Below are 144,179 nucleotides of genomic sequence, written 5' to 3'. Positions count from 1 at the left end.
GCTAACACCTTACCCCCAACTCCGTGCACCCTAACCTTCTGCAGCAACCTTTTGTGAGGCACCTTATCAAACGCCTTCTGGAAATCTAAAAACACCACATCTACCGGTTCCCCTCTGTCCACCGCACTAGACACATCCTCATAGAAATCCAATAAATTCGTCAAACACGACTTCCCCTTAACGAATCCGTGCTGTGTCTCCTCGATCAAACCATTCTTATCTAGGTGCCTTGATATTTCTTCTTTGAATGCGGACTCTAGCATTTTTCCAACTACAGACGTTAAACTAACCGGCCTATAATTCCCAGCCTTTTGTCTGCTACCTTTTTTAAACAGCGGTGTAACATTAGCCATTTTCCAATCTTCCGGCGCTTCCCCGGAATCCAGTGAATTTTGGTAAATAATCACTAAGGCGTCTACTATCACCTCTGCCATTTCTTTCAGAACCCTGGGATGCATTCCATCCGGTCCCGGGGATTTGTCCGCCATCAGTCCCATTAGTCTATCAAGCCCTACCTCTCTAGTGACAGTAATCGCATTCAGGCCCTTAACTCCTACCAACCTTCTATCTTTAATATCCGGCAAACTATTCGTGTCCTCCTCCGTGAAGACCGACACAAAAAAATTATTTAAAGCCTCAGCCATTTCCTCATCGCCTACCGCTAAATCCACACCCCCCCCCCACCCCCGCCATCCTCCAAGGTCCAACACTCACTCTAGCCAACCTCTTCTTCCTTAAATATTTGTAAAAACTTTTACTGTCATTTTTATATTTAGTGCTAGTTTAGCTTCATACTCTATCTTCCCTTTCTTTATCACCTTCTTAGTCATTCTTTGTAGATTTTTAAATCTTTCCCAATCTTCTAATTCCCCACTATTTTTAGCCACTCTGAACTTATCAGCTTTTAATTTAATACTCTCCTTTATTTCCTTCGATAACCATGGCTGGTTATCCCTTCTCCTATAGTCCTTCTTTACCATCGGAATATATTTCTGCTGAGTACTGAGAAAGATCTCCTTAAAAATCCTCCACTGTTCCTCAGCCGTCCTACCGACCAATCTGTGTCCCCAATCTACATTCACCAATTCCTGTCTCATCCTATCGTACCCCCCTCTGTTCAAACAGAGGACACTGGTTTGGGACCCTACTTTCTCATCCTCCATCGGCATCAAAAATTCAACCATACTATGATCACTCGACCCAAGAGGATCCCTCACAAGAAGATCCCTAATTCTACCTGCCTCGTTACACAGCACCAGGTCTGAGATAACTCGCTCCCTCGTAGTCCAGCGTGATCTGGTCTTTGACTGTTCTCTGGCTCTGGGAGACGGGCATGCATTCCTGGTGCATGCACAAATCCCGGAAAAAGGCCAACGACGCGATTCTTCTGACCAGATCCACCAGAAAAGCTGTGGGTCTCAATGGGAGAATCGGGTCAGACATTTCCCCATTTAGCAGATGTATAATGGACAGCACGGGAATCGACCCACTTCATCTGTGCAGCTATTTGAAAGACCAATCATCTCTCTCCAAAAACTCCAATTTGAATCATTTCATTTTTCTATCTTATCCTCGCTCTGGGCAGAATCTTTCTCAATCTGTCTTTTCCTTCGTGTCTCTCATCTTGACTCATTGATTCCATTCTGTTTGTTCCACATAACCCCCACTGCTTTCACTGCCTCGATAACTGGTGATGCTCAGAGTCGAGGACAGGCATTGGCGAGGAACCACTACTAAAACATTTATCATCAATTATCTATTCTTTTGAGCTTGATCAACATAGCGCCATGAATCCTGGATGTTTATTTCTTCAATGGCTCCAACAATTTGTGTTGTCATCACTTGTCATTGTTGTTACCAGAGAAAGAATCCTTTCTGGTTATATCACAGCTCGGGCTCAGCCCGCTACTATATTCCTCATACACCTTTGACTGAGCGGCCAAGTTCCTCTCCAACTACATTTTCAAGTTTGCTGATGACACCACTGTCATGGGTCAGATCTCAGACAATGACGAGACAGAGTACAGGAATGAGATGGAAAATCTAGCGAACTGATGTGACAACAATAATCTCTCCCTCAATGTCAATACAACAAAAGATTTAATCGCTCTCAGCACCCTAGCTATGACTGTGACACTACATTCTGCACTCTCCCTTTTCCTTCTCTATGTACGGTATTCTTTGTCTATATAGAGCACAAGAAACAATATTTGCACTGTGTACTAATACATGTGACAACAATAAATCAAATTAAATTGATTTCAGCAAGCATAGTGGAGGATATGTCCCTGTCTACATCAATGGGAATAAAGTGGAAAATGTTGAGAGCTTCACATTTCTCGGTGTCCAGATCACCTACAGCCTACCCTGGTTCCCCCATGCTGACACCATAGTTAAGAAAGCCCACCAAAGCCTCTACTTTCTCAGAAGACTATGGAAATTTGGCATATCAGCTACGGCTCTCACCAACTTTCACAGATGCACCATAGAAAACATTCTTTCTGGTTGTTTCACAGCTTGGTATGGGCTCCTGCTCTGCCCAAGACCACACAAAACTACAAAGGGTTGTGAATGTGGCCCAGTCCATCACGCAATCCAGCCTCCCATCCATTGAATCTGTCAACACTTCCTGCTGCCTCAGCAAAGCAGCCAGCATAATTAAGGACCCCATGCACCCCGGACATTCTCTCTTCCACCTTCTTCCTTCGGGAAAAAGATAGAAAAGTCTGAAGCCAACTACCAACTGACACAAGAACAGCTTCCTCCCTGCTGCTGTCAGACTTTCGAATGGACCCAGCGCACATTACGTTGAGCTTTCTCTACACCCTAGCTGTGACTGTAATACTACAATCTGTACTCTCTCCTTTCCTTCTCTATGAAAGGTATGCTTTAGTTAATACAGAGCACAGGAAACAATACTTTTCACTGAATCACAATACACGTGACGATAAGAAATCAAATCAACTTAAAAATATTGAAGAATTTTAAATAAATTAAGTATTTACCAGAATCGTAGAGGTGGTGACGGTGAGAGTATCCATAGTGGTTGTGCCCTGTGATAGACAAACATTTTTATGATCATTATTGATTACACACAATTCAAAATCCATATTAATACAATACTTCAACAATAGAACTGGAACTTATGATCCTCACAAATCATTGACTTATATCTTTAGAGATGAGTGTCATTGTGTAGTTTATGCTGAATTTGACCTTATTGATCGATTACGCTACATGGATTTGAGATGTTCCCCAATTATTCAATACCAATGATAGGCATCAGCGCATCCTCTGTGTGCAATAGTATCCCTTCCTTTGGAGGGGAGGTGATGGCCGTGTGGTATTATCACTGGACCATTAATCCAGAAACTTGGCCAATGCTCTGGGAATCCTGGTTTTAATCCTGCCACGGAATTCGAATTCTAAAAAGAAATCTGGAATTAATAATTTACTGATGACCATGAAACCGATGTCGATTGTTGGAAAGACCCATCTGGTTCACGAATATCATTCAGGGAAGGGAATCTGCCATCCTCAGCTGGTCTGGCCTACATGTGCCTCCAGAGCCACAGAAATGAGATTGACTCTCATCTGCCCTCTGAAATGGCCAAGCGAGACACTCAGTTCAAGGGTGACTAGGGATGGGCAATAAATGCTGGCCCAGCCAGAGACACCCGTGTCCCACAAATGAATAAAAAAAAGGCGGTGAGCTGCCTTCTTGAATTGCTGCTGTCCACAGCCTGTGAGTTGACCCACAGTGCCATTAGGGAGGGAAATCCAGGGTTTTAACCCTGCGACTGTGAAGGAATGGCCGTTATTTTTTTCCAAGTCAGGATGGTGAGTGGCTCAGAGTAGAACTTTCAGGTGGAGGTGTTCCCATCTATCTGCTGCCTGTCCTTCCAGATAGAAGTGGCCGTGGGTTTGGAAGGTGCTGTCTAAGGATCTTTGGTGAATTGCTGCAGTGCAGCTTGTAGATGGTACACAATGCTGCTACTGAGCCTCGGTAGAGGGAATGGCTGTTTGTAGATGTGGAGCGTTCTTTTCTTTGGTAGCCATTTGTAAGATGCTGTCACAAAATAAAATATAGGCTGTCACAACTCAGACAGATGCATGTTTATGAGATTATGAGGGCTGCACGGTGGCACAGTGGTTAGCACAGCTGCCTCACGGCTCCAGGGAGCTGGATTCGATTTCCCGTTAGGGTCACTGCCTGTGTGGAGTTTGCACATTCTCCCCGTGTCTGCATGGGCTTCCTCTGGGTGCTCTGGTTTCCTCCCACAGACTGAAAGACGTTCTGGTTAGGTGCATTACATAAGAACATAAGAACATAAGAAATAGGAGCAGGAGTCGGCCATCTGGCCCTTCGAGCCTGCCCCGCCATTCAATAAGATCATGGCTGATCTGTCGTGGCTCAGTTCCACTTTCCCGCCCTCTCCCCATAACCCTTAATCCCCTCTCTTATCAAAAACCCATCAAACCGCGTCTTAAAAATATTTAGCGAGGCAGCCTCCACCACTTCAACGGGTAGAGAATTCCAGAGATTCACCACCCTTTGAGTGAAGAAGTTCCTCCTCAACTCCGTTCTAAACCGCCCCCCCTTTATCTTGAGGCTGTGCCCCCTAGTCCTACTGTCTTTTTTCAGTGGGAAGAGTCTCTCCACCTCTATCCTATCCATCCCATTCAACATCTTATACGTCTCAATGAGATCTCCCCTCATTCTTCTAAACTCCAACGAGTACAAGCCTAGTTTATTCAGCCTCTCCTCATAGTTCAACCCCCTCAACTCCGGTATCAGCCTAGTAAACCTCCTCTGCACTCCCTCCAAGGCCAAAATATCTTTGCGCAGGTGCGGCGCCCAAAACTGCACACAGTACTCCAGCTGCGGCCTCACCAATGCCCTATACAGCTGCAGCAAGACCTCCCTACTTTTATATTCAATCCCCCTCGCTATGAAGGCCAGCATCCCATTCGCCTTCCTGACCACCTGCTGCACCTGCAAGCTGGGTTTTTGCGACTCATGCACAAGGACCCCGAGGTCCCTCTGCACCGTCGCCTGCTGCAGTTTTTCGCCCAGTAAGTAATAGTCCTTCCTACCATTCTTCCTACCAAAGTGGACCACCTCACACTTGCCAACATTAAATTCCATTTGCCATTTCCTGGCCCATTCGCCCAGCCTATCTAGATCCTTCTGCAGACTCTCCACACCCTCCTCACAATTTGCCGTTCCCCCAATCTTGGTGTCATCCGCAAATTTCGACACCCTACACTCGGTTCCCTCCTCCAGATCATCTATATAAATGGTAAAAAGCTGAGGCCCCAGCACCGACCCCTGGGGCACTCCACTAGTCACCAATCGCCAATCCGAATAGCACCCGTTGACCCCCACTCTCTGCCTCCTATTTGACAACCAATCCTCTATCCATGCTAACACCCTACCCCCAACTCCAAGTCCCCTGACCTTCTGCAATAACCTCTTATGAGGTACTTTGTCAAACGCCTTCTGAAAATCCAGAAAGACCACATCCACATCCACGGCATTAGTCGTGCTAAATTGCCCCATAGTGTCCCGGGATGCATTTGCTAGAGGGATTTTCGGGCGACAGGGGCTGGATGGGGATTGTGGTCAGTGCAGACTTGATGGGCCTAATGGCCTCCTTGTGCACTGTAGGAATTGTGTGATTCTATATCCAACATACACATTGCAGAATAACGAATGATCTGAATTGAAACATTTACCAGAGCAGTTTCTCCTGCTACATCCTGCGGAACAAAAGAAAAGGTTGTTGACGTGTTGCTCAGATGGTCAATCGGACATCTCAATGCAAACTATTGCAATTTTATATATTCTGTTAGGTGGTAACCGAGCGTTTCTCTGCCAAAATCTGGTTTATTTGATCATTGGTGCTTCTTTCCTTCTGCATGAGGAATTTTACTTCACCAGACTGACCGCTACAGAAAATGGACTTCACATCATTACTGTGTCTGTCAATGAAACCAAAGGATTGGAGCGCTGACCTGCGGGGGGAGTGGGGAAGGCGCTGGGATTCACAAATCTGTACATGTTCTACATTTACATGTGTTTCAAGGTTCAATATTTGATCTGCGGCACGGTGCTACTTTGGTTATTACTGTTGCCTCACAGAGCCAGGGACTCTGGTTCAATCCCAGCTTTGGGTCACTGTCTGTGTGGTATCTGCACCTTCTCCCTGTGTCTGTCTGGGTTTCCTCTGGGTGCTCCGGCTTCCTCCCACGCTGCAAAGATGTGCAGGTTCGGCAGATTAGCCATGCTGAATTGCCACTTAGTGTCAAGGGACTAGCTCGGGTAAGTGCATGGGGTTATGGAGATAGGGCCTGGGTGGGATTGTGGTCGGTGCAGACTCAATGGACCCAATGGTTTCCTTCTGTACTGTGGAATGAATCGTTCTATGAATATAATTCAAATCTTTTCTCCTCCCCACCCCCAAAACAAGATCAAATTCGCAAAACAATCATAATTTAATTTCATCAACAACTTTCATTCCCCACCTTGCAATTTTAACACTGGGGTAAAGGGATTTGTATTTATACATTAATAATAGTTCATCTCCAAACTCCATGGACTGGGGCTCGTCTCCTCCGTCTGCAACTGGATCCTAGACTTTCTAACCCACAGACCGCAATCCATAAGGATCGGCAACAACATAAGAACATAAGAAATAGGAGCAGGAGTCGGCCATCTAGCCCTTCGAGCCTGCCCCGCCATTCAATAAGATCATGGCTGATCTGAAGTGGATCAGTTCCACTTTCCCGCTTTCTCCCCATAACCCTTAATTCCCTTGTCTATCAGAAACCTATCTACCCGTGACTTAAATATATTCAGTGAGGCAGCCTCCACCACTTCAACGGGCAGAGAATTCCAGAGACTCACCACCCTTTGAGTGAAGAAGTTCCTCCTCAACTCCGATATAAACTGCACCCCCCCCTTGTCTTGAGGCTGTGTCCTCTAGTCCTGCTGTCCTTTCAAAGCGGGAAGAATCTCTCAACCTCTTCCCTATCCATCCCTTTCATTATCTTATACGTCTCTATAAGATTCCCCCTCATCCTTCTAAACATCAGCGAGTACAGACCCAGTCTGTTTAGTCTCTCTTCATAGTCCAACCCTCTCATCTCCGGTATCACCTCCTCCACAATCATCCTCAACACCGGTGCCCCAAAAGGCTGTGTCCTCAGCCCCTTATACTCCTTATAACTTATCACTTTGTGGCCAAATTTTTCTCTAACTTTATTTCCAGGTTTGCTGATGACGAGACAGAGACAGGAATGAGACAGAACCTGATGAACAATAATCAGTCCCTCAATGTCCGTCAAACGAAGGAGATAGTCATCGACTTCAGGAAGCATAGTGGAGGACACGCCTCTGTCTACGTCAATGGGAATGAAATGGAAATGATCAAAAGTTTCAGGTTTCTCAGTGTCCAGATCTCTAACACAGGCCTACCCTGGTCTCCCCACACCGATGCTTTCGTTAAGAAAGTCCCAACACGTTCATTTTCTCAGGAGACTAAGGAAATTTGCCATGACTGCTACGGCTGTCACCAACTTTTACAGATGCAACATAGAAAGCATTCTTTCTGGTTGTATCACAGCTTGGTATGGCTTCTCCTCAGACCAAGACCGCAAGGAACGACAAGAGGCGGCGAACAAAGCCCAATCCATGACACAAACCAGCCACCCATCGATTGATTCTGTCGAAACTTCCTGCTTCCTTGGCAAAACAGCCAGCATTATCAAGGACTCCAAACACCCCAAACGTTCTCTCTTCCACATTCTTACATCGGGAAAAAGATACAAAAGTCTGTGTTCACGCACCGCCGACTTAAGAACAGCTTCTTCCCTGATGCTATCAGATTTTTGAATGGAACTACCTCGTATAACATTAATTTTTCGGTACACCCTAGCTATGACTGTAATGTTATATTCTGCACCCTCTCCTTTCTTTCTCTGTGAATGATATGCTTTGGTGTATAATGCACAAGAACCAATAATTTTCACTGTATACCAATACATGTGACAAAAATAATTCAAATCAACGTCCAAAAGACGTGCTGGTGAGGTGCATTGGCCATGCAAAGTTCTCACTCAGTGTATCCGAACAGGTGCCAGAGTGTGATGATGAGGGGATATTCACAGTAACTTCATTGCACTGTTAATGTAAGCCTACTTGTGACACATACATTAACTTTAAACTTTAAATCAGAAAAGGTACAGTGAAGGGACTTGTATTCTTGCATTAATAATATTTCTGTCTTTATTCCATTTGGAAAAATGGGTATACACAATGAGAGTAATACAATTCAAAACTATTTGGTAACTCAATGTGTGGACAAAGGTAGAGCAGTTGATGTCGTATACATGGATTTTAGGAAGGCGTTTGATAAGGTTCCCCATGGTAGGTTCATGAAGAGGATAAGGAGGTGTGGGATAGAAGGAAATTTGGCCAATTGGATAAGTAACTGGCTGTCTCATAGAAGACAGAGGGTGGTGGTGGAAGGAAAATTTTCAGACTGGAGGCCAGTTACCAGTGGTGTACCTCAAAGATCAGTGCTGGGTCCTCTGCTTTTTGTGATTTTTATCAATGACTTGGAAGAGGGAGCTGAAGGATGAGTTAGTAAATTTGCTGATGACACCAAGATTGGTGGAGTAGTGGATGAGGTGGAGGGCTCTTGCAGGCTGCAAAGAGACATTGATAGGATGCAGAGCTGGGCTGAAAAGTGGCAGATGGCATTTAACCCTGATAAGTGTGAGGTGGTTCATTTTGGTAGGGCAAACTTGAATGCGGATTACAGGGTCAACAGCAGGGTTCAAAAGAATGTGAAGGAACAGAGAGAACTTGGGGTTCATATCCACAGATCTCTGAAGGTTGCCACTCAAGTGGATAGAGCCATGAAGAAGTCAGGGATCTGTTCTAGGACCCTTGTTGTTTGTCATTTTCATAAATGACCTGGATGAGGAAGTGGAGGGATGGGTTAGTAAGTTCGCTGATGACACGAAGGTTGGTGGTATTGTGGATAGTCTGGAGGGATCTCAGGAGTTGCAGTGTGACATAGATAGAATGCAAGACTGGGCAGAGAAGTGGCAGATGGACTTCAACGCGGATAAATGTGTAGTGGTCCATTTTGGCAGGTCCAATGGGATGAAGGAGTATGATATCAAGGGTAGGACTCTTAGCAGTGTTGAGGAACAGAAGGACCTTGGGGTCCGGGTCCAAAGGACTCCTAAATCGGCCTCGCAGGTGGAGGATGTGGTCAAGAAGGTGTATGGTGTACTGGCCTTCATTAATCGAGGGACTGAGTTTAAGAGTCAGGAGGTAATGCTGCAACTTTATAAGACCCTTGTCAGGCCCCACTTGGAGTACTGTGCACAGTTCTGGTCGCCTCACTACAGGAAGGATGTGGAAGCTATTGAGAGGGTGCAGAGGAGATTTACAAGGATGTTGCCTGGATTGTGAGGCATGCCTTATGAAGGTAGATTGAGGGAGCTAGGTCTTTTCTCTCTGGAGAGACGAAGGTTGAGAGGCGACTTGATAGAGGTTTATAAAATGTTGAGAGGTATAGATAGGGTGGATTCTCAGAAGCTATTTCCCAGGGCTGAAATGGTCGCTACGAGAGGACACAGGTTTAAGGTGCTGGGGAGCAGGTACAGAGGAGATGTCAGGGGTAAGTTTTTCAGAGGGTGGTGAGTGAGTGGAATTGGCTGCCATCGGTGGTGGTGGAGGTGAACTCGCTGGGGTCTTTTAAAAGGCTTCTGGATGAGTGTATGGGATTTAATGGGACTCACAGTTATAGATAGTTCCATGGCCTGGATATGATCGGCGCAACTTGTGGGCCGAAGGGCCTGTTTGTTCTGTAGTGTTCTATGTTCTATGTTCTTATAGTGTGTTAGCGTTTATTAACAGGGTGTTTGAGTTTAAGAGCTGCAACTATATCAGACGTTGGTGAGACCACATTTGGAATATTGTGCCCAGTTCTGGTCACCTCACTATAAGAAGGATGTGGAAGCATTGGAGAGAGTGCAGAGGAGATTTACCAGGATGCTGCCTGGTTTAGAGGGGAGGTCTTATGAGGAGAGGTTGAGGGAGCTGGGGCTTTTCTCTTTGGAGCAGAGGAGGAAGAGAGGCAACTGAATAGAGGTTTATAAGATGATGAGGGGGATTGATAGAGTGGACGTGCAGAGACTATTTCTTCAGTTGGATGTAGCTGTTACTAGAGGGCGTAACTATAAGGTTCATGGTGGGAGATATAGGAGGTAGATTTTTCACTCAGAGAGTGGTTGGGGTGTGGAATAGACTGCCTGCTGTGATAGTGGAGTCGGACACGTTAGGAACTTTCAAACAGTTATTGGATAGGCACATGGAGCACACCAGAATGATGGGGAGTGGGATAGACTGATCTTGGGTTCGGACGTAGCTTGGCACAACATTGAGTGCTGAAGCGCCTGTACCGTGCTGTACTCTTCTATGTTGTAATGTTCGATGTGACAATAACAAATCAAGTCAAATCAAATAATCCAGTTTGAGTGAGGAAAGTGAGACCTATCAAAAATATAAGTGCTGTCAGATACTTTACCAAGTGGCAATGTGTCACTGTTTATCACACCGAGACGTTATGGCCATTAAAACCAAGACCACAAATCAAAGGGGTTTTTATTTAATTGGCCGGAGTGTAAATTTACTTTAGTCTATCAGATTGTTCTTTTTAGTGAAGGAAATATAATGAATATTATGAATAAAAAAAAAGCCATGAGAATAATCACCTTTTTGTATGATGGAGAATTTAATGGGGTTTTCAGAGATACAATTTAAAATGCACAGGTTTTAATACAACTGCTGCATATAGCCCTGGCTTTGTGAATTATTTGTGTGGAGCCTTTACAAACACAATTCCATTTCTCATTCATACTGTGTTCATTAGAATCATAGAGTTCCTACAGTGCAGAAAGAGGCCATTCAGCCCATCGAGCCTGCACTGACAACAATCTCACACAGGCTCCATTCTCGTAACCCCTCATATTTACCCTGTTAATCCCCCATACTAAGGGGCAATTTAGCATGGCCAATCCACCTAACGTGCAGATTTGGGGCAGTACCGTATCACAGTGATTAGCCATGCTTCCTCACAGTGCCAGGGACCCGGGTTCAATTCCATTCTCAGGTCACTGTCTGTGTGGAGTTTACTCATTCTCCCCATGTCTGCGTGGGTTTACTGTGAGTGCTCTGGATTCTTCCTAAATCATATCTATCACATGATCAGACAGCATAACTGCATCTGCACTTTCCTGGATTCAGCTGTCAATCATCTCCTGGCTCGGAATATGCACCCTCGCACTCGAGTGACTCATTGTCCCACCTCAATGTTCCATAGGGTCAGACCCGACCACATGGTCCATAGGAAATTCTTCTGAACAGGGGCCACACTACTACAGTTGACAAATCTCGCACTATCCTGACTTGGAACTATATCGGCTGTTCCTTCATTGTCACGGGGTCCAAATCCTGGAATGCCCTCCCTAACAGCGCTCTGGTTGTACCCACTGGACAGGCTGCAGTAGTTCGAAAAGGGACCTCACCACCTTCCTGAGGACAGCTAGGGATGGACAATAAATACTGGGACTAGCCAGTGATACCCACATTCCATAAAATGAATTTTGAAAGAAATGGGAAGATTGAAAGTTTATGGCCAGCGTCTCCACCATTTCTACTTGTCCTGCTCTCATTGAACCTCCACCATTATCCAGGCTGGTAAACGCTCTACTCCATTGTGATATGAAAAGTGTTGGATTGAACGGGGTTAAATGAAGCTGTTTGTTTAGTGACTGTAATTGATGTGAGTCTCCATGGATCCAATTAGTGTGCCTGGAGGGTTTTCCCTCTTCTATTAATAAGGGATTCCTTTCAATGTGTTGTCCCATTGAGTCAGCAGGAGCAACAATTCCGACACTAACAGAGATCAGCGGCTGTGGTGAGAGAGGGAGGGGGAGGAGAGATCAGAATCTGGGATCAATGGACTGGAATGTTCCAATAATGGATCAGAATCTGGGAACAATGGACTGGAATGTTCCAATAATGGATCAGAATCTGGGAACAATGGACAATGTTTCAACACTGGACAGGAGTTTTGCTGACGGTCTGTTCTATATTTCTCAAGATTGGTTTGGTTCAATGCCGTTAACAGTTACCATTCAATTTGTTCTCTTAGTTATTCAAGGGTTTTACTATCCAATCCTGGCTATTGTTGGTGTCCCTGGTAAGTCTCTGTTTCTACTTATTCTATTTGTCATCTATGTTTCATTGTATTACTCTCCTTATTCCAGTTTTGGGAACATGGAATCCATTGACTTCAGTTTCACAGTTAATCTCTGATCCCTGTCCATTTACTCCATTTCTGAAGCTGGTCCACACTGTTTAGACCCTCCACTCATCCTTTGATCTTGAACTGATTACTCACCCCGTATGTCATGCAGCCTTATCAAACCTTTGTCAGTCCACACTTCAGGCACTGTTTACAATGTTGTTCACCACACTACCTAAAGGAAGCGTAAGCTTTGGAGGTAGTTCAAAGAGAGTTCACCAGGATGCTACTATTAACCAGAAACTCAACTGGTCTCACACATAATAAGAAGTCTGACAATACCAGGTTTAAGTCCAACCGATTTATTTGATAGTAAACTCGCAAGCTTTCGGGTTTGCCCCTTCATCAGGTGAATGGAGAGTTCTGGCCTCAGACAGAGCACAGACAGTTTACAGATTACTGATTAGAATGTGAGTCTTTATGTCACCACATAAACACAGTGGTGATAAGAGCAGGTCAGTGACAAGGAATACTGCAGCAGGTAACCCACCTCCTGACTCCACAAAGCCTATTCACCATCTACAAGGCACAGGCCAGGAGTGTGATAGAATACTCCCCAGTTGCCTGGATGGTGCAACTCCAGCAACACTCAAGAAGCTTGGCACCATCCAGGACAAAGCAGTCGCTTGATTGACACCACATCCACAAACATCCACCTCCTCCATCACCAACACTCAGCAGCAGCAGTGTGTGCTATCTACAAGATACACTGCAGCAATTCACACAAGATCCTTAGACACCTTCCAAACCCATGACCACTTCCACCTAGAAGGACAAGGGCAGCAGATACATGGGGACACCACCACTTACAAGCTCCCCCTCCAAGCCACTCAACCTCCTGGTTTGAAAATATATTGTTGGTTTCTTCACAGTGGCTGTTAAAATACTGAAAATCCCATCTAAATGGGATTGTGGGTCAACCCACACCACATGGACTGCAGTAATTCAAGAAGCTGGCTCTCAACGACTTTCTCAAGGACAACTGCGATTGGACAATTTAAAATGCTGGCCATCCAGCAACGCCCATGTCCAATGAATGAATTTAAAAATATGTTGCCTGATCTCGGGGGTGTTGTATATGAGGAGAGAACAAAGAACAAAATCAGCCCGGGAAACAGGCCCTTCAGCCCAATGAGCCCGCGCTGCCATCTCAACACCACCAGTCCCCCACTCCACCCATGACCCCTGTCTAATGTTTTATGGCCATCCTGATTGAGGGAAACTGATTTAGGGACAATTTATTACTGCCAATCAGCCTAAGAGCACATCTTTGGGGTGTGGGAGGAAACCGGAGCACCCGGAGAAAACCCACGCAAGCACGGGGAGAATGCGCAAACTCCCACAGACACTGGCCCAAATCCATGTGTCTGCTCAACAAACAGTGATAGTCACTGAGCTGTCGTCTTGCCCAGTATCTGGTCCAGTTTAGGCACACACCAACGACATGAAGCACAAGGCCAATCTCGAACAACCAAGAGCAACCCCAGTACGACCCATCACGTGTATGCCCCTCGTTGGACACGAGGTGGACCGACTTAAAACCTGTGAATGAAAAGAAAAAATAACATTATTATGGTATCATATCCATTTACCTTACCAGGGATGCCCCAATGCTAATGACCCTTATTTAAAAGGTTCTCCCATATCCTCCCATCTCCAACCCACTCATGTGCCTGTCTAAGTTACTCTTAAAGGACTCTAGCGTGTTTGCCTCCGCCACCTTACTTGGCAGAGCATTCCATACCCCCACTACCCTCTGTGTGAAAAACCTCCCTCTAATATCTGTGTTGTACCTCTCTCCCCTCACCTTAAGCCCGTGGCCCCTTGTCCTGTGTGTCTCTATCATAGGAAATAGCTTACCTCTGTTTACTCTATCTATACCCTTCATAATCTTATATACCTCTATTAGATCCCCCCTCAGTCACCGTCTTTCAAGGGAAAAGAGCCCCAATTTATTCAATCTCTCCTCATAACCCAGTCCTTCCATACCAGGCAACATCCTGGTAAACCTCCTCTGCACTCTCTCCAGAGTCTCCACGTCCTTCCGGTAGTAAGGCGACCAGAACTGGACGCAGTACTCCAAATGCGGCCTAACCAACGTTCTGTACAAAGGCTGGATAAACCAGAATTGTTTTCACTAGAAAAACAGTGGTTGAGGGAAGAGCTGGTCTGCAAATTTATCAGAGAGTTTTTTCCCAAGGTGGAAGTGTCAATTACAAGGTGGCAGAGGTTCAAGCTGAGAGGGATAAAGTTTAAGGGAGATGTGCGGGGGAATATTTTCATGCGAAGTGTGGTGGGTGCCTTCAACATGCTGCCAGAGAATCTGGTGGAATCGAGAGATACGGTCAGAGTAAGGCAGCAGCTTTTTTTTGTTTAATTAGGTTATTATAGAAATATAGAAGATACGAGCTGGAGGAGGCCAATCAGCCCTTCAAACCTGCTCTAACAGTCATTACGATCATGGCTGATTGTCCAACTCAACAGTCTAATCCTGCTTTCCCTTCCATTCTCCCCAGCTGCTATATCCAGCTACCTCTTGAATACATTCAATGTTTTGGCATCAACTATTTCCTGCAGCAATGAATTCCACAGACTCACCACTCTTTGGGTGAAGAAATGTCTCCTCTTCTTTGTCCTAAATGATTGACCCTGAATCTTCAGACTGTGATCCCTGATTCTAGATTCTCCCACCATCGGGAATACCCTCCTTGCATCTACCCTATCCAGTCCTGTTAGAATTTTACAATTCTTGGTGAAATCCCTACTCATCCCTACTCCAGTGAAAATAATCCGAACCTAATCAATCTCTCCTCATACATCTGTCCTCCCACCCCTGGAATCAGCCTGGTAAACCAGGGAAATCATGATTGTCATGGACTTGGAGAGCCTGAGGGCCTGTTCCTGTTCTATCCACCACATCATGAATCCTGTCTACTATCACCACCAGAATCATCCTTCACCTCACTTCAGCTGTCACAATTTCTGACTCAACTATTCCAGATTTCTGTTGACCAGTCATTGAGTTACAAAGTTGCAGAATAAAAACTCATCTCAAAATCTGCTGTTCATAGCCCAACTTTCACCAAGTCCCATTTACTGTCATCCTTGTGCTCACTGGCCTCTCTCACCAGCTGATTTGGTAAAGCGTCATTTTCACTCTCACCTGGTCTAATCCTTCCATGAATTTGTCCATCTTATGGTCTCACACCATAAGATGCTTCGTTTTGTTGGCATTTCAACAGAGACCACCAAACCCCCCACAGCACGTATGTCTTCAGTATAACACCAAGAAATTTTAAGGGCCCATAGAATGCTCAGCAGTTAAAGTAAGGACAATGTGAAAGGGGTGGTTAGAGTAGAACTGAGGGTGTTGTATTTGAATGCATGAAGTTTACAAAATAAAGTCAATGAGCTTGTAATACAGATTGAAATTGGCAGGTGCAATGTTGTGGGCGTCACAGAGATATAGCTGCAAGGGGACCATGTCTATGGTATGGAGGGGAGGTCCTATGAGGAGAGACTGAGGGATCTAGGGTTGTTTTCGTTGGAAAGAAGGCGGCTAAGAGGGGATCTTATTGAAACATATAAGATGATTAGAGGTTTAGATAGGGTGGATAGTGATAGCCTTTTTCCTCGGATGGAGAAAGCTAGCACGAGGGGGCATGGCTTTAAATTAAGGGGGGGTAGCTACAGGACGGATGTCAGGGGTAGGTTCTTTACCCAGCGGGTGGTGAGGGATTGGAATGCCCTGCCTGCTGCAGTTGTAAATGCGTCTAGTTTGGGAGCGTTTAAGAGATCTCTGGATAGGTTTATGGACGAAATGGGATTGGTATAGGCTAGTGGGTCATAGTTTTTGTAACTGGTCGGCGCAACATCGTGGGCCGAAGGGCCTGTTCTGCGCTGTAATGTTCTATGTTCTATGTTCTATATGTCTGGGAACTAAATATCCAAAGGTACAGATCTTATTGAAAAGACAGGCAGGTGGGCAGAGGGGGCAGCAGTGATTTGTTCATAAGAAATTCAATTAAATTGATAGCAAGAAAGGATCTTGGGTCAAAAGATACAGGGCGGAACATTGCAGCCCTGCCCATCCGCAAACCGTAAAATCCTGCCCAAAATCAACAGACCTTTCTGTTGACAGCCCATCACCTGCTCCGATTGTCGTGGCAGGCAAGACAGCCACAGGATCAGTGTGGGTCGTGTTGTGGGACACTACAGTAAAAGACTCTGATGGGAGTAATGTACAGGCCTCCGAGCAGTAGTCAGGATGTGGAGGACAAAATACACCAGAAGATAAAAAAGGTATTGAAGAAGGGCAATGTTACAGTGGTTATGGGGGGGCTTCAATATCCAGGTGGACTGGGAAAATCAGGGCAGTAGTGGATCCCAAGAAAAGGAATTTGTGGAATTTCTGCAAGATGGGTTTTTGGAACAGCTTGTGGTAGAGCCCACTAGGAAACAAGGAATTCTGGATTTGTTGATGCATAATGAATCAGTCCTGGTATGGGAGCTTAGGATGAAGGAACCCGAAGGAGACAGTGACCATAGCATGATAGAATTCACCCTGCAGTTTGAGAGGGAACAGCTGGAATCAGATGTAGCGGTATTACAGTGGAGTAGAGGCAACTACAGAAGCACGATGGAGGAAGGGCCTTGACAGAAATCTCTTTATAAGAACATAAGAAACAGGAGCAGGAGTCGGCCATCTAGCCCTTCGAGCCTGCCCCGCCATTCAATAAGATCATGGCTGATCTGTCGTGGATCAGTTCCACTTTCCCGCCCTCTCCCCATAACCCTGATCCTCATTGGGACTTGAACAAAGCCAATGTTATTCCATTGTTTAAGAAGGGCTACAGAGGTAATCCAGAAAATTATAGGCCGGTGAGTCTTACATCAGTGGTTGGGAAATTATTTAAAATAATTTTAAGGGACAGGATTTATTCAGATGTGGAAAAAAATAGACTTATTAGTGATAGCATGGTCTGTGAGGGGGAGGTAATGCAGATTAACTTGATAGTGCTTTTCGAGGAAGTGACAAAGGTGAAAGATGAGGGATACCATTTATATTTATATAAATTATTTAATTATTTATTTAATGATTTATTCATTATTTATTTATTTATATAAATATAATATAATTAAATATAATTACATTTATATAAATGTTTACCATTTATATAGATGATCTGGAGGAGTGTAGGATGATGAAATTTGCTGATAGAACATAGAACATTCCAGCGCAGTACAGGCCCTTCGGCCCTCAATGTTGCGCTGACCAGTGGAACCAATCTAATGACCCTCTAACCTAAACTATTCCAATGTTATCCTTATGCCTATCCACTGACCATTTGAACGCCCTTTAAGTTGGCGAGTCCACAACTGCTGCAGGCAGGGCATTCCACGCCCTTACTACCCTCCGAGTAAAGAACCTACCTCTGACATCCGTCCTATAATTACCACCCCTTAATTTAAAGCTATGTCCCCTCGTGTTAGCCATCACCATCCGAGGTAAAAGGCTCTCACTGTCCACCCTATCCAATCCTTTGATCATCTTGTATGCCTCAATCAGGTCACCTCTTAACCTTTTCTCTCTAACGAAAATAACCCCAAGTCCCTCAGCCTTTCCTTATAAGACCTTCCCACCATACCAGGCAATATCCTGGTAAACCTCCTCTGCACCCTTTCCAATGCCTCCACATCTTACTTATAATGCGGCGACCAGAACTGTACACAATACTCCAAGTGCGGCCACACCAGAGTTTTGTACAGTTGCAACATGACCTCATGGCTCCGAAGTTCAATCCCTCTACCAATAAAAGCTAACACACCGTACGCCTTCTTAACAACCTTATCAACCTGGGTGCCAACTTTTAGGGATCTATGCACACGTACCCCGAGATCTCTCTGCTCGTCAACACTACCAAGAGTCCTTCCATTAGCCCTATATTCTGTACTCCTGTTACTCTTACCAAAGTGAATCACCTCACACTTTTCCGTATCAAACTCCATTTGCCACCTCTCGGCCCAGCTCTGCAGCTTATCTATGTCCCTCTGCAAACTGTAACATCCATCCTCACTGTCTACAACTCCTCCAACTTTGGTGTCGTCAGCAAATTTACTAATCCATCCTTCTACACCCTCATCTAGGTCATTTATACAAATGACAAACAGCAGTGGCCCCCAAAACAGATCCTTGAGGTACACCACTTGTAACTGCACTCCAGGTTGAATATTTCCCATCAACCACCACCCTCTGTCTTCTATCAGCTAGCCAATTCCTGATCCAAACTGCTAAGTCACCCTCAATCCCACACATCTGCATTTTCTGCAGTAGCCTACCATGGGGAACCTTATCAAACGCTTTGCTAAAATCCATATACACCACGTCAACTGCCTGACCCTTATCCACCTCTTTGTTCATCTTTTCAAAAAACTCGATAAGGTTTGTGAGGCACGACCTACCCTTCACAAAACCGTGTTGACTATCCCTAATCAATTTATTTCTCTCTAGATGATTATAAATCCTATCCCTTATAATTCTTTCCAAAACTTTGCCAACAACAGAAGTAAGGCTCACGGGTCTATAATTCCCAGGATGGTCTCTACTCCCCTTCTTGAACAAGGGGAACATTTGCTATCCTCCAGTCTTCCAGCACTACATCTGAAGCCAATGACGACATGAAGATCAAAGCAAAGGCTCTGCAATCTCCTCCCTAGCCTCCCTAGGGTAAATCCCATCCTGCCCAGGGGACTTACCTATTTTCATACTCTCAAGAATTGTTAACACCTCCTCCTTGTGTACCTCAATCCCGTCTAGTCTACTACCTGGTATCGCAGTATTCTCCTCGACTACACTGACCTTTTCCTGCTTGAATACTGACGAAAAATACTCATTCAGTGCCTCTCCTATCTCTTCAGGCTCCACCCACAACTTCCCACTGCTGTCTCTGACTGGCCCTAATCTTGCCCTAACCAATCTTTTATTCTTGACATACCTGTAGAAAGCTTTAGGATTTTCCTTGATCCTATCTGCCAAAGTCTTCTCATGTCCTCTTCTGGCTCTTCTTAACTCTCTCTTTAGCTCCTTCCTGGCTAATTTATAACTCTCCAGTGCCCTAACTAAGCCTTCACGTCTCATCTTTACATAAGCCTCCTTCTTCCTCTTCACCAGAGATTCAACTGCCTTAGTACACCACGGTTCCCTCGCTCGACCACTTCCTCCCTGCCTGACAGGTACATATTTGTCAAGGACTCGCAGTAGCTGCTCCTTGAATAAGCTCCACATTTCAGATGTTCCCAGCCCCTGCAGTTTCCTACTCCACCCTATGTATCCTAAATCTCGCCTAATCGCCTCATAATTACCTTTCCCCCAGCTATAACTTCTGCCCTTCGGTATATGCCTATCCCTTTCCATCACTAAGGTAAACGTAACCGAATTGTGGTCACTATCACCAAAGTGCTCGCCTACCTTCAAGTCTAACACCTGGTCTGGTTTATTACCCAGTACCAAATCCAATGCAGCCTCACCTCTTGTTGGCCTATCTACATACTGTGTCAGGAAACCTTCCTGCACACATTGGACAAAAACTGACCCCTCTGACGTGCTTGAACTATAGCTTTTCCAATCGATATTTGTAAAGTTAAAGTCCCCCATAACAACTACCTGTTACTTTCGCTCCTATCCAGGATCATCTTTGCAATCCTTTCCTCTACATCTCTGGAACTTTTTGAAGGCCTGTAAAAAACTCCCAACAGGGTCACCTCTCCTTTCCTGTTTCTAATCTCAGCCCATACTACCTCAATAGACAGGTCCACATCAAACGTCCTTTCTGCCACTGTAATACAGTCCTTGACTAACAATGCCTCGCCTCCCCCTCTTCTACCACCTTCTCTGCTCTGACTGAAACATCTGAACCGCGGAACCTGCAACAACCATTCCTGTCCCTGCTCTATCCATGTCTCTGAAATGGCCACAACATCGAAGTCCCAGGCACCAATCCAGGCTACAAGTTCGTCCACCTTATTGCGTATGCTCCTCGCATTAAAGTATACACACTTCAAACCACCCTCCCACCTGCCAATACACTGCTGTGACCGAGAAACCTTATCCATGTCCTCCCTATTCTCATCCTCCTGTACATTGGAGCTACAGTTCAGGTTCCCACCACCCCCCTCGGAATCAGTTTAAACCCCCCTGAATAGCACTGGCAAATTTTCCCCCCAAGATATTAGTTCCCCTCTGGTTCAGGTGTAGACCATCCCTCTTGTAGAGGTCCCACCTACCCCAGAGTGGTCACGGGCATTCAGCCTCTGACCTTCGGGTAAGCATTCTCCAAGGCGGCCTTCACGACACACGACACACGCAGAGTTGCTGAACAGAGACTGATAGCCAAGTTCCGCACACATGAGGACGGTCTCAACAGGGATCTTGGGTTCATGTCGCACTATCTGTAACCCCCGTGACTTGCCTGGGTTTGCAAAACCTCACTCACTGTACTGTCTGGAGACAATACACATCTCTTTAAACTGTGATCAGTGCTCCTTCCACTCACATTATCAGCCACTTCAGGTCTTGAACAGCAGGTTAGGTGTAAGGATTCGCATTTTAATCAGTAATCTCTAAACTGTCTGTGCTTTATATGCTCTGTCTGAGGCCAGAACTCTCCATTCACCTGACGAAGAGGCTAACCCAAAAGCTTGTGAGTATATTATCAAATAAATAGGTTGGACTAAAACCTGGTGTTGTCAGAATTTTTACTGTGTTTACGCCAGTCCATCACCCGCATACCCACATCATGACCTCACCTGTGTCCAAAGAAGAGACAAAGATTCGCGTCAGAGGCCCAGCAATCTCATCCCTCGCCTCCCTAAGCAGCCTAGGATAAATGCAATCAGGCCCCGGAGATTTATCGGTTTTAATGCTACTTAAAAACCCTAACACTTCTTCCCTCGTAATCAATAGATCTTTCAATTGGTCTCCAGCTCCCTCAATGACCGTACCAGACATCAAGCCCCTCTCCTTCATGAATATCGACGCAAAGTATTCATTCAGGATCTCCCCCATTCCCTCTGCCTCTAAGCACAATTCCCCACGTCTGTCCCTGAGAGGATCGATTTTACCCCTAGCCACCCTTTTGTTCCTAAGATAGGAGTAAAACGCCTTTGGATTCTCCTTAACCCTACTTGCCAAAGCCATCTCATGCCCCCTCTTTGCTCTCCTAACTCACCGTTTGAGATCCCTCCTACTCTCTCTGTATTCCTCCAACGCTCTCTCCGTTCCCAGCTGCTTAGACCTGACGTACGCCTCTCGTTTCTTCCTAACCAGGCCTTCTATATCTCTAGTAATCCACGGTTCCCTAATCCTACCTTTCCCATTCTCTCTAGTCGGGGTATCTACATACTGCTCCAAGGACCCTTCCAATACACATCTTACGAATTCCTCCCTGTCCGAACCCCCAGCTCTCGGCACCTTCCAATCCACCCCAAGGAGATTAAAATCTCCCACTACAACAACCCTATTCTTCCTACACTTATCCAAAATGTCCCTACATATACCCTCTTCCACTGCCCGCGGGCTATCGGGCAGCCTATAGTACACTCCTAGCATAGTAATGGCCCCCTTCCTATTCCTCAACTCCACCCACAAAGACTCAATTTCCAACCCCTCCATGTTATCCTCCCTCTGCACCGCTGTGATCTGCTCCCTAACTAAGAGGGCCACTCCCCCTCCTCTTTTCAACCCTCCCTTGTCACACCTAAAACACTTATACCCTGGAATATTTAGCTGCCAGTCCTGCCCCTCCTTTAACCACGTCTCCGTCACTGCCACCACATCTAAATTCCTCACGAACATCAAGGCCTTAAGTTCATCCGTCTTTCCCGTCACACTCCTCACATTAAAACAGATGCACTGAAGACCCTCAGTCCCTTTCGGATCCTCCTTCTCCTGGGAGATTTTCCTATCATCTAGAATTACCCTGACCTCCAACTCACTCCCAGTGCCTGAGCCGTCTCTCTCCTCCCCACCCTCCCTCCATACTAGTTTAAACCCTGCCTAAACACTCCAGCCAACCTCCCAGCTAAAATATGTGTGCCCTTCCCATTTAAGTGTTCCCTATCCCTCTTATACAAGTGCCCTTCCTTTGCAAAGACTTCCCAATGGTCAACAAAACTAAAACCCTCTGTCCTGCACCAATCCCTCAGCCACGCATTCAGCTGCAGGATCTCATTATTTTTATCTCTGCTATTGCTGGGCACTGGCAGCAGCCCAGAGATCGCCACCCTGGAGGCCCTGCACTTCAGCCTGGCCCCCAACTCCCTGAACTGCCTATGTATTTCCCCCCTACTCTTCCTTCCTATGTCCCTCTCTCTTACGTGTATAATTACATCCGCCTGGGTCCCTTGGCCCTTCAAGATTCCCTCTACCCTCTCCAACACATCCTGTACCCCTGCTCCAGGGAGGCAGACCACCATCCTGGAGTCCCGCTTTTGCCTACAGAACCGCCTATCAATTCCTCTAACCCTCCCGTCCCCCACCACTATCTCACATCCAGCCCCCTTCCTTCCCTCGGAGGCATTTTCCTCTTCCCCTCGTGCCCTTTCCACCTCAGTTGGTGCCTTACCCCTGATATCTTGAGCGACTACCCCTGGGGTAGCCTTTGGAACGTTACTCCTCTTCTTTTTCCCCTTCCTAACAATAACCCCCCCCCCTCCCCCCGCCCAGGCTCTGGGATCCCCTCTTGAATCTGGTTCCTATTGATTAGCGCCTCATTCTCCCTCACTAAAAATAAATCCTCCAGCCCCAGTTCCAGTTACCTAACCCAGGCCCTCAAACGCTGCAACTCCAGACACTTGGTGCAGATGTGGACTCTCCGGAGATGCTGTGTCTCCAGGAACTCCCACATATTGCACCTTACACAGCTGACACGTCTCCCCAAGGACCCTGCCATTTATTTGACCACCCTTAGACTTATGGACACAAATGGAAAAATTTGCCCAGTATCTCACCTTGCCTAAGCCCTGTGAGCCAAAGCCCTTGCAGCACTCACTCAGCGCCCACCTCACTCCGCTGCCCGCTCCCGACACTGCCTGCTGTCTATTACGGCCTTCTTTTTGTACTCTCGCGCTCCCTTCCCGACTGCCCTTGTGCCCAGGACCCGCTACGGAAAGCGCAAACTAACAAAAAACCCCTCGAACCGGCAATACAATTGAAAATAATAATACACTCGCAGTTCAGACTCACCAGCCACCAGTACACTGCTCCAGAGAACAATCCGCCAGGTACACGGTAAATACTCTTGCAACTCGAGCAACATTGTCTACCTGATACGCTGCAGGAAAGGATGTCCTGAGGCATGGTACATTGGGGAGACCATGCAGTCACTATGACAACGGAAAAATGAACACTGCTCGACAATCATCAGGCCGAAGTGTTCTCTTCCTGATGGGTAACATTCACATTGCCTGTATCTGTAAGATTTGTTTACCTGTAAAGTCTCTCAGTCTACCGTTATCTTGTAAATTGAGTTTGTGTCTATACGTGTCCTGTTTGTGAATACAAATCCGACTCACCTGATGAAGGGGCCGTACTCTGAAAGCCTGTGGCTCGTGCTACCAACTAAACCTGTTGGACTTTAACCTGGTGTTGTGAGATTTCTTACTGTGCTTACCCCAGTCATATGCCAGCATCTCCACATCATAAGATACTTTACCCCTAAAGTGTCCTTTGAAGTTTTCTGCTCTCACTTTAAGTGCATGCCCCTGAGTATTAGGTGGCATGGTAGTAGAGTGGTTCGCAAAGCTGCCTCACACAACTAGGGACCGGGTTCAATTTCAACCTCAGGTGACTCTCTGTGTGGAGGGTGGACATTCTCCTCGTGTCTGCGTGGGTTTCCTCCAGGTGCTCCAGTTTCCTCTCACACAGCAAAGGTGTCGAGGTTAGTTAGATTGCTCATACTAAATTGCCCCTTTGTGTCTGTGGAATTAGTGGTGTTAAAACGCGGGTCATGCGGATAGGGCCTGGGTGGAATTATTATTTTTTGCAGGTTTGATGGGCAACGTAGCTTCTTTATGCACTGTCAGGATTCTGTGATTAGACAATTCAACTCTGTGAAAGAGATTCTGACTGTCAACTCTATGACTCTCATCATTTGATAGACTTCTATCAGGTTTCCCCTCGGCCTCTAAAACTCCAGAGAAAACAACCCTTGTCCAGCCTCTCCTTATAGCTCAGACTCTCTAACCCAGGTAGCATCGCGGTAAAGCTCTCCAGCACCTCTCCAAAGCAGCCATATCCTTCCTGTAATGTGGCGACCAGAATTGAAGGCTTTTTGAACCAATCCACCTCTGCTTCTTATCGACCTGTCTGACATTGGAAACATTACACTTGGGTTTAACCAGCCAAACTTACCCCAAAACTGGAAAATCCCACCTGAGATCAACGGACCTTTGCATGGTCTGTGTCCCATCCACTATGATACCTGTGATGGGCAGAACAGGAAAATTCCCCCATGTCTCTATTTAATTTATTTAAACCCTTTATATGCTGAACACTCGATCAACTCTCCTAATATTCTCCACTGCTCGATGGAGAACAAAATCAGCTTCCCCATTCTAACCAGGTCTCAGCATAATCTTTCCTCTCTGAAGAATTCCAGTAAATTCCTTCTGTATCCTCTCCAAAGTCTCTCCATCCTTCCCAAAGTGTGGAGCTCAGTATTGGACACAGTATCCCACGTGGGATCAAAGTAGACTTTCATTGTTGCTCACCATAACTTCTTTTTGAACAGATTTATTATTATCACATATATTAGCACAAAGTGAAACATATTGTTTTTTTGCGCTGGACAGACAAAGCATACCATTCATAGGGAAGGAAATGATGAGGTGCAGAATTCAGAAGTAACTGTACGGAGAGAAAAGAGCTAATGTTTCAAATCCAGATGATCCTTTGTCAAAGCTGATTGGTTTCTGATTCAAGAATCCACAATAATTTGCTTTTATATGGGGCGGGTTCAGGATGTGATGTTACAGTCATAGCCAGCATGTAGAGAAAGATGAGTGCAATACATGGTAGGACCATAATGTTCTTAGGTCGGTTGGTGTGTGGCCCCAGACTTATGTATCTTTTTTCCCAATGGAGGAAGGTGGAAGAGAGTATGTCCGAGTTGCTTGGGGTCCTTGATTATGCTGGCTGCTTTTCTGAAGCAGTGGGAACTATAAGCAGAATCAATGGATGGGAGGTTGGTTTGTGCGATTGTCTGAGATGCATTCACCACTGTTTGCAGTTACTTGCGGCCTTGGGCAGAGCAGGAGCCAAACCGAGTTGTGATACAACCAGAAAGAATGCTTTTTATATTGCATCTGTAAAAGTTGGTGTGAGTCGTAGCAGACATCACAAATTTCATCAACCTCTGAAAAAGTAGAAACATTGGTGGGCTTTCTTAACTATAGTGTTGGCGTGGAGGGCCCAGGACAGATTGTTGGTGATCTGGACACCTGCAAAATTAAGGTTGTCTTGTACTGTGTACACACTTACATATTACAAGCAGAATTCAGCCATACAGCCCCTCAAATCTTGAACTTCTTGCTCTTCAATATGTAAAGTCAATCCCACGTTCTTGCCAAGCCCTGATAATATTCACACCTCCTTCTTAAAAATATTCAAAGACTCTGCTCCTGCCGATTTTCAGGAGTAACCAACCAAGTTGATGAGGGCAGTGCAACTGGCGTTGGAACTCAGCAAGGCTTTTGAAAAGGAACCATGTTGCGTAACGTTAAATCTCACGGGGTCCAGGGTGAGCTCGCTATTCGGATAGCAAATTGGTTTGATGACTGAAGAGAGCAGGTGCTTGTAGTGGGTTGTTTTTCAGTCTGGTGGCCTGTAACTAGGGTGTGCCTCAAGGATCAGTGCTGGTTTCACTGTAATTTAACATTGGTATGAATGATTTGGATAGAAATTTAGGCGCCATGGTTAGGAAGTTTTCAGATGACACTAAGACTGGTGGCATCGTGGATAGTAAAGAAGGCTATCTGGGATTGCAATGGGATCTCGGTCTATTGGGCCAGTGCGCTGATGGAGTTGAATTTGGATCAGTGTAATATGATGGATTCAGTAGATCAAATCAGGACAGTTAATGGTAGTGCATTAAGGAGAGTTATAGAACAAAGAGATATGAGTGTATGAGGGCGAGTTGTGAGGACTTTGTTGGTAGAAATGAAGTCCATTGAGGACATCAGACATGGTTGAGGACAAAGGTATGTTCCCCTTGGGCAGTATCCACTGGGCAGTACCAGGGGGTGGGGCCTGAGTTGGTGGGGCCTACAGGCCGTGGCCTGCAGGGGCGGGACTTGAAGGGGCAGGGCCTGAGGGGATGAGGTGACAGCAGCCTGGCCCTTGGGGAGTGGGCTGATCCCGTAGGAAGGTCCACTGTCACTCTGCGCGTTATTGGTGGAAGGGGAGAGGGGACCCTGCCACTCTGAATGCAATCGGTGGCATAGAGAGGGGGGTCTCGCTGCCTCTCTGTATACACAGTGGGGTAGGGAGGGGGTCTCGCTGTCTCTCTGTATACACAGTGGGGTAGGGAGGGGGTCTCGCTGTCTCTCTGTATACACAGTGGGGTAGGGAGGGGGTCTCGCTGTCTCTCTGTATACACAGTGGGGTAGGGAGGGGGTCTCGCTGTCTCTCTGTATACACAGTGGGGTAGGGAGGGGGTCTCGCTGTCTCTCTGTATACACAGTGGGGTAGGGAGGGGGTCTCGCTGTCTCTCTGTATACACAGTGGGGTAGGGAGGGGGTCTCGCTGTCTCTCTGTATACACAGTGGGGTAGGGAGGGGGTCTCACTGTCTCTCTGTATACACAGTGGGGTAGGGAGGGGGTCTCGCTGTCTCTCTGTGTACACAGTGGGGTAGGGAGGGGGTCTCGCTGTCTCTCTGTATACACAGTGGGGTAGGGAGGGGGTCTCACTGCCTCTCTCTATGCACAGTGGGGTAGGGAGGGGGTCTCGCTGTCTCTCTGTATACACAGTGGGGTAGGGAGGGGGTCTCGCTGTCTCTCTGTATGCACAGTGGGGTAGGGAGGGGGTCTCGCTGTCTCTCTGTGTACACAGTGGGGTAGGGAGGGGGTCTCGCTGTCTCTCTGTGTACACAGTGGGGTAGGGAGGGGGTCTCGCTTCCTCTCTCTGTATACACAGTGGGGTAGGGAGGGGGAGTCTCGCTGTCTCTCTGTATACACAGTGGGGTAGGGAGGGGGTCTCGCTGTCTCTCTGTATACACAGTGGGGTAGGGAGGGGGTCTCGCTGTCTCTCTGTATACACAGTGGGGTAGGGAGGGGGTCTCGCTGTCTCTCTGTATACACAGTGGGGTAGGGAGGGGGTCTCGCTGCCTCTCTGTATACACAGTGGGGTAGGGAGGGGGTCTCACTGCCTCTCTGTATACACAGTGGGGTAGGGAGGGGGTCTCGCTGCCTCTCTGCAGGTGATTTGTGTGGAGGATGTGTTTGATCGATCCAGGTGATGGGGGTGGGAGTAACTTCGTTCAGGGACTCCTCATGAACACCTGCGGACCCCCGGACTATCTGTGGGCAGCTGCTGTGCTGAAGCTATCTGCAGCAGCAGAGGGCTGACAGATGTCTCTCTCTCAGCCCAGGCAGCTCACTGCTGGCTGCAATGGCACATTTGTAACCAGATCAGTTTGGTACATGGTCGGTATTCCAGTCAGCGCTGTGAGAGCTGCTAGTGATGGGATCACTGCTGAGGGTGGTCTAACAGTCATCGAGTTTTCACAGCAAAAAAATTAGACCCTTCGGCCATCATTTCTGTACCGGTCATCGAACACCGATCCAATGGAATCCCACTTTCCAGTGCTCGATCCACAGCCTTTTATGCTCTGATGTTTGAATTGCTGATCGAAATGCCTCTTGTGGTTGTTCCTGCTTCTACCATCCTTTCAGGCTGTGAGCTGCAGATCCCAGCACCCTGTGGATGGAAACATTTTTCCTCAAATCCACAGAGAAATCTGCCCTTTATCTTAAATCCACGCCCCTCTGGGTATTGATACCTCTGCTAAAGGGAAAATGTTCCTTCCTCTCTGTGTGCCACATAATTTTGTACATATCACTCAGGTCCCCTCCACCTGAAAGCACTCCACACCACCACCCACTGCACCCATTCCCCCTCCAGATATCTCTGCTCTACGGTAAAACACTCAGCCTAACCAGCCTCTCTTCATTGCTGAAGGCAGCGTCCTGGTGAATCTCCTCTCCACCGTCTTCAGTACAATTACATTCTTCCTGTAGTGTGATGACTAGAGCTGCACACAGTACTCTTGCTCTGGTCTAACCAGCATTTTATACACTTCCATCATCACCTCCTAGCTTTTATATTCGATGCTGTGGCTGCTGAAGGCAAGTGTCCGACATGTCATCTTAACCACCCCATCTACCTTCTTGCTGCCTTCAGGGATCCTCATATATGCAGCCCACATTGATTCTGGTCCTCTGCACTTCCTCACACTCTACTCTTCATTCTGCATCTCCTTGCCCTGTTAGTCCTCCCAAAATGCATCAACTCACATTTTTCACTTTTAAATTGCATTAGCCCATCTGACCAGCCTGTCCGTTTCCTTCACACAGTGGCACAGTGGTTAGCGCTGCTACACCACAGCACTAGGAACACCTGTTCAATTCCTGGCTTGGGTCACTTTCTGCATGTATTTTGCACATTTTCCCCTTGTCTTGCGTGGGTTTCCTCCGGGTGCTCCAGTTTGCTCCACACATTTCAAAGACGTGTGGGTTAGGTGGATTGGCCAGGGTAAATAGCCCTTAATTTCAGGGAGACTTGCTGGGGTAAATGCATGGGGTTATGGGATAGGTCCTTGTGGTCAGTGCTGACTCGATGGGCTGAATAACCTCTTTCTGCACTGTCAAATTCTATGATTCCTGTAATCTCGGGCTTTCATCCTCAATATTTACCACACCACCCATTTTTGTATCATCTGCAAACTTACTGATCATACCTCACATATTCCTGTCTAGATCATCAATGCACACTACAAACAGCAAGAGACCTGGCATCGATCCCTGTGGAACCCCACTGGACACAGGCTTGCAGTCACAAAAGCAACATTCAACCATCGCCCTCTGCCTCCTGGCACTCAGCCAATTTTGAATGCAATTTACCAAATTGCCCTGGATCCCATCAGCTATTACTTTCTTGTTCTTTCTCCCATGAGGAATTTGTCAAAAGCTTTTCTGAAGTCCGTGCAGATGACATAGACTGCACTTCCCACATCTCCTCATCCCGTCACCTCCTCAATATATTCAAGCAAATTGTTAGTCATGATTTCCCCCTGACAAAGCCATGCTGACTAATGTTCATAAATCCTTACCTCTCCAAGTAGAGATGAATTCTGTCCCTCAGATTGTTTTCCAATCATTTCCCTACCACGGATATGATGATGATGGTGTCTTGGGTGTGATCTTGGATGTCTCCAGGGCACCGTGTAGGATGGCAGTATGGCACAGTGGTTAGCATTGCTGCCTCACAGCATCAGAGACCCCAACTCAATCCCTAGGATTCCATCATCACCGGTGAAGTTTTTTTACTTTGAAACTAGCTCCATTCTCACACATTGCCTGTTGGGATTTCTCCTGTTACAAGAACGTGTGGTATTTCTCTGGAATTATCCAATTTGAGCAAGTCCAGTTTCTCACAGCTCCCCAGGGTCCACATTGAGCCTCGTACCTTCATTCTCGCTCACAGCCGTCCCGTGCACACCAGCAACCTGCAAAAGATCATTGGTAAAGCCAGGACACATCGTGCTGATGTTCTAGCTCAAGATCTGAAAGCCTGATTTGATTTGATTTATTTTTGTCTCATGTATTAGAATACAGTGAAAATTATTGTTTCCTGAGTGTTATACAGACAAAGAATACCGTACATAGAAGAGAAAGTGCAGAATGTAATGTTGCAGTCATAGCTAGGATGCAGAAAAAAGATCAACTTAATGCCATGTAGGTCATTCAAACGTCTGCTGGCAGCAAGAACAAGCTGTTCTTGAGTCATCAGCATGGTAGCACAATGGTTAGCACTGCTGTCTCACAGGGACCTGGGATCGATTCCCGGCTTGGATGATAGTCTTTGTGGAATTTGCACATTCTCATTGTTTCTGCGTGGGTTTCCACCAGATGCTCCGGTTTCCACCCACAGTCCAAAGATGTGCTTGTTTGGTTGATTGGCCATGCTAAATTGTCTGTTATGGCCCCGGGATATAAATATGTTAGAAGGATTAGCAGGGAATGTATGTGGGACTTCGGGGATACGGGCTGGCTGGGATTGTTGTCAGTGCAGACTCAGGGAATCGAATGGCCTTCTGCACTGTCTTGTTTCTATGATACTATGAGTTGGTTGGTACATGTCCTCAGAATTGATTTTTTTTGCAATAGGACAACTTGGAAGAGTTTATGTCCATCGTGTGTGGTGTACTGAATTAGGCTGGCTGCTTTTCCAAGGCAGCAGAAAGTTTAGACAGTGTCAGTTGGTGGGAGTTTGGTTTGAGTGATAGACTGGGCTTCATTTATGAAGTTTTGAATTTTCTTGCAGTCTTGGACAGAGCAGGAGAAATACCAAGCGATGATACAACCAGGAAGGATGTTTTCAATTGTGCATCAGTAAACATTGGTGAGAATCATAGCTCACGTTCCAAATGTCTTTCGACCTCGAAGAAAGTAGAGTCGTTGGAGAGCTTTTTTAACTCCAGAGTCATCACGGAGGGAGCAGGACAGGCTGTTGGTGATCTGGACCCCAAAAAACTTGAAGCTGTCGAACAATTCAACTTCATCCTGTAGACAGGGGCATGTACTCCACTCTGCTTCCTGAAGTCGATGACCATCTCTTTTGCTTTGTTGACATTGAGGAAGAGATTATTGTGCTCGGATTAGTTCACTAGATTCTCTGCCTCTTCCCTGTTCTTAGTCTCATTGTTGTTTGAGACTCGACCCACTACATGGTGTCATCAATAATCTTGGAAATTGAATTGGAAGGGAATTTAGCCACATAGTCATCGGCGCATAGGAGTGTAGTAAGGGGCTGAGGCCTTGTGAAGCACCTCTGCAGAGAATGATTGTGGAGGAGGTGTTGTTGAATATCCTTATTTATTGCTGTGTGTGGGTTAGGAAGTTCAGGATCCAATTGCAGAAGCAGCAGCTGGACCCCGGGCCATGGATTTTGAACGTAAGTTTCATAGGAATAATGGTGATAACTGTAGTTGATAAACACAAATCTGTGTTCTAGGGTTGACTGTATGGCCAGGGAGATGGTGTCTGTAGACCTATTGCAGACGTAGGTGAACTGTAGTGGATCTGGGCAATCTGAGAGTCCGGAATTGATTCATGCCATGACTATCCTGCAGATACATTTCATAATATTGGATATTAGTGTCAACAGACGATGATAGTCTTAAGGCAGCTGCTTGGTTTTTCCTTTGTACCAGTCTTTGTTTGAGTTTTTATTGCCTGGTGCAAAGATTAGCAACCTACCTGCTGAGAGAGGACTCACTGAGCTTCAATGGTCCAGTTGGCCATAGTGGGACAGCAGCAATCCTATTGGGTACTATGGCCAGTGGCTATTTACTGAACCCTGAAGCTTCCTCCCACTGTTGAAAGCAAACTCTGGTACTTGTGTTCTGTGATGTGGAGATGCCGGTGTTGGACTGGGGTGGGCACAGTAAGAAGTCTCACAACACCAGGTTAAAGTCCAACAGGTTTATTTGGAAACACCAGCTTCCGGAGCCTCAAGCTCCTTCTCCAGGTGAGTGAGGATGTATGTTCATAAACAGGGTATATGTTTGACACAAACACAATTTACAAGATAATGGTTGGAATGCGAGTCTTTACAGGTAATTAAGTCTTAAAGGTACAGGCAATGTGAGTGGAGAGAGGATTAAGCACAGGTTAAAGAGATGTGTATTGTCCCCAGACAGGACAGTTAGTGAGATTTTGCAAGCCCAGGAAATCGTGAGGGTTTCAGATAGTGTGACATGAACCCAAGATCCCAGTTGAAGCCATCCTCATGTGTGCAGAACGTGGCTATTTGTGTTCTGTGCCAGTCGAGTATGAAATTACTCTTTCTTCCTGTGTTGTGCTAAAGGTGGCCACAATGCTGTGATCTCCTCTCCAGGGTACAGTCCTGGATAAATATAATAGAGATTCTGAGCTGTCGAGGCATCAGGGTCTCCCTCTGCCAACTGTTGGTATTGTCCAGAGGAAGGGGTGAAACTGTTTGGCACTGTTTGGTACCAGCTCTGTTGCAGGGGTTGTCAGTAAGCTGTCTGAGAGAAAACAGCTAACCAGCCATAGGATTCCACTCTGGATTTTCTGTCAGGGTTTACTCCCTCAGCCTTTTGCCCTCCAAATCCCCCACAAGGTAGAGAGGCTATTTACCTGTAGCTGAACAAGGGTCAATGTTGTGGACTCCCCAGAAAGCTCTGTCCCAAATGTATACCATTGTATTGCTACCATAGAGCAATTTGGTGGCACAGTGGTTAGCATGGCTGACTCACAGCATCAGGGACCTGGGTTCAATTCCAGGCTTGGGCCACTGTCTGTGTGGATTTTGGACCTTCTCCCCATGTCTGTGTGGGTTTCCTCTGGATGGTCCTCTCTCACACACTGCAAAAAATGTGCTGGATTTAAAAAAAGACTTGTGTTTTAATGTGTGTATATTCTTTTTTATTTCAACTCACCCTCATTCTAAATGGTAATTTCTTCCCCTGAATCATGTCTAATTTTATTCTTTTTTTCCCTTCCTGACAGTGAACATAATCACAATTGTGATACTGACGAGCAGAAACTGTGGTCTGACCAAATGTGTCACTCGTTACCTGGTGGCCATGTCAGCGGGGGATCTGCTGGTTATTATCTTCGACCTGATATTGAGACACATTCCCATTCTTTTTTGGCAACAGTTTTATTTCCTGCTGTCACTCCCCATGTGTAACATCCACGCTGCCCTGCTTTATGCAGCCAGGGACTGTTCTGTCTGGTTCACCGTCACTTTCACCTTTGATCGATTTGTGGCCATTTGCTGCCCCAAGCTGAAAAGCAGATATTGCACTGAGAAATCGGCAGCTGTGGTTCTGGGAACAGTCACAGTTCTGAGCTGCTTAGAGAATATTTCCTGGTATTTTATGCTAGCAAGTGGATATCGGCTGGTGAACAACCCCTGGTTTTGTCACGTCAGAGAGGATGTTGTTTTCTCTCTGGCCTGGGGAACAATTGAGTTCCTCCATAACATTCTAACCCCATGTGTCCCATTTGTCCTGATTCTGCTGCTCAATATTTTCACCATCAGACACATTTTAGTGAGCAGCAGATCCCGCAGGAGACTCCGGGCTCACAGCAGTAGGGAAAATCCCAGTGACCCAGAGATGGAGAGTCGCAGGAAATCCATCATTTTACTGTTTGTTATCTCAGCCAATTTCATCCTGTTATGGTCAACATTAATGGTTTATTCTATATGGCGTCGGATGTATGAATTGGGCTATCAATCGGTAACATTAGATCTTTTCGTTCTGGATTTGGGTTTCATGCTGCAACTCACAAGTTGCTGCACAAATACTATCATTTATGCTGTGACACAGACTCACTTCAGACATCAGCTGAAAAATGTGCTGAAATATCCCCTTACTTCAATTCTTCAACTTATTAGACACTGAGATGAAACTACAACCCGAGATACATGACTCTTCCCATTGGGCATTCAAACTGTAAATAACAAACAGCTTCACAGAAACATAAAGAGTGACAGTCAAAGAGAGAAAGGGCAGTGAGAACAACAGTGAGAGTGATAGAGAGGTGGGGGTTGACAGAGAGAGGGAGGAGCATAAATACATGGAGGGTGACAAATTTTGAAACAGTTTCTAACAGATACAGGGAAAGAAACAGAGAAACAGAGAAGGAAAGACAGAGAGAAAGAACAGTGATGGATACAGACTCTCACATAGCGAGAAAAACAGGGATAGAGATTGGAGGAAATGGGGAGGGAGGTGGACAGGAATGAGAAAGGGAGGCAGAGGGAGACAGATTGCAGGATGTAATGAGAGAGGAAGACTAAGATGGAAAGGGAGACAGAAAGGGAGTCAGAAAGAAACAGATGCAAGTACAGAGTGTCAGTGAATTTGAAACAGTGAGGCTGAATGAGTACAATGGACAAAGCAAGGGCAAAAGTCAGAGCAAGTTGGAGACAGAAAAAGGCAGAGAAATAAGAAAAGGGGGACAGAGAAGGAGAAGAAGATGGACAGTGAGACTCAGAAGAAGAGTGTAGGGAGAAAGTTAATGAGGGAGGTGCAGAAAGATAGTAAAAGACACAGAGAAACAGGCAGAGACACAGAAAGAGAGAGAGAGAGAGGAAGAGACAGAGATACAGAGAGAGGGATGCACATAAAGACAGAATGTGTCTCCAGGACGACAGCAAATCATAATCAGAGGAAGTTTAACTTTATAAAGTGTCAAATGTAGGCTTACATTAACACTGAAATGAAATCACTATGAAAATCGCCTAGTTGTCACACACTGATGCCTGTCTGGGTAACACTGAGGGAGAATTTAGCATGGCCAATGCATCTAACCAAGACGTCTTTTGGAGGAAACCCACACAGATACGGAGAGTATGTGCAGAGTCCGCACAGTGACCCAAGCCAGGAATTGAACCCAGGTCTCTGGTGTTATGAGGCAGCAGTGCTAACCACTGTGATACCACGCCTGTGCTGATAGTTTGGACAATGAAGTTCCAGAAACACCTGCATGGCAAGGCAGCCCATAACATTGGCCATATCCAGCTGTGGGCTTTATTACTGTCCACCTGCCATTATCGAATGGAACACCCTCCAGGAGGCTGAGGGACGAACACAGATGCCTTCAGCTAGTGACGACTAACAGACACTTGTTACCCCCAGTTGAAGAGATGGTAATCATGAACCTTTTCAAAACTCTCCCAGTGGCTGCTGATAATATTCAGCTGTGGAGGCAAAATTACCCATTCCTGAATAAACTGAAGCAGCGAGTGCTGCTGTTCGGTAATGCTAGGGAATCCAAAAGGCCGTTACAGCCTGAATTACATCCATATTGGAGTAGGAGAGAGCAGCTGAGTGTGGAAGATGGCACACACCGATGGGGTTCAAGAGTGTCATCCAGAGCCAGGTTCACCACCCCATCCTGGCTAAACTTTACCATGGTCACCCATGAGTGGCATATTGAAGATTCTCCAAGTGTCCATGTCTGGTGGCCAGGTACAGATAGAGATATTTGCAGTATGAAGTCTCACAACACCAGATTAGAGGCCAAGTTTATTTGATAGTAAATCCACAAGTACTGTTCTTACTATCAAATAAACTTGTTGGACTTTAAACTGGTGTTGTGAGACTTCTTACTATGTTTACTCCAGTCCAACGCTAGCATCTCCACATAGAGATATTTGCCCATGGGTCAGTTGTTGGCAATATCAACAAAAGCACAACTATTACCAATTAATAGTCTTCAACACTTGGGAATGGACAGAACATCCGTAGATGTGGCTGCACATGGACAGTCTGGTCTGTTCTTGGGGCCAGTGTTCCTGGTCATGGTAAATGCTAATTCCAAATGGATGGCCATACACAGGGTGAGTTAAACCATGGGTTAAACACAGGGTGTTGGTTTTTGAAAATGGACTGCCCTTCATCAGCCAGGAATGTGGGAATTACATGAAGTGAAGCAGAATTTGACATGTTAGGACAGTACCATATTACCCATCGTCCAATAGCCTGGCCAAAAAAGCGGCCCAAACAGTAAAAACAGTTTAAAAGAAAACTCACAGTCCCCTTGGACACCAAACTATCCAAATTCATCTTCAATTACAGGACAACACCCCCCCCTCCCCCACCCACACACCCCACCATTCAACAACCGGAATAGCCACAGCAGAGATGCTCATGGGAAGATGACTCTGCCCAAGGTTGAGTCTGATCTTCCTGAGGGCGGGAGGTTGACAAGGCATCAAGACACTCAATGCCGATCCCACCAGTCGAGAGAGGTACTTAAAGGCAGGTTATTAGTAAAGAATCATTGCAATGGATCTGCGTGGTTCTGAGGCACATTCTAATCCAGAACAGGGCCAGTTTCCCATCAAGTCCACTTGGAAGATACCATCCTATGGGAATGCTTCAATCATCTACAAGCCATGATGTCCCAATCTGTGCCTGAAAAATCAATTCCCAGCACAGCAGGAACTTTGGAAAGAATTCGAGGCACTCGGAAGTCTGCTCTCCATCTGCACCAATGGGCACCTCGGAGTCTGAAATGGACACAACGGGCTTAGCGCTCTTGACCACATTGTCACCCAATGGGAACTCAGGCCACAACGCGCATGGTGGAAGAAGCGCTGAACCCCACTCACTTCCAAGGCTGAGGAGGAGGAACCAGACCCAGCATTGAAACTCCAAAAAAATGTTTCCAAGGTGGTCAAGCCCTCAAGGGATCGGGATGAAATGACTTCAAACAGGTTCTTGAGTTGGACATGCACAAATGTAAACTATCAAACTGAGGCCTGTGAAATCTGCCCACTCAGGGAGCACCACAGGGTGTAAGCTGCAGAGAATGAAACACTGAGAGTTGGGGTAAGTGTGGGAGTTTCAGGAAGTGGATGGAGAGGTGTTGCTGTGTGTCGCGTCCCTAACTATCCAGTCCCTTACGACAACCAGACGTTACAGTTCAGAAAGTGACGTGGGACCGTTGGAAGCAGCTGATTGATGAGTAAGGCCTTGGAAGGAACACTGAGAGAATTTTCTCCCCTGACATCATACCTTCAGGAAGGGCTCCCAATATCACTAATGTTCTGGGGACCCGGGTTCAAATCCTATCACTGCAGCTGATGGAATTTGAATTCAATAAAAAAAGAAATCTGGAATTAAAAATCTATTGATGACAATAAAACCAGATTCGATTGTCAGAAAAATCCATCTGGTTCACTAATGTCCTTTAGAAAAGGAAATTTCCTGGTCTGGTCTACAGTGGCTCCAGAGCCACAGCAAAAAATACCCACAGCTATTAGGAGAGAATTAGGAAACATAGGTTGGACTAGGAGATTACAGGGATTGGGAACGTCCGAAATGTGGAGTTTTTTCAAGGAGAAGCTACTGCGAGTCTGTGATAGGTATGTCCCTGTCAGGCAAGGTGGAATTGGTAGGGCTAGGGAACCGTGGTGCGCCAAAAAAGTTGATTCGTTGGTTAAAAAGAAAAAGGAGGCTTATGTTCGGATGAGACGTGAGCACTCGGATAGTGCACTAGAGAGCTTTAGATTGGCTAGGAGGGAGTTGAAGAGCGAGCTAAGAAGGGCTAAAAGAGGACATGAGAAGACTTTGGCTGATAGGGTTAAGGAGAATCCTAAGGCGTTCTATAGGTATGTCAAGAACAGAAGGTTGGTTAGGGCAAGGTTAGGGCCAGTTATAGACGGAAGAGGGAAGTTATGTGTGGAACCGGAGGAGATTGGTGAAGCATTGAACCAATATTTCTCTTCGGTGTTCACGCAGGGGGACATGGATATAGCTGAGGAGGACACTGGGTTGCAGGGGAGTAGAATTGACAGCGTTACAGTTGATAAGGAGGATGTGCTGGATATTCTGGAGGGTCTGAAAATAGATAAGTCTCCTGGTCCGGATGGGATTTACCCCAGGATTCTCTGGGAGGCAAGAGAAGTGATTGCAGAGCCTCTGGCTCTGATCTTCAGGTCGTCGTTGACCTCTGGTATAGTACCAGATGATTGGAGGTTAGCGAATGTTGTCCCATTGTTTAAGAAGGAGAACAGAGACTTCCCCGGGAATTATAGACCGGTGAGTCTCACTTCTGTTGTGGGCAAGGTTTTGGAAAAAATTATTAGGGATAGGATTTATAGTTATTTGGAGAGTAATGAATTGATTGGAGATAGTCAGCATGGTTTTGTGGCGGGTAGGTCGTGCCTTACTAACCTTATTGAGTTTTTTGAGAAAGTGACCAAAGAGGTGGATGGGGGTAAGGCAGTGGACGTGGTGTATATGGATTTTAGTAAGGCGTTCGATAAGGTTCACCATGGTAGGCTTCTGCACAAAATGCAGATGTATGGGATTGGGGGTGATCTAAGGAACTGGATTAGGAATTGGCTAGCGGATAGGAGACAGAGGGTAGTGGTTGACGGTAAATATTCATCATGGAGTTCGGTTACAAGTGGTGTGCCTCAGGGATCTGTGTTGGGGCCACTGCTGTTTGTGATTTTTATTAATGATCTGGATGAGGGTATAGTTGGGTGGATCAGTAAATTTGCTGATGACACCAAAGTCGGAGGTGTAGTAGATAGTGAGGAGGGGTGTCATAGTTTGCAGGAAGACTTAGACAGGTTGCAGAGCTGGGCCGAGAGGTGGCGGATGGAGTTTAATGCAGAGAAATGTGAGGTAATCCATTTCGGTAGGAACAACAGATGTGTTGAGTATAGGGCTAACGGGAAGACTTTGAATAGTGTGGAGGAGCAGAGGGATCTAGGTGTATGTGTACATAGATCCCTGAAAGTTGGGATCAAGTAGATAAGGTTGTTAAGAAGGCATACAGTGTCTTGGCGTTTATTGGTAGGGGGATTGAATTTAGGAGTCGTAGCGTTATGTTGCAACTGTACACAACTCTGGTGCGGCCGCACTTGGAGTACTGTGTGCAGTTCTGGTCCCCACATTACAGGAAGGATGTGGAGGCTTTGGAGAGGGTGCAGAGGAGGTTTACCAGGATGTTGCCTGGTATGGAGGGGAGATCCTATGAGGAGAGGCTGAGGGATTTGGGGTTGTTTTCGCTGGAAAGAAGGCGGCTAAGAGGGGATCTTATTGAAACATATAAGATGATTAGAGGTTTAGATAGGGTGGATAGTGATAGCCTTTTTCCTCTGATGGAAAAATCTAGCACGAGGGGGCATGGCTTTAAACTAAGGGGGGGTAGTTATAGGACAGATGTCAGGGGTAGGTTCTTTACCCAGAGGGTGGTGAGGGATTGGAATGCCCTGCCTGCTGCAGTTGTAAATGCGCCTAGTTTGGGGGCGTTTAAGAGGTCTGTGGACAGGTTTATGGACGAAAAGGGATTGGTTTAGGTTAGTGGGTCATTGTTGTTGTTTTTTTTTAACTGGTCGGCGCAACATCGTGGGCCGAAGGGCCTGTTCTGCGCTGTAATGTTCTATGTTCTATGTTCTATGTGTTTAACTCTCAACTGCCTCCAAGGTCAACTAAGGATGGGCAATAAATGTTGGCCAGCTGGTGAGGCCCAGTTCCCACAAAGAATGAAAAATGCCCTTTCCCATCCTTACAGAGTCAAAGCGGATTTAGATTTTTATGCTGGTGGGATACTATCTGTGAAATTTATTGAGAAATTCGCTCAAAGTAGAAAATTAGCAACAAATAATAAATTGATATAACCAAATAGATAAAATTCAGACACAGGGCCAGTTAATGTGTCTGCATGATGTTGGATCTTGCAGTGCCATTTGTGTTTACTTGTGGACACATCGGCAGGAAGTGTTGGTTGCTCGAGGAAGTTGAGTTCAGGTTTGATGAGCTGGAGTCTGAGTTTTGAACACTGAGGCACATTAGGGAGGGGGACAGTTAGCGAGATGCTGTGTTTTCAGGAGGCAGCCATACCCCTTACAATAACTACATCAAATTTGGTGAGTGGCCAGGGATGGGAGAGTGTGACTACAAGCAAGGTTTGGTGACAAATCCAGGAGGTGATGTTGAAGGAGCCTCAGCCCTTTAGTTTGTCTCAGTGTAGGTGATGAACGAATAGTATTGCCTCTTGACTATTAATCCAGAAACCCGTCTGGTTCACGGATATCCTTTTGAGAATGAGACCTTCTGTCCTTACCTGGAGTGGCCTACATGTGACACCAGAGTCACGTCAGTGTTTTTGGCTCTCAATGCCTTCAAAGGTCAACTAGGCAATAAATGCTGGCCAGCCAGGGATGCCCATGTCCTTTGAATGATTAAAGAAACAGGTTTGTGACACTTGTTCCCGGTGCAGACATTGATGGGAGCTTCAAGGAAGATGAGCCATTCAAGAGGGAGGAGAACAGAGAAATGTAGTTGTAGCACACAGGTTTAAGGTGCTGGGGAGTAGGTACAGAGGAGATGTCAGGGGTAAGCTTTTCACTCAGAGGGTGGTGGGTGAGTGGAATCGGCTGCCGGCGGTGGTGGTGGAGGCAAACTCGTTGCGTCTTTTAAGAGACTTCTGGATGAGTACATGGGATTTAATGGGATTGAGGATTATAGATAGGCCTGGTCGGTAGGGATATGATCGGTGCAACTTGTGGGCCAAAGGGCCAATTTGTGCTGTAGTTTTCCTATGTTCTATGTTCTAAACGGGGATAGTTCGTCAGGGGAATAGACACTTTTCTCTGTGGCCAGGATTGAGAGTCTCGAAGGCTGTGTTGCCTGCCTGGTACCCCGCTTCAGGACATCTCATCTGGGCTGCTGGGAAACATTTTGGTGGAGGGGATAGATTCAGTTGTTTTAATCCACGGTTTTGAATTCATTGAAGATTAAATCTGAAATTGGAGTCACAATTATAGGTCCTGAACGAATTCAGTAGATTTCCAGAGTTAAAGAGGGCAACTATATCCCAGGCTAGAGTGGAAAAGTCCACAGAGACACTCTAACACTTGAAATTGAATCATTGAAAGGTCACAGCCCGGTGAAAGACAACACTGAGGCAACATGGGATCGAGAGTTGTGTTTTAGATGACAGCACATTTGGTGGGTAACATTGCTTCTCATATTACAACTTAATTGTGATCAGCATCATCCAGCCTCTGAATGGCAGCAACTCAATCTCAGTAATAAATATATTCCACAGCCTCAAACAATGTCGTCACGCGTTTGTTGATTTGAAGAAACTCGAAATGAGCTATTTTGCAATGTCAGTATCCCAGAGGGATGTGGGAATATGTCACCATGGAGTTAACACAGTAAAAAGTCTGACAACACCAGGTTTTAGTCCAACCAATTTATTTGATAGTAAACGCACAAGCTTTCGAGGTTTCCCTCTTTGTCAGGTGAATGGAATGGAATGGAAACCTGGTGTTGTCAGACTTTTTATTGTGTTTACCCCAGTACAACGCCGGCATATCCACATCATGACCATGGAGTTAACACAGAGGTTATCTGCAGGGCGAAAGGACACATTACTTCACACTGAAAATGTATCAGGCATTTCAAATGGTGAAGAAAATATATCATCTGATCCATTGAGTTATTGGCATTCCTGGTAAGTGACTGTTACCATTGTAGTTGTCTAGATCTGTGTGTGAGCTGCTTGATGTTGTTACTCTGTGTCTGATCAACATGATGTAGAGATGCCAGTGTTGGACTGGGTAAACACAGTAAGAAGTCTCACAACACCAGGACTTAGACTTTGGAATTTAACCTTGTGTTGTGAGACTTCTTATTGATCTACACGTCAGTATTTTACTGACACACATGATCAATGATAAGATTTCTGATCCCAGTGACCCTATCATCAGTACACAGGAAGTTGGAGCTGGAGAATTTATCAAGGATTTCATAACTCAGTACTTGGAATGCAGTGGTAAAATCGGACAAGAGCAGCATGGATTTTGCAGAAGGGAAATATTGTTTGAAGAATTGCTTAACTCCCATTCCTCACAACAAAACCTGTCCGAAAACACACCCCCAAATCCCTGCACTCTGAACATATCCCAAATGCTCCTTACATCCACTTCTATTCCTTATTCCCTGTATCATAAGGGACCATAGCACATAAGCAGAATTAGGCCACTCAGCCCATCAAGTCTGCTCCACCATTCAATCATGGCTGATATTTTTCTCAACCCCATTCTCCTCCCTTTTCTCCATAAACCCTGATCCCCCTATTAATCAAGAACCTATCTCTCTCTGTCTCAAAGACACTCAATGACTTGGCCTCCACAGCCTTCTGTGGGCAAGGAATTCCACAGATTCACCATTCGCTGGCTGAAGAAATTCCTCCCCATCTCTGTTTTAAAGGAACGTCCCTTTTATCTGAGGTTGTGCTCTCTGGTTCTAGTTTTTCCTATGAGTGCAAACATCCTCTCCACATCCATTCTATCAAGGCTTCGCTGTAAGTTTCAGTAAACCCCACCCCCCATCCATCTAAACTCCAATGAGTACAGACCCAGAGTCCTCAACCATTCCTCATATGACAAGCTCTCCATTCCAGGGATCGTTTGTGTAAATATGGCTGGACCCTTTCCAAGGCCAGCACATCCTTCTTTAGATATGGGGCCCAAAACTGCTCACAATGCTACAAATGGGGTCTGAACAGAGCCTTACACAGCCTCAGAAATATACCCCTGCTCTTGTATCTCTCTTCTCGACATGAATGCTAACATTGCATTTGCCTTCCTAGTTGTCGACTGACCCTTCACGTTAACCTTCAGAAAATCTTGAACAAAGACTCCCAAGTCCCACTGACAGGATGCAGAGCTGGGTCGAAAAGTGGCAGATGGAGTTTAACCCTGATAAGTGCGAGGTGATTCATTCTGGTAGGACAAACTTGAATGTGGATTGCAGGGTCAACAGCAGGGTTCTAAGGAATGTGGAGGAACTTGGGGTTCATATCCACAGATCTCTGAAGGTTGCCACTCAAGTGGATAGAGACGTGAAGAAGGCTTATAGTGTGTTAGCGTTTATTAACAAGGGGTTTGAGTTTAAGAGCCGTGGGGTTATGCTGCAACTATACCGGACGTTGGTGAGACCACATTTGGAATATTGTGTTCAGTTCTGGTCACCTCACTATAAGAAGGATGTGGAAGCATTGGAGAGAGTGCAGAGCAGATTTACCAGGATGCTGCCTGGTTTGGAGGGTAGGTCTTATGAGGAAAGGTTGAGGGAACTGGGGCTTTTCTCTTTAGAGCGGAGGAGGATGAGAGGTGATTTAATAGAGGTTTATAAGATGATGAGGGGGATAGATAGAGTGGACTTGCAGAGACTATTTCCTTGGGTGGATGTAGCTGTTACTAGAGGGCGTAACTATAAGGTTCATGGAGGGATGTCCAAGGTAGATTCTTCACTCAGAGAGTGTTTGGGGTGTGGAATAGACTGCCTGCTGTGATAGTGGAGTCGGACACGTTAGGATAGAAGGTAAAGCAAACGACTGCATTAGTGAATATGGCCAGTGACCAGTGGCGTACTACATCTGTGCTGGGCATCCCTATTGTATAGATGACAATGTGAGGGGTAGGATCAGTAAGTTTGCCACTGATACAATTAATCGGGTGGTTAAAAGTGAGGTTAAGTGCCTTGCGTTACTGGAAGAAAAGACGAGATGGTCAAATTGATGGATAAGTGGCAGGTGGAATTTAACCGTGAAAATTGTCAGGTGCTAAACTTTGGAAGGGGTAATTTGACAAGGAAGAAAACTATGAAAGGTCTGGTATGAGGAAGTTCCGAAGGTCAAAGGAACCTTGGCGTGTTTATCCAAACATCTCAGAAGGCAGATTAATAGGGTAGTGAAAAAGACATATGGCACACTCACCTTTATTAACCAGGGCATAGATTAGAAAAGCAGAGAGGTCACGATGGAGTTGTATAGAACTGTGGTGAGGCCACAGCTGGAGCACTGTGTGCAGTTCTAACACCACATTATACGGAGAATGTTAACACACTACAAAGGGAATGAAGAGGAGATTCACCAGAATGTTGCCTGAGATGGAACATTTAATTTATAAAGAGTAGTTTGAGAGCCTTGGATTATTTTCTCTGGGACAGAGAAAGCTGAGGGGTAACCTGTGTTCAAGTTAATGAGGGGCTTGGACAGAGTGAATAGGGAGTGGCTGCTCCTCTTAGTTGAAGGGTCAGTTACGAGGTGTCACAAGTTCAATATGAGGGGTGGGAGGATTTGGGGGGACTTGAGGAATGTACATATTTTACTCAGAGAGTGGTTATGCTCTGGAATGCACTGCCTGGGAGGTGGGTTGCCTCACATCCTTTAAAAAAGTATCTGGATGAACACTTGACGCTTCATAATATACAGGGCTAGGGGCTAAATCCTGGTAAGTTGGGTTAGGTGGACAGGTCAGAGCCTTTCATGCTTTGGTGCAGAATCGATGGGCCGAAGGGCACTGTCATTTACTGTGAAAGTGTCAACTTTGGTTAGGCCACAGCTTGAGTACTGTGTATAGTTCTGGTCACTGCAATATCAGAAGGATGTGATTGGGGTTAAGAAGATGCTGCCTGAAATTTCAGTTATCAAGAGACGTTATGTCGACTTGGATTGTTTCCATTGGTGCAGCGAAAACTGAGGGGCGACCTGATCGAGGTGCAGAAATATGTGCAAGACATGGACAGATTGGGTGAGGAGCAGCTATCCCCATTAGGTGAAGGCTCAGTCATGACGGGGCATAGGTTCAAGGTGAGAGGCAGGAGATTTGGGGGGATGTGAGGAAAAATGATTTCTTACCCAGCAGGTGGTGACGGTCTGGAATGTGCTGCCTTGGAGGGTACGTGGAGGAGGGATGCCTCACATCCTTTAAGAAGTATCTGGATGAGAACTTTGCACGTCATAACATTCAGGGCTAGGGACCAACTGCTGACAGATGGGGCCAGGTGGGAGTTGAGCTTTTACTAATGTGTCGGTGTGGACTTGACGGGCTGTATGATTCTGTGATTCTGTACATCTCCCTCTTGGTTCTCCTCATTCTCTCTCACTCCCCCCTTTCCAAAATTTCTGTCCAATCAGGCAGAACAATTGAAATGAGAGAAAGAGAGATAACCATGAAGGAATCTTCTAAACTGGAATTAAAATGTCAGCCCCCCTCCTTCCTGCCAGTCCCGTCCCCCTCTCAATCTCCAGAATGTGCTCAACTCCCTCTTTCAGTTGGGAAAGTGCTGCTGATTCCTTCAGGACACTTTTTTAAATCCTCCATGGAATTTTCTCCAGAAGCCAGAATATCTGAGATGGTGTGATTGGAACTGCAGCCAGAGATTACACACTGGAGACCCTCATATCCTGCCTCGCTTTCTCAAATCCTCTCTCTCCGTCACCACCAGGGTTTTGACCTTCTACTCCCCTCAAGTTCCCTCCATCTGTTTCACCCCCTCCTTCCCTTCACTACATCGGCCAGTGTTGCTGTCAATCATTGTAAAGTTGGATGTTCTTATCCAGATCACAGATCCTGCACCCACCCCAAACACCACTTACTCCATCCATCACTGCTAACTTCATCTCTCTGTCCATATGTCCACTTACCTCCCTCTTGCTCATGTATAACGTCAAGGAAAGGAATGCTGCAATATTTCTGACCCCCATTGCAAATAACCACAAATCGTACTGTTGTCAGGAGGTGGGAAGAATCACATTATCTGGGGGTCTCCAGTTAGGGGTCAGTGCCCAGCTCCCAGTCTCTGGAGAATATTCTCAGTCAGGGACCCTTGGGATTCCTTATGTACACAAATCAAACAATAAATAAACAAATAAAATGAAATTAAATAAATAAACAAACAAACAAGTAAATAGGAATAAATACTGGGAGGCTCATTTAAAAAATAAAGTGTATCAAAGGAATGGACACAGCTGGTTCCCAGTTTAAAGAGGGGAGTTTACTCTTTCTGTCACTGAGGGGACATGTACCCGACTCAGTGTACACATGGTGTTGATGGGCTGGTGGAGGATTACATCTCTCTTTCCTGATTTTCAGAAGGCGTTTGACAAGGTGCCTCACAAGAGGTTATTACAGAAGGTCAGGGGACATGGAGTTGGGGGTAGGGTGTTAGCGTGGATAGAGGATTGGTTGTCAAATAGGAGGCAGAGAGTGGGGGTTAATGGGTGCTATTCGGATTGGCGGTTGGTGACTAGTGGAGCGCCCCAGGGGTCGGTGCTGGGGCCTCAGCTATTTACCATTTATATAGATGATCTGGAGGAGGGAACCGAGTGTATGGTGTCGAAATTTGCTGATGACACCAAGATTGGTGGAACGGCAAATTGTGCGGAGGGTGTGGAGAGTCTGCAGAAGGATCTAGATAGGCTGGGCAAATGGGCCAGGAAATGGCAAATGGAATTTAATGTTGGCAAGTGCGAGGTGGTCCACTTTGGTAGGAAGAATGGTAGGAAGGATTATTACTTACGTGGCGAAAAACTGCAGCAGGCGACGGTGCAGAGGGACCTTGGGGTCCTTGTGCATGAGTCGCAAAAACCCAGCCTGCAGGTGCAGCAGGTGATCAGAAAGGCAAATGGGATGCTGGCCTTCATAGCGAGGGGGATTGAATATAAAAGTAGGGAGGTCTTGCAGCTGGTGAGGTCGCAGCTGGAGTACTGTGTGCAGTTTTGGTCGCCGCACTTACACAAGGGTATTTTGGCCTTGGAGGGAGTGCAGAGGAGGTTTACTAGGCTGATACCGGAGTTGAGGGGGTTGAACTATGAGGAGAGGCTGAACAAACTAGGCTTGTACTCGTTAGAGTTTAGAAGAATGAGGGGAGATCTCATTGAGACGTATAAGATGATGAATGGGATGGATAGGATAGAGTTGGAGAGGCTCTTCCCGCTCAGAAAGGACAGTAGGACTAGGGGGCACAGCCTCAAGATAAAGGGGGGGGGCAGTTTAGAACGGAGTTGAGGAGGAACTTCTTCACTCAAAGGGTGGTGAATCTCTGGAATTCTCTGCCCGTTGAAGTGGTGGAGGCTACCTCGCTAAATATTTTTAAGACGTGGGTTGATGGGTTTTTGATAAGAGAGGGGATTAAGGGTTATGGGGAGAGGGCGGGAATGTGGAACTGAACCACGACAGATCAGCCATGATCAGATTGAATGGCGGGGCAGGCTCGAGGGGCTAGATGGCCTACTCCTGCTCCTATTTCTTATGTTCTTATGTATCAGGCGGGAGGCTGAAGAAATGAAATGTCTCCTCTTGTCCTCTCTCGAGATGGTCACAAGGGATCTTGCTCTGATTAAAAGCCACGCAATAAAAACTGAAGAGAGAAAGAGGCAGATAAACAGAAATGGAGAGAATGTGATGGAGAGAGCAAGAAATACTGTTGAGTGATGGAGAGTTATCGGGAGAAACAGTAAGAGAGAGATGTTGGAAAGAGGCAGATGAGGGGAGGAAGCTAGAATGAGAGTGAAAAAGTGGAAAGAGTTTGGATAGGAGAGAAATCTGGAGAAAGGGGACAAAAACTAAAGAGGGAGAGGAAAAGAGTGGTGAGAGACAGATACAGGAAGAAAAGGGGAAACGTAAAGAGAGAGGGAGAGAAGACTGGAAAGAGAGACAGGTAGAGAAAAGAAACAAGAATCAGAAAATCTGTTGGGGCAAAGGAGGAGAGTAGACATTGGGAGAGGGAAGATGAATAGAATAATTCTCAAGCGCACCCAATTCCATCAGTTGTCCAGTCCAGGGATGTGTTCAATGTGGGTGGGCTTTGATAAATGGGTGCAGGAAGGGATTGAAGATTCCATTGCTATATATTTTCAGTCAACTTTAGGTCTAATTATAGGAAACACATTCTGTCTTTGTTAAACCTCTAAAGCACAGCAGATGAAAAATCCAATCTCTCATGAATACTTGGATGATCAGAGTTTGCAGATTTACTCCATCAAAGTGAGAGATGTTTAATTCACAGCTTACTGTCCCCCAGTCCCTATTTAACCAGTGGTGTTACATTGGCTACTTTCCAATCTGCAATGTTAATCTCTAACACAATCCTCCAACAACACCGCTACCCCGGGAACCTCATTGGATGATGCTGAAATCCTCTGTTACTGTCAGTTCGCACGTGGAGAATACTTACTCACCAATTTCCCGGCTCTTATCCCTCTTTCTCTGACAGTTAATTTACTGGGAATTGTGATCCGGAGTTGGGGAAAGTGTAGCCTCTCCACCACTCACTACCTGGTGGCCATGGCAGGGCAGATCTACTGTTCACCATCCTTAATCCCATTCTCACCTGGATAAATGGTTATTATTTCCCTGGGAATTTCTTGCACCTCACCTATGTGTACTGTGTTCACACAGTCCTGCTGCCTGCAGACACAAGCTGTTCCAGTTGGTTCACCTTTCTCCTTTGATTGATTTGTAGCCATTCACTGTCAGAAACTGAAAACAAAATATTGCACCAGGTAAACTGCAGCTCTGGTTCTGGCAACAACCAGCATCCTGTTTGCTTTGAAAAACATACCCACATACTTTACAAATGAACCCCAAAGTACAATTGGCAATGCCCAGTGGTTTTGTCAGCCAAAGGCAAACTATTTCACTGATCCCGGGTGCGTTGTAATTACCTGGTTTGATCAGGTTTTAACCCCATTGCTCTCATTCAGTTTAATCCTGTTCATCAACACTCTGACAGTCAATCACATTTTGGTGACCAGTCAATTCCGGAAGGGACTGAGGGCTCAGAGTCAGGGAGAGAAACACGGAGACCTCAAGATGGACAGAAGGAAATCAATGATTTTACTCTTCAGCATATCCAGAGCTTTCATTCTCCTATGGGCGGTGTTATTATAAATTCCATCCATGCGACAGTGAGGGGATTAACTTCTGTCACTCCTCCTGAATTTCCATTTCAACAAGTCGGAGTTATGCTGCAGGGTTTAAATTGTGGCACAAACACATTTATTTATACGGTGACTCAATCCAAATTCAGGGAGCAGACCAGAATCACGGTGAAATATCCAGTTACATCAGTTATTCAATTAATAAAGAAACAAAACTGACTGACAGCCAATCACAGAGTGGGATCACTAAATCACTGCCTCAGCCAATCAGAGACTAGATTGCTGACGGACCACCTAAACCAATCAGGGACTCGACTGCTAATTGAACACCTCAGCCAATCAGGGATTGGATTGCTAACTTACATCCTCAACCAATCAGAGACTGGGGCACTAAATGACCATCTCAACCAATCAGAGATTGGATTGCTAACTGATCGCCTCAGCCAATTAGAGGCCAGAATGACTACTGCATGAATCAGCCAATCAGAAACAGCCAAGTCCAGCAATGACTGATCTCCACACTTTGACTGAGTGCAGACTAACCAATCAGATACTGGGCTTTCCGACTGACAGCCGTGTCAGCCAATCAGGACACCAGTAACTAACAGCCCAGCCCCCGGAACAAATCGGGGAGATCAATTTGCTTCAACCAATCAGGAAGCTGGTGTATGTGTGCTTTTGTCTGTATCTCTGTGTGTATAACAGTATGTGTGTGTGTAACAGTGTGTATGAGTGTGTGTGTAACTGTGTGTGAGTGTGTGTGTGTAACAGTGTATGTGTAACTGTGTGTGTGTAAATCAGTGTGTAATTGTATGTGTGTGTGTAACTGTGTGTGAGTGTATGTGTGTAACTGTATGTGTGTATGTGTAACAGTGTGTGTGAGTGTGTGTGTAACTGTGTGTGTAACTGTGTGCGAGTGTATGTGTGTAACTGTATGTGTGTATGTGTAACAGTGTGTGTGAGTGTGTGTGTAACTGTGTGCGAGTGTATGTGTGTAACTGTATGTGTGTATGTGTAACAGTGTGTGTGAGTGTGTGTGTAACTGTGTGTGTGTGCGTAACAGTGTGTGTGAGTGTGTGTGTAACTGTGTGCGAGTGTGTATGTATGTGTGTGTAACTGTGTGTGAGTGTATGTGTGTAACTGTATGCGTGTATGTGTAACAGTGTGTGTGTAACTGTGTGTGTGCGTAACAGTGTGTGTGTAACAGTGTATGAGTGTGTGAGTGTGTGTGTGTGTGCATGTCTATCAGTGTGTGTATCAGTTTGTGTGTGGGTGTCAGTGCGGATATGTGTATGTTTATCAATATTTGTGTCTCTTAGTGTGTATCTGCGTGTGTGTGTCAGTGTTTGTGTGTCTATCAGTGTGTCTATCTGTGTATCTATGTGTGTGAGCATCTGTGTGTGTACCAGTGTGTATCCTTCTCTATGTATCTTTGTGCATCTGTGTGTGTGTATGTGTGTTCATGTGTGTGTGTGTGTGTGTGTGTAACAGTGTGCACTTGTGCATGCGTGTGTGCATGTTGTCCCAAATCTGGAGATTTCCATCCAGCCCCCTGAGGGGTTAAATTCCCTCTTGAAGCTGAGCCAAACTGCGCTGTAATGTTCTATGTTCAAACCCTTTTAAAAACATAATCCATTAACACACAGAGATGTCAGAGACACTGATATACACAGAGTGAGAGAGACAGAGACAGGCAGACAGACAGAGGGGCAGAGAGAGAGGGACACACACAGAGAGGAACACACAGAGAAAGAGGAATACACAGGGAGAGAGGAACAGAGGGAGAGAAAGAGAGGCAGATAGAGAGAGAGAGTGATAGAGAACAAAGGACAAACAAAGAACGAAGAACAACAGAGCACAGGAAACAGGCCCTTCGACCCAACAAGCCTGTGCCACCATTTTAACATTGTGAGTGCCGTCTTCTACCTCTGACCTTTGTCCACGCCGATTGGAATCCACAATAAAGTCCGATGGTAAAGAAGGGCTGTGGGAGAAGGGACAACCAGCCGTGGTTATCGAAGGAAATAAAGGAGAGTATTAAATTAAAAGCTGATGCGTTCAAAGTGGCTAAAAATAGTGGGGAATTAGAAGTTGGGAAAGATTTAAAAATCAACAAAAAATGACTAAGAAAGCGATAAAGAAAGATAGAGTATGGAGCTAAACTAGCACTAAATATACAAAATGACAGTGAAACTTTTACAAGTACAGAAGAATAGGTTGGCTAGAGTGAATGTTGGACCTTGGAGGATGAGGGGGGGATTTAGCAATGGGCGATGAGGAAATGGCTGAGGCTTTAAATAAGTTTTTTGCCTCAGTCTTCACGGAGGAGGACACAAATAGTTTGCCGGATATTAAAGATAGAAGGATGGTAGGAGTTGAGGGCCTAAATGCAATTACTATCACTAGAGAGGTAGTGCTTGATTGACTAATGGGAACTGAAGGTGGACAAGTCCCCAGGACCGGATGGAATGCATCCCAGGGTTCTGAAAGAAATGGCAGAGGTGATAGTAGACGCCTTAGTGATTATTTACCAAAATTCACTGGATTCCGGGGAAGTGCCGGAAGATTGGAAAACGGCTAATGTTACACCGCTGTTTAAAAAAGGTAGCAGACAAAAGGCAAGGAATTATAGGCCGGTTAGTTTAATGTCTGTAGTGGGAAAAATGCTAGAATCCGTCATCAAAGAAGAAATAGCGAAGCACCTAGAAAAGAATGGTTTGATAGAGCAGACACAGCACGGATTCGTTAAGGGGAAGTCGTGTTTGACGAATTTATTGGATTTCTATGAGGATGTGACTAGTGCGGTAGACAGAGGGGAACCAATGGATGTGGTGTTTTTAGATTTCCAAAAAGCATTTGATAAGGTGCCTCACAAAAGGTTGCTACAAAAGGTTAGGGTGCACGGAGTTGGGGGTAAGGTGTTAGCGTGGATAGAGGATTGGCTGTCTAATAGGAAGCAGAGAGTTGGAATCAATGGGTGCTATTCTGGTTGGCAGTTGGTGACTAGTGGAGTGCCCCAGGGATCAGTGCTGGGGCCTCAGCCATTTACCATTTATATAGATGATCTGGAGGAGGGGGCTGACTGTAGGGTGACAAAATTTGCTGATGACACGAAGATGAGTGAAAAAGCAAATTGTGCGGAGGGTGTGGAAAGTCTGCAGAGAGATCTGAATAGGCTGAGTGAGTGGGTGAGGACAGGCAGATGGAGTACAATGTTAGTAAGTGTGAGGTTATCCACTTTGGTAGAAATAATAGTAGGATGGATCGTTATTTAAAAGGCGAAAAGCTGCAGCATGCTACGGTGCAGAGGGACCTGGGGATCCTTGTGCATGAGTCGCAAAAACCCAGTCTGCAGGTGCAGCAGGTGATCAAGAAGGCGAATGGGATGCTGGCCTTTATAGTGAGGGGGATAGAATATAAAAGCAGGGAGGTCTTGCTGCAACTTACAGGGCACTGGTGAGGCCACAGCTGGAGTACTGTGTGCAGTTTTGGTCGCCGCACTTGCGCAAGGATATATTGGCCTTGGAGGGAGTGCAGAGAATGTTCACTAGGCTGATACCGGAGATGAGGGGGTTGGACTATGAAGAGAGACTGAATAGACTGGGTCTGTACTCGCTGGAGTTTAGAAGGCTGAGGGGGGACCTTATAGAGACATATAAGATAAGGGGATGGATAGAGTTGAGGTAGAGAGATTCTTCCTGCTTCGAAAGGATAGCAGGACTAGAGGGCACAGCCTCAAGATAAGGGGGAGGGGGTGCAGACTAGGTCAGAGTTAAGGAGGAGTTTCTTCACTCAAAGGGTGGTGAATCTCTGGAATTCTCTGCCCGTTGAAGTGGTGGAGGCTGCCTCGCTAAATATATTTAAGTCATGGGTAGATAGGTTTTTGACAGACAAGGGATTAAGGGTTATGGGAAGAAAGCGGGAAAGTGGAACTGAGCCACTTCAGATCAGCGATGATCTTATTGAATGGCGGGGCAGGCTCGAAGGGCGAGATGGCCTACTCCGGCTCCTATTTCTTATGTTCTTATAAAGGAATTATAACCAGATTGAGGGACGCCTAACTTAGAGACAATTTGTTAACACCATTCAGCCCAACAGCACATCTTTGGGTGTGGGAGGAAACCGGAGCACCCGGAGAAAACCCACGCAAGCACGGGGAGAATGCGCAAACTCCCACAGACACCGACCCAAATCCATGTATCTGCACAGCAAACAGTGATACTCACTGAGCTGTGGTGTTGCCTGTCTTTTCTCTTTGTCATCCTCTAAATCATTAAGATATTTGTGACCTATTGGAAAGTTTGGCTATTTTAACCACAGGTCTTCAAATTCCAGACTCCACCCTCCACGTTCTTAGGGATAATAAAGAGACAAAAATACACATCAGTGTGGTCTGTGGAACAGACCTCAGTCCATCATCCTCCTCTGGAAAAAAGCTGTGGTTCTGACTCACATTTCAGTCTTCGAAATTCAAACTCCTGGGGAGAAGAAATGGAGAATAATAATTAATTAAATAGAACAAAAAGTTTCCATGAAACAGCCAGCTCATCACCAATGGGAGAATCACACAGACCCAGCTCATCACCAATGGGGGAATCACACAGACCCAGCTCATCACCAATGGGGGGAATCAGACAGACCCAGCTCATCACCAATAGGGGGAATCACACAGGCCCAGGTCATCACCAATGGGGAGAATCACACAGACCCAGCTCATCACCAATGGGGAGAATCACACAGACCCAGCTCATCACCAATGGGGGAATCACACAGACCCAGCTCATCACCAATGGGGGGAATCACACAGACCCAGCTCATCATCAATGGGAGAATCACACAGACCCAGGTCATCACCAATGGGGGGAATCACACAGACCCAGCTCATCATCAATGGGAGAATCACACAGACCCAGCTCATCACCAATGGGGGGAATCACACAGACCCAGCTCATCATCAATGGGAGAATCACATAGACCCAGCTCATCACCAATGCGGAGAATCACACAGGCCCAGCTCATCATAAATGGGGGGAATCACACAGACCCAGGTCATCATAAATGGAGGGAATCACACAGGCCCAGCTCATCACCAATGGGGGGAATCACACAGACCCAGCTCATCACCAATGGGGGAATCACACAGACCCAGCTCATCACCAATGGGGGGAATCACACAGACCCAGCTCATCACCAATGGGAGAATCACACAGACCCAGCTCATCACCAATGGCGAAAATCACACAGATCCAGCTCATCACCAATGGGGGAATCACACAGACCCAGCTCATCACCAATGGGGGGAATCACACAGACCCAGCTCATCACCAATGGGGGGAATCAAACAGGCCCAGCTCATCACCAATGCGGGGAATCACACAGACCCAGCTCATCACCAATGGGGGAATCACACAGACCCAGCTCATCACCAATGGGGGAATCACACAGACCCAGCTCATGACCAATGGGGGGAATCACATAGCCCAGGTCATCACCAATGGGGGAATCACACAGACCCAGGTCATCACCAATGGGGGAATCACACAGACCCAGCTCATCACCAATGGGGGAATCACAGAGACCCAGCTCATCACCAATGGGAGAATCACACAGACCCAGCTCATCACCAATGGGGGGAATCACACAGACCCACCTCATCACCAATGGGGGAATCACACAGACCCAGCTCATGACCAATGGGGGGAATCACATAGCCCAGGTCATCACCAATGGGGGAATCACACAGACCCAGGTCATCACCAATGGGGGAATCACAGAGACCCAGCTCATCACCAATGGGGGAATCACAGAGACCCAGCTCATCACCAATGGGGGAATCACAGAGACCCAGCTCATCACCAATGGGAGAATCACACAGACCCAGCTCATCACCAATGGGGGGAATCACACAGACCCAGCTCATCACCAATGGGGGGAATCACACAGACCCAGCTCATCACCAATGGGGGGAATCACACAGACCGAGCTCATCACCAATGGGGGGAATCACACAGACACACCTCATCACCAATGGGGGGAATCACACAGACACACCTCATCACCAATGGGGGAATCACACAGACCCAGCTCATGACCAATGGGGGGAATCACATAGCCCAGGTCATCACCAATGGGGGAATCACACAGACCCAGCTCATCACCAATGGGGGGAATCACAGAGACCCAGCTCATCACCAATGGGGGAATCACACAGACCCAGCTCATCACCAATGGGGGAATCACAGAGACCCAGCTCATCACCAATGGGGGGAATCACACAGACCCAGCTCATCACCAATGGGGGGAATCACACAGGCCGAGCTCATCACCAATGGGGGGAATCACACAGACCCAGCTCATCACCAATGGGGGAATCAGAGACCCAGCTCATCACCAATGGGGGAATCACAGAGACCCAGCTCATCACCAATGGGGGGAATCACACAGACCCAGCTCATCACCAATGCGTGAATCACACAGACCCAGCTCATCACCAATGGGGGAATCACAGAGACCCAGCTCATCACCAATGCGTGAATCACACAGACCCAGCTCATCACCAATGGGGGGAATCACACAGACCCAGCTCATCACCAATGGGGGGAATCACACAGACTCAGCTCATCACCAATGCGTCAATCACACAGACCCAGCTCATCACCAATGGGGGAATCACAGAGACCCAGCTCATCACCAATGGGGGAATCACAGAGACCCAGCACATCACCAATGGGGGGAATCACACAGACCCAGCTCATCACCAATGGGGGAATCACAGAGACCCAGCTCATCACCAATGGGAGAATCACACAGACCCAGCTCATCACCAATGGGGGAATCACACACGCCCAGCTCATCATAAATGGGGGGAATCACACAGACCCAGCTCATCACCAATGGGGGGAATCAAACAGACCCAGCTCATCACCAGTGGGGGAATCACACAGACCCAGCTCATCACCAATGGGGGAATCACAGAGACCCAGCTCATCACCAATGGGGGAATCACAGAGACCCAGCTCATCACCAATGCGTGAATCACACAGACCCAGCTCATCACCAATGGGGGAATCACACAGACCCAGCTCATCACCAATGGGGGGAAACACACAGACTCAGCTCATCACCAATGCGTGAATCACACAGACCCAGCTCATCACCAATGGGGGAATCACAGAGACCCAGCTCATCACCAATGGGGGAATCACAGAGACCCAGCACATCACCAATGGGGGGGATCACACAGACCCAGCTCATCACCAATGGGGGAATCACAGAGACCCAGCTCATCACCAATGGGAGAATCACACAGACCCAGCTCATCACCAATGGGGGAATCACACACGCCCAGCTCATCATAAATGGGGGGAATCACACAGACCCAGCTCATCACCAGTGGGGGAATCACACAGACCCAGCTCATCACCAGTGGGGGAATCACACAGACCCAGCTCATCACCAATGGGAGAATCACACAGACCCAGCTCATCACCAATGGGGGAATCACACAGACCCAGCTCATCACCAATGGGGAAATCACACAGACCCAGCTCATCACCAATGGGGGGAATCACACAGACCCAGCTCATCACCAATGGGGGAATCACACAGACCCAGCTCATCACCAATGGGAGAATCACACAGACCCAGCTCATCACCAACGCGGAGAATCACACAGGCCCAGCTCATCATAAATGGGGGGAATCACACAGACCCAGGTCATCATAAATGGGGGAATCACACAGACCCAGCTCATCACCAATGGGGGAATCACACAGACCCAGCTCATCACCAATGGGGGGATTCACACAGACCCAGCTCATCACCAACGGGAGAATCACACAGACCCAGCTCATCACCAATGGGGGGAATCACACAGACCCAGCTCATCATCAATGAGGGAATCACACAGACCCAGCTTGTCACCAATTGGGGAATCACACAGACCCAGCTAATCACGAATGGGGGGAATCCACAGACCCAGTTCATCACCAATGGGGGAAATCACACAGACCCAGGTCATCACCAATGGGTGAATCACACAGACCCAGCTCATCACCAATGGGAGAATCACACAGACCCAGCTCATCACCAATGGGGGAATCACACAGACCCAGCTCATCACCAATGGGGAAATCACACAGACCCAGCTCATCACCAATGGGGGGAATCACACAGACCCAGCTCATCACCAATGGGGGAATCACACAGACCCAGCTCATCACCAATGGGAGAATCACACAGACCCAGCTCATCACCAACGCGGAGAATCACACAGGCCCAGCTCATCATAAATGGGGGGAATCACACAGACCCAGGTCATCATAAATGGGGGAATCACACAGACCCAGCTCATCACCAATGGGGGAATCACACAGACCCAGCTCATCACCAATGGGGGGATTCACACAGACCCAGCTCATCACCAACGGGAGAATCACACAGACCCAGCTCATCACCAATGGGGGGAATCACACAGACCCAGCTCATCATCAATGAGGGAATCACACAGACCCAGCTTGTCACCAATTGGGGAATCACACAGACCCAGCTAATCACGAATGGGGGGAATCCACAGACCCAGTTCATCACCAATGGGGGAAATCACACAGACCCAGGTCATCACCAATGGGTGAATCACACAGACCCAGCTCATCACCAATGGGGGTAATCACACAGACCCAGCTCATCATCAACAGGGGGAATCACACAGACCGAGCTCATCACCAATGGGGGAATCACACAGACCCAGCTCATCACCAATGGGGGAATCACACAGGCCCAGCTCATCAAGTTTATATCGCCAGGCATGGTGACAATGCGACCAAGTGCTTATGCCTCTGACTTGAGGAAATCCATATGAGCTTCCCATGCTTCTCATGCCACTATTCGCCTCTCAACTGATATAGAAGCAAAAGTGCTTATTTGGCTGAGTTGAGCAATTTGCGTTAAGTCTCCATGAGTTTTCAATGATTACCTCAATGTCATCGACAGCTACTGCAACGTTCTTGATGTTGTGGCGAAGTGCTCATCATGGTGTCTTCATCTTTTTGACTAAATCCACAATCACTGCCGATTTTCACTTCATACCATTGAAGATGTTGGCTGAGCCCTGAACTGCCAATCCCGTTGATTGAAGCATATTCAGTTAATCAACATTAGATTGCAAAATTGACCTCACAGTAAATGAGTCTTTTTGTCACGAACACTGCTATTGCAGGAAAGTGCCTATCTCGTTGAGTTGAGCACTTTCAGTATTTCCCCGTCGTTTGCAATATTTCAATCCATGCCATTCATGATGTTTTTCGGTCATCGAGGTGTTGTTGCCACAAACTGCCCAACTTGTTGAGTTAAGCTTTTTCAGTCAATCCACATTGGATTCCAAAGTCTATCTCAAAGTCCTTCAGTCATTCTGTCACGAATGCGGCTATGGGCAGGAAAGTGCCAATCTCGTTAATTGAAGTACTTTCAGTAATTTCCTCATCTTTTCCAATGTTTCAATCCCTGACTTTCAATATGTTGCTCTCTAAGCAAGGTGATGTTGCCCCAAAGTGCCTATCCCGCTGAATTAAGCCTATTGCGGGAATCCACGTTCTATTCCAACGTTCTGCTCAATGTAATTGAGCCTTTTTCGCCAAAACGCTGATCTTGCAACAAAGAGCGTAAGAAATCGATTGAAGCGGTTTGAATACATCCCGAAAGATTTCAAGACTTTCACTCCATGCCAATCAAATCGTTTTCACCAAACATGGCGATACATGGACATGTGCCTTTCTCATGTAGTTAAACGTTTTGAGGATACCCGCATTCGCTTCCAATGTTTCTTTCCTATAACTGAACATTATGCGCCACCGAATGACATGGCGGCAAAAGTGCTTATTTGGAAGAGTTGAGAATTTTGCGTAAATCTTCATTAGTTTCCAATCACTCTCTCAATGTCATCGACATCTTGCTGCCAAGTTATTGATATTGTGGTGAAGTTCTCATCTGGATGTGTTGAGCAATTTCACTAAGTCTACAACCCTTACAGAGTTTGCTCCATGCCATTCAAGATGTTTGTCGCTCGGCAAGGTGATGTTGCCTCAAAGTGCCTGCCCGTTGATTTAAGCGTTTTGAATAAATCCACAACGGACTCCAAAGTTTAGCGGAATGTAATGGAGTCCATTTCGCCAACAAGCCGACATTGCAGTCAAATGTGTGTCTCTGATTCAAGCTTTTTGAGTGAATACACAATCGTTCCCCAAGTTTCATTGTATGCCATTCAAGATTTTACCGCCAGTCATGGTGACAGTGCGGCCAACAGCCTATCGCACTGACTGAAGCATATCCACATTAGCTTCCAATCGTTCTCATGCTATAATTCGCCGTCAACTGATTTAACGACAAAACTGCTTCTTTCGATGAATTGTGCAATTTGCCAAAATGCCCAAGAGTTTCCAATGATTCTCTCAAAGTCATGGACAGTTTTCTGCCAAGTTCTTGATATTGAGGCGAAGTCCTCATCTCGATGTGGAAAGCATTATCAGCAAATCCACATACCTTTCCAAAGAGCCTCTCCATGCCATTCAAGCTGTTCCTCACAAGGCAAAGGAGATGTTGCCGCAAAGTGGCTGCCCGTTGAGTTAAGCTTTTTGAGTAAATCCACATTGGATTCCAAAGTTTGACTCAAAGTGATTTAGCCTACTTCGCCAACAAACCGAGATTGCACTAAAGTGTGTGTGTCGCTGATTTACGCATTTTGAGTAAATCCACAATCGTTTCCCAAGTTTCATTGAATGCCATTCAAGTTTATATCGCCAGGCATGGTGACAATGCGACCAAGTGCTTATGCCTCTCACTTGAGGAAATCCATTTTAGCTTCCCATGCTTCTCATGCCACTATTCGCCTCTCAACTGATATAGAAGCAAAAGTGCTTATTTGGCTGAGTTGAGCAATTTGCGTAAGTCTCCATGAGTGTTCAATGATTACCTCAATGTCATCGACAGCTACTGCAACGTTCTTGATGTTGTGGTGAAGTGCTCATCATGGTGTCTTCATCATTTTGACTAAATCTGCAATCATTGCCGATTTTCACTTCATACCATTGAAGATGTTGGCTGAGCCCTGAATTGTCAATCCCGTTGATTGAAGCATATTCAGTAAATCAACATTAGATTCCAAAATTTACCTCACAGTAAATGAGTCTTTTTGTCACGAACACTGCTATTGCAGGAAAGTGCCTATCTGCGGGAATCCACGTTCTATTCCAACGTTCTGCTCAATGTAATTGAGCCATTTTCGCCAAAGTTGTAAAGTGCTTATCTCGATCAGTTCAGCAAGTTGGAAGAAAACCAGAATAGGTCGCAACGTTTCTCTTAATTCCTTCGAGTAGTGAGTGCCATTTGGCTGATATTCTGCCAATGTGTGTATCTCAATGAAATGAGGAAGTGGTACAGGGCTTATCTCTATGAGTTTAGCAAGTTGGAAGAGATCCACAATAGGTCCCAAAGTTTCTGTGAATTCCTTCGAGTAGTGAATGCCATTTGGCTGATATTCTGCCAATGTGTGTCTCTCAATGAAATGAGAAAGTGGTAAAGTGCTAATCTCGATGAGTTCAGCAAGTTGGAAGAAATCCACAATAAGTCCCAAACTTTCTGTGAATTCCTTCGAGTAGTGAATGCCATTTGGCTGATATTCTGCCAATGTGTGTAACTCAAGGAAATCAGAAAGTGGTAAGGTGCTTATCTCGATGAGTTCAGCAAGTTGTAGGAAATGTACAAAAGGTTCCAATGATTCTCTGAATACGCTCGAACAATGAATGCAATTTGGCTGATATGCTACCAATGTGTGTATCTCAATGAAATGAGAAAGTGGTAACGTGCTTATCTCGAAGAGTTCAGCAAGTTGGACGAAATGGACAATATGTTGCAAAGTTTCTCTGAATACCATCGAGCAGTGAATGCCTTTTGGCTGATATTCTGCCAATGTGTGAATCTCAACGAAATGAGAAAGTGGTAACGTGCTTATCTCGATGAGTTGTGCAAGTTGGAAGGAATCCACAATCGGTTCCAAAGTTTCTCTGAACACCTAAGAGCAGTGAATGTCATATGGCTGATATACTGCCAATGTGTGCAGCTCAATGAAATGAGAAAGTGGTAAAGTGCTCATCTCGATGAGTTGAACAAGTTGGAGGAAATCCACAAAAGGTTCCAAAGTTTCGCTGACTACATTGTGGCACTGAATGCCACTTGGCTGATATTCTTCCAATGTGTGCATCTCAATGAAACGAGGAAGTGGTACAGTGCTTATCTCGATGAGTTCAGCAAGTTGGAAGAAATCAGCAATCGGTTCCAAAGTTTCTCTGAATACCTTCGAGCACTGAATGCCATTTTGCTGATATTCTGCCAATGTGTGTATGTCAAAGAAATGAGAAAGTGGAAACGTGCTTATCTCGATGAGTTCAGCAAGTTGTAGGAAATCTACAAAAGGTTCCAATGTTACTCTGAATATGCTCGAACAGTGAATGCCATTTGGCTGATATTCTGCCAATGTGTGTATCTGAACGAAATGAGAAAGTGGTAAAGTGCTTATCTCGATGAGTTGAGCAAGTTGGAAGAAATCCACAATCGGTTCCAAAGTTTCTCTGAATACCTTAGAGCAGTGAATGCCATTTGGCTGATATTCTGCCAATGTGTGCAGCTCAATGAAATGAGAAAGTGGAAAAGTGTTTATCTCGATGAGTTCAGCGTGTTGGAGGAAATCCACAAAAGGTTCCAAAGTTTCGCTGAATACTTTGTGGCAATGAATGCCACTTGGCTGATATTCTGCCAATGTGTGTATCTCAATGAAATGAGGAAGTGGTAAAGTGCTTATCTCGATGAGTTCAGCAAGTTGCAAGAAAACCACAATAGGTCCCAAAGTTTCTGTGAATTCCTTCGAGTAGTGAATGCCATTTGGCTGATATTCTGCCAATGTGTGTATCTCAATGAAATGAGAAAGTGGTAAAGTGCTTATCTCGATGAGTTCAGCAAGTTGAAAGAAATCCTCAATATGTCCCAAAGTTTCTCTGAGTACCATCGAGCAGTGTATGCCGTTTGCCTGATATTCTACCAATGTTTGTATCTCAGTGAAATGAGGAAGTGGTTAAAGTGCTTATCTCGAAGTTTGAGCAAAATGGAGGAAATCCACAATAGGTTCCAAATTTTCTCTGAATATCATAGAGCAGTGAATGCCATTTGCCTGATATTCTGCCAACGTGTGTATCTCAATGAAATGAGAAAAGGGTAATGTCCTTATCTCGATGAGTGCAGCATGTTGGAAGAAATCCACAATAGTTTGCAAAGTTTCTCTGAATGCCTTCGAGCAGAGAATGCCATTTGGCAGATATTCTGCCAATTTGTGTTTCACAATGAAATGAGAATGTGGTAAAGTGTTTATCTCGATGAGTTCAGCGTGTTGGAGGAAATCCACAACAGGTTCCAAAGTTTCTGAGAATACCTTCGAGCAGTGAATGCCATTTGGCTGATATACTGCCAATGTGTGTATCTCAATGAAATGAGAAAGTGGTAAAGTGCTTATCTCGATGAGTTCAGCAAGTTGGAAGAAATCCAAAATATGTTGCAAAGTTTCTCTGAATACAATCGAGCAGTGAGTGCCATTTGGCTCATATTCTGCCAATGTGTGTATCTCAATGAAATGAGAAGTGGTAAAGTCCTTATCTGGATGAGTTCAGCAAGTTGTAGGAAATCTACAAACGGTTCCAATGTTTCTCTGAATACGCTCGAACAGTGATTGCAATTTGGCTGATATTCGGCCAATGTGTGTACCTCAATGAAATGAGAAAGTAGTAACATGCTTATCTCGATGAGTTCAGCAAGTTGTAGGAAATGTACACAAGGTTCCAATGATTCTCTGAATACGCTCGAACAATAAATGCAATTTAGCTGATATGGTGCCAATGCGTGTATCTCAATGAAATGAGAAAGTGGTTAATGCTTACCTCGATGAGTTGTGCAAGTTGGAAGAAATCCACAATCGGTTCCAACGTTTCTCCGAATGCCTTCGAGCAGTGACTGCCATTTGGCTGATTTTCTGCCAATGTGTGTATCTCAATGAAATGAGGAAGTGGTAAAGTGCTTATCTCGATGAGTTTAGCAAGATGGAAGAGAACCACAATAGGTCCCAAAGTTTCTCTGAATTCCTTCGAGTAGTGAATGCCATTTGGCTGATATTCTGCCAATGTGTGTATCTCAACGAAATGAGAAAGTGGTAACGTGCTCATCTCGATGAGTTGTGCAAGTTGGAAGAAATCCACAATCGGTCCCAAAGTTTCTCTGAATACCTTAGAGCAGTGAATGCCATTTGGCTGATATTCTGCCAACGTGAGTAACTCCATGCAATGAGAAAGTGGTAACGTGCTCATCAAGATGAATTCAGCAAGTTGGACGAAATCCACAATAGGTTCCAAAGTTTGTCTGAGTACCTGCGAGCAGTGAATGCCATTTGGCTGATATTCTGCCAATGTGTGTATCTCAATGAAATGAGAAAGTGGTAAAGTGCTTATCTCGATGAGTTCAGCAAGTTGGAAGAAATCCAGAATAGGTCCCAAACTTTCTGTGAATTCCTTCGAGTAGTGAATGCCATTTGGCTGATATTCTGCCAATGTGTGTAACTCAAGGAAATCAGAAAGTGGTATGGTGCTTATCTCGATGAGTTCAGCAAGTTGTAGGAAATGTACAAAAGGTTCCAATGATTCTCTGAATACGCTCGAACAATGAATGCAATTTGGCTGATATGCTGCCAATGTGTGTATCTCAATGAAATGAGAAAGTGGTAACGTGCTTATCTCGAAGAGTTCAGCAAGTTGGACGAAATGCACAATATGTTGCAAAGTTTCTCTGAATACCATCGGGCAGTGAATGCCTTTTGGCTGATATTCTGCCAATGTGTGAATCTCAACGAAATGAGAAAGTGGTAACGTGCTTATCTCGATGAGTTGTGCAAGTTGGAAGAAATCCACAATCGGTTCCAAAGTTTCTCTGAATACCTTAGAGCAGTGAATGCCATATGGCTGATATACTGCCAATGTGTGCAGCTCAATGAAATGAGAAAGTGGTAAAGTGCTCATCTCGATGAGTTGAACAAGTTGGAGGAAATCCACAAAAGGTTCCAAAGTTTCGCTGGATACATTGTGGCACTGAATGCCACTTGGCTGATATTCTTCCAATGTGTGTGTCTCAAAAAATGAGAAAGTGGCAAAGTGCTTATCACGATGAGTTCAGCAAAATGGAGGAAATCCACAAAAGGTTCCAAACTTTCTCAGAATACCTTCCAGTAGTGAACGCCATTTGGCTGATATTCTGCCAATGTGTGTATGTCAAAGAAATGAGAAAGTGGAAACGTGCTTATCTCGATAAGTTCAGCAAGTTGGAAGAAAACCACAATAGGTCCCAAAGTTTCTGTGAATTCCTTCGAGTAGTGAATGCCATTTGGCTGATATACTGCCAATGTGTGCAGCTCAATGAAATGAGAAAGTGGAAAAGTGCTTATCTCGATGAGTTGAACAAGTTGGAGGAAATCCACAAAAGGTTCCAAAGTTTCGCTGAATACCTTGTGGCACTGAATGCCACTTGGCTGATATTCTGCCAATGTGTGTATCTCAATGAAATGAGAAAGTGGTAAGGTGCTTATCTCGATGAGTCGTACAAGTTGGCAGAAAAACACAATCGGTTCCAAAGTTTCTGAGAATACCTTCGAGCAGTGAATGCCATTTGGCTGATTTTCTGCCAATGTGTGTATCTCAACAAAATGAGAAAGTGGTAAAGTGCTTATCTCGATGAGTTCAGCAAGTTGGAAGAATCCACAATATGTTGCAAAGTTTCTCTGAATATCTTCGAGCAGTGAATGCCATTTGGCTCATATTCTGCTAATGTCCGTATCTCAATGAAATGAGAAAGTGGTAAAGTGCTTATCTCGATCAGTTCAGCAAGTTGGAAGAAAACCAGAATAGGTCGCAACGTTTCTCTTAATTCCTTCGAGTAGTGAATGCCATTTGGCTGATATTCTGCCAATGTGTGTATCTCAATGAAATGAGAAAGTTGTAAAGTGCTTATCTCGATGAGTTCAGCAAGTTGGAAGAAATCCAGAATATGTCCCAAACTTTCTGTGAATTCCTTCGAGTAGTGAATGCCATTTGGCTGATATTCTGCCAGTATGTGTAACTCAAGGAAATCAGAAAGTGGTAAGGTGCTTATCTCGATGAGTTCAGCAAGTTGTAGGAAATGTACAAAAGGTTGCAATGATTCTCTGAATACGCACGAACAATGAATGCAATTTGGCTGATATGCTGCCAATGTGTGTATCTCAATGAAATGAGAAAGTGGTAACGCGCTTATCTCGAAGAGTTCAGCAAGATGGACGAAATGCACAATATGTTGCAAAGTTTCTCTGAATACCATCGAGCAGTGAATGGTTTTGGCTGATATTCTGCCAATGTGTGAATCTCAACGAAATGAGGAAGTGGTAAAGTGCTTATCTCAATGAGTTGTGCAAGTTGGAAGAAATCCACAATCGGTTCCAAAGTTTCTCTGTATACCTTAGAGCAGTGAATGCCATGTGGCTGATATTCTGCCAATGTGTGCAGCTCAATGAAATGAGAAAGTGGTAAAGTGCTCATCTCGATGAGTTGAACAAGTTGGAGGAAATCCACAAAAGGTTCCAAAGTTTCGCTGAATACCTTGTGGCACTGAATGCCACTTGGCTGATATTCTTCCAATGTGTGTATCTCAATGAAATGAGGAAGTGGTACAGTGCTTATCTCGATGAGTTCAGCAAGTTGGAAGAAATCAGCAATCGGTTCCAAAGTTTCTCTGAATACCATCGAGCACTGAATGCCATTTGGCTGATATTCGGCCAATGTGTGTATCTCAAAAAATGAGAAAGTGGCAAAGTGCTTATCACGATGAGTTCAGCAAAACGGAGGAAATCCACAAACGGTTCCAAAGTTTCTCAGAATACCTTTGAGTAGTGAATGCCATTTGGCTGATATTCTGCCAATGTGCGTATGTCAAACAAATGAGGAAGTGGAAACGCGCATATCTCGATGAGTTCAGCAAGTTGTAGGAAATCTACAAAAGGTTCCAATGTTACGCTGAATACGCTCGAACAGTGAATGCAATTTGGCTGATATTCTGCTAATGTGTCTATCTCAATGAAATGAGAAAGTGTTAACGTGCTTATCTCGAAGAGTTCAGCAAGTTGGACAAAATCCACAATATATTGCAAAGTTTCTCTGAATACCTTCGAGCAGAGAATGCCATCTGGCTGATATTCTGCCAATGTGTGTTTCACAATGAAATGAGAATGTGGTAAAGTGTTTATCTCGATGAGTTCAACATGTTGGAGGAAATCCAAAACAGGTTCCAAAGTTTCTGAGAATACCTTCGACCAGTGAATGCCATTTGGCTGATAATCTGCCAATGTGTGTATCTCAATGAAATGAGAAAGTGGTAAAGCGCTTATCTCGATGAGTTCAGTAAGTTGGAAGAAATCCAAAATATGTTGCAAAGTTTCCCTGAATACAATGAGCAGTGAATGCCATTTGGCTGATATTCTGCCAATGTGTGTATCTCAATGAAATGAGACAGTGGTAAAGTGCTTATCTCGATGAGTTCAGCAAGTTGGAAGAAATCCACAATAAGTCCCAAACTTTCTGTGAATTCCTTCGAGTAGTGAATGCCATTTGGCTGATATTCTGCCAATGTGTGTAACTCAAGGAAATCAGAAAGTGGTAAGGTGCTTATCTCGATGAGTTCAGCAAGTTGTAGGAAATGTACAAAAGGTTCCAATGATTCTCTGAATACGCTCGAACAATGAATGCAATTTGGCTGATATGCTACCAATGTGTGTATCTCAATGAAATGAGAAAGTGGTAACGTGCTTATCTCGAAGAGTTCAGCAAGTTGGACGAAATGGACAATATGTTGCAAAGTTTCTCTGAATACCATCGAGCAGTGAATGCCTTTTGGCTGATATTCTGCCAATGTGTGTATCTCAATGAAATGAGAAAGTGGTGAAGTGATTATCTCGATGAGTTCAGCAAATTGGAAGAAAACCACAATAGGTCCCAAAGTTTCTGTGAATTCCTTCGAGTAGTGAATGCCATTTGGCTGATAGTCTGCCAATGTGTGTATCTCAATGAAATGAGGAAGTGGTAAAGTGCTTATCTCGATGAGTTCAGCAAGTTGGAAGAAATCCACAATAGGTCGCAAAGTTTCTGTGAATTCCTTTGAGTAGTGAATGCCATTTGGCTGATATTCTGCCAATGTGTGTATCTCAAGGAAATGAGAAAGTGGTAAAGTCCTTATCTCGATGAGTTCAGCAAGTTGTAGGAAATCTGCACATGGTTCCAATGTTTCTCTGAATACGCTCGAACAGTGATTGCAATTTGGCTGATATTCTGCAAATGTGTGTATCTCAATGAAATGAGAGTGTTGAGGTGCTTATCTCGATGAGTTCAGCAAGTTGTAGGAAATGTACAAAAGGTTGCAATGATTCTCTGAATACGCACGAACAATGAATGCAATTTGGCTGATATGCTGCCAATGAGGGTATCTCAATGAAATGAGAAAGTGGTAACGTGCTTATCTCGATGAGTTGAGCAAGTTGGAAGAAATCCACAATATGTTGCAAAGTTTCTCTGAATACTATCGAGCAGTGAATGCCATTTGGCTGATATTCTGCCAATGTGTGTATCTCAATGAAATGAGAAAGTGGAAAAGTGCTCATCTCGATGAGTTGAACAAGTTGGAGGAAATCCACAAAAGGTTCCAAAGTTTCGCTGAATACCTTGTGGCACTGAATGCCACTTGGCTGATATTCTGCCAATGTGTGTGTCTCAAAGAAATGAGGAACTGGCAAAGAGCGTATCTCGATGTGATCAGCAAAATGGAAGAAATCCACAAAAGGTTCCAAAGTTTCGCTCAATATCTTCGAGCAGTGAATGCCATTTGCCTGATATTCTGCCAACGTGAGTAACTCCATGCAATGAGAAAGTGGTAACGTGCTCATCAAGATGAATTCAGCAAGTTGGACGAAATCCACAATAGGTTCCAAAGTTTGTCTGAGTACCTGCGAGCAGTGAATGCCATTTGGCTGATATTCTGCCAATGTGTGTATCTCAATGAAATGAGAAAGTGGTAAAGTGCTTATCTCGATCAGTTGTGCAAGTTGGCAGAAAAACACAATCGGTTCCAAAGTTTCTGAGAATACCTTCGAGCAGTGAATACCATTTGGCTGATTTTCTGCCAATGTGTGTATCTCAACAAAATGAGAAAGTGGTAAAGTGCTTATCTCGATGAGTTCAGCAAGTTGGAAGAATCCACAATATGTTGCAAAGTTTCTCTGAATATCTTCGAGCAGTGAATGCCATTTGGCTGATATTCTGCCAATGTGTGTATCTCAATGAAATGAGAAAGTTGTAACGTGCTTATCTCGATCAGTTCAGCAAGTTGGAAGAAAACCAGAATAGGTCGCAACGTTTCTCTTAATTCCTTCGAGTAGTGAGTGCCACGTGGCTGATATTCTGAAAATGTGTGTATCTCAATGAAATGAGAAAGTGGTAAAGTGCTTATCTCGATGAGTTCAGCAAGTTGGAAGAAATCCACAATAAGTCCCAAACTTTCTGTGAATTCCTTCGAGTAGTGAATGCCATTTGGCTGATATTCTGCCAATGTGTGTAACTCAAGGAAATCAGAAAGTGGTAAGGTGCTTATCTCGATGAGTTCAGCAAGTTGTAGGAAATGTACAAAAGGTTCCAATGATTCTCTGAATACGCTCGAACAATGAATGCAATTTGGCTGATATGCTACCAATGTGTGTATCTCAATGAAATGAGAAAGTGGTAACGTGCTTATCTCGAAGAGTTCAGCAAGTTGGACGAAATGGACAATATGTTGCAAAGTTTCTCTGAATACCATCGAGCAGTGAATGCCTTTTGGCTGATATTCTGCCAATGTGTGAATCTCAACGAAATGAGAGAGTGGTAAGGTGCTTATCTCGATGAGTTGTGCAAGTTGGAAGGAATCCACAATCGGTTCCAAAGTTTCTCTGAATACCTTAGAGCAGTGAATGCCATATGGCAGATATACTGCCAATGTGTGCATCACAATTAAATGAGAAGGTGGTAAAGTGCTCATCTCGATGAGTTGAACAAGTTGGAGGAAATCCACAAAAGGTTCCAAAGTTTCGCTGAATAACTTGTGGCACTGAATGACACTTGGCTGATATTCTTCCAATGTGTGTATCTCAATGAAATGAGAGAGTGGTACAGTGCTTATCTCGATGCGTTCAGCAAGTTGGAAGAAATCAGCAATCGGTTCCAAAGTTTCTCTGAATACCTTCGAGCACTGAATGCCATTTGGCTGATATTCTGCCAATGTGTGTATCTTAAGAAATGAGAAAGTGGCAAAGTGCTTTTCACGATGAGTCCAGCAAAACGGAGGAAATCCACAAAAGATTCCAAAGTTTCTCCGAATACCTCCGAGCAGTGAATGCCATTTGGCTGATTTTGTGTATTTTGATTGTGTGTATCTCAATGAAATGAGGAAGTGGTATAGTTCTTATCTCGATGAGTTTAGCAAGATGGAAGAGAACCACAATACGTCCCAAAGTTTCTCTGAATTCCTTCGAGTAGTGAATGCCATTTGGCTGATATTCTGCCAATGTGCGTATCTCAATGAAATGAGAAAGTGGTAAAGTGCTTATCTCGATCAGTTCAGCAAGTTGGAAGAAAACCAGAATAGGTCGCAACGTTTCTCTTAATTCCTTCGAGTAGTGAGTGCCATTTGGCTGATATTCTGCCAATGTATCTCAATGAAATGAGAAAGTGGTAAAGTGCTTATCTCTCTGAGTTTAGCAAGTTGCAAGAGAACCACAATAGGTCCCAAAGTTTCTCTGAATTCCTACGAGTAATGAATGCCGTTTGGCTGATATTCTGCCAATGTGTGTATCTCAATGAAATGAGAAAGTGGTAAATTGCATACCTCGATGAGTTCAGCAAGTTGGAAGAAATCCACAATAGGTCCCAAACTTTCTGTGAATTCCTTCGAGTAGTGAATGCCATTTCGCTGATATTCTGCCAATGTGTGTATCTCAATGAAATGAGACAGTGGTAAAGTGCTTATCTCGATGAGTTTAGCAAGTTGGAATAGAACCACAATAGGTCCCAAAGTTTGTCTGAATTCCTTCGAGTAATGAATGCCATTTGGCTGATATTCTGCCAATGTGTGTATCTCAATGAAATGAGAAAGTGGTAAAGTGCTTATCTCGATGAGTTCAACAAGTTGGAAGAAATGCTCAATATGTCCCAAAGTTTCTCTGAATAAAATCGGGCGGTGTATGCCGGTTTTCTGATATTCTACCAATGTTTGTATCTCAGTGAAATGAGGAAGTGGTAAAGTGCTGATCTCGGTGAGTTCAGCAAGTTGGAAGAAATCCTCAATATGTTCCAAAGTTTCCCTGAATACAATCGAGCAGTGAATGCCATTTGGCTGATATTCTGCCAATGTGTGAATCTCAATAAAATGAGAATGTGGTAAAGTGCTTATCTCGATGAGTTCAGCAAGTTGGAAGAAATCCTCAATATGTCCCAAAGTTTCTCTGAATACCATCGAGCAGTGTATGCCAATTGTCTGATATTCCAACAATGTTCGTATCTCAGTCAAATGAGGAAGTGTTAAAGTGCTTATCTCGACGTTTGAGCAAAATGGAGGAAATCCACAATCTGTTCCAAAGTTTCTCTGAATACCTTAGAGCAGTGAATGCCATTTGGCTGATATCCTGCCAATGTGTGCATCTCAATGAAATGAGACAGTGGTACAGTGCTTATCTCGATGAGTTCAGCAAGTTGGCAGAAATCTTCAATATGTTCCAAAGTTTCCCTGAATACAATCGAGCAGTGAATGCCATTTGGCTGATATTCTGCCAATGTGTGTATCTCAATGAAATGAGGAAGTGGTAAAGTGCTTATCTCTATGAGTTTAGCAAGTTGGAAGAGAACCACAATAGGTCCCAAAGTTTGTCTGAATTCCTTCGAGTAATGAATGCCGTTTGGCTGCTATTCTGCCAATGTGTGTATCTCAATGAAATGAGAAAGTGGTAAAGTGCATACCTCGATGAGTTCAGCAAGTTGGAAGAAATCCACAATCGGTCCCAAACTTCCTGTGAATTCCTTCGAGTAGTGATGCCTTTTGGCTGATATTCTGCCAATGTGTGTATCTCAATGAAATGAAAGAGTGGTAAAGTGCTTATCTCGATGAGTTCAGTGTGTTGGAAGAAATCCAAAATATGTTACAAAGTTTCCCTGAATACAACCGAGCAGTGAATGCCATTTGGCTGATATTCTGCCAATGTGTGTATCTCAATGAAATGAGGAAGTGGTAAAGTGCTTATCTCGATGAGTTCAGCAAGTTGGAAGAAATCCAAAATATGTTGCAAAGTTTCTCTGAATGCAATCGAGCAGTGAATGCCATTTGGCTCATACTCTGCCAATGTGTGTATCTCAATGAAATGAGAAGGTGGTAAAGTGCTTATCTCGATGAGTTAAGCGAGTTGGAAGAAAACCACAATAGGTCCCAAAGTTTCTGTGAATTCCTTCGAGTAGTGATTGCCATTTGGCTGATATTCTGCCAATGTGTGTATCTCAATGAAATGAGAAAGTGGTAAGGTGCTTATCTCGATGAGTTCAGCAAGTTATAGGAAATGTACAAAACGATCCAATGATTCTCTGAATACGCTCGAACAGTGAATGCCATTTGTCAGATAATCTGCCAATGTGTGTATCTCAATGAAATGATAAAGTGTTCACGTGCTTATCTCGAAGAGCTCAGCAAGTTGGACGAAATCCACAATATGTTGCAAAGTTTCTCTGAAACCATCGAGCAGTAAATGCCATTTCGCTGATCTTCTGCCAATGTGTGTATCTGAACGAAATGAGAAAGTGGAAAAGTGCTCATCTCGATGAGTTGAACAAGTTGGAGGAAATCCACAAAAGGTTCCAAAGTTTCGCTGAATACTTTGTGGCACTGAATGCCACTTGGCTCATATTCTTCCAATGTGTGTATCTCAATGAAATGAGGAAGTGGTAAAGTGCTTATCTCGATGATTTCAGCAAGTTGGAAGAAAACGACAATAGGCCCCAAAGTTTCTGTGAACTCCTTCGAGTAGTGAATGCCATTTGGCTGATATTCTGCCAATGTGTGTATCTCAATGAAATGAGAAAGTGGTAAAGTGCTTATCTCAATGAGTTCAGCAAGTTGGAAGAAATCCTCAATATGTTCCAAAGTTTCCCTGAATACAATCGAGCAGTGAATGCCATTTGGCTGATATTCTGCCAATGTGTGTATCTCAATGAAATGAGACAGTGGTAAAGTGCTTATCTCGATGAGTTCAGCAAGTTGGAAGAAATGCTCAATATGTTGCAAAGTTTACCTGAATACAATCGAGCTGTGAATGCTATTTGGCTGATATCCTGCCAATGTGTGTATCTCAATGAAATGAGACAGTGGTAAAGTGCTTATCTCGATGAGTTCAGCAAGTTGGAAGAAATCCTCAATATGTTCCAAAGTTTCCCTGAATACAATCGAGCAGTGAATGCCATTTGGCTGATGTTCTGCCAATGGGTTTATCTCAATGAAATGAGAAAGTGGAAAAGTGCTCATCTCGATGAGTTGAACAAGTTGGAGGAAATCCACAAAAGGTTATAAAGTTTCGCTGAATACTTTGTGGCACTGAATGCCACTTGGCTGATATTCTGCCAATGTGTGTATCTCAATGAAATGAGACAGTGGTAAAGTGCTTATCTCGATGAGTTTAGCAAGTTGGAAGAGAACCACAATAGGTCCCAAAGTTTGTCTGAATTCCTTCGAGTAATGAATGCCATTTGGCTGATATTCTGCCAATGCGTGTATCTCAATGAAATGAGAAAGTGGTAAAGTGCTTGTCTCGATGAGTTCAACAAGTTGGAAGAAATGTTCAATATGTCCCAAAGTTTCTCTGAATAAAATCGGGCGGTGGATGCCGGTTTTCTGATATTCTACCAATGTTTGTATCTCAGTGAAATGAGGAAGTGATGAAGAGCTGATCTCGGTGAGTTCAGCAAGTTGGAAGAAATCCTCAATATGTTCCAAAGTTTTCCTGAATACAATCGAAAAGCGAATGCCATTTGGCTGATATTCTGCCAATGTGTGTATCTCAATGAAATGAGAAAGTGGAAAAGTACTCATCTCGATGAGTTGAACAAGTTGGAAGAAATCCACGAAAGGTTATAAAGTTTCGCTTAATTCTTTGAGGCACTGAATGTCACTTGGCTGATATTCTGCCAATGTGTGTATCTCAATGAAATGAGACAGTGGGAAAGTGCTTATCTCGATGAGTTCAGCATGTTGGAAGAAAACCACAATAGGTCCCAAAGTTTCTCTGAACTCCTTCGGGTCGTGAATGCCATTTCGCTGATATTCTGCCAATGTGTGTATCTCAATGAAATGAGACAGTGGTACACTGCTTATCTCGATGAGTTCAGCAAGTTGGCAGAAATCCTCAATAAGTTCCAAAGTTTCCCTGAATACAATCGAGCAGTGAATGCCATTTGGCTGATATTCTGCCAATGTGTGCATCTCAATGAAATGAGAAAGTGGTAAAGTGCTTATCTCGATGAGTTCAGCAAGTTATAAGAAATCCTGAATATGTTCCAAAGTTTCCCTGAATGCAATCGAGCAGTGAATGCCATTTGGCTGATATTCTGCCAATGTGTGTATCTCAATGAAATGAGGAAGTAGTAAAGTGCTTATCTCTATGAGTTTAGCATGTTGGAAGAGAACCACAATAGGTCCCAAAGTTTCTCTGAATTCCTTCCAGTAATGAATGCCGTTTGGCTGCTATTCTGCCAATGTGTGTATCTCAATTAAATGAGAAAGTGGTAAAGTCCATACCTCGATGAGTTCAGCAAGTTGGAAGAAATCCACAATCGGTCCCAAACTTTCTGTGAATTCCTTCGAGTAGTGAATGCCTTTTGGCTGATATTCTGCCAATGTGTGTATCTCAATGAAATGAGAGAGTGGTAAAGTGCTTATCTCGATGAGTTCAGTATGTTGGAACAAATCCAAAATATGTTCCAAAGTTTCCCTGAATACAACCGAGCAGTGAATGCCATTTGGCTGATATTCTGCCAATGTGTATATGTCAATGAAATGAGACAGTGGTAAAGTGCTTATCTCGATGAGTTCAGCAAGTTGGAAGAAATCCAAAATATGTTGCAAAGTTTCTCTGAATGCAATCGAGCAGTGAATTGGCTCATATTCTGCCAATGTGTGTATCTCAATGAAATGAGAAGGAGTGCTTATCTCGATGAGTTAAGCGAGTTGGAAGAAAACCACAATAGGTCCCAAAGTTTCTGTGAATTCCTTCGAGAAGTGAATGCCATTTGGCTGATATTCTGCCAATGCGTGTATCTCAATGAAATGAGAAAGTGGTAAGGTGCTTATCTCGATGAGTTCAGCAAGTTGTAGGAAATGTACCAAAGGATCCAATGATTCTCTGAATACGCTCGAACAGTGAATGCCATTTGTTAGATAATCTGCCAATGTGTGTATCTCAATGAAATGATAAAGTGTTCACGTGCTTATCTCGAAGAGTTCAGCAAGTTGGACGAAATCCACAATATGTTGCAAAGTTTCTCTGAAACCATCGAGCAGTAAATGCCATTTGGCTGATCTTCTGCCAATGTGTGTATCTCAATGAAATGAGACAGTGGTAAAGTGCTTATCTCAAATAGTTCAGCAAGTTGGAAGAAATCCTCAATATGTTCCAAAGTTTCCCTGAATACAATCGAGCAGCGAATGCCATTTGGCTGATATTCTGCCAATGTGTGTACCTCAATGAAATGAGAAAGTGGGAAAGTGCTCATCTCGATGAGTTCAGCAAGTTGGAAGAAATCCTCAGTATGTCCCAAAGTTTCTCTGAATACCATCGAGCAGTGTATGCCGGTTGTCTCATATTCTACCAAAGTTTGTATCACATTGAAATGAGGTAGTGGTAAAGTGCTGATCTCGATGCGTTCAGCAAGTTGGAAGAAATCCTCAATATGTTCCAAAGTTTCCCTGAATACAATCGAGCAGTGAATGCCATTTGGCTGATATCCTGCCAATGTGTGTATCTCAATGAAATGAGACAGTTGTAAAGTGCTTATCTCGATGAGTTCAGCAACTTGGAAGAAATCCTCAATATGTTCCAAAGTTTCCCTGAATACAATCGAGCAGTGAATGCCATTAGGCTGATATTCTGCCAAAGTGTGTATCTCAATGAAATGAGAAAGAGGTAAAGTGCTTATTTCGATGAGTTCAGCAAGTTGGAAGAAATCCTCAATATGTCCCAAAGTTTCTCTGAATACCATCGAGCAGTGTATGCCGGTTGTCTGATATTCTACCAATGTTTGTATCTCAGTGAAATGAGGAAATGGTAAAGCGCTGATCTCGATGAGTTCAGCAGGTTGGAAGAAACCCTCAATATGTCCCAAAGTTTCCCAGAATACAATCGAGAAGTGAATGCCATTAGGCTGATATCCTGCCAATGTGTGTATCTCAATGAAATGGGACAGTGGTAAAGTGCTTATCTCAAATAGTTCAGCAAGTTGGAAGAAATCCTCAATATGTTCCAAAGTTTCCCTGAATACAATCGAGCAGCGAATGCCATTTGGCTGATATTCTGCCAATGTGTGTACCTCAATGAAATGAGAAAGTGGGAAAGTGCTCATCTCGATGAGTTCAGCAAGTTGGAAGAAATCCTCAGTATGTCCCAAAGTTTCTCTGAATACCATCGAGCAGTGTATGCCGGTTGTCTCATATTCTACCAGAGTTTGTATCACATTGAAATGAGGTAGTGGTAAAGTGCTGATCTCGATGCGTTCAGCAAGTTGGAAGAAATCCTCAATATGTTCCAAAGTTTCCCTGAATACAATCGAGCAGTGAATGCCATTTGGCTGATATCCTGCCAATGTGTGTATCTCAATGAAATGAGACAGTGGTAAAGTGCTTATCTCGATGAGTTCATCAAGTTGGAAGAAATCCTCAATATGTTCCAAAGTTTCCCTGAATACAATCGAGCAGTGAATGCCATTAGGCTGATATTCTGCCAAAGTGTGTATCTCAATGAAATGAGAAAGAGGTAAAGTGCTGATCTCGAAGAGAATAGCAAGTTGGAAGAAATCCTCAATATGTCCCAAAGTTTCTCTGAATACCATCGAGCAGTGTAGGCCGGTTGTCTGATATTCTACCAATGTTTGTATCTCAGTGAAATGAGGAAATGGTAAAGCGCTGATCTCGATGAGTTCAGCAAGTTGGAAGAAACCCTCAGTATGTCCCAAAGTTTCCCAGAATACAATCGAGAAGTGAATGCCATTTGGCTGATATCCTGCCAATGTGTGTATCTCAATGAAATGAGACAGTGGTAAAGTGCTTATCTCGATGAGTTCAGCAAGTTGGAAGAAATGCTCAATATGTTCCAAAGTTTACCTGAATACAATCGAGCTGTGAATGCTATTTGGCTGATATCCTGCCAATGTGTGTATCTCAATGAAATGAGACAGTGGTAAAGTGCTTATCTCGATGAGTTCAGCAAGTTGGAAGAAATCCTCAATATGTTCCAAAGTTTCCCTGAATACAATCGAGCAGTGAATGCCATTTGGCTGATGTTCTGCCAATGGGTTTATCTCAATGAAATGAGAAAGTGGAAAAGTGCTCATCTCGATGAGTTGAACAAGTTGGAGGAAATCCACAAAAGGTTATAAAGTTTCGCTGAATACTTTGTGGTACTGAATGCCACTTGGCTGATATTCTGCCAATGTGTGTATCTCAATGAAATGAGACAGTGGTAAAGTGCTTATCTCGATGAGTTTAGCAAGTTGGAAGAGAACCACAATAGGTCCCAAAGTTTGTCTGAATTCCTTCGAGTAATGAATGCCATTTGGCTGATATTCTGCCAATGCGTGTATCTCAATGAAATGAGAAAGTGGTAAAGTGCTTGTCTCGATGAGTTCAACAAGTTGGAAGAAATGTTCAATATGTCCCAAAGTTTCTCTGAATAAAATCGGGCGGTGGATGCCGGTTTTCTGATATTCTACCAATGTTTGTATCTCAGTGAAATGAGGAAGTGATGAAGAGCTGATCTCGGTGAGTTCAGCAAGTTGGAAGAAATCCTCAATATGTTCCAAAGTTTTCCTGAATACAATCGAAAAGCGAATGCCATTTGGCTGATATTCTGCCAATGTGTGTATCTCAATGAAATGAGAAAGTGGAAAAGTACTCATCTCGATGAGTTGAACAAGTTGGAAGAAATCCACGAAAGGTTATAAAGTTTCGCTTAATTCTTTGAGGCACTGAATGTCACTTGGCTGATATTCTGCCAATGTGTGTATCTCAATGAAATGAGACAGTGGGAAAGTGCTTATCTCGATGAGTTCAGCATGTTGGAAGAAAACCACAATAGGTCCCAAAGTTTCTCTGAACTCCTTCGGGTCGTGAATGCCATTTCGCTGATATTCTGCCAATGTGTGTATCTCAATGAAATGAGACAGTGGTACACTGCTTATCTCGATGAGTTCAGCAAGTTGGCAGAAATCCTCAATAAGTTCCAAAGTTTCCCTGAATACAATCGAGCAGTGAATGCCATTTGGCTGATATTCTGCCAATGTGTGCATCTCAATGAAATGAGAAAGTGGTAAAGTGCTTATCTCGATGAGTTCAGCAAGTTATAAGAAATCCTGAATATGTTCCAAAGTTTCCCTGAATGCAATCGAGCAGTGAATGCCACTTAGCTGATATTCTGCCAATGTGTGTATCTCAATGAAATGAGGAAGTAGTAAAGTGCTTATCTCTATGAGTTTAGCATGTTGGAAGAGAACCACAATAGGTCCCAAAGTTTCTCTGAATTCCTTCCAGTAATGAATGCCGTTTGGCTGCTATTCTGCCAATGTGTGTATCTCAATTAAATGAGAAAGTGGTAAAGTCCATACCTCGATGAGTTCAGCAAGTTGGAAGAAATCCACAATCGGTCCCAAACTTTCTGTGAATTCCTTCGAGTAGTGAATGCCTTTTGGCTGATATTCTGCCAATGTGTGTATCTCAATGAAATGAGAGAGTGGTAAAGTGCTTATCTCGATGAGTTCAGTATGTTGGAACAAATCCAAAATATGTTCCAAAGTTTCCCTGAATACAACCGAGCAGTGAATGCCATTTGGCTGATATTCTGCCAATGTGTATATCTCAATGAAATGAGACAGTGGTAAAGTGCTTATCTCGATGAGTTCAGCAAGTTGGAAGAAATCCAAAATATGTTGCAAAGTTTCTCTGAATGCAATCGAGCAGTGAATGCCATTTGGCTCATATTCTGCCAATGTGTGTATCTCAATGAAATGAGAAGGAGTGCTTATCTCGATGAGTTAAGCGAGTTGGAAGAAAACCACAATAGGTCCCAAAGTTTCTGTGAATTCCTTCGAGAAGTGAATGCCATTTGGCTGATATTCTGCCAATGCGTGTATCTCAATGAAATGAGAAAGTGGTAAGGTGCTTATCTCGATGAGTTCAGCAAGTTGTAGGAAATGTACCAAAGGATCCAATGATTCTCTGAATACGCTCGAACAGTGAATGCCATTTGTTAGATAATCTGCCAATGTGTGTATCTCAATGAAATGATAAAGTGTTCACGTGCTTATCTCGAAGAGTTCAGCAAGTTGGACGAAATCCACAATATGTTGCAAAGTTTCTCTGAAACCATCGAGCAGTAAATGCCATTTGGCTGATCTTCTGCCAATGTGTGTATCTCAATGAAATGAGACAGTGGTAAAGTGCTTATCTCAAATAGTTCAGCAAGTTGGAAGAAATCCTCAATATGTTCCAAAGTTTCCCTGAATACAATCGAGCAGCGAATGCCATTTGGCTGATATTCTGCCAATGTGTGTACCTCAATGAAATGAGAAAGTGGGAAAGTGCTCATCTCGATGAGTTCAGCAAGTTGGAAGAAATCCTCAGTATGTCCCAAAGTTTCTCTGAATACCATCGAGCAGTGTATGCCCGGTTGTCTCATATTCTACCAAAGTTTGTATCACATTGAAATGAGGTAGTGGTAAAGTGCTGATCTCGATGCGTTCAGCAAGTTGGAAGAAATCCTCAATATGTTCCAAAGTTTCCCTGAATACAATCGAGCAGTGAATGCCATTTGGCTGATATCCTGCCAATGTGTGTATCTCAATGAAATGAGACAGTGGTAAAGTGCTTATCTCGATGAGTTCATCAAGTTGGAAGAAATCCTCAATATGTTCCAAAGTTTCCCTGAATACAATCGAGCAGTGAATGCCATTAGGCTGATATTCTGCCAAAGTGTGTATCTCAATGAAATGAGAAAGAGGTAAAGTGCTTATTTCGATGAGTTCAGCAAGTTGGAAGAAATCCTCAATATGTCCCAAAGTTTCTCTGAATACCATCGAGCAGTGTATGCCGGTTGTCTGATATTCTACCAATGTTTGTATCTCAGTGAAATGAGGAAATGGTAAAGCGCTGATCTCGATGAGTTCAGCAGGTTGGAAGAAACCCTCAATATGTCCCAAAGTTTCCCAGAATACAATCGAGAAGTGAATGCCATTAGGCTGATATCCTGCCAATGTGTGTATCTCAATGAAATGAGACAGTGGTAAAGTGCTTATCTCAAATAGTTCAGCAAGTTGGAAGAAATCCTCAATATGTTCCAAAGTTTCCAAGAATACAATCGAGCAGCGAATGCCATTTGGCTGATATTCTGCCAATGTGTGTACCTCAATGAAATGAGAAAGTGGGAAAGTGCTCATCTCGATGATTTCAGCAAGTTGGAAGAAATCCTCAGTATGTCCCAAAGTTTCTCTGAATACCATCGAGTAGTGTATGCCGGTTGTCTCATATTCTACCAAAGTTTGTATCACATTGAAATGAGGTAGTGGTAAAGTGCTGATCTCGATGCGTTCAGCAAGTTGGAAGAAATCCTCAATATGTTCCAAAGTTTCCCTGAATACAATCGAGCTGTGAATGCCATTTGGCTGATATCCTGCCAATGTGTGTATCTCAATGAAATGAGACAGTGGTAAAGTGCTTATCTCGATGAGTTCATCAAGTTGGAAGAAATCCTCAATATGTTCCAAAGTTTCCCTGAATACAATCGAGCAGTGAATGCCATTAGGCTGATATTCTGCCAAAGTGTGTATCTCAATGAAATGAGAAAGAGGTAAAGTGCTGATCTCGAAGAGAATAGCAAGTTGGAAGAAATCCTCAATATGTCCCAAAGTTTCTCTGAATACCATCGAGCAGTGTAGGCCGGTTGTCTGATATTCTACCAATGTTTGTATCTCAGTGAAATGAGGAAATGGTAAAGCGCTGATCTCGATGAGTTCAGCAAGTTGGAAGAAACCCTCAGTATGTCCCAAAGTTTCCCAGAATACAATCGAGAAGTGAATGCCATTTGGCTGATATCCTGCCAATGTGTGTATCTCAATGAAATGAGACAGTGGTAAAGTGCTTATCTCGATGAGTTCAGCAAGTTGGAAGAAATCCTCAATATGTTCCAAAGTTTCCCTGAATACAATCGAGCATTGAATGCCATGGCTGATATTCTGCCAAATTGTGTATCTCAATGAAATGAGAAAGTGGTAAAGTGCTTATCTCGATGAGTTCAGCAAGTTGGAAGAAATCCTCAATATGTTCCAAAGTTTCCCTGAATACCATCGAGCAGTGAATTGAATTTGGCTGATATCCTGCCAATGTGGGTATCTCAATGAAATGAGACAGTGGTAAAGTGCTTATCTCAATGAGTTCAGCAAGTTGGAAGAAATCCTCAATATGTTCCAAAGTTTCCCTGAATACAATCGAGCAGTGAATGCCATTTGGCTGATATTCTGCCAATGTGTGTATCTCAATGAAATGAGAAAGAGGTAAAGTGCTTATTTCGATGAGTTCCGCAAGCTGGAAGAAATCCTCAATATGTCCCAAAGTTTCTCTGAATACCATCGAGCAGTGTATGCCGGTTGTCTGATATTCTACCAATGTTTCTATCTCAGTGAAATGAGGAAGTGGTAAAGTGCTGATCTCGATGAGTACAGCAAGTTGGAAGAAATCCTCAATATGTTCCAAAGTTTCCCTGAATACCATCGAGCAGTGAATTGAATTTGGCTGATATCCTGCCAATGTGGGTATCTCAATGAAATGACACAGTGGTAAAGTGCTTATCTCAATGAGTTCAGCAAGTTGGAAGAAATCCTCAATATGTTCCAAAGTTTCCCTGAATACAATCGAGCAGTGAATGCCATTTGGCTGATATTCTGCCAATGTGTGTATCTCAATGAAATGAGAAAGTGGTAAAGTGCTTATCTCGATGAGTTCAGCAAGTTGGAAGAAATGCTCAATATGTTCCAAATTTTCCCTGAATACAATCGAGCAGTGAATGCCATTTGGCTGATATTCTGCCAATGTGTGCATCTCAATGAAATGAGAAAGTGGTAAAGTGCTTATCTCGATGAGTTCAGCAAGTTATAAGAAATCCTGAATATGTTCCAAAGTTTCCCTGAATGCAATCGAGCAGTGAATGCCATTTGGCTGATATTCTGCCAATGTGTGTATCTCAATGAAATGAGGAAGTAGTAAAGTGCTTATCTCTATGAGTTTAGCATGTTGGAAGAGAACCACAATAGGTCCCAAAGTTTCTCTGAATTCCTTCCAGTAATGAATGCCGTTTGGCTGCTATTCTGCCAATGTGTGTATCTCAATTAAATGAGAAAGTGGTAAAGTCCATACCTCGATGAGTTCAGCAAGTTGGAAGAAATCCACAATCGGTCCCAAACTTTCTGTGAATTCCTTCGAGTAGTGAATGCCTTTTGGCTGATATTCTGCCAATGTGTGTATCTCAATGAAATGAGAGAGTGGTAAAGTGCTTATCTCGATGAGTTCAGTATGTTGGAACAAATCCAAAATATGTTCCAAAGTTTCCCTGAATACAACCGAGCAGTGAATGCCATTTGGCTGATATTCTGCCAATGTGTATATCTCAATGAAATGAGACAGTGGTAAAGTGCTTATCTCGATGAGTTCAGCAAGTTGGAAGAAATCCAAAATATGTTGCAAAGTTTCTCTGAATGCAATCGAGCAGTGAATGCCATTTGGCTCATATTCTGCCAATGTGTGTATCTCAATGAAATGAGAAGGAGTGCTTATCTCGATGAGTTAAGCGAGTTGGAAGAAAACCACAATAGGTCCCAAAGTTTCTGTGAATTCCTTCGAGAAGTGAATGCCATTTGGCTGATATTCTGCCAATGCGTGTATCTCAATGAAATGAGAAAGTGGTAAGGTGCTTATCTCGATGAGTTCAGCAAGTTGTAGGAAATGTACCAAAGGATCCAATGATTCTCTGAATACGCTCGAACAGTGAATGCCATTTGTTAGATAATCTGCCAATGTGTGTATCTCAATGAAATGATAAAGTGTTCACGTGCTTATCTCGAAGAGTTCAGCAAGTTGGACGAAATCCACAATATGTTGCAAAGTTTCTCTGAAACCATCGAGCAGTAAATGCCATTTGGCTGATCTTCTGCCAATGTGTGTATCTCAATGAAATGAGACAGTGGTAAAGTGCTTATCTCAAATAGTTCAGCAAGTTGGAAGAAATCCTCAATATGTTCCAAAGTTTCCCTGAATACAATCGAGCAGCGAATGCCATTTGGCTGATATTCTGCCAATGTGTGTACCTCAATGAAATGAGAAAGTGGGAAAGTGCTCATCTCGATGAGTTCAGCAAGTTGGAAGAAATCCTCAGTATGTCCCAAAGTTTCTCTGAATACCATCGAGCAGTGTATGCCGGTTGTCTCATATTCTACCAAAGTTTGTATCACATTGAAATGAGGTAGTGGTAAAGTGCTGATCTCGATGCGTTCAGCAAGTTGGAAGAAATCCTCAATATGTTCCAAAGTTTCCCTGAATACAATCGAGCAGTGAATGCCATTTGGCTGATATCCTGCCAATGTGTGTATCTCAATGAAATGAGACAGTGGTAAAGTGCTTATCTCGATGAGTTCATCAAGTTGGAAGAAATCCTCAATATGTTCCAAAGTTTCCCTGAATACAATCGAGCAGTGAATGCCATTAGGCTGATATTCTGCCAAAGTGTGTATCTCAATGAAATGAGAAAGAGGTAAAGTGCTTATTTCGATGAGTTCAGCAAGTTGGAAGAAATCCTCAATATGTCCCAAAGTTTCTCTGAATACCATCGAGCAGTGTATGCCGGTTGTCTGATATTCTACCAATGTTTGTATCTCAGTGAAATGAGGAAATGGTAAAGCGCTGATCTCGATGAGTTCAGCAGGTTGGAAGAAACCCTCAATATGTCCCAAAGTTTCCCAGAATACAATCGAGAAGTGAATGCCATTAGGCTGATATCCTGCCAATGTGTGTATCTCAATGAAATGAGACAGTGGTAAAGTGCTTATCTCAAATAGTTCAGCAAGTTGGAAGAAATCCTCAATATGTTCCAAAGTTTCCAAGAATACAATCGAGCAGCGAATGCCATTTGGCTGATATTCTGCCAATGTGTGTACCTCAATGAAATGAGAAAGTGGGAAAGTGCTCATCTCGATGAGTTCAGCAAGTTGGAAGAAATCCTCAGTATGTCCCAAAGTTTCTCTGAATACCATCGAGCAGTGTATGCCGGTTGTCTCATATTCTACCAAAGTTTGTATCACATTGAAATGAGGTAGTGGTAAAGTGCTGATCTCGATGCGTTCAGCAAGTTGGAAGAAATCCTCAATATGTTCCAAAGTTTCCCTGAATACAATCGAGCTGTGAATGCCATTTGGCTGATATCCTGCCAATGTGTGTATCTCAATGAAATGAGACAGTGGTAAAGTGCTTATCTCGATGAGTTCATCAAGTTGGAAGAAATCCTCAATATGTTCCAAAGTTTCCCTGAATACAATCGAGCAGTGAATGCCATTAGGCTGATATTCTGCCAAAGTGTGTATCTCAATGAAATGAGAAAGAGGTAAAGTGCTGATCTCGAAGAGAATAGCAAGTTGGAAGAAATCCTCAATATGTCCCAAAGTTTCTCTGAATACCATCGAGCAGTGTAGGCCGGTTGTCTGATATTCTACCAATGTTTGTATCTCAGTGAAATGAGGAAATGGTAAAGCGCTGATCTCGATGAGTTCAGCAAGTTGGAAGAAACCCTCAGTATGTCCCAAAGTTTCCCAGAATACAATCGAGAAGTGAATGCCATTTGGCTGATATCCTGCCAATGTGTGTATCTCAATGAAATGAGACAGTGGTAAAGTGCTTATCTCGATGAGTTCAGCAAGTTGGAAGAAATCCTCAATATGTTCCAAAGTTTCCCTGAATACAATCGAGCATTGAATGCCATGGCTGATATTCTGCCAAATTGTGTATCTCAATGAAATGAGAAAGTGGTAAAGTGCTTATCTCGATGAGTTCAGCAAGTTGGAAGAAATCCTCAATATGTTCCAAAGTTTCCCTGAATACCATCGAGCAGTGAATTGAATTTGGCTGATATCCTGCCAATGTGGGTATCTCAATGAAATGAGACAGTGGTAAAGTGCTTATCTCAATGAGTTCAGCAAGTTGGAAGAAATCCTCAATATGTTCCAAAGTTTCCCTGAATACAATCGAGCAGTGAATGCCATTTGGCTGATATTCTGCCAATGTGTGTATCTCAATGAAATGAGAAAGAGGTAAAGTGCTTATTTCGATGAGTTCCGCAAGCTGGAAGAAATCCTCAATATGTCCCAAAGTTTCTCTGAATACCATCGAGCAGTGTATGCCGGTTGTCTGATATTCTACCAATGTTTCTATCTCAGTGAAATGAGGAAGTGGTAAAGTGCTGATCTCGATGAGTACAGCAAGTTGGAAGAAATCCTCAATATGTTCCAAAGTTTCCCTGAATACCATCGAGCAGTGAATTGAATTTGGCTGATATCCTGCCAATGTGGGTATCTCAATGAAATGACACAGTGGTAAAGTGCTTATCTCAATGAGTTCAGCAAGTTGGAAGAAATCCTCAATATGTTCCAAAGTTTCCCTGAATACAATCGAGCAGTGAATGCCATTTGGCTGATATTCTGCCAATGTGTGTATCTCAATGAAATGAGAAAGTGGTAAAGTGCTTATCTCGATGAGTTCAGCAAGTTGGAAGAAATGCTCAATATGTTCCAAATTTTCCCTGAATACAATCGAGCAGTGAATGCCATTTGGCTGATATTCTGCCAATGTGTGCATCTCAATGAAATGAGAAAGTGGTAAAGTGCTTATCTCGATGAGTTCAGCAAGTTATAAGAAATCCTGAATATGTTCCAAAGTTTCCCTGAATGCAATCGAGCAGTGAATGCCATTTGGCTGATATTCTGCCAATGTGTGTATCTCAATGAAATGAGGAAGTAGTAAAGTGCTTATCTCTATGAGTTTAGCATGTTGGAAGAGAACCACAATAGGTCCCAAAGTTTCTCTGAATTCCTTCCAGTAATGAATGCCGTTTGGCTGCTATTCTGCCAATGTGTGTATCTCAATTAAATGAGAAAGTGGTAAAGTCCATACCTCGATGAGTTCAGCAAGTTGGAAGAAATCCACAATCGGTCCCAAACTTTCTGTGAATTCCTTCGAGTAGTGAATGCCTTTTGGCTGATATTCTGCCAATGTGTGTATCTCAATGAAATGAGAGAGTGGTAAAGTGCTTATCTCGATGAGTTCAGTATGTTGGAACAAATCCAAAATATGTTCCAAAGTTTCCCTGAATACAACCGAGCAGTGAATGCCATTTGGCTGATATTCTGCCAATGTATATATCTCAATGAAATGAGACAGTGGTAAAGTGCTTATCTCGATGAGTTCAGCAAGTTGGAAGAAATCCAAAATATGTTGCAAAGTTTCTCTGAATGCAATCGAGCAGTGAATGCCATTTGGCTCATATTCTGCCAATGTGTGTATCTCAATGAAATGAGAAGGAGTGCTTATCTCGATGAGTTAAGCGAGTTGGAAGAAAACCACAATAGGTCCCAAAGTTTCTGTGAATTCCTTCGAGAAGTGAATGCCATTTGGCTGATATTCTGCCAATGCGTGTATCTCAATGAAATGAGAAAGTGGTAAGGTGCTTATCTCGATGAGTTCAGCAAGTTGCAGGAAATGTACCAAAGGATCCAATGATTCTCTGAATACGCTCGAACAGTGAATGCCATTTGTTAGATAATCTGCCAATGTGTGTATCTCAATGAAATGATAAAGTGTTCACGTGCTTATCTCGAAGAGTTCAGCAAGTTGGACGAAATCCACAATATGTTGCAAAGTTTCTCTGAAACCATCGAGCAGTAAATGCCATTTGGCTGATCTTCTGCCAATGTGTGTATCTCAATGAAATGAGACAGTGGTAAAGTGCTTATCTCAAATAGTTCAGCAAGTTGGAAGAAATCCTCAATATGTTCCAAAGTTTCCCTGAATACAATCGAGCAGCGAATGCCATTTGGCTGATATTCTGCCAATGTGTGTACCTCAATGAAATGAGAAAGTGGGAAAGTGCTCATCTCGATGAGTTCAGCAAGTTGGAAGAAATCCTCAGTATGTCCCAAAGTTTCTCTGAATACCATCGAGCAGTGTATGCCCGGTTGTCTCATATTCTACCAAAGTTTGTATCACATTGAAATGAGGTAGTGGTAAAGTGCTGATCTCGATGCGTTCAGCAAGTTGGAAGAAATCCTCAATATGTTCCAAAGTTTCCCTGAATACAATCGAGCAGTGAATGCCATTTGGCTGATATCCTGCCAATGTGTGTATCTCAATGAAATGAGACAGTGGTAAAGTGCTTATCTCGATGAGTTCGGCAAGTTGCAAGAAATCCTCAATATGTTCCAAAGTTTCCCTGAATACAATCGAGCAGTGAATGCCATTAGGCTGATATTCTGCCAAAGTGTGTATCTCAATGAAATGAGAAAGAGGTAAAGTGCTGATCTCGAAGAGTTCAGCAAGTTGGAAGAAATCCTCAATATGTCCCAAAGCTTCTCTGAATACCATCGAGCAGTGTATGCCGGTTGTCTGATATTCTACCAATGTTTGTATCTCAGTGAAATGAGGAAATGGTAAAGCGCTGATCTCGATGAGTTCAGCAGGTTGGAAGAAACCCTCAATATGTCCCAAAGTTTCCCAGAATACAATCGAGAAGTGAATGCCATTTGGCTGATATCCTGCCAATGTGTGTATCTCAATGAAATGAGACAGTGGTAAAGTGCTTATCTCGATGAGTTCAGCAAGTTGGAAGAAATCCTCAATATGTTCCAAAGTTTCCCTGAATACAATCGAGCATTGAATGCCATGGCTGATATTCTGCCAAATTGTGTATCTCAATGAAATGAGAAAGTGGTAAAGTGCTTATCTCGATGAGTTCAGCAAGTTGGAAGAAATCCTCAATATGTTCCAAAGTTTCCCTGAATACCATCGAGCAGTGAATTGAATTTGGCTGATATCCTGCCAATGTGGGTATCTCAATGAAATGAGACAGTGGTAAAGTGCTTATCTCAATGAGTTCAGCAAGTTGGAAGAAATCCTCAATATGTTCCAAAGTTTCCCTGAATACAATCTAGCAGTGAATGCCATTTGGCTGATATTCTGCCAATGTGTGTATCTCAATGAAATGAGAAAGTGGTAAAGTGCTTATCTCGATGAGTTCAGCAAGTTGGAAGAAATGCTCAATATGTTCCAAAGTTTCCCTGAATACAATCGAGCAGTGAATGCCATTTGGCTGATATCCTGCCAATGTGTGTATCTCAATGAAATGAGAAAGTGGTAAAGTGCTTATCTCAATGAGTTCAGCAAGTTGGAAGAAATCCTCAATATGTTCCAAAGTTTCCCTGAATACAATCGAGCAGTGAATGCCATTTGGCTGATATTCTGCCAATGTGTGTATCTCAATGAAATGAGAAAGAGGTAAAGTGCTTATTTCGATGAGTTCCGCAAGTTGGAAGAAATCCTCAATATTTCCCAAAGTTTCTCTGAATACCATCGAGCAGTGTATGCCGGTTGTCTGATATTCTACCAATGTTTCTATCTCAGTGAAATGAGGAAGTGGTAAAGTGCTGATCTCGATGAGTACAGCAAGTTGGAAGAAATCCTCAATATGTTCCAATGTTTCCCTGAATACCATCGAGCAGTGAATGCCATTTGGTTGATATCCTGCCAATGTGGGTATCTCAATGAAATGAGACAGTGGTAAAGTGCTTATCTCAATGAGTTCAGCAAGTTGGAAGAAATCCTCAATATGTTCCAAACTTTCCCTGAATACAATCGAGCAGTGAATGCCAGTTGGCTGATATTCTGCCAATGTCTGTATCTCAATGAAATGAGAAAGTGGTAAAGTGCTTATCTCGATGAGTTCAGCAAGTTGGAAGAAATGCTCAATATGTTCCAAAGTTTCCCTGAATACATCGAGCTGTGAATGCTATTTGGCTGATATCCTGCCAATGTGTGTATCTCAATGAAATGAGACAGTGGTAAAGTGCTTATCTCAATGAGTTCAGCAAGTTGGAAGAAATCCTCAATATGTTCCAAAGTTTCCCTGAATACAATCGAGCAGTGAATGCCATTTGGCTGATGTTCTGCCAATGGGTTTATCTCAATGAAATGAGAAAGTGGAAAAGTGCTCATCTCGATGAGTTGAACAAGTTGGAGGAAATCCACAAAAGGTTATAAAGTTTCGCTGAATACTTTGTGGCACTGAATGCCACTTGGCTGATATTCTGCCAATGTGTGTATCTCAATGAAATGAGACAGTGGTAAAGTGCTTATCTCGATGAGTTTAGCAAGTTGGAAGAGAACCACAATAGGTCCCAAAGTTTGTCTGAATTCCTTCGAGTAATGAATGCCATTTGGCTGATATTCTGCCAATGCGTGTATCTCAATGAAATGAGAAAGTGGTAAAGTGCTTGTCTCGATGAGTTCAACAAGTTGGAAGAAATGTTCAATATGTCCCAAAGTTTCTCTGAATAAAATCGGGCGGTGGATGCCGGTTTTCTGATATTTTACCAATGTTTGTATCTCAGTGAAATGAGGAAGTGATGAAGAGCTGATCTCGGTGAGTTCAGCAAGTTGGAAGAAATCCTCAATATGTTCCAAAGTTTTCCTGAATACAATCGAAAAGCGAATGCCATTTGGCTGATATTCTGCCAATGTGTGTATCTCAATGAAATGAGAAAGTGAAAAAGTACTCATCTCGATGAGTTGAACAAGTTGGAAGAAATCCACGAAAGGTTATAAAGTTTCGCTTAATTCTTTGTGGCACTGAATGTCACTTGGCTGATATTCTGCCAATGTGTGTATCTCAATGAAATGAGACAGTGGGAAAGTGCTTATCTCGATGAGTTCAGCATGTTGGAAGAAAACCACAATAGGTCCCAAAGTTTCTCTGAACTCCTTCGGGTCGTGAATGCCATTTCGCTGATATTCTGCCAATGTGTGTATCTCAATGAAATGAGAATGTGGTAAAGTGCTTATCTCGATGAGTTCAGCAATTTGGAAGAAATCCTCAACATGTCCCAAAGTTTCTCTGAATTCCATCGAGCAGTGTATGCCGTTTGTCTGATATTCTACCAATGTTCGTATCTCAGTCAAATGAGGAAGTGGTAAAGTGCTTATCTCGAAGTTTGAGCAAAATGGAGGAAATCCACAATAGGTTCCAAATTTTCTCTGAATATCATAGAGCAGTGAATGCCATTTGCCTGATATTCTGCCAACGTGTGTATCTCAATGAAATGAGTAATGGGTAACGTCCTTATCTCGATGAGTTCAGCATGTTGGAAGAAATCCACAATCGGTTCCAAAGTTTCTCTGAATACCTTAGAGCAGTGAATGCCATTTGGCTGATATCCTGCCAATGTGTGCATCTCAATGAAATGAGACAGTGGTACAGTGCTTATCTCGATGAGTTCAGCAAGTTGGCAGAAATCCTCAATAAGTTCCAAAGTTTCCCTGAATACAATCGAGCAGTGAATGCCATTTGGCTGATATTCTGCCAATGTGTGCATCTCAATGAAATGAGAAAGTGGTAAAGTGCTTATCTCGATGAGTTCAGCAAGTTATAAGAAATCCTGAACATGTTCCAAAGTTTCCCTGAATGCAATCGAGCTGTGAATGCCACTTAGCTGATATTCTGCCAATGTGTGTATCTCAATGAAATGAGGAAGTAGTAAAGTGCTTATCTCTATGAGTTTAGCATGTTGGAAGAGAACCACAATAGGTCCCAAAGTTTCTCTGAATTCCTTCCAGTAATGAATGCCGTTTGGCTGCTATTCTGCCAATGTGTGTATCTCAATTAAATGAGAAAGTGGTAAAGTCCATACCTCGATGAGTTCAGCAAGTTGGAAGAAATCCACAATCGGTCCCAAACTTTCTGTGAATTCCTTCGAGTAGTGAATGCCTTTTGGCTGGTATTCTGCCAATGTGTGTATCTCAATGAAATGAGAGAGTGGTAAAGTGCTTATCTCGATGAGTTCAGCAAGTTGGAAGAAATCCAAAATATGTTGCAAAGTTTCTCTGAATGCAATCGAGCAGTGAATGCCATTTGGCTCATATTCTGCCAATGTGTGTATCTCAATGAAATGAGAAGGAGTGCTTATCTCGATGAGTTAAGCGAGTTGGAAGAAAACCACAATAGGTCCCAAAGTTTCTGTGAATTCCTTCGAGAAGTGAATGCCATTTGGCTGATATTCTGCCAATGCGTGTATCTCAATGAAATGAGAAAGTGGTAAGGTGCTTATCTCGATAAGTTCAGCAAGTTGTAGGAAATGTACCAAAGGATCCAATGATTCTCTGAATACGCTCGAACAGTGAATGCCATTTGTCAGATAATCTGCCAATGTGTGTATCTCAATGAAATGATAAAGTGTTCACGTGCTTATCTCGAAGAGTTCAGCAAGTTGGACGAAATCCACAATATGTTGCAAAGTTTCTCTGAAACCATCGAGCAGTAAATGCCATTTGGCTGATCTTCTGCCAATGTGTGTATCTCAATGAAATGAGACAGTGGTAATGTGCTTATCTCAAATAGTTCAGCAAGTTGGAAGAAATCCTCAATATGTCCCAAAGTTTCTCTGAATTCCATCGAGCAGTGTATGCCGGTTGTCTGATATTCTACCAATGTTTGTATCTCAGTGAAATGAGGAAATGGTAAAGCGCTGATCTCGATGAGTTCAGCAAGTTGGAAGAAACCCTCAATATGTCCCAAAGTTTCCCAGAATACAATCGAGAAGTGAATGCCATTTGGCTGATATCCTGCCAATGTGTGTATCTCAATGAAATGAGACAGTGGTAAAGTGCTTATCTCGATGAGTTCAGCAAGTTGGAAGAAATCCTCAATATGTTCCAAAGTTTCCCTGAATAAAATCGAGCATTGAATGCCATGGCTGATATTCTGCCAAATTGTGTATCTCAATGAAATGAGAAAGTGGTAAAGTGCTTATCTCGACGAGTTCAGCAAGTTGGAAGAAATCCTCAATATGTCCCAAAGTTTCTCTGAATACCATCGAGCAGTGTATGCCGGTTCTCTGATATTCTACCAATGTTTGTATCTCAGTGAAATGAGGACTTGGTAAAGTGCTGATATCGATGAGTTCAGCAAGTTGGAAGAAATCCTCAATATGTTCCAAAGTTTCCCTGCATACAATCGAGCAGTGAATGCCATTTGGCTGATATCCTGCCAATGTGTGTATCGCAATGAAATGAGACAGTGGTAAAGTGCTTATCTCGATGAGTTCAGCAAGTTGGAAGAAATGCTCAATATGTCCCAAAGTTTCTCTGAATACCATCTGTCAGTGTATGCCGGTTTTCTGATAGTCTACCAATGTTTGTATCTCAGTGAAATGAGGAAGTGGAAAAGTGCTGATCTCGGTGAGTTCAGCAAGTTGGAAGAAATCCTCAATATGTTCCAAAGTTTCCCTGAATACAATCGAGAAGCAAATGCCATTTGGCTGACATTCTGCCAATGTGTGTATCTCAATGAAATGAGACAGTGGTAAAGTGCTTATCTCGATGAGATCAGCAAGTTGGAAGAAATCCAAAATATGTTGCAAAGTTTCTCTGAATACAATCAAGCAGTGAATGCCATTTGGCTGATAATCTGCCAATGTGTTTATCTCAATGAAATGATAAAGTATTAACGTGCTTATCTCGAAAAGTGCAGCAAGTTGGACGAAATCCACAATATGTTGCATAGTTTCTCTGAAACCATGGAGCAGTAAATGCCATTTGGCTGATATTCTGCCAATGTGTTTTTCTGAACGAAATGAGAAAGTGGTAAGGTGCTCATGTCGATGAGGTGAACAAGTTGGAGGAAATCCCCAAAAGGTGATAAAGCTGATTACTTTGTGGCACTGAATGCCGCTTGGATGATATTCTTCCAATGTGCGTCTCTCAATGAAATGAGGAAGTGGTAAAGTGCTTATTTCGATGAGTTCAGCAAGTTGGAAGAAATCCTCAGTATGTCCCAAAGTTTCTCTGAATACCATCGAGCAGTGTATGCCGGATGTCTCATATTCTACCAATGTTTGCAGCTCAGTGAAATGAGGAAGTGGTAAAGTGCTGATCTCGATGAGTTCAGCAAGTTGGAAGAAATCCTCAATATGTTCCAAAGATTCCCAGAATGCAATCGAGCAGTGAATGCCATTTGGCTGGTAATCTGCCAATGTGTGTATCTCAATGAAATGAGGAAGTGGTAAAGTGCTTATCTCTATGAGTTTAGCAAGTTGGAAGAGAACCACAATAGGTCCCAAAGTTTGTCTGAATTCCTTCGAGTAATGAATGCCGTTTGGCTGATATTCTGCCAATGTGTGTATCTCAATGAAATGAGAAAGTGGTAAATTGCATACCTCGATGAGTTCAGCAAGTTGGAAGAAATCCACAATCGGTCCCAAACTTTCTGTGAATTCCTTCGAGTAGTGATGCCTTTTGGCTGATATTCTGCCAATGTGTGTATCTCAATGAAATGAAAGAGTGGTAAAGTGCTTATCTCGATGAGTTCAGTGTGTTGGAAGAAATCCAAAATATGTTACAAAGTTTCCCTGAATACAACCGAGCTGTGAATGCCATTTGGCTGATATTCTGCCAATGTGTGTATCTCAATGAAATGAGACAGTGGTAAAGTGCTTATCTCGATGAGTTCAGCAAGTTGGAACAAATCCAAAATATGTTGCAAAGTTTCTCTGAATGCAATCGAGCAGTGAATGCCATTTGGCTCATACTCTGCCAATGTGTGTATCTCAATGAAATGAGAAGGTGGTAAAGTGCTTATCTCTATGAGTTAAGCGAGTTGGAAGAAAACCACAATAGGTCCCAAAGTTTCTGTGAATTCCTTCGAGTAGTGATTGCCATTTGGCTGATATTCTGCCAATGTGTGTATCTCAATGAAATGAGAAAGTGGTAAGGTGCTTATCTCGATGAGTTCAGCAAGTTGTAGGAAATGTACAAAACGATCCAATGATTCTCTGAATACGCTCGAACAGTGAATGCCATTTGTCAGATAATCTGCCAATGTGTGTATCTCAATGAAATGATAAAGTGTTCACGTGCTTATCTCGAAGAGCTCAGCAAGTTGGATGAAATCCACAATATGTTGCAAAGTTTCTCTGAAACCATCGAGGTGTAAATGCCATTTGGCTGATCTTCTGCCAATGTGTGTATCTGAACGAAATGAGAAAGTGGAAAAGTGCTCATCTCGATGAGTTGAACAAGTTGGAGGAAATCCACAAAAGGTTCCAAAGTTTCGCTGAATACTTTGTGGCACTGAATGCCACTTGGCTCATATTCTTCCAATGTGTGTATCTCAATGAAATGAGACAGTGGTAAAGTGCTTATCTCGATGATTTCAGCAAGTTGGAAGAAAACGACAATAGGTCCCAAAGTTTCTGTGAACTCCTTCGAGTAGTGAATGCCATTTGGCTTATATTCTGCCAATGTGTGTATCTCAATGAAATGAGAAAGTGGTAAAGTGCTTATCTCGATGAGGTCAGCAAGTTGGAAGAAATCCTCAATATGTTCCAAAGTTTCCCTGAATACAATCGAGCAGTGAATGCCATTTGGCTGATATCCTGCCAATGTGTGTATCTCAATGAAATGAGAAACTGGTAAAGTGCTTATCTCAATGAGTTCAGCAAGTTGGAAGAAATCCTCAATATGTCCCAAAGTTTCTCTGAATACCATAGAGCAGTGTATGCCGGTTGTCTGATATTCTACCAATGTTTGTATCTCAGTGAAATGAGGAAGTGGTAAAGGGCTGATCTCGATGAGTTTAGCAAGTTGGAACAAATCCTCAATATGTTCCAAAGTTTCCCTGAATACAATCGAGCTGTGAATGCTATTTGGCTGATATCCTGCCAATGTGTGTACCTCAATGAAGTGAGACAGTGGTAAAGTGCTTATCTCAATGAGTTCAGCAAGTTGGAAGAACTCCTCAATATGTTCCAAAGTTTCCCTGAATACAATCGAGCAGTGAATGCCATTTGGCTGATATTCTGCCAATGTGTGTATCTCAATGAAATGAGAAAGTGGAAAAGTGCTCATCTCGATGAGTTGAACAAGTTGGAGGAAATCCACAAAAGGTTCCAAAGTTTCGCTGAACACTTTGTGGCACTGAATGCCACTTGGCTCATATTCTTCCAATGTGTGTATCTCAATGAAATGAAGAAGTGCTAAATGCTTATCTCGATGAGTTCAGCATGTTGGAAGAAAACCACAATAGGTCCCAAAGTTTGTCTGAACTCCGTCGAGTAGTGAATGCCATTTGGCTGATATTCTGCCAATGTGTGTATCTCAATGAAATGAGAAAGTGGTAAAGTGCTTATCTCGATGAGGTCAGCAAGTTGGAAGAAATCCTCAATATGTTCCAAAGTTTCCCTGAATAAAACCGAGCAGTGAATGCCGTTTGGCTGATATCCTGCCAATGTGTGTATCTCAATGAAACGAGACAGTGGTAAAGTGCTTATCTCGATGAGTTCAGCACGTTGGAAGAAATCCTCAATATGTTCAAAAGTTTCCCTGAATACAATCGAGCAGCGAATGCCATTTGGCTGATATTCTGCCATTGTGTGTATCTCAATGAAATGAGAAAGTGGTAAAGTGCTTATCTCGATTAGTTCAGCAAGTTGGAAGAAATCCTCAATATGTTCCAAAGTTTCCCTGAGTACAATCGAGCAGTGAATGCCATTTGCCTGATATCCTGCCAATGTGTGTATCTCAATGAAATGAGACAGTGGTAAAGTGCTTATCTCAATGAGTTCAGGAAGTTGGAAGAAATCCTCAATATGTTCCAAAGTTTCCTGAATACAATCGAGCAGTGAATGCCATTTGGCTGATATTCTGCCAATGTGTCTATCTCAATGAAATGAGAAAGTGGTAAAGCGCTTATTTCGGTGAGTTCCGCAAGTTGGAAGACATCCTCAATATGTCCCAAAGTTTCTCTGAATACCATCGAGCAGTGAATGCCGGTTTACTGATATTCTACCAATGTTTGTAACTCAGTGAAATGAGGAATTGGTAAAGTGCTTATCTCGATGATTTCAGCAAGTTGGAAGTAATCCTCAATATGTCCCAAAGTTTCCCTGCATACAATCGAGAAGTGAATGCCATTTGGCTGATATCCTGCCAATGTGTGTATCTCAATGAAATGAGGATGTGGTAAAGCGCTGATCTCGATGAGTTCAGTAAGATGGAAGAAATCCTCAATATGTTCCAAAGTTTCCCTGCATACAATCGAGCAGTGAATGCCATTTGGCTGATATTCTGCCAATGTGTGTATCTCAATGAAATGAGAAAGTGGAAAAGGGCACATCTCGATGAGTTGAACAAGTTGGAGGAAATCCACAGAAGGTTATAAACTTTCGCTGAATACTTTGTGGCACTGAATGCCACTTGACTGATATTCTGCCAATGTGTGTATCTCAATGAATTGAGACAGTGGTAAAGTGCTTATCTCGATGAGTTTAGCAAGTTGGAAGAGAACCACAATAGGTCCCAAAGTTTGTCTGAATTCCTTCGAGTAATGAATGCCATTTGGCTGATATTCTGCCAATGTGTGTATCTCAATGAAATGAAACACTGGAAAAGTGCTTATCTCAATGAGTTCTGGAAGTTGGAAGAAATCCTCAATATGCCCCAAAGTTTCTCTGAATACCATCGAGCAGTGTATGCCGGTTCTCTGATATTCTACCAATGTTTGTATCTCAGTGAAATGAGGAATTGGTAAAGTGCTGATATCGATGAGTTCAGCAAGTTGGAAGAAATCCTCAATATGTTCCAAAGTTTCCCTGCATACAATCGAGAAGTGAATGCCATTTGGCTGATATCCTGCCAATGTGTGTATCTCAATGAAATGAGACAGTGGTAAAGTGCTTATCTCGATGAGTTCAGCAAGTTGGAAGAAATCCTCAATATGTTCCAAAGTTTCCCTGAATACAATCGAGCAGTGAATGCCATTTGGCTGATATCCTGCCAATGTGTGTATCTCAATGAAATGACGATGTGGTAAAGCGCTGATCTCGATGAGTTCAGTAAGATGGAAGAAATCCTCAATATGTTCCAAAGTTTCCCTGCATACAATCGAGCAGTGAATGCCATTTGGCTGATATTCTGCCAATGGGTTTATCTCAATGAAATGAGAAATTGGAAAAGTGCTCATCTCGATGAGTTGAACAAGTTGGAGGAAATCCACAAAACGTTATAAACCTTCGCTGAATACTTTGCGGCACTGAATGCCTCTTGGCTGATATTCTGCCAATGTGTGTCTCTCAATGAAATGAGAATGTGGTAAAGTGCTTATCTCGACGAGTTCAGCAAGTTGGAAGAAATCATCAATATGTCCCAAAGTTTCTCTGAATACCATCGAGCAGTGTATGCCGTTTGTCTGATATTCTTCCAATGTTCGTATCTCAGTCAAATGAGGAAGTGGTAAAGTGCTTATCTCGAAGTTTGAGCAAAATGGAGGAAATCCACAATAGGTTCCAAATTTTCTCTGAATATCATAGAGCAGTGAATGCCATTTGCCTGATATTCTGCCAACGTGTGTATCTCAATGAAATGAGAAATGGGTAACGTCCTTATCTCGAGGAGCTCAGCATGTTGGAAGAAATCCACAATCTGTTCCAAAGTTTCTCTGAATACCTTAGAGCGGTGAATGCCATTTGGCAGATATCCTGCCAATGTGTGCATCTCAATGAAATGAGACAGTGGTACAGTGCTTATCTCGATGAGTTCAGCAAGTTGGCTGAAATCCTCAATATGTTCCAAAGTTTCCCTGAATACAATCGAGCAGTGAATGCCATTTGGCTGATATTCTGCCAATGTGTGTATCTCAATGAAATGGGAAAGTTGAAAAGTGCGAATCTCGATGAGTTGAACAAGTTGGAGGAAATCCACAAAAGGTTATAAAGTTTCGCTGAATACTTTGTGGCACTGAATGCCACTTAGCTGATATTCTGCCAATGTGTGTATCTCAATGAAATGAGGAAGTGGTAGTGCTTATCTCGATGAGTTTAGCAAGTTGGAAGAAATCCTCAATATGTTCCAAAGTTTCCCTGAATACAATCGAGCAGTGAATGCCATTTGGCTGATATCCTGCCAATGTGTGTATCTCAATGAAATGAGACAGTGGTAAAGTGCTTATCTCAATGAGTTCAGGGAGTCGGAAGAAATCCTTAATATGTTCCAAAGTTTCCCTGAATACAATCGAGCAGTGAATGCCACTTGGCTGATATCCTGCCAATGTGTGTATCTCAATGAAATGTGACAGTGGTAAAGTGCTTATCTCAATGAGTTCAGGAAGTTGGAAGAAATCCTCAATATGTTCCAAAGTTTCCTGGATAAAATCGAGCAGTGAAGCCATTTGGCTGATACTCTGCCAATGTGTGTATCTTAATGAAATGAGAAAGTGGTAAAGCGCTTATTTCGGTGAGTTCCGCAAGTTGGATGAAATCCTCAATATGTCCCAAAGTTTCTCTGAATGCCATCGAGCAGTGTATGCCGGTTGTCTGATATTCTACCAATGTTTGTATCTCAGTGAAATGGGGAAGTGGTAAAGTGCTGATCTCGATGAGTTCAGCAAGTTGGAAGAAATCCTCAATATGTTCCAAAGTTTCCCTGAGTAAAATCGAGAAGTGAATGCCATTTGGCTGATACCCTGCCAATGTGTGTATCTCAATGAAATGAGAAAGTGGTAAAGTGCTTATCTCGATTAGTTCAGCAAGTTGGAAGAAATCCTGAATATGTTCCAAAGTTTCCCTGAATACAATCGAGAAGCGATTGCCGTTTGGCTGCTATTCTGCCAATGTGTGTGTCTCAATGAAATGAGAAAGTGGTAAAGTGCTTATCTCGATTAGTTCAGCAAGTTGGAAGAAATCCTCAATATGTTCCAAAGTTTCCCTGAGTATTCCTTCGAGTAGTGAATGCCTTTTGGCGGATATTCTGCCAATGTGTGTATCTCAATGAAATGAGAGAGTGGTAAAGTGCTTATCTCGGTGAGTTCAGCAAGTTGGAAGAAATCCTCAATATGTTCCAAAGTTTCCTTAATACAATCGAGCAGTGAATGCCATTTGGCTGATATTCTGCCAATGTGTCTATCTCAATGAAATGAGAAAGTGGTAAAGCGCTTATTTCGGTGAGTTCCGCAAGTTGGAAGACATCCTCAATATGTCCCAAAGTTTCTCTGAATACCATCGAGCGGTGAATGCCGGTTGTCTGATATTCTACCAATGTTTGTAACTCAGTGAAATGAGGAATTGGTAAAGTGCTGATCTCGATGAGTTCAGCAAGTTGGAAGAAATCCTCAATATGTCCCAAAGTTTCCCTGCATACAATCGAGAAGTGAATGCCATTTGGCTGATATCCTGCCAATGTGTGTATCTCAATGAAATGAGGATGTGGTAAAGCGCTGATCTCGATGAGTTCAGTAAGATGGAAGAAATCCTCAATATGTTCCAAAGTTTCCCTGCATACAATCGAGCAGTGAATGCCATTTGGCTGATATTCTGCCAATGCGTGTATCTCAATGAAATGAGAAAGGGGAAAAGGGCACATCTCGATGAGTTGAACAATTTGGAGGAAATCCACAGAAGGTTATAAACTTTCGCTGAATACTTTGTGGCACTGAATGCCACTTGACTGATATTCTGCCAATGTGTGTATCTCAATGACATGAGACAGTGGTAAAGTGCTTATCTCGATGAGTTTAGCAAGTTGGAAGAGAACCACAATAGGTCCCAAAGTTAGTCTGAATTCCTTCGAGTAATGAATGCCATTTGGCTGATACTCTCCCAATGTGTGTCTCTCAATGAAATGAGAATGTGGTAAAGTGCTTATCTCGACGAGTTCAGCAAGTTGGAAGAAATCCTCAATATGTCCCAAAGTTTCTCTGAATACCATCGAGCAGTGTATGCCGGTTCTCTGATATTCTACCAATGTTTGTATCTCAGTGAAATGAGGACTTGGTAAAGTGCTGATATCGATGAGTTCAGCAAGTTGGAAGAAATCCTCAATATGTTCCAAAGTTTCCCTGCATACAATCGAGCAGTGAATGCCATTTGGCTGATATCCTGCCAATGTGTGTATCTCAATGAAATGAGATAGTGGTAAAGTGCTTATCTCGATGAGTTCAGCAAGTTGGAAGAAATGCTCAATATGTCCCAAAGTTTCTCTGAATACCATCGGGCAGTGTCTGCCGGTTTTCTGATATTCTACCAATGTTTGTATCTCAGTGAAATGAGGAAGTGGTAAAGTGCTGATCTCGATGAGTTTAGCAAGTTGGAACAAATCCTCAATATGTTCCAAAGTTTCCCTGAATACAATCGAGCTGTGAATGCTATTTGGCTGATATCCTGCCAATGTGTGTATCTCAATGAAGTGAGACAGTGGTAAAGTGCTTATCTCAATGAGTTCAGCAAGTTGGAAGAACTCCTCAATATGTTCCAAATTTTCCCTGAATACAATCGAGCAGTGAATGCCATTTGGCTGATATTCTGCCAATGTGTGTATCTCAATGAAATGAGAAAGTGGAAAAGTGCTCATCTCGATGAGTTGAACAAGTTGGAGGAAATCCACAAAAGGTTCCAAAGTTTCGCTGAATACTTTGTGGCACTGAATGCCACTTGGCTCATATTCTTCCAATGTGTGTATCTCAATGAAATGAGGAAGTGGTAAAGTGCTTATCTCGATGAGTTCAGCAAGTTGGAAGAAAACGACAATAGGTCCCAAAGTTTCTTAGTACTCCTTCGAGTAGTGAATGCCATTTGGCTGATATTCTGCCAATGTGTGTATCTCAATGAAATGAGAAAGTGGTAAAGTGCTTATCTCGATGAGGTCAGCAAGTTGGAAGAAATCCTCAATATGTTCCAAAGTTTCCCTGAATACAATCGAGCAGTGAATGCCATTTGGCAAATATCCTTGCAATGTGTGCATCTCAATGAAATGAGACAGTGGTACAGTGCTTATCTCGATGAGTTCAGCAAGTTGGAAGAAATCCTCAATATGTTCCAAAGTTTCCCTGAATACAATCGAGCAGTGAATGCCATTTGGCTGATATTCTGCCAATGTGTGTATCTCAATGAAATGAGAAAGTGGTAAAGTGCTTATCTCGATGAGTTCAGCAAGTTAGAAGAAATCCTCAATATGTTCCAAAGTTTCCCTGAATACAATCGAGCAGTGAAAGCCACTTAGCTGATATTCTGCCAATGTGTGTATCTCAATGAAATGAGGAAGTGGTAAAGTGCTTATCTCTATGAGTTTAGCAAGTTGGAAGAGAACCACAATAGGTCCCAAAGTTTGTCTGAATTACTTCGAGTAATGAATGCCGTTTGGCTGCTATTCTGCCAATGTGTGTATCTCAATGAAATGAGAAAGTGGTAAAGTGCATACCTCGATGAGTTCAGCAAGTTGGAACAAATCCACAATCGGTCCCAAACTTTCTGTGAATTCCTTCGAGTAGTGAATCCCTTTTGGCTGATATTCTGCCAATGTGTGTACCTCAATGAAATGAGAGAGTGGTAAAGTGCTTATCTCGATGAGTTCAGTATGTTGGAAGAAATCCAAAATATGTTACAAAGTTTCCATGAATACAACCGAGCAGTGAATGCAATTTGGCTGATATTCTGCCAGTGTGTGTATCTCAATGAAATGAGACAGTGGTAAAGTGCTTATCTCGATGAGTTCAGCAAGTTGGAAGAAATCCAAAATATGTTGCAAAGTTTCTCTGAATGCAATCGAGCAGTGAATGCCATTTGGCTCATATTCTGCCAATGTGTGTATCTCAATCAAATGAGAAGGTGGTATAGTGCTTATCTCGATGAGTTAAGCGAGTTGGAAGAAAACCTCAATAGGTCCCAAAGATTCTGTGAATTCCTTCGAGAAGTGAATGCCATTTGGCTGATATTCTGCCAATGTGTGTATCTCAATGAAATGAGAAAGTGGTAAGGTGCTTATCTCGATGAGTTCAGCAAGTTGTAGGAAATGTACAAAAGGATCCAATGATTCTCTGAATACGCTCGAACAGTGAATGCCATTTGTCAGATAATCTGCCAATGTGTGTATCTCAATGAAATGATAAAGTGTTCACGTGCTTATCTCGAAGAGTTCAGCAAGTTGGACGAAATCCACAATATGTTGCAAAGTTTCTCTGAAACCATCGAGCAGTAAATGCCATTTGGCTGATCTTCTGCCAATGTGTGTATCTCAATGAAATGAGAAAGTGGTAAAGTGCTTATCTCGATGAGGTCAGCAAGTTGGAAGAAATCCTCAATATGTTCCAAAGTTTCCCTGAATACAATCGAGCAGTGAATGCCGTTTGGCTGATATCCTGCCAATGTGTGTATCTCAATGAAACGAGACAGTGGTAAAGTGCTTATCTCGATGAGTTCAGCACGTTGGAAGAAATCCTCAATATGTTCCAAAGTTTCCCTGAATACAATCGAGCAGCGAATGCCATTTGGCTGATATTCTGCCATTGTGTGTATCTCAATGAAATGAGAAAGTGGTAAAGTGCTTATCTCGATTAGTTCAGCAAGTTGGAAGAAATCCTCAATATGTTCCAAAGTTTCCCTGAGTACAATCGAGCAGTGAATGCCATTTGCCTGATATCCTGCCAATGTGTGTATCTCAATGAAATGAGAAAGTGGTAAAGTGCTTATCTCAATGAGTTCAGGAAGTTGGAAGAAATCCTCAATATGTTCCAAAGTTTCCTGAATACAATCGAGCAGTGAATGCCATTTGGCTGATATTCTGCCAATGTGTCTATCTCAATGAAATGAGAAAGTGGTAAAGCGCTTATTTCGGTGAGTTCCGCAAGTTGGAAGACATCCTCAATATGTCCCAAAGTTTCTCTGAATACCATCGAGCAGTGAATGCCGGTTTACTGATATTCTACCAATGTTTGTAACACAGTGAAATGAGGAATTGGTAAAGTGCTTATCTCGATGATTTCAGCAAGTTGGAAGTAATCCTCAATATGTCCCAAAGTTTCCCTGCATACAATCGAGAAGTGAATGCCATTTGGCTGATATCCTGCCAATGTGTGTATCTCAATGAAATGAGGATGTGGTAAAGCGCTGATCTCGATGAGTTCAGTAAGATGGAAGAAATCCTCAATATGTTCCAAAGTTTCCCTGCATACAATCGAGCAGTGAATGCCATTTGGCTGATATTCTGCCAATGTGTGTATCTCAATGAAATGAGAAAGTGGAAAAGGGCACATCTCGATGAGTTGAACAAGTTGGAGGAAATCCACAGAAGGTTATAAACTTTCGCTGAATACTTTGTGGCACTGAATGCCACTTGACTGATATTCTGCCAATGTGTGTATCTCAATGAATTGAGACAGTGGTAAAGTGCTTATCTCGATGAGTTTAGCAAGTTGGAAGAGAACCACAATAGGTCCCAAAGTTTGTCTGAATTCCTTCGAGTAATGAATGCCATTTGGCTGATATTCTGCCAATGTGTGTATCTCAATGAAATGAAACACTGGAAAAGTGCTTATCTCAATGAGTTCTGGAAGTTGGAAGAAATCCTCAATATGCCCCAAAGTTTCTCTGAATACCATCGAGCAGTGTATGCCGGTTCTCTGATATTCTACCAATGTTTGTATCTCAGTGAAATGAGGAATTGGTAAAGTGCTGATATCGATGAGTTCAGCAAGTTGGAAGAAATCCTCAATATGTTCCAAAGTTTCCCTGCATACAATCGAGAAGTGAATGCCATTTGGCTGATATCCTGCCGATGTGTGTATCTCAATGAAATGAGACAGTGGTAAAGTGCTTATCTCGATGAGTTCAGCAAGTTGGAAGAAATCCTCAATATGTTCCAAAGTTTCCCTGAATACAATCGAGCAGTGAATGCCATTTGGCTGATATCCTGCCAATGTGTGTATCTCAATGAAATGACGATGTGCTATAGTGCTGATCTCGATGAGTTCAGCAAGTTGGAAGAAATCCTCAATATGTTCTAAAGTTTCCCTGAATACAATCGAGCAGTGAATGCCATTTGGCTGATATTCTGCCAATGTGTGTATCTCAATGAAACGAGAAATTGGAAAAGTGCTCATCTCGATGAGTTGAACAAGTTGGAGGAAATCCACCAAACGTTATAAACCTTCGCTGAATACTTTGCGGCACTGAATGCCTCTTGGCTGATATTCTGCCAATGTGTGTCTCTCAATGAAATGAGAATGTGGTAAAGTGCTTATCTCGACGAGTTCAGCAAGTTGGAAGAAATCATCAATATGTCCCAAAGTTTCTCTGAATACCATCGAGCAGTGTATGCCGTTTGTCTGATATTCTTCCAATGTTCGTATCTCAGTCAAATGAGGAAGTGGTAAAGTGCTTATCTCGAAGTTTGAGCAAAATGGAGGAAATCCACAATAGGTTCCAAATTTTCTCTGAATATCATAGAGCAGTGAATGCCATTTGCCTGATATTCTGCCAACGTGTGTATCTCAATGAAATGAGAAATGGGTAACGTCCTTATCTCGAGGAGCTCAGCATGTTGGAAGAAATCCACAATCTGTTCCAAAGTTTCTCTGAATACCTTAGAGCGGTGAATGCCGTTTGGCAGATATCCTGTCAATGTGTGCATCTCAATGAAATGAGACAGTGGTACAGTGCTTATCTCGATGAGTTCAGCAAGTTGGCTGAAATCCTCAATATGTTCCAAAGTTTCCCTGAATACAATCGAGCAGTGAATGCCATTTGGCTGATATTCTGCCAATGTGTGTATCTCAATGAAATGGGAAAGTTGAAAAGTGCGAATCTCGATGAGTTGAACAAGTTGGAGGAAATCCACAAAAGGTTATAAAGTTTCGCTGAATACTTTGTGGCACTGAATGCCACTTAGCTGATATTCTGCCAATGTGTGTATCTCAATGAAATGAGGAAGTGGTAGTGCTTATCTCGATGAGTTTAGCAAGTTGGAAGAAATCCTCAATATGTTCCAAATTTTCCCTGAATACAATCGAGCAGTGAATGCCATTTGGCTGATATCCTGCCAATGTGTGTATCTCAATGAAATGAGACAGTGGTAAAGTGCTTATCTCAATGAGTTCAGGGAGTCGGAAGAAATCCTTAATATGTTCCAAAGTTTCCCTGAATACAATCGAGCAGTGAATGCCACTTGGCTGATATCCTGCCAATGTGTGTATCTCAATGAAATGTGACAGTGGTAAAGTGCTTATCTCAATGAGTTCAGGAAGTTGGAAGAAATCCTCAATATGTTCCAAAGTTTCCTGGATAAAATCGAGCAGTGAAGCCATTTGGCTGATACTCTGCCAATGTGTGTATCTTAATGAAATGAGAAAGTGGTAAAGCGCTTATTTCGGTGAGTTCCGCAAGTTGGATGAAATCCTCAATATGTCCCAAAGTTTCTCTGAATGCCATCGAGCAGTGTATGCCGGTTGTCTGATATTCTACCAATGTTTGTATCTCAGTGAAATGGGGAAGTGGTAAAGTGCTGATCTCGATGAGTTCAGCAAGTTGGAAGAAATCCTCAATATGTTCCAAAGTTTCCCTGAGTAAAATCGAGAAGTGAATGCCATTTGGCTGATACCCTGCCAATGTGTATATCTCAATGAAATGAGACAGTGGTAAAGAGCTTATCTCGATGAGCTCAGCAAGTTGGAAGAAATCCTGAATATGTTCCAAAGTTTCCCTGAATACATTCGAGAAGCGATTGCCGTTTGGCTGATATTCTGCCAATGTGTGTGTCTCAATGAAATGAGAAAGTGGTAAAGTGCTTATCTCGATTAGTTCAGCAAGTTGGAAGAAATCCTCAATATGTTCCAAAGTTTCCCTGAGTATTCCTTCGAGTAGTGAATGCCTTTTGGCGGATATTCTGCCAATGTGTGTATCTCAATGAAATGAGAGAGTGGTAAAGTGCTTATCTCGGTGAGTTCAGCAAGTTGGAAGAAATCCTCAATATGTTCCAAAGTTTCCTTAATACAATCGAGCAGTGAATGCCATTTGGCTGATATTCTGCCAATGTGTCTATCTCAATGAAATGAGAAAGTGGTAAAGCGCTTATTTCGGTGAGTTCCGCAAGTTGGAAGACATCCTCAATATGTCCCAAAGTTTCTCTGAATACCATCGAGCGGTGAATGCCGGTTGTCTGATATTCTACCAATGTTTGTAACTCAGTGAAATGAGGAATTGGTAAAGTGCTGATCTCGATGAGTTCAGCAAGTTGGAAGAAATCCTCAATATGTCCCAAAGTTTCCCTGCATACAATCGAGAAGTGAATGCCATTTGGCTGATATCCTGCCAATGTGTGTATCTCAATGAAATGAGGATGTGGTAAAGCGCTGATCTCGATGAGTTCAGTAAGATGGAAGAAATCCTCAATATGTTCCAAAGTTTCCCTGCATACAATCGAGCAGTGAATGCCATTTGGCTGATATTCTGCCAATGCGTGTATCTCAATGAAATGGGAAAGGGGAAAAGGGCACATCTCGATGAGTTGAACAATTTGGAGGAAATCCACAGAAGGTTATAAACTTTCGCTGAATACTTTGTGGCACTGAATGCCACTTGACTGATATTCTGCCAATGTGTGTATCTCAATGACATGAGACAGTGGTAAAGTGCTTATCTCGATGAGTTTAGCAAGTTGGAAGAGAACCACAATAGGTCCCAAAGTTAGTCTGAATTCCTTCGAGTAATGAATGCCATTTGGCTGATATTCTGCCAATGTGTGTCTCTCAATGAAATGAGAATGTGGTAAAGTGCTTATCTCGACGAGTTCAGCAAGTTGGAAGAAATCCTCAATATGTCCCAAAGTTTCTCTGAATACCATCGAGCAGTGTATGCCGGTTCTCTGATATTCTACCAATGTTTGTATCTCAGTGAAATGAGGACTTGGTAAAGTGCTGATATCGATGAGTTCAGCAAGTTGGAAGAAATCCTCAATATGTTCCAAAGTTTCCCTGCATACAATCGAGCAGTGAATGCCATTTGGCTGATATCCTGCCAATGTGTGTATCTCAATGAAATGAGACAGTGGTAAAGTGCTTATCTCGATGAGTTCAGCAAGTTGGAAGAAATGCTCAATATGTCCCAAAGTTTCTCTGAATACCATCGGGCAGTGTCTGCCGGTTTTCTGATATTCTACCAATGTTTGTATCTCAGTGAAATGAGGAAGTGGTAAAGTGCTGATCTCGATGAGTTTAGCAAGTTGGAACAAATCCTCAATATGTTCCAAAGTTTCCCTGAATACAATCGAGCTGTGAATGCTATTTGGCTGATATCCTGCCAATGTGTGTATCTCAATGAAGTGAGACAGTGGTAAAGTGCTTATCTCAATGAGTTCAGCAAGTTGGAAGAACTCCTCAATATGTTCCAAATTTTCCCTGAATACAATCGAGCAGTGAATGCCATTTGGCTGATATTCTGCCAATGTGTGTATCTCAATGAAATGAGAAAGTGGAAAAGTGCTCATCTCGATGAGTTGAACAAGTTGGAGGAAATCCACAAAAGGTTCCAAAGTTTCGCTGAATACTTTGTGGCACTGAATGCCACTTGGCTCATATTCTTCCAATGTGTGTATCTCAATGAAATGAGGAAGTGGTAAAGTGCTTATCTCGATGAGTTCAGCAAGTTGGAAGAAAACGACAATAGGTCCCAAAGTTTCTTAGAACTCCTTCGAGTAGTGAATGCCATTTGGCTGATATTCTGCCAATGTGTGTATCTCAATGAAATGAGAAAGTGGTAAAGTGCTTATCTCGATGAGGTCAGCAAGTTGGAAGAAATCCTCAATATGTTCCAAAGTTTCCCTGAATACAATCGAGCAGTGAATGCCATTTGGCAAATATCCTTGCAATGTGTGCATCTCAATGAAATGAGACAGTGGTACAGTGCTTATCTCGATGAGTTCAGCAAGTTGGAAGAAATCCTCAATATGTTCCAAAGTTTCCCTGAATACAATCGAGCAGTGAATGCCATTTGGCTGATATTCTGCCAATGTGTGTATCTCAATGAAATGAGAAAGTGGTAAAGTGCTTATCTCGATGAGTTCAGCAAGTTAGAAGAAATCCTCAATATGTTCCAAAGTTTCCCTGAATACAATCGAGCAGTGAAAGCCACTTAGCTGATATTCTGCCAATGTGTGTATCTCAATGAAATGAGGAAGTGGTAAAGTGCTTATCTCTATGAGTTTAGCAAGTTGGAAGAGAACCACAATAGGTCCCAAAGTTTGTCTGAATTACTTCGAGTAATGAATGCCGTTTGGCTGCTATTCTGCCAATGTGTGTATCTCAATGAAATGAGAAAGTGGTAAAGTGCATACCTCGATGAGTTCAGCAAGTTGGAACAAATCCACAATCGGTCCCAAACTTTCTGTGAATTCCTTCGAGTAGTGAATCCCTTTTGGCTGATATTCTGCCAATGTGTGTACCTCAATGAAATGAGAGAGTGGTAAAGTGCTTATCTCGATGAGTTCAGTATGTTGGAAGAAATCCAAAATATGTTACAAAGTTTCCATGAATACAACCGAGCAGTGAATGCAATTTGGCTGATATTCTGCCAGTGTGTGTATCTCAATGAAATGAGACAGTGGTAAAGTGCTTATCTCGATGAGTTCAGCAAGTTGGAAGAAATCCAAAATATGTTGCAAAGTTTCTCTGAATGCAATCGAGCAGTGAATGCCATTTGGCTCATATTCTGCCAATGTGTGTATCTCAATCAAATGAGAAGGTGGTATAGTGCTTATCTCGATGAGTTAAGCGAGTTGGAAGAAAACCACAATAGGTCCCAAAGATTCTGTGAATTCCTTCGAGAAGTGAATGCCATTTGGCTGATATTCTGCCAATGTGTGTATCTCAATGAAATGAGAAAGTGGTAAGGTGCTTATCTCGATGAGTTCAGCAAGTTGTAGGAAATGTACAAAAGGATCCAATGATTCTCTGAATACGCTCGAACAGTGAATGCCATTTGTCAGATAATCTGCCAATGTGTGTATCTCAATGAAATGATAAAGTGTTCACGTGCTTATCTCGAAGAGTTCAGCAAGTTGGACGAAATCCACAATATGTTGCAAAGTTTCTCTGAAACCATCGAGCAGTAAATGCCATTTGGCTGATCTTCTGCCAATGTGTGTATCTCAATGAAATGAGAAAGTGGTAAAGTGCTTATCTCGATGAGGTCAGCAAGTTGGAAGAAATCCTCAATATGTTCCAAAGTTTCCCTGAATACAATCGAGCAGTGAATGCCGTTTGGCTGATATCCTGCCAATGTGTGTACCTCAATGAAACGAGACAGTGGTAAAGTGCTTATCTCGATGAGTTCAGCACGTTGGAAGAAATCCTCAATATGTTCAAAAGTTTCCCTGAATACAATCGAGCAGCGAATGCCATTTGGCTGATATTCTGCCATTGTGTGTATCTCAATGAAATGAGAAAGTGGTAAAGTGCTTATCTCGATTAGTTCAGCAAGTTGGAAGAAATCCTCAATATGTTCCAAAGTTTCCCTGAGTACAATCGAGCAGTGAATGCCATTTGCCTGATATCCTGCCAATGTGTGTATCTCAATGAAATGAGACAGTGGTAAAGTGCTTATCTCAATGAGTTCAGGAAGTTGGAAGAAATCCTCAATATGTTCCAAAGTTTCCTGAATACAATCGAGCAGTGAATGCCATTTGGCTGATATTCTGCCAATGTGTCTATCTCAATGAAATGAGAAAGTGGTAAAGCGCTTATTTCGGTGAGTTCCGCAAGTTGGAAGACATCCTCAATATGTCCCAAAGTTTCTCTGAATACCATCGAGCAGTGAATGCCGGTTTACTGATATTCTACCAATGTTTGTAACTCAGTGAAATGAGGAATTGGTAAAGTGCTTATCTCGATGATTTCAGCAAGTTGGAAGTAATCCTCAATATGTCCCAAAGTTTCCCTGCATACAATCGAGAAGTGAATGCCATTTGGCTGATATCCTGCCAATGTGTGTATCTCAATGAAATGAGGATGTGGTAAAGCGCTGATCTCGATGAGTTCAGTAAGATGGAAGAAATCCTCAATATGTTCCAAAGTTTCCCTGCATACAATCGAGCAGTGAATGCCATTTGGCTGATATTCTGCCAATGTGTGTATCTCAATGAAATGAGAAAGTGGAAAAGGGCACATCTCGATGAGTTGAACAAGTTGGAGGAAATCCACAGAAGGTTATAAACTTTCGCTGAATACTTTGTGGCACTGAATGCCACTTGACTGATATTCTGCCAATGTGTGTATCTCAATGAATTGAGACAGTGGTAAAGTGCTTATCTCGATGAGTTTAGCAAGTTGGAAGAGAACCACAATAGGTCCCAAAGTTTGTCTGAATTCCTTCGAGTAATGAATGCCATTTGGCTGATATTCTGCCAATGTGTGTATCTCAATGAAATGAAACACTGGAAAAGTGCTTATCTCAATGAGTTCTGGAAGTTGGAAGAAATCCTCAATATGCCCCAAAGTTTCTCTGAATACCATCGAGCAGTGTATGCCGGTTCTCTGATATTCTACCAATGTTTGTATCTCAGTGAAATGAGGAATTGGTAAAGTGCTGATATCGATGAGTTCAGCAAGTTGGAAGAAATCCTCAATATGTTCCAAAGTTTCCCTGCATACAATCGAGAAGTGAATGCCATTTGGCTGATATCCTGCCGATGTGTGTATCTCAATGAAATGAGACAGTGGTAAAGTGCTTATCTCGATGAGTTCAGCAAGTTGGAAGAAATCCTCAATATGTTCCAAAGTTTCCCTGAATACAATCGAGCAGTGAATGCCATTTGGCTGATATCCTGCCAATGTGTGTATCTCAATGAAATGACGATGTGCTATAGTGCTGATCTCGATGAGTTCAGCAAGTTGGAAGAAATCCTCAATATGTTCTAAAGTTTCCCTGAATACAATCGAGCAGTGAATGCCATTTGGCTGATATTCTGCCAATGTGTGTATCTCAATGAAACGAGAAATTGGAAAAGTGCTCATCTCGATGAGTTGAACAAGTTGGAGGAAATCCACAAAACGTTATAAACCTTCGCTGAATACTTTGCGGCACTGAATGCCTCTTGGCTGATATTCTGCCAATGTGTGTCTCTCAATGAAATGAGAATGTGGTAAAGTGCTTATCTCGACGAGTTCAGCAAGTTGGAAGAAATCATCAATATGTCCCAAAGTTTCTCTGAATACCATCGAGCAGTGTATGCCGTTTGTCTGATATTCTTCCAATGTTCGTATCTCAGTCAAATGAGGAAGTGGTAAAGTGCTTATCTCGAAGTTTGAGCAAAATGGAGGAAATCCACAATAGGTTCCAAATTTTCTCTGAATATCATAGAGCAGTGAATGCCATTTGCCTGATATTCTGCCAACGTGTGTATCTCAATGAAATGAGAAATGGGTAACGTCCTTATCTCGAGGAGCTCAGCATGTTGGAAGAAATCCACAATCTGTTCCAAAGTTTCTCTGAATACCTTAGAGCGGTGAATGCCATTTGGCAGATATCCTGCCAATGTGTGCATCTCAATGAAATGAGACAGTGGTACAGTGCTTATCTCGATGAGTTCAGCAAGTTGGCTGAAATCCTCAATATGTTCCAAAGTTTCCCTGAATACAATCGAGCAGTGAATGCCATTTGGCTGATATTCTGCCAATGTGTGTATCTCAATGAAATGAGAAAGTTGAAAAGTGCGAATCTCGATGAGTTGAACAAGTTGGAGGAAATCCACAAAAGGTTATAAAGTTTCGCTGAATACTTTGTGGCACTGAATGCCACTTAGCTGATATTCTGCCAATGTGTGTATCTCAATGAAATGAGGAAGTGGTAGTGCTTATCTCGATGAGTTTAGCAAGATGGAAGAAATCCTCAATATGTTCCAAAGTTTCCCTGAATACAATCGAGCAGTGAATGCCATTTGGCTGATATCCTGCCAATGTGTGTATCTCAATGAAATGAGACAGTGGTAAAGTGCTTATCTCAATGAGTTCAGGGAGTCGGAAGAAATCCTTAATATGTTCCAAAGTTTCCCTGAATACAATCGAGCAGTGAATGCCACTTGGCTGATATCCTGCCAATGTGTGTATCTCAATGAAATGTGACAGTGGTAAAGTGCTTATCTCAATGAGTTCAGGAAGTTGGAAGAAATCCTCAATATGTTCCAAAGTTTCCTGGATAAAATCGAGCAGTGAAGCCATTTGGCTGATACTCTGCCAATGTGTGTATCTTAATGAAATGAGAAAGTGGTAAAGCGCTTATTTCGGTGAGTTCCGCAAGTTGGATGAAATCCTCAATATGTCCCAAAGTTTCTCTGAATGCCATCGAGCAGTGTATGCCGGTTGTCTGATATTCTACCAATGTTTGTATCTCAGTGAAATGGGGAAGTGGTAAAGTGCTGATCTCGATGAGTTCAGCAAGTTGGAAGAAATCCTCAATATGTTCCAAAGTTTCCCTGAGTAAAATCGAGAAGTGAATGCCATTTGGCTGATACCCTGCCAATGTGTATATCTCAATGAAATGAGACAGTGGTAAAGAGCTTATCTCGATGAGCTCAGCAAGTTGGAAGAAATCCTGAATATGTTCCAAAGTTTCCCTGAATACAATCGAGAAGCGATTGCCGTTTGGCTGCTATTCTGCCAATGTGTGTGTCTCAATGAAATGAGAAAGTGGTAAAGTGCTTATCTCGATTAGTTCAGCAAGTTGGAAGAAATCCTCAATATGTTCCAAAGTTTCCCTGAGTATTCCTTCGAGTAGTGAATGCCTTTTGGCGGATATTCTGCCAATGTGTGTATCTCAATGAAATGAGAGAGTGGTAAAGTGCTTATCTCGGTGAGTTCAGCAAGTTGGAAGAAATCCTCAATATGTTCCAAAGTTTCCTTAATACAATCGAGCAGTGAATGCCATTTGGCTGATATTCTGCCAATGTGTCTATCTCAATGAAATGAGAAAGTGGTAAAGCGCTTATTTCGGTGAGTTCCGCAAGTTGGAAGACATCCTCAATATGTCCCAAAGTTTCTCTGAATACCATCGAGCGGTGAATGCCGGTTGTCTGATATTCTACCAATGTTTGTAACTCAGTGAAATGAGGAATTGGTAAAGTGCTGATCTCGATGAGTTCAGCAAGTTGGAAGAAATCCTCAATATGTCCCAAAGTTTCCCTGCATACAAACGAGAAGTGAATGCCATTTGGCTGATATCCTGCCAATGTGTGTATCTCAATGAAATGAGGATGTGGTAAAGCGCTGATCTCGATGAGTTCAGTAAGATGGAAGAAATCCTCAATATGTTCCAAAGTTTCCCTGCATACAATCGAGCAGTGAATGCCATTTGGCTGATATTCTGCCAATGCGTGTATCTCAATGAAATGAGAAAGGGGAAAAGGGCACATCTCGATGAGTTGAACAATTTGGAGGAAATCCACAGAAGGTTATAAACTTTCGCTGAATACTTTGTGGCACTGAATGCCACTTGACTGATATTCTGCCAATGTGTGTATCTCAATGACATGAGACAGTGGTAAAGTGCTTATCTCGATGAGTTTAGCAAGTTGGAAGAGAACCACAATAGGTCCCAAAGTTAGTCTGAATTCCTTCGAGTAATGAATGCCATTTGGCTGATATTCTGCCAATGTGTGTCTCTCAATGAAATGAGAATGTGGTAAAGTGCTTATCTCGACGAGTTCAGCAAGTTGGAAGAAATCCTCAATATGTCCCAAAGTTTCTCTGAATACCATCGAGCAGTGTATGCCGGTTCTCTGATATTCTACCAATGTTTGTATCTCAGTGAAATGAGGACTTGGTAAAGTGCTGATATCGATGAGTTCAGCAAGTTGGAAGAAATCCTCAATATGTTCCAAAGTTTCCCTGCATACAATCGAGCAGTGAATGCCATTTGGCTGATATCCTGCCAATGTGTGTATCTCAATGAAATGAGACAGTGGTAAAGTGCTTATCTCGATGAGTTCAGCAAGTTGGAAGAAATGCTCAATATGTCCCAAAGTTTCTCTGAATACCATCGGGCAGTGTCTGCCGGTTTTCTGATATTCTACCAATGTTTGTATCTCAGTGAAATGAGGAAGTGGTAAAGTGCTGATCTCGATGAGTTTAGCAAGTTGGAACAAATCCTCAATATGTTCCAAAGTTTCCCTGAATACAATCGAGCTGTGAATGCTATTTGGCTGATATCCTGCCAATGTGTGTATCTCAATGAAATGAGACAGTGGTACAGTGCTTATCTCGATGAGTTCAGCAAGTTGGAAGAAATCCACAATATGTTCCAAAGTTTCCCTGAATACAATCGAGCAGTGAATGCCATTTGGCTGATATTCTGCCAATGTGTGTATCTCAATGAAATGAGAAAGTGGTAAAGTGCTTATCTCGATGAGGTCAGCAAGTTAGAAGAAATCCTCAATATGTTCCAAAGTTTCCCTGAATACAATCGAGCAGTGAAAGCCACTTAGCTGATATTCTGCCAATGTGTGTATCTCAATGAAATGAGGAAGTGGTAAAGTGCTTATCTCTATGAGTTTAGCAAGTTGGAAGAGAACCACAATAGGTCCCAAAGTTTGTCTGAATTACTTCGAGTAATGAATGCCGTTTGGCTGCTATTCTGCCAATGTGTGTATCTCAATGAAATGAGAAAGTGGTAAAGTGCATACCTCGATGAGTTCAGCAAGTTGGAACAAATCCACAATCGGTCCCAAACTTTCTGTGAATTCCTTCGAGTAGTGAATCCCTTTTGGCTGATATTCTGCCAATGTGTGTACCTCAATGAAATGAGAGAGTGGTAAAGTGCTTATCTCGATGAGTTCAGTATGTTGGAAGAAATCCAAAATATGTTACAAAGTTTCCATGAATACAACCGAGCAGTGAATGCAATTTGGCTGATATTCTGCCAGTGTGTGTATCTCAATGAAATGAGACAGTGGTAAAGTGCTTATCTCGATGAGTTCAGCAAGTTGGAAGAAATCCAAAATATGTTGCAAAGTTTCTCTGAATGCAATCGAGCAGTGAATGCCATTTGGCTCATATTCTGCCAATGTGTGTATCTCAATCAAATGAGAAGGTGGTATAGTGCTTATCTCGATGAGTTAAGCGAGTTGGAAGAAAACCACAATAGGTCCCAAAGATTCTGTGAATTCCTTCGAGAAGTGAATGCCATTTGGCTGATATTCTGCCAATGTGTGTATCTCAATGAAATGAGAAAGTGGTAAGGTGCTTATCTCGATGAGTTCAGCAAGTTGTAGGAAATGTACAAAAGGATCCAATGATTCTCTGAATACGCTCGAACAGTGAATGCCATTTGTCAGATAATCTGCCAATGTGTGTATCTCAATGAAATGATAAAGTGTTCACGTGCTTATCTCGAAGAGTTCAGCAAGTTGGACGAAATCCACAATATGTTGCAAAGTTTCTCTGAAACCATCGAGCAGTAAATGCCATTTGGCTGATCTTCTGCCAATGTGTGTATCTCAATGAAATGAGAAAGTGGTAAAGTGCTTATCTCGATGAGGTCAGCAAGTTGGAAGAAATCCTCAATATGTTCCAAAGTTTCCCTGAATACAATCGAGCAGTGAATGCCGTTTGGCTGATATCCTGCCAATGTGTGTATCTCAATGAAACGAGACAGTGGTAAAGTGCTTATCTCGATGAGTTCAGCACGTTGGAAGAAATCCTCAATATGTTCCAAAGTTTCCCTGAATACAATCGAGCAGCGAATGCCATTTGGCTGATATTCTGCCATTGTGTGTATCTCAATGAAATGAGAAAGTGGTAAAGTGCTTATCTCGATTAGTTCAGCAAGTTGGAAGAAATCCTCAATATGTTCCAAAGTTTCCCTGAGTACAATCGAGCAGTGAATGCCATTTGCCTGATATCCTGCCAATGTGTGTATCTCAATGAAATGAGACAGTGGTAAAGTGCTTATCTCGATGAGGTCAGCAAGTTGGAAGAAATCCTCAATATGTTCCAAAGTTTCCCTGAATACAATCGAGCAGTGAATGCCGTTTGGCTGATATCCTGCCAATGTGTGTATCTCAATGAAACGAGACAGTGGTAAAGTGCTTATCTCGATGAGTTCAGCACGTTGGAAGAAATCCTCAATATGTTCCAAAGTTTCCCTGAATACAATCGAGCAGCGAATGCCATTTGGCTGATATTCTGCCATTGTGTGTATCTCAATGAAATGAGAAAGTGGTAAAGTGCTTATCTCGATTAGTTCAGCAAGTTGGAAGAAATCCTCAATATGTTCCAAAGTTTCCCTGAGTACAATCGAGCAGTGAATGCCATTTGCCTGATATCCTGCCAATGTGTGTATCTCAATGAAATGAGACAGTGGTAAAGTGCTTATCTCAATGAGTTCAGGAAGTTGGAAGAAATCCTCAATATGTTCCAAAGTTTCCTGAATACAATCAAGCAGTGAATGCATTTTGGCTGATATTCTGCCAATGTGTCTATCTCAATGAAATGAGAAAGTGGTAAAGCGCTTATTTCGGTGAGTTCCGCAAGTTGGAAGACATCCTCAATATGTCCCAAAGTTTCTCTGAATACCACCGAGCAGTGAATGCCGGTTTACTGATATTCTACCAATGTTTGTAACTCAGTGAAATGAGGAATTGGTAAAGTGCTTATCTCGATGATTTCAGCAAGTTGGAAGTAATCCTCAATATGTCCCAAAGTTTCCCTGCATACAATCGAGAAGTGAATGCCATTTGGCTGATATCCTGCCAATGTGTGTATCTCAATGAAATGAGGATGTGGTAAAGCGCTGATCTCGATGAGTTCAGTAAGATGGAAGAAATCCTCAATATGTTCCAAAGTTTCCCTGCATACAATCGAGCAGTGAATGCCATTTGGCTGATATTCTGCCAATGTGTGTATCTCAATGAAATGAGAAAGTGGAAAAGGGCACATCTCGATGAGTTGAACAAGTTGGAGGAAATCCACAGAAGGTTATAAACTTTCGCTGAATACTTTGTGGCACTGAATGCCACTTGACTGATATTCTGCCAATGTGTGTATCTCAATGAATTGAGACAGTGGTAAAGTGCTTATCTCGATGAGTTTAGCAAGTTGGAAGAGAACCACAATAGGTCCCAAAGTTTGTCTGAATTCCTTCGAGTAATGAATGCCATTTGGCTGATATTCTGCCAATGTGTGTATCTCAATGAAATGAAACACTGGAAAAGTGCTTATCTCAATGAGTTCTGGAAGTTGGAAGAAATCCTCAATATGCCCCAAAGTTTCTCTGAATACCATCGAGCAGTGTATGCCGGTTCTCTGATATTCTACCAATGTTTGTATCTCAGTGAAATGAGGAATTGGTAAAGTGCTGATATCGATGAGTTCAGCAAGTTGGAAGAAATCCTCAATATGTTCCAAAGTTTCCCTGCATACAATCGAGAAGTGAATGCCATTTGGCTGATATCCTGCCGATGTGTGTATCTCAATGAAATGAGACAGTGGTAAAGTGCTTATCTCGATGAGTTCAGCAAGTTGGAAGAAATCCTCAATATGTTCCAAAGTTTCCCTGAATACAATCGAGCAGTGAATGCCATTTGGCTGATATCCTGCCAATGTGTGTATCTCAATGAAATGACGATGTGCTATAGTGCTGATCTCGATGAGTTCAGCAAGTTGGATGAAATCCTCAATATGTTCTAAAGTTTCCCTGAATACAATCGAGCAGTGAATGCCATTTGGCTGATATTCTGCCAATGTGTGTATCTCAATGAAACGAGAAATTGGAAAAGTGCTCATCTCGATGAGTTGAACAAGTTGGAGGAAATCCACAAAACGTTATAAACCTTCGCTGAATACTTTGCGGCACTGAATGCCTCTTGGCTGATATTCTGCCAATGTGTGTCTCTCAATGAAATGAGAATGTGGTAAAGTGCTTATCTCGACGAGTTCAGCAAGTTGGAAGAAATCATCAATATGTCCCAAAGTTTCTCTGAATACCATCGAGCAGTGTATGCCGTTTGTCTGATATTCTTCCAATGTTCGTATCTCAGTCAAATGAGGAAGTGGTAAAGTGCTTATCTCGAAGTTTGAGCAAAATGGAGGAAATCCACAATAGGTTCCAAATTTTCTCTGAATATCATAGAGCAGTGAATGCCATTTGCCTGATATTCTGCCAACGTGTGTATCTCAATGAAATGAGAAATGGGTAACGTCCTTATCTCGAGGAGCTCAGCATGTTGGAAGAAATCCACAATCTGTTCCAAAGTTTCTCTGAATACCTTAGAGCGGTGAATGCCATTTGGCAGATATCCTGTCAATGTGTGCATCTCAATGAAATGAGACAGTGGTACAGTGCTTATCTCGATGAGTTCAGCAAGTTGGCTGAAATCCTCAATATGTTCCAAAGTTTCCCTGAATACAATCGAGCAGTGAATGCCATTTGGCTGATATTCTGCCAATGTGTGTATCTCAATGAAATGGGAAAGTTGAAAAGTGCGAATCTCGATGAGTTGAACAAGTTGGAGGAAATCCACAAAAGGTTATAAAGTTTCGCTGAATACTTTGTGGCACTGAATGCCACTTAGCTGATATTCTGCCAATGTGTGTATCTCAATGAAATGAGGAAGTGGTAGTGCTTATCTCGATGAGTTTAGCAAGTTGGAAGAAATCCTCAATATGTTCCAAATTTTCCCTGAATACAATCGAGCAGTGAATGCCATTTGGCTGATATCCTGCCAATGTGTGTATCTCAATGAAATGAGACAGTGGTAAAGTGCTTATCTCAATGAGTTCAGGGAGTCGGAAGAAATCCTTAATATGTTCCAAAGTTTCCCTGAATACAATCGAGCAGTGAATGCCACTTGGCTGATATCCTGCCAATGTGTGTATCTCAATGAAATGTGACAGTGGTAAAGTGCTTATCTCAATGAGTTCAGGAAGTTGGAAGAAATCCTCAATATGTTCCAAAGTTTCCTGGATAAAATCGAGCAGTGAAGCCATTTGGCTGATACTCTGCCAATGTGTGTATCTTAATGAAATGAGAAAGTGGTAAAGCGCTTATTTCGGTGAGTTCCGCAAGTTGGATGAAATCCTCAATATGTCCCAAAGTTTCTCTGAATGCCATCGAGCAGTGTATGCCGGTTGTCTGATATTCTACCAATGTTTGTATCTCAGTGAAATGGGGAAGTGGTAAAGTGCTGATCTCGATGAGTTCAGCAAGTTGGAAGAAATCCTCAATATGTTCCAAAGTTTCCCTGAGTAAAATCGAGAAGTGAATGCCATTTGGCTGATACCCTGCCAATGTGTATATCTCAATGAAATGAGACAGTGGTAAAGAGCTTATCTCGATGAGCTCAGCAAGTTGGAAGAAATCCTGAATATGTTCCAAAGTTTCCCTGAATACATTCGAGAAGCGATTGCCGTTTGGCTGATATTCTGCCAATGTGTGTGTCTCAATGAAATGAGAAAGTGGTAAAGTGCTTATCTCGATTAGTTCAGCAAGTTGGAAGAAATCCTCAATATGTTCCAAAGTTTCCCTGAGTATTCCTTCGAGTAGTGAATGCCTTTTGGCGGATATTCTGCCAATGTGTGTATCTCAATGAAATGAGAGAGTGGTAAAGTGCTTATCTCGGTGAGTTCAGCAAGTTGGAAGAAATCCTCAATATGTTCCAAAGTTTCCTTAATACAATCGAGCAGTGAATGCCATTTGGCTGATATTCTGCCAATGTGTCTATCTCAATGAAATGAGAAAGTGGTAAAGCGCTTATTTCGGTGAGTTCCGCAAGTTGGAAGACATCCTCAATATGTCCCAAAGTTTCTCTGAATACCATCGAGCGGTGAATGCCGGTTGTCTGATATTCTACCAATGTTTGTAACTCAGTGAAATGAGGAATTGGTAAAGTGCTGATCTCGATGAGTTCAGCAAGTTGGAAGAAATCCTCAATATGTCCCAAAGTTTCCCTGCATACAATCGAGAAGTGAATGCCATTTGGCTGATATCCTGCCAATGTGTGTATCTCAATGAAATGAGGATGTGGTAAAGCGCTGATCTCGATGAGTTCAGTAAGATGGAAGAAATCCTCAATATGTTCCAAAGTTTCCCTGCATACAATCGAGCAGTGAATGCCATTTGGCTGATATTCTGCCAATGCGTGTATCTCAATGAAATGGGAAAGGGGAAAAGGGCACATCTCGATGAGTTGAACAATTTGGAGGAAATCCACAGAAGGTTATAAACTTTCGCTGAATACTTTGTGGCACTGAATGCCACTTGACTGATATTCTGCCAATGTGTGTATCTCAATGACATGAGACAGTGGTAAAGTGCTTATCTCGATGAGTTTAGCAAGTTGGAAGAGAACCACAATAGGTCCCAAAGTTAGTCTGAATTCCTTCGAGTAATGAATGCCATTTGGCTGATATTCTGCCAATGTGTGTCTCTCAATGAAATGAGAATGTGGTAAAGTGCTTATCTCGACGAGTTCAGCAAGTTGGAAGAAATCCTCAATATGTCCCAAAGTTTCTCTGAATACCATCGAGCAGTGTATGCCGGTTCTCTGATATTCTACCAATGTTTGTATCTCAGTGAAATGAGGACTTGGTAAAGTGCTGATATCGATGAGTTCAGCAAGTTGGAAGAAATCCTCAATATGTTCCAAAGTTTCCCTGCATACAATCGAGCAGTGAATGCCATTTGGCTGATATCCTGCCAATGTGTGTATCTCAATGAAATGAGACAGTGGTAAAGTGCTTATCTCGATGAGTTCAGCAAGTTGGAAGAAATGCTCAATATGTCCCAAAGTTTCTCTGAATACCATCGGGCAGTGTCTGCCGGTTTTCTGATATTCTACCAATGTTTGTATCTCAGTGAAATGAGGAAGTGGTAAAGTGCTGATCTCGATGAGTTTAGCAAGTTGGAACAAATCCTCAATATGTTCCAAAGTTTCCCTGAATACAATCGAGCTGTGAATGCTATTTGGCTGATATCCTGCCAATGTGTGTATCTCAATGAAGTGAGACAGTGGTAAAGTGCTTATCTCAATGAGTTCAGCAAGTTGGAAGAACTCCTCAATATGTTCCAAATTTTCCCTGAATACAATCGAGCAGTGAATGCCATTTGGCTGATATTCTGCCAATGTGTGTATCTCAATGAAATGAGAAAGTGGAAAAGTGCTCATCTCGATGAGTTGAACAAGTTGGAGGAAATCCACAAAAGGTTCCAAAGTTTCGCTGAATACTTTGTGGCACTGAATGCCACTTGGCTCATATTCTTCCAATGTGTGTATCTCAATGAAATGAGGAAGTGGTAAAGTGCTTATCTCGATGAGTTCAGCAAGTTGGAAGAAAACGACAATAGGTCCCAAAGTTTCTTAGAACTCCTTCGAGTAGTGAATGCCATTTGGCTGATATTCTGCCAATGTGTGTATCTCAATGAAATGAGAAAGTGGTAAAGTGCTTATCTCGATGAGGTCAGCAAGTTGGAAGAAATCCTCAATATGTTCCAAAGTTTCCCTGAATACAATCGAGCAGTGAATGCCATTTGGCAAATATCCTTGCAATGTGTGCATCTCAATGAAATGAGACAGTGGTACAGTGCTTATCTCGATGAGTTCAGCAAGTTGGAAGAAATCCTCAATATGTTCCAAAGTTTCCCTGAATACAATCGAGCAGTGAATGCCATTTGGCTGATATTCTGCCAATGTGTGTATCTCAATGAAATGAGAAAGTGGTAAAGTGCTTATCTCGATGAGTTCAGCAAGTTAGAAGAAATCCTCAATATGTTCCAAAGTTTCCCTGAATACAATCGAGCAGTGAAAGCCACTTAGCTGATATTCTGCCAATGTGTGTATCTCAATGAAATGAGGAAGTGGTAAAGTGCTTATCTCTATGAGTTTAGCAAGTTGGAAGAGAACCACAATAGGTCCCAAAGTTTGTCTGAATTACTTCGAGTAATGAATGCCGTTTGGCTGCTATTCTGCCAATGTGTGTATCTCAATGAAATGAGAAAGTGGTAAAGTGCATACCTCGATGAGTTCAGCAAGTTGGAACAAATCCACAATCGGTCCCAAACGTTCTGTGAATTCCTTCGAGTAGTGAATCCCTTTTGGCTGATATTCTGCCAATGTGTGTACCTCAATGAAATGAGAGAGTGGTAAAGTGCTTATCTCGATGAGTTCAGTATGTTGGAAGAAATCCAAAATATGTTACAAAGTTTCCATGAATACAACCGAGCAGTGAATGCAATTTGGCTGATATTCTGCCAGTGTGTGTATCTCAATGAAATGAGACAGTGGTAAAGTGCTTATCTCGATGAGTTCAGCAAGTTGGAAGAAATCCAAAATATGTTGCAAAGTTTCTCTGAATGCAATCGAGCAGTGAATGCCATTTGGCTCATATTCTGCCAATGTGTGTATCTCAATCAAATGAGAAGGTGGTATAGTGCTTATCTCGATGAGTTAAGCGAGTTGGAAGAAAACCACAATAGGTCCCAAAGATTCTGTGAATTCCTTCGAGAAGTGAATGCCATTTGGCTGATATTCTGCCAATGTGTGTATCTCAATGAAATGAGAAAGTGGTAAGGTGCTTATCTCGATGAGTTCAGCAAGTTGTAGGAAATGTACAAAAGGATCCAATGATTCTCTGAATACGCTCGAACAGTGAATGCCATTTGTCAGATAATCTGCCAATGTGTGTATCTCAATGAAATGATAAAGTGTTCACGTGCTTATCTCGAAGAGTTCAGCAAGTTGGACGAAATCCACAATATGTTGCAAAGTTTCTCTGAAACCATCGAGCAGTAAATGCCATTTGGCTGATCTTCTGCCAATGTGTGTATCTCAATGAAATGAGAAAGTGGTAAAGTGCTTATCTCGATGAGGTCAGCAAGTTGGAAGAAATCCTCAATATGTTCCAAAGTTTCCCTGAATACAATCGAGCAGTGAATGCCGTTTGGCTGATATCCTGCCAATGTGTGTATCTCAATGAAACGAGACAGTGGTAAAGTGCTTATCTCGATGAGTTCAGCACGTTGGAAGAAATCCTCAATATGTTCCAAAGTTTCCCTGAATACAATCGAGCAGCGAATGCCATTTGGCTGATATTCTGCCATTGTGTGTATCTCAATGAAATGAGAAAGTGGTAAAGTGCTTATCTCGATTAGTTCAGCAAGTTGGAAGAAATCCTCAATATGTTCCAAAGTTTCCCTGAGTACAATCGAGCAGTGAATGCCATTTGCCTGATATCCTGCCAATGTGTGTATCTCAATGAAATGAGACAGTGGTAAAGTGCATATCTCAATGAGTTCAGGAAGTTGGAAGAAATCCTCAATATGTTCCAAAGTTTCCTGAATACAATCGAGCAGTGAATGCCATTTGGCTGATATTCTGCCAATGTGTCTATCTCAATGAAATGAGAAAGTGGTAAAGCGCTTATTTCGGTGAGTTCCGCAAGTTGGAAGGCATCCTCAATATGTCCCAAAGTTTCTCTGAATACCATCGAGCAGTGAATGCCGGTTTACTGATATTCTACCAATGTTTGTAACTCAGTGAAATGAGGAATTGGTAAAGTGCTTATCTCGATGATTTCAGCAAGTTGGAAGTAATCCTCAATATGTCCCAAAGTTTCCCTGCATACAATCGAGAAGTGAATGCCATTTGGCTGATATCCTGCCAATGTGTGTATCTCAATGAAATGAGGATGTGGTAAAGCGCTGATCTCGATGAGTTCAGTAAGATGGAAGAAATCCTCAATATGTTCCAAAGTTTCCCTGCATACAATCGAGCAGTGAATGCCATTTGGCTGATATTCTGCCAATGTGTGTATCTCAATGAAATGAGAAAGTGGAAAAGGGCACATCTCGATGAGTTGAACAAGTTGGAGGAAATCCACAGAAGGTTATAAACTTTCGCTGAATACTTTGTGGCACTGAATGCCACTTGACTGATATTCTGCCAATGTGTGTATCTCAATGAATTGAGACAGTGGTAAAGTGCTTATCTCGATGAGTTTAGCAAGTTGGAAGAGAACCACAATAGGTCCCAAAGTTTGTCTGAATTCCTTCGAGTAATGAATGCCATTTGGCTGATATTCTGCCAATGTGTGTATCTCAATGAAATGAAACACTGGAAAAGTGCTTATCTCAATGAGTTCTGGAAGTTGGAAGAAATCCTCAATATGCCCCAAAGTTTCTCTGAATACCATCGAGCAGTGTATGCCGGTTCTCTGATATTCTACCAATGTTTGTATCTCAGTGAAATGAGGAATTGGTAAAGTGCTGATATCGATGAGTTCAGCAAGTTGGAAGAAATCCTCAATATGTTCCAAAGTTTCCCTGCATACAATCGAGAAGTGAATGCCATTTGGCTGATATCCTGCCGATGTGTGTATCTCAATGAAATGAGACAGTGGTAAAGTGCTTATCTCGATGAGTTCAGCAAGTTGGAAGAAATCCTCAATATGTTCCAAAGTTTCCCTGAATACAATCGAGCAGTGAATGCCATTTGGCTGATATCCTGCCAATGTGTGTATCTCAATGAAATGACGATGTGCTATAGTGCTGATCTCGATGAGTTCAGCAAGTTGGAAGAAATCCTCAATATGTTCTAAAGTTTCCCTGAATACAATCGAGCAGTGAATGCCATTTGGCTGATATTCTGCCAATGTGTGTATCTCAATGAAACGAGAAATTGGAAAAGTGCTCATCTCGATGAGTTGAACAAGTTGGAGGAAATCCACAAAACGTTATAAACCTTCGCTGAATACTTTGCGGCACTGAATGCCTCTTGGCTGATATTCTGCCAATGTGTGTCTCTCAATGAAATGAGAATGTGGTAAAGTGCTTATCTCGACGAGTTCAGCAAGTTGGAAGAAATCATCAATATGTCCCAAAGTTTCTCTGAATACCATCGAGCAGTGTATGCCGTTTGTCTGATATTCTTCCAATGTTCGTATCTCAGTCAAATGAGGAAGTGGTAAAGTGCTTATCTCGAAGTTTGAGCAAAATGGAGGAAATCCACAATAGGTTCCAAATTTTCTCTGAATATCATAGAGCAGTGAATGCCATTTGCCTGATATTCTGCCAACGTGTGTATCTCAATGAAATGAGAAATGGGTAACGTCCTTATCTCGAGGAGCTCAGCATGTTGGAAGAAATCCACAATCTGTTCCAAAGTTTCTCTGAATACCTTAGAGCGGTGAATGCCATTTGGCAGATATCCTGCCAATGTGTGCATCTCAATGAAATGAGACAGTGGTACAGTGCTTATCTCGATGAGTTCAGCAAGTTGGCTGAAATCCTCAATATGTTCCAAAGTTTCCCTGAATACAATCGAGCAGTGAATGCCATTTGGCTGATATTCTGCCAATGTGTGTATCTCAATGAAATGGGAAAGTTGAAAAGTGCGAATCTCGATGAGTTGAACAAGTTGGAGGAAATCCACAAAAGGTTATAAAGTTTCGCTGAATACTTTGTGGCACTGAATGCCACTTAGCTGATATTCTGCCAATGTGTGTATCTCAATGAAATGAGGAAGTGGTAGTGCTTATCTCGATGAGTTTAGCAAGTTGGAAGAAATCCTCAATATGTTCCAAAGTTTCCCTGAATACAATCGAGCAGTGAATGCCATTTGGCTGATATCCTGCCAATGTGTGTATCTCAATGAAATGAGACAGTGGTAAAGTGCTTATCTCAATGAGTTCAGGGAGTCGGAAGAAATCCTTAATATGTTCCAAAGTTTCCCTGAATACAATCGAGCAGTGAATGCCACTTGGCTGATATCCTGCCAATGTGTGTATCTCAATGAAATGTGACAGTGGTAAAGTGCTTATCTCAATGAGTTCAGGAAGTTGGAAGAAATCCTCAATATGTTCCAAAGTTTCCTGGATAAAATCGAGCAGTGAAGCCATTTGGCTGATACTCTGCCAATGTGTGTATCTTAATGAAATGAGAAAGTGGTAAAGCGCTTATTTCGGTGAGTTCCGCAAGTTGGATGAAATCCTCAATATGTCCCAAAGTTTCTCTGAATGCCATCGAGCAGTGTATGCCGGTTGTCTGATATTCTACCAATGTTTGTATCTCAGTGAAATGGGGAAGTGGTAAAGTGCTGATCTCGATGAGTTCAGCAAGTTGGAAGAAATCCTCAATATGTTCCAAAGTTTCCCTGAGTAAAATCGAGAAGTGAATGCCATTTGGCTGATACCCTGCCAATGTGTATATCTCAATGAAATGAGACAGTGGTAAAGAGCTTATCTCGATGAGCTCAGCAAGTTGGAAGAAATCCTGAATATGTTCCAAAGTTTCCCTGAATACAATCGAGAAGCGATTGCCGTTTGGCTGCTATTCTGCCAATGTGTGTGTCTCAATGAAATGAGAAAGTGGTAAAGTGCTTATCTCGATTAGTTCAGCAAGTTGGAAGAAATCCTCAATATGTTCCAAAGTTTCCCTGAGTATTCCTTCGAGTAGTGAATGCCTTTTGGCGGATATTCTGCCAATGTGTGTATCTCAATGAAATGAGAGAGTGGTAAAGTGCTTATCTCGGTGAGTTCAGCAAGTTGGAAGAAATCCTCAATATGTTCCAAAGTTTCCTTAATACAATCGAGCAGTGAATGCCATTTGGCTGATATTCTGCCAATGTGTCTATCTCAATGAAATGAGAAAGTGGTAAAGCGCTTATTTCGGTGAGTTCCGCAAGTTGGAAGACATCCTCAATATGTCCCAAAGTTTCTCTGAATACCATCGAGCGGTGAATGCCGGTTGTCTGATATTCTACCAATGTTTGTAACTCAGTGAAATGAGGAATTGGTAAAGTGCTGATCTCGATGAGTTCAGCAAGTTGGAAGAAATCCTCAATATGTCCCAAAGTTTCCCTGCATACAATCGAGAAGTGAATGCCATTTGGCTGATATCCTGCCAATGTGTGTATCTCAATGAAATGAGGATGTGGTAAAGCGCTGATCTCGATGAGTTCAGTAAGATGGAAGAAATCCTCAATATGTTCCAAAGTTTCCCTGCATACAATCGAGCAGTGAATGCCATTTGGCTGATATTCTGCCAATGCGTGTATCTCAATGAAATGAGAAAGGGGAAAAGGGCACATCTCGATGAGTTGAACAATTTGGAGGAAATCCACAGAAGGTTATAAACTTTCGCTGAATACTTTGTGGCACTGAATGCCACTTGACTGATATTCTGCCAATGTGTGTATCTCAATGACATGAGACAGTGGTAAAGTGCTTATCTCGATGAGTTTAGCAAGTTGGAAGAGAACCACAATAGGTCCCAAAGTTAGTCTGAATTCCTTCGAGTAATGAATGCCATTTGGCTGATATTCTGCCAATGTGTGTCTCTCAATGAAATGAGAATGTGGTAAAGTGCTTATCTCGACGAGTTCAGCAAGTTGGAAGAAATCCTCAATATGTCCCAAAGTTTCTCTGAATACCATCGAGCAGTGTATGCCGGTTCTCTGATATTCTACCAATGTTTGTATCTCAGTGAAATGAGGACTTGGTAAAGTGCTGATATCGATGAGTTCAGCAAGTTGGAAGAAATCCTCAATATGTTCCAAAGTTTCCCTGCATACAATCGAGCAGTGAATGCCATTTGGCTGATATCCTGCCAATGTGTGTATCTCAATGAAATGAGACAGTGGTAAAGTGCTTATCTCGATGAGTTCAGCAAGTTGGAAGAAATGCTCAATATGTCCCAAAATTTCTCTGAATACCATCGGGCAGTGTCTGCCGGTTTTCTGATATTCTACCAATGTTTGTATCTCAGTGAAATGAGGAAGTGGTAAAGTGCTGATCTCGATGAGTTTAGCAAGTTGGAACAAATCCTCAATATGTTCCAAAGTTTCCCTGAATACAGTCGAGCTGTGAATGCTATTTGGCTGATATCCTGCCAATGTGTGTATCTCAATGAAGTGAGACAGTGGTAAAGTGCTTATCTCAATGAGTTCAGCAAGTTGGAAGAACTCCTCAATATGTTCCAAATTTTCCCTGAATACAATCGAGCAGTGAATGCCATTTGGCTGATATTCTGCCAATGTGTGTATCTCAATGAAATGAGAAAGTGGAAAAGTGCTCATCTCGATGAGTTGAACAAGTTGGAGGAAATCCACAAAAGGTTCCAAAGTTTCGCTGAATACTTTGTGGCACTGAATGCCACTTGGCTCATATTCTTCCAATGTGTGTATCTCAATGAAATGAGGAAGTGGTAAAGTGCTTATCTCGATGAGTTCAGCAAGTTGGAAGAAAACGACAATAGGTCCCAAAGTTTCTTAGAACTCCTTCGAGTAGTGAATGCCATTTGGCTGATATTCTGCCAATGTGTGTATCTCAATGAAATGAGAAAGTGGTAAAGTGCTTATCTCGATGAGGTCAGCAAGTTGGAAGAAATCCTCAATATGTTCCAAAGTTTCCCTGAATACAATCGAGCAGTGAATGCAATTTTGGGAAATATCCTTGCAATGTGTGCATCTCAATGAAATGAGACAGTGGTACAGTGCTTATCTCGATGAGTTCAGCCAGTTGGAAGAAATCCTCAATATGTTCCAAAGTTTCCCTGAATACAATCGAGCAGTGAATGCCATTTGGCTGATATTCTGCCAATGTGTGTATCTCAATGAAGTGAGAAAGTGGTAAAGTGCTTATCTCGATGAGTTCAGCAAGTTAGAAGACATCCTCAATATGTTCCAAAGTTTCCCTGAATACAATCGAGCAGTGAAAGCCACTTAGCTGATATTCTGCCAATGTGTGTATCTCAATGAAATGAGGAAGTGGTAAAGTGCTTATCTCTATGAGTTTAGCAAGTTGGAAGAGAACCACAATAGGTCCCAAAGTTTGTCTGAATTACTTCGAGTAATGAATGCCGTTTGGCTGCTATTCTGCCAATGTGTGTATCTCAATGAAATGAGAAAGTGGTAAAGTGCATACCTCGATGAGTTCAGCAAGTTGGAACAAATCCACAATCGGTCCCAAACTTTCTGTGAATTCCTTCGAGTAGTGAATCCCTTTTGGCTGATATTCTGCCAATGTGTGTACCTCAATGAAATGAGAGAGTGGTAAAGTGCTTATCTCGATGAGTTCAGTATGTTGGAAGAAATCCAAAATATGTTACAAAGTTTCCATGAATACAACCGAGCAGTGAATGCAATTTGGCTGATATTCTGCCAGTGTGTGTATCTCAATGAAATGAGACAGTGGTAAAGTGCTTATCTCGATGAGTTCAGCAAGTTGGAAGAAATCCAAAATATGTTGCAAAGTTTCTCTGAATGCAATCGAGCAGTGAATGCCATTTGGCTCATATTCTGCCAATGTGTGTATCTCAATCAAATGAGAAGGTGGTATAGTGCTTATCTCGATGAGTTAAGCGAGTTGGAAGAAAACCACAATAGGTCCCAAAGATTCTGTGAATTCCTTCGAGAAGTGAATGCCATTTGGCTGATATTCTGCCAATGTGTGTATCTCAATGAAATGAGAAAGTGGTAAGGTGCTTATCTCGATGAGTTCAGCAAGTTGTAGGAAATGTACAAAAGGATCCAATGATTCTCTGAATACGCTCGAACAGTGAATGCCATTTGTCAGATAATCTGCCAATGTGTGTATCTCAATGAAATGATAAAGTGTTCACGTGCTTATCTCGAAGAGTTCAGCAAGTTGGACGAAATCCACAATATGTTGCAAAGTTTCTCTGAAACCATCGAGCAGTAAATGCCATTTGGCTGATCTTCTGCCAATGTGTGTATCTCAATGAAATGAGAAAGTGGTAAAGTGCTTATCTCGATGAGGTCAGCAAGTTGGAAGAAATCCTCAATATGTTCCAAAGTTTCCCTGACTACAATCGAGCAGTGAATGCCGTTTGGCTGATATCCTGCCAATGTGTGTATCTCAATGAAACGAGACAGTGGTAAAGTGCTTATCTCGATGAGTTCAGCACGTTGGAAGAAATCCTCAATATGTTCCAAAGTTTCCCTGAATACAATCGAGCAGCGAATGCCATTTGGCTGATATTCTGCCATTGTGTGTATCTCAATGAAATGAGAAAGTGGTAAAGTGCTTATCTCGATTAGTTCAGCAAGTTGGAAGAAATCCTCAATATGTTCCAAAGTTTCCCTGAGTACAATCGAGCAGTGAATGCCATTTGCCTGATATCCTGCCAATGTGTGTATCTCAATGAAATGAGACAGTGGTAAAGTGCATATCTCAATGAGTTCAGGAAGTTGGAAGAAATCCTCAATATGTTCCAAAGTTTCCTGAATACAATCGAGCAGTGAATGCCATTTGGCTGATATTCTGCCAATGTGTCTATCTCAATGAAATGAGAAAGTGGTAAAGCGCTTATTTCGGTGAGTTCCGCAAGTTGGAAGGCATCCTCAATATGTCCCAAAGTTTCTCTGAATACCATCGAGCAGTGAATGCCGGTTTACTGATATTCTACCAATGTTTGTAACTCAGTGAAATGAGGAATTGGTAAAGTGCTTATCTCGATGATTTCAGCAAGTTGGAAGTAATCCTCAATATGTCCCAAAGTTTCCCTGCATACAATCGAGAAGTGAATGCCATTTGGCTGATATCCTGCCAATGTGTGTATCTCAATGAAATGAGGATGTGGTAAAGCGCTGATCTCGATGAGTTCAGTAAGATGGAAGAAATCCTCAATATGTTCCAAAGTTTCCCTGCATACAATCGAGCAGTGAATGCCATTTGGCTGATATTCTGCCAATGTGTGTATCTCAATGAAATGAGAAAGTGGAAAAGGGCACATCTCGATGAGTTGAACAAGTTGGAGGAAATCCACAGAAGGTTATAAACTTTCGCTGAATACTTTGTGGCACTGAATGCCACTTGACTGATATTCTGCCAATGTGTGTATCTCAATGAATTGAGACAGTGGTAAAGTGCTTATCTCGATGAGTTTAGCAAGTTGGAAGAGAACCACAATAGGTCCCAAAGTTTGTCTGAATTCCTTCGAGTAATGAATGCCATTTGGCTGATATTCTGCCAATGTGTGTATCTCAATGAAATGAAACACTGGAAAAGTGCTTATCTCAATGAGTTCTGGAAGTTGGAAGAAATCCTCAATATGCCCCAAAGTTTCTCTGAATACCATCGAGCAGTGTATGCCGGTTCTCTGATATTCTACCAATGTTTGTATCTCAGTGAAATGAGGAATTGGTAAAGTGCTGATATCGATGAGTTCAGCAAGTTGGAAGAAATCCTCAATATGTTCCAAAGTTTCCCTGCATACAATCGAGAAGTGAATGCCATTTGGCTGATATCCTGCCGATGTGTGTATCTCAATGAAATGAGACAGTGGTAAAGTGCTTATCTCGATGAGTTCAGCAAGTTGGAAGAAATCCTCAATATGTTCCAAAGTTTCCCTGAATACAATCGAGCAGTGAATGCCATTTGGCTGATATCCTGCCAATGTGTGTATCTCAATGAAATGACGATGTGCTATAGTGCTGATCTCGATGAGTTCAGCAAGTTGGAAGAAATCCTCAATATGTTCTAAAGTTTCCCTGAATACAATCGAGCAGTGAATGCCATTTGGCTGATATTCTGCCAATGTGTGTATCTCAATGAAACGAGACAGTGGTAAAGTGCTTATCTCGATGAGTTCAGCACGTTGGAAGAAATCCTCAATATGTTCCAAAGTTTCCCTGAATACAATCGAGCAGCGAATGCCATTTGGCTGATATTCTGCCATTGTGTGTATCTCAATGAAATGAGAAAGTGGTAAAGTGCTTATCTCGATTAGTTCAGCAAGTTGGAAGAAATCTTCAATATGTTCCAAAGTTTCCCTGAGTACAATCGAGCAGTGAATGCCATTTGCCTGATATCCTGCCAATGTGTGTATCTCAATGAAATGAGACAGTGGTAAAGTGCATATCTCAATGAGTTCAGGAAGTTGGAAGAAATCCTCAATATGTTCCAAAGTTTCCTGAATACAATCGAGCAGTGAATGCCATTTGGCTGATATTCTGCCAATGTGTCTATCTCAATGAAATGAGAAAGTGGTAAAGCGCTTATTTCGGTGAGTTCCGCAAGTTGGAAGGCATCCTCAATATGTCCCAAAGTTTCTCTGAATACCATCGAGCAGTGAATGCCGGTTTACTGATATTCTACCAATGTTTGTAACTCAGTGAAATGAGGAATTGGTAAAGTGCTTATCTCGATGATTTCAGCAAGTTGGAAGTAATCCTCAATATGTCCCAAAGTTTCCCTGCATACAATCGAGAAGTGAATGCCATTTGGCTGATATCCTGCCAATGTGTGTATCTCAATGAAATGAGGATGTGGTAAAGCGCTGATCTCGATGAGTTCAGTAAGATGGAAGAAATCCTCAATATGTTCCAAAGTTTCCCTGCATACAATCGAGCAGTGAATGCCATTTGGCTGATATTCTGCCAATGTGTGTATCTCAATGAAATGAGAAAGTGGAAAAGGGCACATCTCGATGAGTTGAACAAGTTGGAGGAAATCCACAGAAGGTTATAAACTTTCGCTGAATACTTTGTGGCACTGAATGCCACTTGACTGATATTCTGCCAATGTGTGTATCTCAATGAATTGAGACAGTGGTAAAGTGCTTATCTCGATGAGTTTAGCAAGTTGGAAGAGAACCACAATAGGTCCCAAAGTTTGTCTGAATTCCTTCGAGTAATGAATGCCATTTGGCTGATATTCTGCCAATGTGTGTATCTCAATGAAATGAAACACTGGAAAAGTGCTTATCTCAATGAGTTCTGGAAGTTGGAAGAAATCCTCAATATGCCCCAAAGTTTCTCTGAATACCATCGAGCAGTGTATGCCGGTTCTCTGATATTCTACCAATGTTTGTATCTCAGTGAAATGAGGAATTGGTAAAGTGCTGATATCGATGAGTTCAGCAAGTTGGAAGAAATCCTCAATATGTTCCAAAGTTTCCCTGCATACAATCGAGAAGTGAATGCCATTTGGCTGATATCCTGCCGATGTGTGTATCTCAATGAAATGAGACAGTGGTAAAGTGCTTATCTCGATGAGTTCAGCAAGTTGGAAGAAATCCTCAATATGTTCCAAAGTTTCCCTGAATACAATCGAGCAGTGAATGCCATTTGGCTGATATCCTGCCAATGTGTGTATCTCAATGAAATGACGATGTGCTATAGTGCTGATCTCGATGAGTTCAGCAAGTTGGAAGAAATCCTCAATATGTTCTAAAGTTTCCCTGAATACAATCGAGCAGTGAATGCCATTTGGCTGATATTCTGCCAATGTGTGTATCTCAATGAAACGAGAAATTGGAAAAGTGCTCATCTCGATGAGTTGAACAAGTTGGAGGAAATCCACAAAACGTTATAAACCTTCGCTGAATACTTTGCGGCACTGAATGCCTCTTGGCTGATATTCTGCCAATGTGTGTCTCTCAATGAAATGAGAATGTGGTAAAGTGCTTATCTCGACGAGTTCAGCAAGTTGGAAGAAATCATCAATATGTCCCAAAGTTTCTCTGAATACCATCGAGCAGTGTATGCCGTTTGTCTGATATTCTTCCAATGTTCGTATCTCAGTCAAATGAGGAAGTGGTAAAGTGCTTATCTCGAAGTTTGAGCAAAATGGAGGAAATCCACAATAGGTTCCAAATTTTCTCTGAATATCATAGAGCAGTGAATGCCATTTGCCTGATATTCTGCCAACGTGTGTATCTCAATGAAATGAGAAATGGGTAACGTCCTTATCTCGAGGAGCTCAGCATGTTGGAAGAAATCCACAATCTGTTCCAAAGTTTCTCTGAATACCTTAGAGCGGTGAATGCCATTTGGCAGATATCCTGCCAATGTGTGCATCTCAATGAAATGAGACAGTGGTACAGTGCTTATCTCGATGAGTTCAGCAAGTTGGCTGAAATCCTCAATATGTTCCAAAGTTTCCCTGAATACAATCGAGCAGTGAATGCCATTTGGCTGATATTCTGCCAATGTGTGTATCTCAATGAAATGAGAAAGTTGAAAAGTGCGAATCTCGATGAGTTGAACAAGTTGGAGGAAATCCACAAAAGGTTATAAAGTTTCGCTGAATACTTTGTGGCACTGAATGCCACTTAGCTGATATTCTGCCAATGTGTGTATCTCAATGAAATGAGGAAGTGGTAGTGCTTATCTCGATGAGTTTAGCAAGTTGGAAGAAATCCTCAATATGTTCCAAAGTTTCCCTGAATACAATCGAGCAGTGAATGCCATTTGGCTGATATCCTGCCAATGTGTGTATCTCAATGAAATGAGACAGTGGTAAAGTGCTTATCTCAATGAGTTCAGGGAGTCGGAAGAAATCCTTAATATGTTCCAAAGTTTCCCTGAATACAATCGAGCAGTGAATGCCACTTGGCTGATATCCTGCCAATGTGTGTATCTCAATGAAATGTGACAGTGGTAAAGTGCTTATCTCAATGAGTTCAGGAAGTTGGAAGAAATCCTCAATATGTTCCAAAGTTTCCTGGATAAAATCGAGCAGTGAAGCCATTTGGCTGATACTCTGCCAATGTGTGTATCTTAATGAAATGAGAAAGTGGTAAAGCGCTTATTTCGGTGAGTTCCGCAAGTTGGATGAAATCCTCAATATGTCCCAAAGTTTCTCTGAATGCCATCGAGCAGTGTATGCCGGTTGTCTGATATTCTACCAATGTTTGTATCTCAGTGAAATGGGGAAGTGGTAAAGTGCTGATCTCGATGAGTTCAGCAAGTTGGAAGAAATCCTCAATATGTTCCAAAGTTTCCCTGAGTAAAATCGAGAAGTGAATGCCATTTGGCTGATACCCTGCCAATGTGTATATCTCAATGAAATGAGACAGTGGTAAAGAGCTTATCTCGATGAGCTCAGCAAGTTGGAAGAAATCCTGAATATGTTCCAAAGTTTCCCTGAATACAATCGAGAAGCGATTGCCGTTTGGCTGCTATTCTGCCAATGTGTGTGTCTCAATGAAATGAGAAAGTGGTAAAGTGCTTATCTCGATTAGTTCAGCAAGTTGGAAGAAATCCTCAATATGTTCCAAAGTTTCCCTGAGTATTCCTTCGAGTAGTGAATGCCTTTTGGCGGATATTCTGCCAATGTGTGTATCTCAATGAAATGAGAGAGTGGTAAAGTGCTTATCTCGATGAGTTCAGCAAGTTAGAAGAAATCCTCAATATGTTCCAAAGTTTCCCTGAATACAATCGAGCAGTGAAAGCCACTTAGCTGATATTCTGCCAATGTGTGTATCTCAATGAAATGAGGAAGTGGTAAAGTGCTTATCTCTATGAGTTTAGCAAGTTGGAAGAGAACCACAATAGGTCCCAAAGTTTGTCTGAATTACTTCGAGTAATGAATGCCGTTTGGCTGCTATTCTGCCAATGTGTGTATCTCAATGAAATGAGAAAGTGGTAAAGTGCATACCTCGATGAGTTCAGCAAGTTGGAACAAATCCACAATCGGTCCCAAACTTTCTGTGAATTCCTTCGAGTAGTGAATCCCTTTTGGCTGATATTCTGCCAATGTGTGTACCTCAATGAAATGAGAGAGTGGTAAAGTGCTTATCTCGATGAGTTCAGTATGTTGGAAGAAATCCAAAATATGTTACAAAGTTTCCATGAATACAACCGAGCAGTGAATGCAATTTGGCTGATATTCTGCCAGTGTGTGTATCTCAATGAAATGAGACAGTGGTAAAGTGCTTATCTCGATGAGTTCAGCAAGTTGGAAGAAATCCAAAATATGTTGCAAAGTTTCTCTGAATGCAATCGAGCAGTGAATGCCATTTGGCTCATATTCTGCCAATGTGTGTATCTCAATCAAATGAGAAGGTGGTATAGTGCTTATCTCGATGAGTTAAGCGAGTTGGAAGAAAACCACAATAGGTCCCAAAGATTCTGTGAATTCCTTCGAGAAGTGAATGCCATTTGGCTGATATTCTGCCAATGTGTGTATCTCAATGAAATGAGAAAGTGGTAAGGTGCTTATCTCGATGAGTTCAGCAAGTTGTAGGAAATGTACAAAAGGATCCAATGATTCTCTGAATACGCTCGAACAGTGAATGCCATTTGTCAGATAATCTGCCAATGTGTGTATCTCAATGAAATGATAAAGTGTTCACGTGCTTATCTCGAAGAGTTCAGCAAGTTGGACGAAATCCACAATATGTTGCAAAGTTTCTCTGAAACCATCGAGCAGTAAATGCCATTTGGCTGATCTTCTGCCAATGTGTGTATCTCAATGAAATGAGAAAGTGGTAAAGTGCTTATCTCGATGAGGTCAGCAAGTTGGAAGAAATCCTCAATATGTTCCAAAGTTTCCCTGAATACAATCGAGCAGTGAATGCCGTTTGGCTGATATCCTGCCAATGTGTGTATCTCAATGAAACGAGACAGTGGTAAAGTGCTTATCTCGATGAGTTCAGCACGTTGGAAGAAATCCTCAATATGTTCCAAAGTTTCCCTGAATACAATCGAGCAGCGAATGCCATTTGGCTGATATTCTGCCATTGTGTGTATCTCAATGAAATGAGAAAGTGGTAAAGTGCTTATCTCGATTAGTTCAGCAAGTTGGAAGAAATCCTCAATATGTTCCAAAGTTTCCCTGAGTACAATCGAGCAGTGAATGCCATTTGCCTGATATCCTGCCAATGTGTGTATCTCAATGAAATGAGACAGTGGTAAAGTGCATATCTCAATGAGTTCAGGAAGTTGGAAGAAATCCTCAATATGTTCCAAAGTTTCCTGAATACAATCGAGCAGTGAATGCCATTTGGCTGATATTCTGCCAATGTGTCTATCTCAATGAAATGAGAAAGTGGTAAAGCGCTTATTTCGGTGAGTTCCGCAAGTTGGAAGGCATCCTCAATATGTCCCAAAGTTTCTCTGAATACCATCGAGCAGTGAATGCCGGTTTACTGATATTCTACCAATGTTTGTAACTCAGTGAAATGAGGAATTGGTAAAGTGCTTATCTCGATGATTTCAGCAAGTTGGAAGTAATCCTCAATATGTCCCAAAGTTTCCCTGCATACAATCGAGAAGTGAATGCCATTTGGCTGATATCCTGCCAATGTGTGTATCTCAATGAAATGAGGATGTGGTAAAGCGCTGATCTCGATGAGTTCAGTAAGATGGAAGAAATCCTCAATATGTTCCAAAGTTTCCCTGCATACAATCGAGCAGTGAATGCCATTTGGCTGATATTCTGCCAATGTGTGTATCTCAATGAAATGAGAAAGTGGAAAAGGGCACATCTCGATGAGTTGAACAAGTTGGAGGAAATCCACAGAAGGTTATAAACTTTCGCTGAATACTTTGTGGCACTGAATGCCACTTGACTGATATTCTGCCAATGTGTGTATCTCAATGAATTGAGACAGTGGTAAAGTGCTTATCTCGATGAGTTTAGCAAGTTGGAAGAGAACCACAATAGGTCCCAAAGTTTGTCTGAATTCCTTCGAGTAATGAATGCCATTTGGCTGATATTCTGCCAATGTGTGTATCTCAATGAAATGAAACACTGGAAAAGTGCTTATCTCAATGAGTTCTGGAAGTTGGAAGAAATCCTCAATATGCCCCAAAGTTTCTCTGAATACCATCGAGCAGTGTATGCCGGTTCTCTGATATTCTACCAATGTTTGTATCTCAGTGAAATGAGGAATTGGTAAAGTGCTGATATCGATGAGTTCAGCAAGTTGGAAGAAATCCTCAATATGTTCCAAAGTTTCCCTGCATACAATCGAGAAGTGAATGCCATTTGGCTGATATCCTGCCGATGTGTGTATCTCAATGAAATGAGACAGTGGTAAAGTGCTTATCTCGATGAGTTCAGCAAGTTGGAAGAAATCCTCAATATGTTCCAAAGTTTCCCTGAATACAATCGAGCAGTGAATGCCATTTGGCTGATATCCTGCCAATGTGTGTATCTCAATGAAATGACGATGTGCTATAGTGCTGATCTCGATGAGTTCAGCAAGTTGGAAGAAATCCTCAATATGTTCTAAAGTTTCCCTGAATACAATCGAGCAGTGAATGCCATTTGGCTGATATTCTGCCAATGTGTGTATCTCAATGAAACGAGAAATTGGAAAAGTGCTCATCTCGATGAGTTGAACAAGTTGGAGGAAATCCACAAAACGTTATAAACCTTCGCTGAATACTTTGCGGCACTGAATGCCTCTTGGCTGATATTCTGCCAATGTGTGTCTCTCAATGAAATGAGAATGTGGTAAAGTGCTTATCTCGACGAGTTCAGCAAGTTGGAAGAAATCATCAATATGTCCCAAAGTTTCTCTGAATACCATCGAGCAGTGTATGCCGTTTGTCTGATATTCTTCCAATGTTCGTATCTCAGTCAAATGAGGAAGTGGTAAAGTGCTTATCTCGAAGTTTGAGCAAAATGGAGGAAATCCACAATAGGTTCCAAATTTTCTCTGAATATCATAGAGCAGTGAATGCCATTTGCCTGATATTCTGCCAACGTGTGTATCTCAATGAAATGAGAAATGGGTAACGTCCTTATCTCGAGGAGCTCAGCATGTTGGAAGAAATCCACAATCTGTTCCAAAGTTTCTCTGAATACCTTAGAGCGGTGAATGCCATTTGGCAGATATCCTGCCAATGTGTGCATCTCAATGAAATGAGACAGTGGTACAGTGCTTATCTCGATGAGTTCAGCAAGTTGGCTGAAATCCTCAATATGTTCCAAAGTTTCCCTGAATACAATCGAGCAGTGAATGCCATTTGGCTGATATTCTGCCAATGTGTGTATCTCAATGAAATGAGAAAGTTGAAAAGTGCGAATCTCGATGAGTTGAACAAGTTGGAGGAAATCCACAAAAGGTTATAAAGTTTCGCTGAATACTTTGTGGCACTGAATGCCACTTAGCTGATATTCTGCCAATGTGTGTATCTCAATGAAATGAGGAAGTGGTAGTGCTTATCTCGATGAGTTTAGCAAGTTGGAAGAAATCCTCAATATGTTCCAAAGTTTCCCTGAATACAATCGAGCAGTGAATGCCATTTGGCTGATATCCTGCCAATGTGTGTATCTCAATGAAATGAGACAGTGGTAAAGTGCTTATCTCAATGAGTTCAGGGAGTCGGAAGAAATCCTTAATATGTTCCAAAGTTTCCCTGAATACAATCGAGCAGTGAATGCCACTTGGCTGATATCCTGCCAATGTGTGTATCTCAATGAAATGTGACAGTGGTAAAGTGCTTATCTCAATGAGTTCAGGAAGTTGGAAGAAATCCTCAATATGTTCCAAAGTTTCCTGGATAAAATCGAGCAGTGAAGCCATTTGGCTGATACTCTGCCAATGTGTGTATCTTAATGAAATGAGAAAGTGGTAAAGCGCTTATTTCGGTGAGTTCCGCAAGTTGGATGAAATCCTCAATATGTCCCAAAGTTTCTCTGAATGCCATCGAGCAGTGTATGCCGGTTGTCTGATATTCTACCAATGTTTGTATCTCAGTGAAATGGGGAAGTGGTAAAGTGCTGATCTCGATGAGTTCAGCAAGTTGGAAGAAATCCTCAATATGTTCCAAAGTTTCCCTGAGTAAAATCGAGAAGTGAATGCCATTTGGCTGATACCCTGCCAATGTGTATATCTCAATGAAATGAGACAGTGGTAAAGAGCTTATCTCGATGAGCTCAGCAAGTTGGAAGAAATCCTGAATATGTTCCAAAGTTTCCCTGAATACAATCGAGAAGCGATTGCCGTTTGGCTGCTATTCTGCCAATGTGTGTGTCTCAATGAAATGAGAAAGTGGTAAAGTGCTTATCTCGATTAGTTCAGCAAGTTGGAAGAAATCCTCAATATGTTCCAAAGTTTCCCTGAGTATTCCTTCGAGTAGTGAATGCCTTTTGGCGGATATTCTGCCAATGTGTGTATCTCAATGAAATGAGAGAGTGGTAAAGTGCTTATCTCGGTGAGTTCAGCAAGTTGGAAGAAATCCTCAATATGTTCCAAAGTTTCCTTAATACAATCGAGCAGTGAATGCCATTTGGCTGATATTCTGCCAATGTGTCTATCTCAATGAAATGAGAAAGTGGTAAAGCGCTTATTTCGGTGAGTTCCGCAAGTTGGAAGACATCCTCAATATGTCCCAAAGTTTCTCTGAATACCATCGAGCGGTGAATGCCGGTTGTCTGATATTCTACCAATGTTTGTAACTCAGTGAAATGAGGAATTGGTAAAGTGCTGATCTCGATGAGTTCAGCAAGTTGGAAGAAATCCTCAATATGTCCCAAAGTTTCCCTGCATACAATCGAGAAGTGAATGCCATTTGGCTGATATCCTGCCAATGTGTGTATCTCAATGAAATGAGGATGTGGTAAAGCGCTGATCTCGATGAGTTCAGTAAGATGGAAGAAATCCTCAATATGTTCCAAAGTTTCCCTGCATACAATCGAGCAGTGAATGCCATTTGGCTGATATTCTGCCAATGCGTGTATCTCAATGAAATGAGAAAGGGGAAAAGGGCACATCTCGATGAGTTGAACAATTTGGAGGAAATCCACAGAAGGTTATAAACTTTCGCTGAATACTTTGTGGCACTGAATGCCACTTGACTGATATTCTGCCAATGTGTGTATCTCAATGACATGAGACAGTGGTAAAGTGCTTATCTCGATGAGTTTAGCAAGTTGGAAGAGAACCACAATAGGTCCCAAAGTTAGTCTGAATTCCTTCGAGTAATGAATGCCATTTGGCTGATATTCTGCCAATGTGTGTCTCTCAATGAAATGAGAATGTGGTAAAGTGCTTATCTCGACGAGTTCAGCAAGTTGGAAGAAATCCTCAATATGTCCCAAAGTTTCTCTGAATACCATCGAGCAGTGTATGCCGGTTCTCTGATATTCTACCAATGTTTGTATCTCAGTGAAATGAGGACTTGGTAAAGTGCTGATATCGATGAGTTCAGCAAGTTGGAAGAAATCCTCAATATGTTCCAAAGTTTCCCTGCATACAATCGAGCAGTGAATGCCATTTGGCTGATATCCTGCCAATGTGTGTATCTCAATGAAATGAGACAGTGGTAAAGTGCTTATCTCGATGAGTTCAGCAAGTTGGAAGAAATGCTCAATATGTCCCAAAGTTTCTCTGAATACCATCGGGCAGTGTCTGCCGGTTTTCTGATATTCTACCAATGTTTGTATCTCAGTGAAATGAGGAAGTGGTAAAGTGCTGATCTCGATGAGTTTAGCAAGTTGGAACAAATCCTCAATATGTTCCAAAGTTTCCCTGAATACAATCGAGCTGTGAATGCTATTTGGCTGATATCCTGCCAATGTGTGTATCTCAATGAAGTGAGACAGTGGTAAAGTGCTTATCTCAATGTGTTCAGCAAGTTGGAAGAACTCCTCAATATGTTCCAAATTTTCCATGAATACAATCGAGCAGTGAATGCCATTTGGCTGATATTCTGCCAATGTGTGTATCTCAATGAAATGAGAAAGTGGAAAAGTGCTCATCTCGATGAGTTGAACAAGTTGGAGGAAATCCACAAAAGGTTCCAAAGTTTCGCTGAATACTTTGTGGCACTGAATGCCACTTGGCTCATATTCTTCCAATGTGTGTATCTCAATGAAATGAGGAAGTGGTAAAGTGCTTATCTCGATGAGTTCAGCAAGTTGGAAGAAAACGACAATAGGTCCCAAAGTTTCTTAGAACTCCTTCGAGTAGTGAATGCCATTTGGCTGATATTCTGCCAATGTGTGTATCTCAATGAAATGAGAAAGTGGTAAAGTGCTTATCTCGATGAGGTCAGCAAGTTGGAAGAAATCCTCAATATGTTCCAAAGTTTCCCTGAATACAATCGAGCAGTGAATGCAATTTTGGGAAATATCCTTGCAATGTGTGCATCTCAATGAAATGAGACAGTGGTACAGTGCTTATCTCGATGAGTTCAGCCAGTTGGAAGAAATCCTCAATATGTTCCAAAGTTTCCCTGAATACAATCGAGCAGTGAATGCCATTTGGCTGATATTCTGCCAATGTGTGTATCTCAATGAAATGAGAAAGTGGTAAAGTGCTTATCTCGATGAGTTCAGCAAGTTAGAAGAAATCCTCAATATGTTCCAAAGTTTCCCTGAATACAATCGAGCAGTGAAAGCCACTTAGCTGATATTCTGCCAATGTGTGTATCTCAATGAAATGAGGAAGTGGTAAAGTGCTTATCTCTATGAGTTTAGCAAGTTGGAAGAGAACCACAATAGGTCCCAAAGTTTGTCTGAATTACTTCGAGTAATGAATGCCGTTTGGCTGCTATTCTGCCAATGTGTGTATCTCAATGAAATGAGAAAGTGGTAAAGTGCATACCTCGATGAGTTCAGCAAGTTGGAACAAATCCACAATCGGTCCCAAACTTTCTGTGAATTCCTTCGAGTAGTGAATCCCTTTTGGCTGATATTCTGCCAATGTGTGTACCTCAATGAAATGAGAGAGTGGTAAAGTGCTTATCTCGATGAGTTCAGTATGTTGGAAGAAATCCAAAATATGTTACAAAGTTTCCATGAATACAACCGAGCAGTGAATGCAATTTGGCTGATATTCTGCCAGTGTGTGTATCTCAATGAAATGAGACAGTGGTAAAGTGCTTATCTCGATGAGTTCAGCAAGTTGGAAGAAATCCAAAATATGTTGCAAAGTTTCTCTGAATGCAATCGAGCAGTGAATGCCATTTGGCTCATATTCTGCCAATGTGTGTATCTCAATCAAATGAGAAGGTGGTATAGTGCTTATCTCGATGAGTTAAGCGAGTTGGAAGAAAACCACAATAGGTCCCAAAGATTCTGTGAATTCCTTCGAGAAGTGAATGCCATTTGGCTGATATTCTGCCAATGTGTGTATCTCAATGAAATGAGAAAGTGGTAAGGTGCTTATCTCGATGAGTTCAGCAAGTTGTAGGAAATGTACAAAAGGATCCAATGATTCTCTGAATACGCTCGAACAGTGAATGCCATTTGTCAGATAATCTGCCAATGTGTGTATCTCAATGAAATGATAAAGTGTTCACGTGCTTATCTCGAAGAGTTCAGCAAGTTGGACGAAATCCACAATATGTTGCAAAGTTTCTCTGAAACCATCGAGCAGTAAATGCCATTTGGCTGATCTTCTGCCAATGTGTGTATCTCAATGAAATGAGAAAGTGGTAAAGTGCTTATCTCGATGAGGTCAGCAAGTTGGAAGAAATCCTCAATATGTTCCAAAGTTTCCCTGAATACAATCGAGCAGTGAATGCCGTTTGGCTGATATCCTGCCAATGTGTGTATCTCAATGAAACGAGACAGTGGTAAAGTGCTTATCTCGATGAGTTCAGCACGTTGGAAGAAATCCTCAATATGTTCCAAAGTTTCCCTGAATACAATCGAGCAGCGAATGCCATTTGGCTGATATTCTGCCATTGTGTGTATCTCAATGAAATGAGAAAGTGGTAAAGTGCTTATCTCGATTAGTTCAGCAAGTTGGAAGAAATCCTCAATATGTTCCAAAGTTTCCCTGAGTACAATCGAGCAGTGAATGCCATTTGCCTGATATCCTGCCAATGTGTGTATCTCAATGAAATGAGACAGTGGTAAAGTGCATATCTCAATGAGTTCAGGAAGTTGGAAGAAATCCTCAATATGTTCCAAAGTTTCCTGAATACAATCGAGCAGTGAATGCCATTTGGCTGATATTCTGCCAATGTGTCTATCTCAATGAAATGAGAAAGTGGTAAAGCGCTTATTTCGGTGAGTTCCGCAAGTTGGAAGGCATCCTCAATATGTCCCAAAGTTTCTCTGAATACCATCGAGCAGTGAATGCCGGTTTACTGATATTCTACCAATGTTTGTAACTCAGTGAAATGAGGAATTGGTAAAGTGCTTATCTCGATGATTTCAGCAAGTTGGAAGTAATCCTCAATATGTCCCAAAGTTTCCCTGCATACAATCGAGAAGTGAATGCCATTTGGCTGATATCCTGCCAATGTGTGTATCTCAATGAAATGAGGATGTGGTAAAGCGCTGATCTCGATGAGTTCAGTAAGATGGAAGAAATCCTCAATATGTTCCAAAGTTTCCCTGCATACAATCGAGCAGTGAATGCCATTTGGCTGATATTCTGCCAATGTGTGTATCTCAATGAAATGAGAAAGTGGAAAAGGGCACATCTCGATGAGTTGAACAAGTTGGAGGAAATCCACAGAAGGTTATAAACTTTCGCTGAATACTTTGTGGCACTGAATGCCACTTGACTGATATTCTGCCAATGTGTGTATCTCAATGAATTGAGACAGTGGTAAAGTGCTTATCTCGATGAGTTTAGCAAGTTGGAAGAGAACCACAATAGGTCCCAAAGTTTGTCTGAATTCCTTCGAGTAATGAATGCCATTTGGCTGATATTCTGCCAATGTGTGTATCTCAATGAAATGAAACACTGGAAAAGTGCTTATCTCAATGAGTTCTGGAAGTTGGAAGAAATCCTCAATATGCCCCAAAGTTTCTCTGAATACCATCGAGCAGTGTATGCCGGTTCTCTGATATTCTACCAATGTTTGTATCTCAGTGAAATGAGGAATTGGTAAAGTGCTGATATCGATGAGTTCAGCAAGTTGGAAGAAATCCTCAATATGTTCCAAAGTTTCCCTGCATACAATCGAGAAGTGAATGCCATTTGGCTGATATCCTGCCGATGTGTGTATCTCAATGAAATGAGACAGTGGTAAAGTGCTTATCTCGATGAGTTCAGCAAGTTGGAAGAAATCCTCAATATGTTCCAAAGTTTCCC

The sequence above is a fragment of the Carcharhinus amblyrhynchos genome, chromosome 21 (genome assembly GCF_965287045.1).
Source record: "Carcharhinus amblyrhynchos chromosome 21, sCarAmb.v2.hapA, whole genome shotgun sequence".
NCBI classification, from domain to species: domain Eukaryota; kingdom Metazoa; phylum Chordata; class Chondrichthyes; order Carcharhiniformes; family Carcharhinidae; genus Carcharhinus; species Carcharhinus amblyrhynchos.
Note: the sequence above shows the minus strand (reverse complement) of the source record.